The sequence below is a fragment of the Oncorhynchus masou genome, chromosome 17 (assembly GCF_036934945.1).
Source record: "Oncorhynchus masou masou isolate Uvic2021 chromosome 17, UVic_Omas_1.1, whole genome shotgun sequence".
Lineage (NCBI taxonomy): Eukaryota > Metazoa > Chordata > Actinopteri > Salmoniformes > Salmonidae > Oncorhynchus > Oncorhynchus masou.
The window spans coordinates 31,235,931-31,357,826 of record NC_088228.1 but is presented as its reverse complement, the minus strand read 5'-3'; the positions used below and the strand labels follow the sequence as shown (position 1 = coordinate 31,357,826).

Sequence of the window (121,896 nt, the reverse complement as noted above, 5' to 3'; positions counted from 1 at the left end):
TATTTTATGCTCCCTCTGTGACAGTGTACAGTGATAATAACCCCTTGACATATGTACTAACTACAGCAAGACTGAATGCCACTGGTCATCGCTGGGTGGCAGAGTTCTCTGACTTTAATCTCACACTGAAGTATCGTCCTGGGAGGTTTAACACTGACGCAGACTTTGTGTCACGCTCTCCTTTGCATGCTGAACACTACATGGAAGAATGCACAGAGAAACACTCATGTGAGATGGTAAAATCAACACTCAATACTGTTCAGACACAACAGAATGACTGTGTAACGTGGATATCCACGGTCACACTAAGGCCATCAGTGCAAGATCAGCTGTCATGGTGGAGGGGAACAGTTACAGACCGACCGTCTCCACACGATATCATGCAGGCTCAGTTAAAGGATCGAGAATCGTGGAACTGAAAAGTCAAATAACTAAGCCTAAACCAACAGAATGTCAACAAGGGTCATACAAAGTCAAACAGTTACTGCAAGAGTGGAACAGGCTCCATGTCTCACCAGATGGATTATTACAGAGGAAAACAGCAAAAAGGACACAAGTTGTGGTACCAAGTCAGTATAGAACACTGATTTACAAGTACTTACACACTGAAATGGCCCATCTAGGAACAGAAAGAGTGTTGAATTTAGCACGAGGACGCTTTTATTAGCCGCGCAAGCAACATGACATTGAACACTTTATCACTAAAGTGTGTAAGTGTATCAAACAAAAGAAATCCAGTGTAATAACTAGGGCCCCAATGCAACAGGTACGAGCTACAGCTCATTTCGAGATAATTTCAATTGACTATGTGCATTTGAAGAAAAGCAGAGGGGACAACGAGTTCTTTTGAGATATTTTAGATAACTTTACAAAATTTGCACAAGCCTACCCCACCAGAAATAAGTCAGCTGCAGCAAAAAAGCTTCTCTGAGATTTTTTCCCAAAGTTTTGCTTTTTGTCAAAAATACATCATGATCGGGGAAGGGAGTTTGAAAATCAGTTATTCAGAGCCTTGCAGAACTGTATGGGAATAGCCAATTCCAGAACCTCTCCATATTATCCACAGAGTAATTCGGTGGAGAGATTTAACCGTACACTGTTGTTAATGTTGCGCACACTAGATGAAGAGAAAAAAGGCCAACTGGGGTGATTATCTGAACAAGGTCATTCATGCATAAAATTGTACCGCCAGTGATGCTACTGGGTTCTCACCATATTTCCTGCTATTTGGAAGGGCTCCACTGCTACCTGTTGACCTTGTCTTTGGGTTACAGATAAAGGGACAGGAGACATCATACCAGGATTATGCTAAGAAGTGGCAGCAACAGATGGTGGAAGCCTATAACATCGCCAGTAGCAACATGGAAAAATCAACAGCAAAGGGAAAAGCCTACTACGATTGGAAGAAAATGAGTTCGGTTCTGGTCTCAGGGGATCGTGTACTGGTGAGGAACATGTCAGAACGTGGGGGGCCGGGAAAGCTAAGATCACACTGGGAGAACCAAATACATGTGGTGATAACCAGGAAAGGTGATGATAGCCCTGTATATGAGGTCAAACCCGAGGGGTACAGGCAGGCCCCGGGTTCTGCATCGAAATATGCTCATGTCATGTAATTCCCTACCATTTGAGGAACCTGTTGAAACACCCAGTAGAGGTCTGTGGAGAAGGGAACCACCCCAGCAAAAGCAGCAAAATGGGGAGAGCGCTGAGTCTGAGAGCTCAGATGAGGATTCTTATCCAGTATTCATCAATAGGCCACGTAGGGATGAAGAGAGGAGACAGAGTAGCACACAGCTAGTATCAGATAATAGTGAGGAACGGTGTCAGACTGATAGAAACTTCACTGTGAAGGAGTGCCAGCCAGTCCTCAGAGAGAGCCCGGGGAGGACAGGTGTAAATATGGAAACAGCTCAGTAACTCAATCATCTCATGATGAAGTGGACACTGATTCATTGGGGTCACCCATGACCTTGCCCCGCCGTTCAGTCCGGCAGAGGAGGCCCAGAGACATTCTAACCTATAACACTTTAGGGCTGCCAAGCTCTTATCAGGATACCAACTAGAGATGTTCTGATGTGTATATATTTTCTTGTTTACCTTTACTAATCACAGTGTGATAATGTTTAGTGGGGGTTGCATCTTTGCCGATAAAGGCAGACTGGACATGTCTAGATAGTTATATGGCTGTTTTCTCCGTTGGTTCTCATGACCAGTGTTTGGGACAGCATTTAGTTTTTGCAGGGGGGTGTTGTAAGGGGCTTAATACAGTTGTAATCCAGCCAGTAGGGGGTACTCTGGTGAAGCCCATGGGAAATACAGAAATATACACGTAGTTTAAGTGAATTGGTGAGAGTAAGAATGAAAAACTAAAGAAAGATTGTAAATGGCTGTTACCTTTACAGTGAAGTAAACTGTACTTTTCACCTTGTAGTTTATATGATAAGCTCATTGGAAGGGTAACATGCACAAAGTAGATGTCCTAACCGACTTGCCAAAACTATAGTTTGTGAAGAAGAAATTTGTGGAGTGGTTGAAAAACAAGTTTTAATGACTCCAACCTAAGTGTATGTAAACGTCCAACTTCAACTGTATGTTATAACACTGGTTTTACTAATAAATATGTTTAAATGGAACCAAATTATATTTCTGTCTTTAGTACTTTTTAAATAGGATAAAAGCCTAGTGTATAGAGCATTGGGCCAGTAACCGAATGGTTGCTGGATCGAATCCCGAGCTGACAAGTTAAAAATCTCCCGTTCTGCCCCTGAACAAGGCAGTTAACCCACTGCTTCCCGGTAGGCCGTCATTGTAAATAAGAATTGGTTCCTAACTGACTTGCCTAGTTAATAAATAAAGTTTAAATAATAAATATGGTCTTCTACGGTATAGGTTGAATGTGATAGCCTACCTATAGACAGCCCATCACATTCAACCTATACCTCAACCTATACCGTATCATATTTTTTAATTTGATCTTTATTTATAGACACTGCAGATCCTGTGTCAAGCTCCATTTTGAGGGGTGTGCCTTTGTTTTCTGGTGCCGCCCCTATTATGCTACTGCTGGGAGAAGTCACTGGTCATGTCCGAATACCCATACTTGCCTCCTCATTTTTTTTGCTGTGTGTACATTGAAAATTCAGAACCGCTGGACATCAACGTAATAAACTAAAGCACTGAACATTGGGAACAAGATCAAAATGACTGCTATTTCTTGATCTATAAATTAAATAATGACATTTGACATCAAAAAGCCTGTTTAACATGACATCAAAAACGCAGCCACATCCCGAGTTCCTGGCGCCGACACATATGGTGTAGTAAAAGCTCTTACGAAGGTCTACAGGACAAGAAACACTTTTCAGTGAGAAAACAGAAATCTAATTTTAGATTAAAATACATTTAAAATACTTCTGTTTTCAAAAATGTGGCCTACGACGCAATACCGGTGCTAATTTTAAGAAGAACAAAAACTACTTAGCCTACATTTGAACAACACTGCAGAAACTTCGGGCATCTTCCCAATTAAGGAGCCTTAGTTTTGTTGTTTAGCTACTTTAAGAGATCTAGGATCTGTCACTCGAAGTCCACATCTTCCAATGCATTGTGGAAAAGTGTGCCAAAATTAGTAAGACATCTGGGCATCTGATTTTGAAATGTTGCATATTATTAAACATAATATTTTCGCATACTCAAATGGCCTACTATTTAAAACACATGTATGGGTATTCGGACAAGACCAGTGACTTCTCCCAGCAGTAGCATAATATGGGCGGCACCAGAAAACAAAGGCACAATCCTCAAAATTGAGCTTGACACAGGTTCTGCAGTGTCTATAACTGTCTACAATGAGCATTTCAAGGTTATCAAGCTGAAGAAAACAAATGTGTTGCTGAAGACATAGTCAAGAGAGAGATTGATCCCAATGGTGGTTTTGCAGATCAGAGTGAGCTATGAAGAGCAAAAAGAGCAGCAGTGTGTAGTGCCTGGAACTATTCCCCCATTATTTGTCAGGAAATGGCTGTCCAAAATAAAATGTAACTGGTGTGACTTGAAAATGCATAATTAACATTTCCCAGCTTAGAGAAAAAGGCACACAGACCAAACACTGAAACACTTGCTGAAGAATTATGACAGTTTTCAATAATCAGATGGGAACGGCCAAAGGATTCACAACCAAGCTCGTACTGTTCCATAATCCCTGAGACAAAAGGTGAAAGCAGACATTTCTTTCTTTGCTGAATTCCTGTTGATTTTAGGAGGAGGGGTGGGGGGGTTAGTTGCTGAGAGGCTGTTGTGTTTTGTCAGTGACTCAAGTTACACAACGCTCAGAATGTCGGTGTGGTTTTCTTTTGAATGTTGTGTGGGAACGAGGTCGAAAGAGAATACAAAGGGAGAGTAAAACAACAACAGATGTGGAGAACTGTAGCCTACACCACAAGGTTTGAATGGTACAACAGTTGTAGGTTGAGAAACATGGTTCTGACTAGGTAGTATACAACTAAGACCAGAAGTTATTTTTTTGTAGCAGGTTAGGAGAACTTACGCAGCAGGTTAGAAGAATTAACATAGCAGGTTAGGAGATCTTACGCAGCAGGTTAGAAGAATTAATGGAGCTGGTTAGGAGAATTAGGTTAAGGTTAGGAAAAGAGTTAGCTAAAATTCTCTCCTAACCTGCTACGAAAAGTCACTTCTAGGCACACTGAAGAAACATAGAAACAACAAAAGTCTATATGAATGATGGATGGTTTAAGGGAGCATGGCCATTATAGTTGTATGCCTCTATCCATAAAATCAGCATATTTCATAAAAGGCTTTAAATAGTTGCAAATAGATGGCACGACCATTTTGGGGTTATTGTTTTGTTTTTGCACGCATGTCTTGTTAGAGATTTAGGAGGACTTGGGTATATCTTGGGTATGTATATGTATGTGCATGTCTTCTTCAATCTTACCTCTATTCACAATGATCTTGTTTTGGGGCTGGCTCCACTGCTCTTTATGGTATGAAACAGCATAAAGGCCCAAAATGCAACACTATTACAAATCTGAGAGAGGTTCTCTCTACACATGTGATCTATTAAGTTTTCCTATCACAAAATCTCTCTGTAGTATACTGACTGAAACCAGCTGAAACCTGCATGGTCCTGGCCCTGAGCCATCTAAATGCATATGCTTGAGGCAGAGCTATGTATAAACAATGCTTTTCCTTGATATTAATATACTAGACACGTTTCATTTCATTGCGAGAACATTGCTGTGTCCTAGTGCTTAGAATACTAATGGCACTCTCACTGTGAAAGGGGGGGAGGAGCATGAGTCATGGGTATCGAAAACACAAAATGCACTTAAGCTGGGGCACAGATGTGCTCTGAAAGAACGAAGAGGAAAGGACAATGGGCTTTCTGCTGCCGATCCTTCTGGCTCTGTTAGCCTCTGTCTTAGGGGGACTCTACCTCCTGGGGGCCTTCAGGTGGTGTCGACCAGGGGAACCCCCCCTGGACCGGGGCCCCATTCCCTGGCTGGGCCACGTCCTTGAGTTCCGCAGGGACACAGCAAAGTTCCTGGAGAGGATGAAAAGGAAGCATGGTGATATTTTCACCGTGCAGCTGGGAGGATTCTACTTCACATTCCTTATGGACCCTCGGTCCTTCGGGACGATTGTGAAGGAGGCCCGCACCAACCTGGACTTCAGAAAGTTTGCACAACATCTGGTGCAGAAAGTGTTTGGTTACCACTCAGACCACAGGTTTCCTCAGATGTCCAGCAACAAGCACCTGATGGGGGACGGTTTAGTGGTCATGACACAGGCTATGATGAGCAACCTACAGAATCTGATGCTGCACAGTGTAGGGACGGGGGATAATGACCATATGCCCTGGAATGAGGACGGTCTGTTCAACTACAGCTACAACATTGTCTTCAGGGCAGGTTACCTGGCTCTGTTCGGTAATGAGACACCAAAATCCACAGAGAGCATGGAGAAAGCCAGAGAGGTCGACAGAGTGGAGTCCCAGGAGCTCTTCCTTGAGTTCCGTAAGTATGATCAGCTCTTCCCCAATCTGGCCTATGGGGTCCTGCCTCCAGGAGAGAAGAGAGAGGCGGAGAGGCTGAAGAGGCTGTTCTGGAACATGCTGTCAGTGCAGAAGGTGAAGACCAAGGAGAACATCAGTGTCTGGGTGCGTGAGCAGCAGCAGGAGAGGGAGGAGCACGGCATGGAGGACTTCATGCAGGACAGGTACATGTTGCTTCTCCTCTGGGCCTCACAGGGCAACACAGGCCCTGCTGCCTTCTGGCTCCTTCTCTACCTCATGAAGCACCCAGATGCAATGGGGGCTGTGAAGAAGGAGGTGGAGGAGGTGCTGAAGGAGACAGGCCAGGAGGTGAAGCATGAAGGCCCCTTTATCGATCTAACCCGGGACATGCTGCAAAAGACGCCCATTCTGGACAGTGCCGTGGAGGAGACACTCCGCCTCACCACAGCCCCCGTCCTCACCAGGGCTGTGCTCCAGGACATGTCCCTCAAGATGGCCGACGGAAGCGAGTACCGCATCAGAGAAGGAGACAGAGTAGCCCTGTTTCCTTACACTGCCGTCCAGATGGACCCAGAGGTCCACCCGGATCCACTCACCTACAAGTATGATCGCTTCCTGACAGCAGAGGGGGGTAAAAAGACGGACTTTTACAAAGGTGGGCAAAAAATTAAATACTACAACATGCCGTGGGGTGCTGGGATCACTATGTGCCCAGGACGCTTCTTCGCCACCAATGAGCTGAAGCAGTTTGTCTTCCTCATGCTCACATACTTTGACTTTGAGCTCAAGAACCCAGATGAAAAGATACCTGATATTGACACCAAGCGCTGGGGCTTTGGGTCCATGCAGCCAACCAGAGACATCCAGTTTAGATACAGACTCAGGTTTTTAAAAATGAGTGACTGACAAACCAGCCTCTGTCAACACTGAGTGTAAACTTCCATCTCATGAGCTGTTAATCTGATTTGGTTTATTATAAACTATCTTGTGCCTAAACATAAATGTGTCTGGAGTACCTAGTACCACAACAAGTGATACGGTATTAAAATAACTGCTTATAATTGTTTCGTTTATTCAGAGAGGACAAATCATCTACTTTTACTGTCTTTGAAAATATCTGGAATGTTTATGCTTAGAGTCAGCTGGAAATATTACATTTTAAAATTGAAATCAGGTACTATATAATATTTTTGAGTGATGAGTCATGAGGAAATGGTTTGCAGATAGTATTAGAAACATGTAGGAGACGTGTAGGAGACGAATTCTACAAGAAACAATATCACTCCCTGAAAACGCAATCCTTGGTAGCTTTTCTGAATTCACAGATAAATTGATCCACATTAAAAATGTCAGGCATTGAAACCGTAAATGACTTGATAATTGTAAAAAAATTATCACAAAATCTTACAACAACAAAAAAAGAAATGCACAGATGTTCAAAACCAATTCCATGTAGGAGATGAATTTACATGTAGTTAAAGCTACTGTGTGTACTGTATTCTTGCTTTTATTATCTTTTTAGTCTGGTCACTCATATTCTGACCCTCAAGGACTGTCAATGATTGTGCCAAAAATGTGTACTATAATAATCATTGCTATTTTTGTAACATTGTAATGTCAAGCATTTAATCTTTATGTTTTTCATCCTGTCAAATGTAATAAAATATCCTTATAAATACTTGGTTGTGGTATAAGTGTTAAACCCCTTTCATACACAGACAGAAGTCCCACTTTTTTTTACCATCCCAACTTTTTTTAAATCTGCGTTTTTGTATATCTGAAAGGGGTAGGGAGTAAGAAAACATGGTATATTAAATCCCACCTCGAGTCCTAGACATGAAGCCTGCATTTTTAGACCCTGTAACCAAAATACAGGTATCGGGTCTTATTCCAACCTCATAGTGTGGAAATATATATAAAACACAGGGAAAACATGTTTTTAACTGCACTGGGCCTTTAATAAAAAAAATTTGCTTGTCTTTGGGCACCCTCATGCATCTGGTTTTCAGGGGAAATGGAAAGAGAGCCTGTGATGCAACTTCCGCTTTTGAACATTAACAAGGTGACACTCCATCTTAACTCCTCCACATTTACTGGATTGGTTCAACAGTGCAGAAGAGAACCTCCACCGACAGTATTTTTTTCTCGTCAGGACCAGAAAGAAAGAAATGCCGCTCAGGCGCCTTTTACGCCTGCTATGTTAGGTTGATTGATAGATAACAGGGTTGACATGTTAAGCTAGACCCACTTAGTTTCCACCACAAAACACCAGAAAATTGTCAAAAAGAGTAGAAACCAACTCAGCAGCTTTTACACTACTATTTGACAAAAAAAAATATTTAAAGAAATAGTTTCACAATGTTAAACAGAGTTCAGTTCATGTAACAGGGTTGAACTTAAAATGAGCAAAAGACGTAAATTATTCACTAATCACATGAAATAAGTAATAATATTCTGAAATGACTTTGTCAATACAACAAAAATAACTAGGGATTGAAAATGATGATTACATTTAAAAAAAAACATTTGGCGGGTTAAGTGGATCAAAATCTTCCTAGAAGTAACAGAGGGTGCTCGGAGGAACATGTGGAAATTTGGCACATTAGCAAGTCTTTATTCATATTAAAAAACAGATATATTGAATTCTCAATGTGGTCTATATTAAAGGGCACTTTATGTAATATAACAGGCTTTTAAAATTCAATTTTGGTGCACAATTTCTACTTAACATATCAAAGGGATGCAAAAGGCACTCTTTTAGAGGAATGACCCATGTAAAGTATCTTTAGAAAGTATGACTTTTGACTTTTTCCACTTTTTGTTGAATTACAAAGTGGGGTTAAAATGGATATAATTGTCTTTTTTTGTCAACAATCTACACAACATACTCTGTAATGTCAAAATGGAAAAGTTTTTAAAAACATTTTTTTTAAACTAATGAGAACATCATTACAAAAAAATAATTTATAGACTGCAAGAAATCCAAACAGATGTAATATTTGACTAAATAAAACATAATTGTAAAGCCATAGTTATTTGGTTGCTTTGCCAAAGTCATTTCGGAAGTTTATTATTTATTTAATGTTATTAATAAATTTAAAAAATGCTTCAAGATCTGTCAAGTTGGTTGTTGATCATTGCTAGACAGACATGTTCAAGTCTTGCCATAGATTTTCAAGCAGATATACATTGGGGAGAACAAGTATTTGATACACAGCCGATTTTGCAGGTTTTCCCTCTTACAAAGCATGTAGAGGTCTGTAATTTTTTATCATAGGTACACTTCAACTGTGAGAGACGGAATCTAAAACAAAAATGTATGATTTTTAAGTAATTAATTTGCATTTACATGCTTTGTAAGTAGGAAAACCTACAAAATCGACAGTGTATCAAATACTTGTTCTCCCCACTGTATGTCAACACTGTAACTAGGCAACTGAGTTAGGAATGACGCCTGTATCTTTGTATACACCATTCAAAGGCTAATTAATAACTTCACCATACTCACTTTTTATTTTTTACAAATCTACCAATCATTGCCCTTGTTTGTTAGGCATTGGTAAACCTCTCTGGACTTTGTGGTTAAATCTGTGCTAGAAATTCACTTCTTGATTAAGGAGCCTTACAGATGTTTGGGGTGTAGAGATGTGGTCGTCATTCAAAAATCACATACTATACCACATCTTCTGTCTGAAATAGGTATTATTGTCAATATAGTTAGTGTATCTCAACTGGGCACAGACGTCAATTCAATGACAATTCAATGCTTTGGTAAAGACTGTCTGTGGTTATTTGGGGTTGAAGCATGCCCAAGATTCAGCAGCTCCCCAAAAGCTAAACTAGTAAGCCAAATAGAAGGAAGCTTCGTGCTATGCAATGCTACTGTGCACATAAAAGGGTGACGTGTACTCCTACAAATGTCGTAGGCCATCTTGTGGACACAAAGGGGAAATGTTGAAATCAGTCTGAGGTTATGAAAGGTGCTTTCAAATGCACACTACATGGACTGCTCAGGGGGGAGGGGGGGGGGAGTAGCTAGAATTACATCATTTGGTGGCTATGTCTAATCCACTCGAGTGGATTAGACATAGCCACCAAATGATGTAATTCTAGGCCTAGCATTGTTGAGAGAAAAAAAGAACATACTATAATTTTACATTCATCACACCCAAAATGGAGATCGGAATGTACTGTGAAGCTACTTTTCTACTTTGCTACTGTTTCTACTTTGGGAGTATAGTCCATCAACGATTCCTCTCCATCGCACTCTGTTCTGGGCTGTTTTCTCCAGATTATGAAACATACAGACGGTAAATGACAAAATACGTTGCACTTCCTATAATATGCAATTCATTATTTGAATTTTTCTGGCCTTTATACGTATTAACCTTTGTTTAAATTGGAAACACCAAAGACTGTTCTGTACCGTTTGTGGGTGGTTTCTGGTTATTGTGCAATCGAGTTAGTCATTAACTGCTGGCGGGGGTGTCATAGTTTCATCACGCCATAAAAAAAAGGAATTCTAGCCGGGGCTCAGATTGTCTGTGTGAGAACGAAGAAGAAAGGACCATGGGCTTTCTGCTGCTGATCCTTCTGGCTCTGCTAGCCTCTGTCCTGGGGGGCTTCTACCTCCTGGGGGCTGTCAGGCAGCGTCGACCCGGGGAACCCCCCCTGGACCGGGGCCCCATCCCCTGGCTGGGCCATGTCCTTGAGTTCCGCAGGGACACAGCGAAGTTCCTGGAGAGGATGAAGAGGAAGCATGGGGATATTTTCACCGTGCAGCTGGGAGGATTCTACTTCACATTCCTTATGGACCCTCGGTCCTTCGGGACGATTGTGAAGGAGGCCCGCACCAAACTGGACTTCAGCAAGTTTGCACAACATCTGGTGCAGAAAGTGTTTGGTTACCACTCCGACCACAGGTTTCCTCAGATGTCCAGCAACAAGCACCTGATGGGGGACGGTTTAGTTGTCATGACACAGGCTATGATGAGAAACCTACAGAATCTGATGCTGCACAGTGTAGGGACGGGGGATAATAACCATATGCCCTGGAATGAGGACGGTCTGTTCAACTACAGCTACAACATTGTCTTCAGGGCAGGTTACCTGGCTCTGTTCGGTAATGAGACACCAAAATCCACAGAGAGCATGGAGAAAGCCAGAGAGGTCGACAGAGTGGAGTCCCAGGAGCTCTTCCTTGAGTTCCGTAAGTATGATCAGCTCTTCCCCAATCTGGCCTATGGGGTCCTGCCTCCAGGAGAGAAGAGAGAGGCGGAGAGGCTGAAGAGGCTGTTCTGGAACATGCTGTCAGTGCAGAAGGTGAAGACCAAGGAGAACATCAGTGTCTGGGTGCGCGATCAGCAGCAGGAGAGGGAGGAGCACGGCATGGAAGACTTCATGCAGGACAGGTACATGTTTCTTCTCCTTTGGGCCTCACAGGGCAACACAGGCCCTGCTGCCTTCTGGCTGCTCTTCTACCTCATGAAGCACCCAGACGCCATGAAGGCCGTGCAGGGGGAAGTGGAGGAGGTGCTTAAGGAGACGGGCCAGGAGGTGAAGCACGAAGGCCCTTTCATCAACCTGACCCAGGAAATGCTGCAAAAGACGCCCATCCTGGACAGTGCCGTGGAGGAGACCCTCCGCCTCACCTCCGCCCCCGTCCTCACCAGGGCCGTGCTCCAGGACATGTCCCTCAAGCTGGCAGATGGAAACGAGTACCGCATCAGAGAAGGAGACAGAGTAGCCCTGTTTCCTTACACTGCCGTCCAGATGGACCCAGAGGTCCACCCGGATCCACTCACCTACAAATATGATCGCTTCCTGACAGCAGAGGGGGGTAAAAAGACGGACTTTTACAAAGGTGGGAAAAAAATTAAATACTACAACATGCCGTGGGGTGCTGGGATCACTATGTGCCCAGGACGCTTCTTTGCCACCAATGAGCTGAAGCAGTTTGTCTTCCTCATGCTCACATACTTTGACTTTGAGCTCAAGAACCCAGATGAAAAGATACCTGATATTGACACCAAGCGCTGGGGCTTTGGGTCCATGCATCCAACCAGAGACATCCAGTTTAGATACAGACTCAGGTTTTAAAAATGGTTGACTGACACAAACCAGCCTTTGACAACGTTTTGACAACTGTTAATCTGATGATGATTATTATAAACGATGTGCCTAAACATGAATTTATCTAGAGTACATAGTACAGTAAAATGTGTTACAGTATTACAATAACGGGATATAATTGCTGTGTTAATTTAGATGAAAAATAATTTCCCTGTTCTCTCTTTGAAAATGACTGGAAGGAATATTTTTGTTCATGCTTAGAGTCAACTGGAAAATAGATATTGCATAATTGAAAGCTGACATAGATAGTAAAGAATCTGTCCTGTAAAGCCGGTGAGTAATAGGAAAGGGTTACAGAAGTATTAGAAATGCACATATGTTATCTGTAAGTGAACTACAACAAAATACATAAAGTTAACTTTATCCCATTACTCAACAATATGAAAGCAGACCTTATTAAATGGAACAGTCTTATCATACAGTACATCTAACAAGTACACTCTAGAAAAAAGGGTTTCCAAAGGGTTCTTCGGCAGTCCCCATAGGAGAACTCTTTTTGGTTCCAGGTAGAACCCTTTGGGGTCAATTTAGAACCATCTGTGGAAATGGTTCTACATTGAACCCAAAAAGGGTTTTACCTGGAACCAAACAGGGTTCTTCAAATGTTTTTCCTATGGGGACAGCCAAAGTACCCTTTTTAGGTTCTAGATAGACCTCTTCAGAATGGCATGGCTCCCAAAGTTTTAGTATGTATTCTAGGTAATACCAATTACCCAGAAAGTATACTCAGTCACAACAGACTTTATATGGGTAAATAAGTCTCATAGAATATTAACAAAAGTCTTCCTTGAGGGTGGTTTTAACCTTCCAGACTTGGAATTGTATCAACTCGCTGAGGCTTTTACTTGCCTTATATAGTTAAATGCGCTTAAGAGGAAGATGTGCCTGCTCATCCCCAGAATCTTTTCATGTATCTATTTTCAAAGGACAAAGCTAAGAACATTAACCTCTTCATAGTTAAGAAAAATAAACAACATGGGAGAAAATGTAGCATATTCTACAAACAATATGACTCCCTAAAAAAACAATCCTTGGATAGCTTTTCAGAATTCACCAATAAATTGGTCCACATGGAAAAACTAAAAGGCATAGAAACCGTAAATGACTTGGTTATAGGAAATACATGTATTTCCATGACAGCATTAGAAAGCAATTTTGGTACATGAACAATTAAAAGTTTTATATCACGAAATTTCAATTTGGAATCTTTTTTTTTTTTTTTTACATCAGAGCAATCTTGAGGGAATCCTATTTGAGTCAGACAAGGATATTCATATGATAGGTAAGCTATATAAAACCTTGCAGAGAGCCTATCCAACTGACAATCTCTTAGAAAAAAAAATATTGGAACCAAGACTTAAAAGGAACTGATGTTGGCACAAGATGGAGGGAATGTTGGAACATAGCTAATGAAATTACAGCAAATGAAAATGTACACTTAATCTAGTGTTAACTAATGTATAGAATTAATTATACAAGAGACAAATTTGACAAATTCAACAACATAATGGCAGACTCATGTCGACGGCAAGAAGCAAGATAAAGCAGTTGGAGGCCATGTTGCCGGAGAGTGATGCTGAGGGTGTGAACATGTTGGTCTGGGCAGGTGTGATGTAGTTAATGTTTGTATTGTTTCAAAACATTTAATAAAATCTTACCCCCCCCAAAAAAAGAAAGGCACAGGTGTTCAAAATTAACTCCATGTAGGAGATGAGATGACAATTATTTAAAGCTACTGCTGTGTGCTGTATTGTTGCTTTTATTATATTTTTAGTCTGGCTCACTTGGGAAGTTATTCATTACACTTTCTATAGTGTATAAATACACCCAGTCACTACAAAGATACAGGCGTCCTTCCTAACTCAGTTGCCGGAGAGGAAGGAAACCGCTCAAGGATTTCAGCATGAGACCAATGGTGACTTTAAAACAGTTAGACTTTAATGGCTGTGATAGGGGAAAACTGAACATGGATCAACAACATTGTAGTTACTCCACCATACTAAACTAATTGACATTGTGAAAAGAAGGAAGCCTGTACAGAATACAAATATTCCAAAACATGCATCCTGTTTTCAACAAGGCTCTAAAGTAATACTGCAAAAAATGTGGCAAAGCAATTCACTTTTTGTCCTGAATACAAAGTGTTATGTTTGGGGCAAATCCAATTCAACACATCCCTGAGTACCACTCACCATATTTTCAAGTATAGTGGTGGCTGCATCATGTTATGTTATGGCTATGCTTGTAATGCTTGTAATCGTTAAGGACTGGGGAGTTATACAGGATAATAAATAAACAGAATGGAGCTAAGCATAGGCAATTTTTTCGAGGAAAATACGGTTAATTTTGCTTTCCACCAGACACTGGGAGATGAATTCACCTTTCAGCAGGACAATAACCTAAACCACAAGGCCAAATCTACACTTGAGTTGCTTACCAAGAAGAAAATGAATGTTCCTGAGTGGCTGAGTTACAGTTTTGACATAAATCTAATTGAAAATACATGGCAGGACCTGAAAATGGTTGTCTAGCAATGATCAATAACCAATTTGACAGATCTTGAAGAATTTTGAAAAGAATAATGGGAAAATGTTGCTCAATCCAGGTGTAGAAAGCTCTTGGAGACTTACCAAGAAAGACTCACAGCTCTAATCGCTGCCAAAGGTGCTTATACAAAGTATTGACTCAGGGGTGTGAATACTTATATAAATTAGATATTTCAGTATTTCATTTTCAATAAATTAGCAAACATTTCTAAAAATCAGTTTCACTTTGTCATAATGTGGTATAGTGTGTCGATGGGGGGAGAAAAATTCATACGTAATATATTTAATTCAGGCTGTTACACAACAAAATGTGGAATAAGTCATGGGGTATAAATACTTTCTGAAGGCAATGTATGTCCTAGGCCACAGTGTGGACACAAAAGGCAGATGTCTAAATCAGTCTGATGTTACTAAAGTTTTCCCAAATCCACACTACATGGACTACTCAGAAAAAGTAGCTAGAATTATATAATGTGGGGGCAATCAGTTTAATCCACCCTGAACCACATAAAAAGCTACTAGGCCTATTCAGTGAGACTTGTACCCATTTGTGTCCTTAAAGAGACTGCCTTTAAAAAGAAACGAATCCTTTTGAACAATGTCTATGTGGCATCCATATTAGTCAGAAGCAGTTATTCTAGTGTCAAAATTGACTACATAGTGTAAATAGGATACTTTTGGTCATAAAGTCAGTCTCTTCTAACATGGAATTTGGAACATCCTGTGCGTCACAACGGGTAAATGACCGTTGGGTTTTGATTTGTCCACTAACATGCGGTGAACAGCTGCGGTGATTGCTCTCTATCCAATAGCATATACAGTGAGACAGACCTGCCAAACAGCTACGACTTTGTTTACATAAGATAACACGTTGTGCATTTTTTTAACTTGAGAAATACTGCATCAAACACCTTAGTTAGATGTAAAATTGCTCAACTAAAACATCCTCGGCAAAAATGTAAAAATAAATTGTCACGCCCGACTCATGCTCCCCCCCGCAGGCGCTCGAAGTCGCGGTTCTACTAACCATCAGCCCTGGCAACAATTATTATGCACACCTGCTCCCAATCATTAAGCACACCTGGTCATCATTTACACATCATTTACATTACTCCCGCTTTATTTATCCCTCAGTTGACATCAGGCATTAGGTAATATTGTTCTCTCTCTTTCTGTACGCTGCTCATCAACATCGTGTCTTTATTAAACTCACCTACTGCATCCTGACTGTGTATATTTTACATAAATACAGATTTCTTGAGTTATCTTAGATTCATTCAGGGGATTTTGAGGAAGTGAAATAGGCTTCCACGCGCGTCTACAGTTTCTCATGGGGGACAAACATCACTAACCAAACATGGAATCGGTCAGGGAACACACCACGAATACTGAAATCATTAAGGAATGGTGAGTTATACAGGTTAATAAATAAACAGAATGGAGCTAAGCACAGGCAAAGTCCCCGAGAAAATATGGTTCATTCTGCTTTCCACCAGACACTGGGAGATGAATTCACACGTGCCAATTTGCGTGTTCAGTGGCTTTTTAAGTGCAAAGGCAAATTGGAGATTTGTCTCTACAACACCTGTATGTAAAACTGAAACACTCCATTTAGTATGATATGTTACGTTTCATATAGTATATATTAATTTGTGCTATGTTCAACACCCATTTCATATGATGTTACGAATTACAATTCATATATGTTACGAATTTTGAAAACGTATGACATGTTATGAATTCTAGCTAGGTGGCTAACGCTAGCTAGGTGGCTAACGTTAGCTAGACGAGGGGTTACGTTTAGGAGTTAGGTTTACGTCTCGGGTTAGCTAACATGCTAAGTAGTTGCAAAATAGCTAAAAAGTAGTTGAAAAGTTGCTAATTAGCTCAAATACTAAAGTTGTCTGTGATGAGATTCAAACTCGCAACCTTTGGGTTGCTAGATGTTCTCATTCTACGCCAACCCAACCAACCACCCTACTTACGTGTTTGCCTTAAGTAACAATCTGTCTTATTTAACCGTACCAAATGTAACATATCATACTAATTTGAGTGTCTTGGATTTCACACCAACTATGTTACCTCTAGTCTATGGGTCCAGGCTGTGAATCAACGTGTAAAACTGATTTGGATTTGCAAAAAGTCAACAGAAGGGCGTTTGTATTTTTTTTTCTCACAACTTTTTACCTAAATCCAACGACATGGTGAAATGTTTTGTTGATTTCACGTTGAATTCACGTTAGTTGACAACTCAAACAAATGTAAATCAAAACTAGATGTTGAAATGACATCTGCTCAGTGGCAAAGCTATGTGATTAAATCTGAACTTTCAAGTTCACATCATACTCCACATCATACATAGAGAACTTGTGAACGGCAACCAAAAAGTACATGGGTCTCTGTCTCAGTCTGATACATCAACAAATGATTTGAAGAATAGGAATATTTTTGGTTGAGAAGGTGGCATGGTATATCCTTGCTTTAGTTCAACATTATAGCCTATCATTCAAGGCTCAAATTTGTATTTGGTGAATATTACCTCATAAATAGCTACTATGCAATTAAAAGTCTTAATTACCTGCACACACACTTTGGCTATACCCAATGAAGAGATTGCATTCTCAATTGTATATTGAGAATTATTTGTGATTTATCATTATGGTCTGTTTGTATTCACTTAATGAATTAATTGTATTTTTTTCTTATATGGGATTTCCTGTGATACATCATTTGGGGAAAGAAATACAAAATTAGCCCACAACTGGCCAGTAATAGGATTAGACTGAGCAGTCACCGTGCATTAGGCTTCTTCTTAATGCTGGGCAGCCCAAGATGACAGGGAAATATACAGCACTTCAGCTTCCATAGTGCTGCCTGCATTGTGTTCAACAATATGGGCCATGGTTACTGAAAACAGCACATACAGTGTGATTGTGCTGTGATGCCTGGGGAAAGATTATCATCTGTTCCAACGTGGAATATTTACTCCCATTTTCCATTGGTACCTTACAACTGAGCACTGACAACTAGGCCAGGTACTGTAGAAGACATGTTTACAACAGTGAACAGCTTGGATTTGGTTTACACTAGCAATAATAATGAACAGCATAACAATATTGGATGCATGTTGTGCCATTTGAAAAACACTGCCATTTATTCCAGTTTTGATGACCTTTGTTCTGGATAAATCCACACTGACATTTTCTAATCTTTCTGACAGCCCTGTCTAAACCATAAGAGAAAAAGGTTCTGTTGGTTGGTACTTTTTCTTGGATAGGGCATACATTTCATACATTTGATTTTAATGGATTGTCTTATGGCCAAACATTTATATATTATGTATGAAATGTATACATTCTAGAAACTGTAGAAACTATACCTTGGAGAGAGAGGTGACAATACCACAGTATTCATTTGAATACAATTGAAATAGAACCTCATTTGCATATGACAGATTTCTATTCACCTTTACATATTTAGAGAACTGTAGAGGTTATTCTTTCCGTCTGAGTTGCTTCTGTGAGACACACACATACACACGCTGTTAAGTCACAAGGCTCTGTACTCGAGGTTCAGAGTAGCATCAGTAAAACCTTTCTGGGTGAATGAATGGCTGTGACAGAACAGAAGTCATCCTGGATGAAATAAACAAATAGTAGAGCTAGAGCACCAGTCATGAAGGCAACTGACTGACCAAGCCAGGGAACAATGGAGCCATTGGTAGGAGTCCTGAGTGTCCTGCCTGTACTTGGTGGTGAGGAGTTTTGAAGAAAAATGAGCCATTGTCTCTCTGTCATCCTGCTTCCGAGCCTCGGGGAAGCTAAGCAACGTCTCTGGAAGCCATCCCAGAATGCTCCACTGTGAAGAATACTAGTCTGGTCAAACCTAGCCGGCCCCATGGAGAGGTAGGTGCTTTTTACCATTATCCATTTGCGATGCTCTTGTTTTACCTCAGGGGGCTCTTGTGATGTATTTCTTTTAATGTAATGCTATGTACTGTAGTTTGATTCTCATCCCATACGCTTTAGTGGACTCATATCTATCTCCTTGTGGAGAATAGCTTTGTATTGTCCCTTCAGTCTATCATTGCATGTAGCACTTGTATGGCCATGTAGATTATAATAATCATATAGTTTTATAGTCAAACTTTCTTGGCTGGCAGAGTGCAAAATAATAGTATTTTTTACTTTATTTATTTATTTTATTACAGAATATTTAATATCAAAACAAATCAAATTTATTTATATAGCCCTTCGTACATCAGCTGATATCTCAAAGTGCTGTACAGAAACCCAGCCTAAAACCCCAAATGGCAAGCAATGCAGGTGTAGAAGCACGGTGGCTAGGAAAAACTCCCTAGAAAGGCCAAAACCTAGGAAGAAACCTAGAGAGGAACCAGGCTATGTGGGGTGGCCAGTCCTCTTCTGGCTGTGCCAGGTGGAGATTATAACAGAACATGGCCAAGATGTTCAAATGTTCATAAATGACCAGCATGGCCCAATAATAATAAGGGCAGAACAGTTGAAACTGGAGCAGCAGCACGGCCAGGTGGACTGGGGACAGCAAGGAGTCATCATGTCAGGTAGTCCTGAGGCATGGTCCTAGGGCTCAGGTCCTCCAAGAGTGAGAAAGAAAGAGAGAATTAGAGAGAGCACACTTAAATTCACACAGGACAACGAATAGGACAGGAGAAGTACTCCAGATATAACAAACTGACCCTAGCCCCCCGACACACAGACTACTGCAGCATAAATACTGGAGGCTGAGACAGGAGGGAATATAATTCCTTTATCATTATAGATATTTTATGTGATATGAAAATTATTGAATATATATTGAAATATATGAAAAATACAATATTATTTACTCTCCAGGCTGTTATTCCAGAAAAGGCACCAAGATGATAAGGCAGACACCCTCTACATGAAAACCACATGTGAATAACGTGGAAAAACATGTTTCCAACAACTTTCTTGGGTTCTCATAGACCAGACCAGGTCACTTACATTATTAAAGAGTGCCTTGGGTCATCAGCCAGTTAAATGGTACTTCAGGTTATCCTCCAGTTACCTGTTGGCACAATTCAAAAGTACACGCTGTATATTACCAAAGCAACAAGGTCATTGACCTGACACTCTGGGTCATTGACCTGACACTGAAGCACATTTGAAATCAGACAAAGTCCCCAAAAATGTTATCTTCTCTGAAAACACATTACTATTCAAATGTTTTTCAGCCGGACATTGCTGCTATACAGTATTAGGGCATTTCAGTATTATTATGCACATGTTCAATGACTTCATTGGTAGTCTGTATGTAATCAACATTCTCAGTATGGCAAACCCTCTAGACGTGTGCTGTGTGTTGAAAAAGTTATAGTTACTCAATGGCAATAAAACCTATTGAGATTCATATCTATTATTCTGCTGGCATTTCTACACTGGCGATTGCATGTCACTAGGCCTTCCTAGCTCATAGTATTGCATGCAGTGTCCTACTGTACAGCTGAATATGCTCAGTGTAGGCTCACCTCAGGCCCAACCACCTGATGCTTCCTGTGAGTCTGAACCAACAAGTCAGAAAATACTGATCCCTTATTTTAAGAATGATTATGCGTAAAATAAACAATATCTTCTATATTCTCAGTGTACAAATGGGAAAATAATTGGGCTTTTGCTATACAGGAACAAACCCACTGAGCACAAACTGGTTGAATAAAAAAAAAATCAACATCCTTTGTCAAAGTATTGACGTGGAATCTACGTCGAAAATACATTGGATTTGAAAAAAGTAATCAACGTAAATTATTGCTTTTTCCGGGTGAAACTTCAACCACAGGATTCTGTCACCATAGTAACCAACTTTCAATGAAGATGCACGTCTCTGCATCAACCAAACATCTAAGTTAAAGAATAGGACTGAATCAAATCAAACGTTATTTAAAAGTGCATTTAAAGTTTGATTTGATGCAGTCCTATTCTTTAGCTTAGACTTTTTGTTTGAGATGGAGACATTATTCCAACCTATCAATTATTAATTTCTAGACAAACTGAAATTAAAGCCAGACTAAGTCAGTGGCACAGATGGAACAATCCAAGCAGTGGATACATTTTCTTGCATTGACAACCAAACACAATTCAATATCACTTTTGAAATACAATAAATAGCCTATTGTCGATAAGTTAACAAATAGTATGTTGGACTCACGTCACCAACTCAACCAAAAATTTAAAGTTGAAGAATGGGGTTAAGCCAGTGGCTCAGATGGAACTATCCAAGCAGGCTCCTTTTAAATGTTGATATTTTGTTGCATTGTCAACCAAACACAATATGACCTTTACAATAAATAGCCTAAAGTTAAGGCCATCTTACACACTAATGTAACATTCAAATCAAAATCAAATGAAATTGTATTGGTCACAAACATATTTAGCAGATGTTATTGTGTCTGTAGCGAAATGCTTGTGTTGAGGCCTAATACTGTTATTTAGTCTGTAAACTTGATGATTAAGATGGAGGCGTGCGTGACCACGCAGTCATGGGTGAACAGGGAGTGTAACGTCTGCTTCCAACTCAAACACGTAGATCCCCTGAATGCAGCTCACTCTCCAGATCCCAATCACCTGAATTCTAATAACCTGTTCACACACCTGTATGTCATTTTCACACACTATTTAGTTCAGTTCTTTTTCTCGTGATTTAATCCTTCAGTGTATGATAGTTTTTGCCTGCCTCACTAATGACGCATTTTGCAGGATTTCCTGTTATCTACCTATTTCCTGATCTCCCAGACTACGTTACTAGCCTTTTCCCTGCCTGTACTGTTGCCCTTTTGAACCCCCTGTGTATGACCTTCTGCCTGCCCCTGGACCTTGCTACCTGCCGCCTCCTGTGGTCCTTTGCAATAAACACCTGCTGCGCTCAGCAATTTAAACCAGCTCTCTGTCTCCCCTCGTGTTCATTACAGGGAGTACAGGAGGTGGCTAAGTATGTACCCTTGTGGGGCCCCTGTGTTGAGGATCAGCGAAGTGGAGGTGTTGTTTCCTACTTTTACCACCTGGGGGCGGCCGGTCAGGAAGTCCAGGACCCAGTTGCACAGGGTGGGTTCAGACCCACGGCCCAAGCTCAATGATGAGCTTGGAGGGTACGATGGTATTGAATGCTGAGCTATAGTCAGTGAACTGCATTCTTACATAGCTATTCCTCTTGTCCAGATGGGATAGGGCAGTGTGCAGTGCGATGGCGATTGCATCATCTGTGGATCTATTTGGGCGGTAAGCAAATTGAAATGGGTTTAGTGTGTCAGGTAAGGTGGAGGTGATATGATCCTTAACTAGCCTCTCAAACACTTCATGATGACAGAAGTGTGTGCTACAGGGTGTTTAGTCATTTAGTTCAGTGACCTTTGCTTTCTTGGCTACAGGAACAATGATGGACATCTTGAAGCACAGGGGAACTGCAGACTGGAATAGGGAGAGATTGAATATCTCCGCAAACACTCCAGCCAGCTGGTGTGCGCATGCTCTGAGGACGCGGCTAGGGATGCCGTCTGGGCCAGCAGCCTTGCGAGGGTTAACACGCTTAAATGTCTTACTTACGTCGGCCACGGAGAAGGAGTAACACATCCATGGTCATAATTTCTAAATATGAAGTGTGCATGTTCATGATAGCATTCATAGGCCCTCGCAGGTCTGTGAGATCTTCACAATTGCTGTAATAAACTGTGCAGAATCACGAACGGCATTGATCACTTGCACACTGCACACTGCAATCCAGGTCATTTGGTTGTGCTATTAGAGAGAAGCATAGTGATAACACATTAATACTGTATGTTGTATAAATAAACAAAATATGACATTTTATTAACATTTGAACTTTGATATGCTTTTAAATGGTTGAAAGAGCAGTGATAGACATTTCAGTGACAACTAAACCAAAAATCAGACACTGCATAGCGATAACGCATTGGAAATTCTACAAACGTTTGGCTCTCTTTTTGATTGGGTGAATATAGGTTGTAATCTCATTGATCATTGTTTCAACCAGAAATTATCGACATTGAAGTGACATGTGCCCAGTGTCGAGGCTCTGACCGTGTGAAAGATGCACTATAGACTAAGCTATCAGATTCAACACATTATTTAAGCATAGCTAATGTTTTTCTATATGCATTTGCATAAATATCTGATGTAGATGTGTAATTAGTGACCAGATTTTAATTGCTTCCCATGAATCTTAGCAACACGTACGTTTGAAACTCTACGGTGTAGCTACAGTCCAAGCAGAATAAAAGCTTGTTCATTCTCTTGCTAAGTAGGCTTGATATGATCGGACTGCCTAATTCTGACCAAACATTTGCTGTAGCATTTGTTACAGGCTAGGCTAAGGGTTGTGTAATGATACAAGATAGCCTTTTGTCATATTGGTGCAGTGGACTACTAGCCTGAGACAGCAACGCATGCATGACCATTCAGATACATGGATGCCACCTAGTGTTTTAAAACCTCCAGTGGCGAAAACAGATGTGATGGGGGAAATTACATACTGTACCATTGACAATGAATATGACCTCTTGCAGTTAAGAATACGATTATATTATTTGCATATAGCACGTGGTGTATTCTCTCCCTACCTGTGAATACAATATATTTTATTGTTTGACCAATCTAAATGTAAAATATGCAACAATGCATTCGTAAGTGAATTTTAATTAGGTTATACACCACGTCAATTCTTATAAATATGGTATTATCATGTATTTTCTGGCCTCTTGTCTGTATCAAAGTATTTTTTATGAAATCAGCATAATCTTTTTATACTTTAGCATTATCTAACTATCAAACATACTCCACATAAAACCATAAACAGGCCCTAACGAGCTGACATCAACACCTTGATCTCGTTACTGTACTTGTCATGTAATATCACTTAGACGGTGCCAGGAGCAAGACTCCTAGATATACGATTCTGCTGTCAGCTATTGTTGTGTAAGACAACATGACATGGACGAGCTAGGGAGCGTTGGCTGATGCTATCATATTAGGCCTGTGGGAGCGCTGCCAGTGGCTGAAGTTCACTGAGTTGGTGGTTCTGTCTCTTACACTGCAGTAAAAGGCTAGCTTACTAAGAGCTCTGGGGGTGGTGCTTTACTAAGTATTTCTCTGCTACTGAAATCCAAATGACCCTGAATAGGTCTGCTGCTCTTCAGGCCAGGCCTGGGACCACCTCATGACATGGTCAGTTATGACAAGATAATGTCAAAGTTTAAGGACCTCCAGCACTCCAAGCAAGCTTTGTTGTTTGTTGCCTGGTTTGTTTTAAGGGGAAGTTGTGTGTAGGGATTCTTCTCTTGACCAGATATTCATGCAATGTATTTGAGAGCACATCGATATTAGAACATTACAGTATTTTTGCTATGTAAATATGAATGTAATATTTTTTAAAATATATATTTGGATCGCATGGCAAAATCATGTCTGGATGTTTTTTTAATTCTGCATGGAGGGCATCATTATATAATCCAGAATGTGATTATTGCACATTTATAACAGAGAGTACTTAATTGGTAATCTTCTGAAATTAGGGTAAAGCAAGGGCTTGAAGACATTTGAAATTGAGTTTTATGTCTATAATATGCAATGTAGAATATAATAATGGGATGTGCGAGAAATGTGTGTTAGAAGAGCAGGGGACTGTGAAGTGACCAAAGGTTGTGATGTGGATCGCATAAGGATGACATGAAGTCAGCTAGTAACTTCGCAAACATCTAATCATCTTGACAGACAACATCTTAATTGTGAGCTGTAGGATATAACACTTTCAAATCCATTTTTGTTCTCTTAAGAATCAACTTAGATATTAGCAATGCCTTTCTCTTGCTTGCTGCCTTATTGAAAGTTTATAACAATGCCTGGTGCTTTCACCTCAGAACCCAGGTGAACGGAAAATGTGGTGCTCTTCTGGCAATTTTCATGCATTTTTACATGAAGCGGCTTAGAGTGTCTTTGATATGAGCAAAAGACATGGTCCATGCCAAGTAGACAGTACTCGGCACTCTTTAGAACATATATGGGTGAGGAAAGATACTGTATGTAAATGCTTTTTAGATATTCCCGAGCAAACAAGAAACATTCCCACAACATTAGCTAAGCTTACCATGAAGATATGTTAGGGTTTTACCTAACATTAGGATGATAACTCAAAAACATTCAAAGATTGATAAAAAAATAAATGTAATAAGATTTTCAGAAAATGTTTTAAATTAAATATCCTTGGAATGTTCTACTAAAATTAACTAAAAGGTTGTGCACAACAGCTGTAATAACCACCACAAAACATTCCCCAAATGTTCTCATTACGTTTCCAGGTAACGTAATAACAGAATATACCAGTGATGTTTTTAGACGTACTGTCGCAACAAAATGTAAGAGCAATAGAAATGCTTCTGAGAAAACATTACGGGAATGTTTTGCTAATGGTGATGGAGATTCTATTAAAAACAATCATAACAACAACCACCCTGCTCTCAAAAAGTTATAGCGTGACGTTGTGTTGTGATTGTTCCAATAACGTTTCCTAAACATTCTTCAGCAATCATGTCGGGATTCAATCCAATTGGTTCTGAGAAAACATTACTGGAACATTCCGCTAACATTAATGGAGATGTCATCCGAGACACCTACACATGTATAGGCTCTTAATTTGACCAGTTTCTCACAGCAGGAAAATAATCCTAGTAATGTGAATTACTAGGTGGATTATATTTCATTGAAATGTTTGTATGGGTTAATACATTTTTCGTTACGGCAAATCCTGTCTGAAATGTTAGTGGTAATTAAAAACTTTAAGCATTTTTAAACCTTGAATGCACTACACATTTGTTTTTACTGCGGTGCAGAAAAATGTGTCCTGCAACAGGGTGGTCTAATTAAGATCCTGTACAGTGGTAGTCAAACATATTGAGAATGACACAAATATACATTTTCACTAAGTCTGCTGCCTCAGTTTGTATGATGGCAATTTGCATATACTCCAGTATGTTATGAAGAGTGACCAGATGAATTGCAAATAATTGCAAAGTCCCTCTTTCCCAAAACATTTCCACTGCTTTTCAGCCCTGCCACAAAAGGGCCATCTGAAGTCATGTCAGGGATTCTCTTGTTAACACGGGTGTGAGTGTTGACGAGGACAAGGCTGGAGATCACTCTGTCATGCTGGTTGAGTTCGAATAACAGACTGGAACCTTCAAAAGGAGGGTGATGCTTGGAATCATTGTGCTTCCTCTGTCAATCATGGTTACATGCAAGGAAACACGTGTCGTCATCATTGCTTTGCAAAAAAGGGCTTCACAGGCAAGGATATTGCTGCCAGTAAGATTGCACCTAAATCAACCATTTATCGGATCATCAAGAACTTCAAGGAGAGCGGGTCAATTGTTGTGAAGAAGGCTTCAGGGTGCCCAAGAAAGTCCAGCAAGTGCCAGGACCGTCTCCTAAAGTTGATTCAGCTGTGGGATCGGGGCACCACCAGTACAGAGCTTGCTCAGGAATGGCAGGTGTGAGTGCAACTGCACGCACAGTGAGGCAAAGACTTTTGGAGGATGGCCTGATGTCAAGAAGGGCAGCAAAGAAGCCACTTCTCTCCAGGAAAAACATCAGGGACAGACCGATATTCTGCAAAAGGTACAGGGATTGGACTGTTGAGGACTGGGGTAAAGTCATTTTCTCTAAAGAATCCTCTTTCCAATTGTTTGGGGCATCCGGAAAAAAGCTTGTCCGGAGAAGACAAGGTGAGCGCTACCATCAGTCCCGTGTCATGCCAACAGTAAAGCATCCCGAGACCATTCATGTGTGGGGTTGCTTCTCAGCCAAGGGAGTGGGCTCACTCACAATTTTGCCTAAGAACACAGCCATGAATAAAAAATGGTAAGAACGCATCCTCCCAACCATCCAGGAACAGTTTGGTGATGAACAATGCCTTTTCCAGCACCTTGCCATAAGGCAAAAGTGATAACTAAGTTGCTCGGGGAACAAAACATCGATATTTTGGATCCATGGCCAGGAAACTCCCCAGACCTTAATAATCGCATTGAGAACTTGTGGTCAATCGTCAAGAGGCGGGTGGACAAACAAAACCCTACAAATTCAGACAAACTCCAAGCATTGATTTTGCAAGAATGGGCTGCCAATAGTCAGGATGTGGCCCAGAAGTTAATTGACAGCATACCAGGGAGGATTACAGAGGTCTTGAAAAAGAAGGGTCAACACTGCAAATATTGACTCTTTGCATCAACTTCATGTAATTGTCAATAAAAGCCTTTGACACTTATGGAATGCTTGTAATTATACTTCAGTATTCCATAGTAACATCAACGTCAAAAATATCTAAAGACACTGAAGCAGCAGACTTTGTGAAAATTAATATTTGTGTCATTCTCAAAACTTTTGGCCATGACTGTATAGGCCGAACAACCAATGTTGGAATTGGTAACAACAAACAGCCCAGCAAACCGGGAACATTCCCAGAACATTAGCTAACATTCCAATTAAATTCCAGTTAGGGATTGAGCTAACATTAGAATGATAACATTCAAAGAATGTTTTTGATCAACAATATATATATTTCTAAGAAAATATTTTAAAGGAAATGTTCTCTTAACAAAATCTGTAAAAATTACTACAAAACAACATTCCCCTAAGGTTCTCATTAGCTTTCCAAGGAATGTAATAACACAATGTTCCGGTAATGTTCTTAGAACATACTGCCGCAACAAAATGTGGGAGCAATAAAAGTTGTTCTGAGGAAACATTGCAGGAACGTTCTGCCAATGTTGATTGTTGTTATGGGTGTTTTGAATAACATATCAATCAGGGAATATTCCTAAAATGGTCTCATAAAGTTATAGTGACACGATGGTTCTAATAAAGTTTCCTGAACATACAGCGCCTTGCAAAAGTATTCATCCCCCTTTTTCCTATTTTGCTGCATTACAACTTGTCATTTAAATGAAATTTTATTTGGATTTCATGTAATGGACATGACTTTGTTATGAAGCCCCCTAAAGAAGATCTGGTGCAACCAATTACCTTCAGAAGTCACATAATTAGTTAAATGAAGTCCACCTCTGTGCAATCTGTGTCACATGATCTCAGTATATATACACCTGTTCTGAAAGGCCCCAGAGTCTTCAACACCACGAAGCAAGAGTCACCACCAAGCAAGCGGCACCATGAAGACCAAGGAGCTCTACAAACACGTCAGGGACAAAGTTATGGAGAAGTACAGATCAGGGTCGGGTAAAAAAAAATATATATATGAAACATCCCACGGAACACCATTAAATCCATTACTTTTCTTTTTTTTAAGAATATGGCACCACAACAAACCTGCCAAGAGAGGGCCGCCCACCAAAACTCATGGACCAGGCAAGGAGGGCATTAATCAGAGAGGCAACAAAGAGACCAAAGATAGCCCTGAAGGAGCTGCAAAGCTCCACAGCGGAGATTGAAGTATCTGTCCATAGGACCAATTTAAGCCATACACTCCACACAGTTGGGCTTTATGAAAGAGTGGCCAGAAAAAAAGCCATTGCTTAAAGAAAAAAACAAGCAAACATATTTGGTGTTCGCCAAAAGGCATGTGGGAGACTCCCCAACCATATGGAAGAAGGTACTCTGGTCAGATGAGACTAAAATTGAGCCTTTTGGCCATCAAGGAAAATGGATGGCGCTAAATTACAGGGACATTTTTGAGAGAAACCTGTTTCAGAGATTTGAGACTGGGACAGAGGTTCACCTTTCAGCAGGACAATGACCCTAAGCATACTGCTAAAGCAACACTTGAGTGGTTTAAGGGAAACTTGAAAAAATTGAATGTCTTGGAATGGCCTAGTCAAAGCCCAGACCGCAATCCAATTGAGAATCTGTGACATGACTTAAGGATTCATCTACACCAGCCAACTTGAAGGAGCTGGAGCAGTATTGCCTTGAAGAATGGGCAAAAATCCCAGTGGCTAGATGTGCCAAGCTTATAGAGGCATACCCCAAGAGACTTGCAGCTGTAATTGCTGCAAAAGGTGGCTCTAACAAAGTATTGACTTTGGGGTGTGAATAGTTATGCACGCTCAAATGTTCTGTTTCTTGTCTTAATACTTTTGCAACCCACTGTACTTCCACAATAAAAGGTTGGAGTAATAGAAGTGGTTTAATAAATAAAAAACTTGTAACACCTTTACCAGCAAACAAGACACATTCCTGCGAGTCTCTTGTAAATTTATTCTGTAAGGTTATGTCATGATGATCCAGAATTGTTCTAAAAACATACTTCAATGATGGAAGTAGTTCTAAAAACATTGCTGCAATGTTCTGCTAATATTGATGTGTAATTTAACATTATTATATGAAGTTACCAAACTTTTAAAAAAGGGCACTTACTTCATTACATTTTATAAGGGTATAGTCATACATCGCTAAAGCTTTTTTAAAGAATGATGATCAAGTAGATTTGAACCTGCGATCTACCATTTTCAAGCCCTGTAGGATACTTAGTCTGCTGCACAACAAGGACCCTGATGTTTCTATTGGTATTCCATTTGTACTGAAATCCTTAAATGATGATCCGATCCAAACTACAGTGCCTTGCGAAAGTATTCGGCCCCCTTAAACTTTGCGACCTTTTGCCACATTTCAGGCTTCAAACATAAAGATATAAAACTGTATTTTTTGTGTGAAGAATCAACAACAAGTGGGACACAATCATGAAGTGGAACGACATTTATTGTATATTTCAAACTTTTTAAACAAATCAAAAACTGAAAAATTGGGCGTGCAAAATTATTCAGCCCCTTTACTTTCAGTGCAGCAAACTCTCTCCAGAAGTTCAGTGAGGATCTCTGAATGATCCAATGTTGACCTAAATGACTAATGATGATAAATACAATCCACCTGTGTGTAATCAAGTCTCCGTATAAATGCATTTGCACTGTGATAGTCTTAGAGGTCCGATAAAAGAGCAGAGAGCATCATCAAGAACAAGGAACACACCAGGCAGGTCCGAGATCAAATCAAATCAAATTTATTTGTCACATGCACATGGTTAGCAGATGTTAATGTGAGTGTATCGAAATGCTTGTGCTTCTAGTTCCGACAATGCAGTAATAACCAACAAGTAATCTAACTAACAATTCCTAAACTACTGTCTTATACACAGTGTAAGGGGATAAAGAATATGTACATAAGGATATATGAATGAGTGATGGTACAGAGCAGCATAGGCAAGATACAGTAGATGGTATCGAGTACAGTATATACATATGAGATGAGTATGTAAACAAAGTGGCATAGTTAAAGTGGCTAGTGATACATGTATTACATAAGGATGCAGTCGATGATATAGAGTACAGTATATACGTATGCATATGAGATGAATAATGTAGGGTAAGTAACATTATATAAGGTAGCATTGTTTAAAGTGGCTAGTGATATGTTTACATCATTTCCCATCAATTCCCATTATTAAAGTGGCTGGAGTTGAGTCAGTGTCAGTGTGTTGGCAGCAGCCACTCAATGTTAGTGGTGGCTGTTTAACAGTCTGATGGCCTTGAGATAGAAGCTGTTTTTCAGTCTCTCGGTCCCAGCTTTGATGCACCTGTACTGACCTCGCCTTCTGGATGATAGCGGGGTGAACAGGCAGTGGCTCTGGTGGTTGATGTCCTTGATGATCTTTATGGCCTTCCTGTAACATCGGGTGGTGTAGGTGTCCTGGAGGGCAGGTAGTTTGCCCCCGGTGATGCGTTGTGCAGACCTCACTACCCTCTGGAGAGCCTTACGGTTGAGGGCGGAGCAGTTGCCGTACCAGGCGGTGATACAGCCCGCCAGGATGCTCTCGATTGTGCATCTGTAGAAGTTTGTGAGTGCTTTTGGTGACAAGCCGAATTTCTTCAGCCTCCTGAGGTTGAAGAGGCGCTGCTGCGCCTTCTTCACGATGCTGTCTGTGTGAGTGGACCAATTCAGTTTGTCTGTGATGTGTATGCAGAGGAACTTAAAACTTGCTACTCTCTCCACTGCTGTTCCATCGATGTGGATAGGGGGGTGTTCCCTCTGCTGTTTCCTGAAGTCCACAATCATCTCCTTAGTTTTGTTGACGTTGAGTGTGAGGTTATTTTCCTGACACCACACTCCGAGGGCCCTCACCTCCTCCCTGTAGGCCGTCTCGTCGTTGTTGGTAATCAAGCCTACCACTGTTGTGTCGTCCGCAAACTTGATGATTGAGTTGGAGGCGTGCGTGGCCACGCAGTCGTGGGTGAACAGGGAGTACAGGAGAGGGCTCAGAACGCACCCTTGTGGGGCCCCAGTGTTGAGGATCAGCGGGGAGGAGATGTTGTTACCTACCCTCACCACCTGGGGGTGGCCCGTCAGGAAGTCCAGTACCCAGTTGCACAGGGCGGGGTCGAGACCCAGGGTCTCGAGCTTGATGATGAGCTTGGAGGGTACTATGGTGTTGAATGCCGAGCTGTAGTCGATGAACAGCATTCTCACATAGGTATTCCTCTTGTCCAGATGGGTTAGGGCAGTGTGCAGTGTGGTTGAGATTGCATCGTCTGTGGACCTATTTGAGCGGTAAGCAAAGTGGAGTGGGTCTAGGGTGTCAGGTAGGGTGGAGGTGATATGGTTCTTGACTAGTCTCTCAAAGCACTTCATGATGACGGAAGTGAGTGCTACGGGGCGGTAGTCGTTTAGCTCAGTTACCTTAGCTTTCTTGGGAACAGGAACAATGGTGGCCCTCTTGAAGCATGTGGGAACAGCAGACTGATATAGGGATTGATTGAATATGTCCGTAAACACACCAGCCAGCTGGTCTGCACATGCTCTGAGGGCGCGGCTGGGGATGCCGTCTGGGCCTGCAGCCTTGCAAGGGTTAACACGTTTAAATGTTTTACTCACCTCGGCTGCAGTGAAGGAGAGACCGCATTTTTCCGTTGCAGGCAGTGTCAGTGGCACTGTATTGTCCTCAAAGCGGGCAAAAAAGTTATTTAGTCTGCCTGGGAGCAAGACATCCTGGTCCGTGACTGGGCTGGATTTCTTCCTGTAGTCCGTGATTGACTGTAGACCCTGCCACATGCCTCTTGTGTCTGAGCCGTTGAATTGGGATTCTACTTTGTCTCTGTACTGACGCTTAGCTTGTTTGATAGGTAATAGCTGCATTGTTTGATTTCAGTCATGTTACCAGACACCTTGCCCTGATTGAAAGCAGTGGTTCGCACTTTCAGTTTCACGCGAATGCTGCCATCAATCCAAGGTTTCTGGTTAGGGAATGTTTTAATCGTTGCTATGGGAACGACATCTTCAACGCATGTTCTAATGAACTCGCACACCGAATCAGCGTATTCGTCAATGTTGTTATTTGACGCAATACGAAACATGTCCCAGTCCACGTGATGGAAGCAGTCTTGGAGTGTGGAGTCAGCTTGGTCGGACCAGCGTTGGACAGACCTCAGCGTGGGAGCTTCTTTTTTTAGCTTTTGTCTGTAGGCAGGTATCAGCAAAATGGAGTCGTGGTCAGCTTTTCCGAAAGGGGGCGGGGCAGGGCCTTATATGCGTTGCGGAAGTTAGAGTAACAGTGATCCAAGGTTTTTCCGCCCCTGGTTGCGCAATCGATATGCTGATAAAATTTAGGGAGTCTTGTTTTCAGATTAGCCTTGTTAAAATCCCCAACAACGATGAATGCAGCCTCCGGATAAATGGTTTCCAGTTTGCAAAGAGTTAAATAAAGTTTGTTCAGAGCCATCGATGTGTCTGCTTGGGGGGGATATATACGGCTGTGATTATAATCGAAGAGAATTCTCTTGGTAGATAATGCGGTCTACATTTGATTGTGAGGAATTCTAAATCAGGTGAACAGAAGGATTTGAGTTCCTGTATGTTTCTTTCATCGCACCATGCCTCGTTAGCCATAAGGCATACACCCCCACCCCTCTTCTTACCAGAAAGGTGTTTGTTTCTGTCGGCGCGATGTGTGGAGAAACCCGCTGGCTGCACCGCATCCGAGAGCGTCTCTCCAGTGAGCCATGTTTCCGTGAAGCACAGAACGTTACAGTCTCTGATGTCCCTCTGGAATGCTACCCTTGCTCGGATTTCATCAACCTTGTTGTCAAGAGACTGGACATTGGCAAGAAGAATGCTAGGAAGTGGGGCACGATGTGCCCGTCTCCGTAGTCTGACCAGAAGACCGCCACGTTTCCCTCTTTTTCGGAGTCGTTTTTTTGGGTCGCTGCATGCGATCAATTCCGTTGTCTTGTTTGTAAGGCAGAACACAGGATCCACGTCGCGAAAAACACATTCTTGGTCGTACTGATGGTGAGTTGACGCTGATCTTATATACAGTAGTTCTTCTTAGCTGTATGTAATGAAACCTAAGATGACCTGGGGTACTAATGTAAGAAATAACATGTAAAAAAACAATAAAACTGCATAGTTTCCTAGGAACGCGAAGCGAGGCGGCCATCTCTGTCGGCGCCGGAAGTATACTGTTGTGAAGAAGTTTAAAGCCGGATTTGGATACAAAAAGATTTCCCAAGCTTTAAACATCCCAAGGAGCACTGTGCAAGCGATAATATTGAAATGGAAGGAGTATCAGACCACTGCAAATCTACCAAGACCATTTCTTAAAGATATACATAAAAAGTGTCGTTTACAGTTTGCCACAAGCCACCTGGGAGACACACCAAACATGTGGAAGAAGGTGCTCTGGTCAGATGAAACCAAAATTGAACTTTTTGTCAACAATGCAAAACGTTATGTTTGGCGTAAAAGCAACACAGCTCATCACCCTGACCACACCATCCCCACTGTCAAACATGGTGGTGGCAGCATCATGGTTTGGGCCTGCTTTTCTTCAGCAGGGACAGGGAAGATGGTTAAAATTGATGGGAAGATGGATGGAGCCAAATACAAGACCATTCTGGAAGAAAACCTGATGGAGTCTGCAAAAGACCTGAGACTGGGACGGAGATTTGTCTTCCAACAAGACAATGATCCAAAACATAAAGCAAAATCTACAATGGAATGGTTCAAAAATAAACATATCCAGGTGTTAGAATAGCCAAGTCAAAGTCCAGACCTGAATTCAATCGAGAATCTGTGGAAAGAACTGAAAACTGCTGTTCACAAATGCTCTCCATCCAACCTCAGAGCTCGAGCTGTTTTGCAAGGAGGAATGGGAAAAATGTCAGTCTCTCAATGTGCAAAACTGATAGAGACATACCCCAAGCAACTTACAGCTGTAATCGCAGCAAAAGGTGGCGCTACAAAGTATTAACTTAAGGGGGCTGAATAATTTTGCACGCCCAATTTTTCAGTTTTTGATTTGTTAAAAAAGTTTGAAATATACAATAAATGTCGCTCCACTTCATGATTGTGTCCCACTTGTTGTTGATTCTTCACAAAAAAATACAGTTTTATATCTTTATGTTTGAAGCCTGAAATGTGGCAAAAGGTCGCCAAGTTCAAGGTGGCCGAATACTTTCGCAAGGCACTGTATGGCTACTGTATATGTCTTAGTACATATGCACATCTGTGTACACCTCACAACAATCTGACAGGCAATAATTTAACATGATTTCTGAAATCAAGTTTGTCTGGAAAATAATAGTCAACTTCCCAACTTTATTAGTTAAACCGTAAACAGGATTGGTAGAGTAAGAAACAATAGAGGATATTTATTTTTCTAGATTTAGTTATCCTATCTTTTGCAAAGACAAAAACCACAACCTGGAAGTCAGAGTAAAGGTGGAAACAGCTTTATATTTATGTTAGGCCTATTCCAGTGGCACAATGGATTAATTTCAGGGATAACGCTCCCAGGTTCGATCTCAGCTTTGGACTATATATAAAATACATCAAAACTATGTTTGTACAATATGTGAATCATGTGATTCCAAATAAATGCCCAATATGTTTCAACTTCACTGTTAGTCTAGACCTTATGAATTATGTGACACATTTGAGTAAATGTAATGTAAATGATTTGATTTACATGGATTATTGTAGAACTAACTTCCTCAACAATAAGATGAAACAAACCTCTGTGGACTGTTCAAAACTTTATTGTATCATTCTGGGAACATAGGAATAACATTCTAAGAACATTGAGGGAATGTTTTGTGCACCCTGATGTAAACATTGTAAGAATGTCATCACAACTGGACAGATTTTGTGTTTAAGGAACCTATCTCTTGTGATGTACCCACACTGTTCCCACAACCTAATTAAATGTTCTGGGAATCTTTAAAGACAGTAAAAAAAATAAATCTGGGAACATTCTTGTAACATCAGGTGAATGTTTTTTTTTCACCCTAAATGAAACGTATAATCATCCGCACAACGGGACAGTTTTTGTGTTTTGGGAACATCTTTTGTGATGTCCCTACCATGTTCCCACAAACTAATGAAACATTCTTTGAACCTTTAAAGAACAGACGAAATGTCTTCTGGGAACGTTCTTGCAACGTTAAGCGAATGTTTTATGCAAATATTGTGTAATCATCAGCACAACTGGACCCTTTTTGTTATGAGAACATTAGTTGCAACCTAACAAATGTTCTGGGAACTTACACAGAACCAAATTTGGTTTACTGGCATATACCAAACTTGTAGAAAAAAAGCTATACCAGAGGATTGATGGAGCTCAATTAAGACTTATCCCATTTTTTGGCATCATCCATTTAATGAACAAACAAATAACACTTAATCTGCATCAACAACACTTAAACCAGAGTCCTTAACATTACATCCAGCTCACGCCAAGTGCAACATCTGCCTGAAAGCCAGAGTACTGATACATAACTTCCTACTGACAACAGAATAGACAAGGCAATATATGCTTTTCACTACATTGCTGCTATTTCTCTCAACTTACATAAAAATGAATGTGACATTGATGTCTGCTCATCACGTTCTACCTAAAGGCAATGTCAGTCTTGAGGCGAACAGTTCTGTCTCAGTATACTGTAGTACAGAATAGCTGCGTAGAGAAGACTTCATTCTGTGTGTTTATACTATCTGAACACAGTAAAACCAAAACCTCCAGTTAGATAGTTAGCAGGCCTAGTGTTCTCATGGAACATATTTTTTTTGGCTGTATGTAGAATGCAGCCTTTGTCCATTTTGTTAGAGGAAATGTTGTTACAGTGTATGCATAGTCCCTACGTAAGGATTAGCAAGGGTTTCGTTGGAGTATTTCAACCATTCCACTGCATTCTGAAATGGTTTAGGGCAGTCAAACGTTACAGGCAATTTACGATCTACATCAGATGTACATTCTTTTAAGTTGTATAAATATATAGCAAAATGCCAGAGAACTTTTGCAGTATGTTACATTTGTTCAGGTTTGAGTCCACCTGTTTTTTATAGTTGGACCATGTCCACGTCCTTCACAGCTATACTGCAATGCCTTGTTGACTAACAGTAGACATCCAAGCTCAGCTGAAGGAAGTTTTTCTTGGATAATGTTGGCATCCACCTCTAGGCTCTTCACCCCAGTCGCTTCGGTGGACTTGAACCTCTGTCAAACTGGCACGGGATGCACAGACCCAAGGGGTAGGATAGGATAGGCTTAGCTGAAAAACAGAGAGAAAAGTGAACAAATGAAAGAGGACTGCCACCACTCTCAGGCAGCCTACAGGATACACCCTGCTCTGCACTGCCTGGTAAGGGCAGTTGGATGATGTGGGGGAGAGGAGAACGGGGGAAAGCACTGGCTGAGTCGCATGCTTTGCTCTGGTGTCTTGTGTCACTCTTTTCTCTGGGGGGGGCACGTTCAAGTCACATGGCTTTGCTTGATCTGTTACATAAACACAGACCTCCATGGCCTCTAGTCAGCTCCCGTCAACTTAGTTCTGCAGAGAGGGAAAAACTCTACGGGAAAGTGACATTGGCAAGGGGCTGAGGAGAGGAGAGCTGTCGAGGTGTTCACTTCTCTTCTGTCCATGTGTCCTTGTTGTTGCACCATTCCAACTCCACTGCAGACAGACAGCACAACTCTCACTGACCTCTTCGAGGTGACAACTGACCGACCACGAGCAAATGCTTGTGGAGCTGTAATTTGAACAGAATGTGCCATTTTGTGCAGCAACAGATGACTATAACAGGAATCTGCAGGTGGTTTATCATCTCAACAGATCATTGAATAAGTTTTAACTGATTAACTGAATGAACATCATTTATTATATAATGACTAACTTATTATAACCAGAAAATAACATAAATAGATTAGGCTAGTTACTTGACTATCTGTGTCTTTTTGGGTGGCAGCAAGATTTTAGAGCTGTGTATGTGATCCGACTAAGAGAAGAAGCCACATGATGGTCTGACTGTGTTGCTCCCCCCTAGGGACAGCACAGCACATGGCTGTCTAGATGAACCCCAAATGCTCCAGTGATTCCAGCAGCATCCCATCTCCTTCTTCCCTTGACCCCAGCAGGGGTGCATGCAATGCCAGAACTCCTCAGTCAAATGCAGGGATGGGGGAAGAAAGGGATGGAAGGAGGAGGGGATGTTTGGAGGCAAAGCCTCTGGAGGATGGGTGGGTCCTTCAGGTCCAGCTGGCTTGGTTTCAGAGCCAGCACCCACTCAGTCCTCTCACTCACACGCCCTCCCGTCTCATCACTAAAATGGCCAAGATGCTCATCTTGCACACTCTCACAGAACTCTCCACACTCTCTTCAGCCCGCTCAGTTTTCACGTGACTCTCATATCACACTCTCATGGTTGAACTGTTTAGAGAAGTGTATATTTCACGAAGAAGTGTTAAATACGGACTCTTTTTTGGAAAATACTGGTCTTTAGGTGAAAGAATGATAAGTATGACCAGTAACCCTTATTCCGTGTCAGAGGATTCCAGTGATGTCTGAGCAGAAATAAAATGTTGATCAATTGGCCAAGTCTGTGAGGTATTAGCAAGGGAATCATCCAAAATACAGGTGATAAAAGTGACATTTGTTACCCACACTCCCCAGTTTGCTAATGAAAGAGATTGATATAAGGCGTGTACCTCCTTTGTATCCAGATATGTCATTTAATGATAATTCTTGACTTCTGAGTATCTTTCGGAGGAAGACTAAGTCACTCCACACCACAGTCATACGGTCATTGTAGCACTCTGGCTTTAGCCAGATACTGGTCTCTTTACTGTTGTGCACCAATTTCAGTTTAGCTGAAGGTGTAACAGCTCTCATCGAAAGGAGTGGACCAAAGCGCAGCGTTGAAAGTGTTCACGATTTTCTATTTTTCAAAAAACACTCAAAACAAAAATAGCAAACGTGAAAACGAATGCGCACAGTTCTGTCAGGTACAGACACGAAACAGAAAAGAAGATCCCACAAAACCCAAACGGAAAATGACAACTTATATATGATCCCCAATCAGAGACAACGATAGACAGCTGCCTCTGATTGGGAACCACACACACACACACACACGGCCAAAAAATAGAAAACACAGACTTTCCCACCCAAGTCACACCCTGACCTAACCAAACAGAGAATAATAAGGATCTCTAAGGTCAGGGCGTGACAGACTGTCACCTCCAGTATTAAACAGTAGTACGATGGCTGGCTCACAATAAAAGTGATTGAGGAACAATTTTTTCAATTAGAAATTAAGTATATCAGCTCGGGTTTTCTTCATGGAGACAAATATTCATGGGCAAAGAACCATATGGTATGAATGAGGTACATGGTTTGCCTCTACTGTACTCAGATGCATTTTAGTCATATGAAAAAAGCAGTCACATGCGCTTAGTAACATTGTGCTTTCAGTTCTACGGCCTGACAAAAAGCCTTGAGTGTAAACACCATGTCGGAAAAGACGTGGAGTGTAGTGTGGAGTGGGACTTGTCCACCAGTCCCATCTCTGGCCATTCGCCTGGATGGAACATCTAAATATTTGGACACTTGATATGACTGAGTGTACCTGTTGGATACATTAAAGCGGATCTGCTCGAAGGCAATGTGTTTTTTATCTCTGTGTGGCACTTTGGAGAGTGGATATCCCAGCAGGCTAACCCTCTCTCTCTCTCCATTGTTGTTTGTTATAATTAAGGACATCTGTTGTACTGTATATAAATATACAATTGCAGTAGGTGTTGGTCTGTGTGAGTGTTTGTGTAATTAAATGACAGAGAGAAAGAGAGTGAGAGAGAGAGAGAGCATTCATACTTATATGCGCGACCATCCATATGCCAACTACTATGCAGATGCATCTACTTTCCACATTGTGTATTTTCAAGGCAAGCTATCACATCCACAACTAACTTTACAGGTACCCTAGGCATGGGGAAGTGAGGAGAGGCAGTTGTGTGGTGCACCATGTCTTGCTGAGATCAGAGAGAGGAAGAGCTGTCATCATCTTTGTTAAGCTACAGAGGAGTGAGTGTTGAGCAGTGTTGGGTTACAGGGGAGTGAGTGTTGAGCAGTGTTGAGCTACAGAGGAGTGAGTGTTGAGCAGTGTTGAGCTACAGAGGAGTGAGTGTTAAGCAGTGTTGAGCTACAGAGGAGTGAGTGTTGAGCAGTGTTGAGTTACAGGGGAGTGAGTGTTGAGCAGTGTTGAGCTACAGGGGGGTGAGTGTTGAGCAGTGTTGAGTTACAGGGGAATGAGTGTTGAGCAGTGTTGAGCTACAGGGGAGTGAGTGTTGAGCAGTGTTGAGCTATGGGGGGGTGTTGATCAGTGTTGAGCTAGAGGGGGGGGGGGGTGTTGAGCAGTGTCGAGCTACAGGGAAGTGAGTGTTGAGCAGTGTTGAGCTACAGGGGGCTGAGTGCTGAGCAGTGTTGAGCTCCAGAGGAGTGAGTGTTGAGCAGTGTTGAACTACAGGGGAGTGAGTGTTGAGTAGTGTTGAGCTACAGGGGGGTGAGTGTTGAGCAGTGTTGAGTTACAGGGGAGTGAGTGTTGAGCTATAGGGGGTGAGTGTTGAGCAGTGTTGAGCTCTAGGGTGGTGAGCGTTTAACAGTGTTGAGCTATAGAGGGGGTGAGTGTTGAGCAGTGTTGAGCTCTAGGGTGGTGAGCGTTTAACAGTGTTGAGCTATAGAGGGGGTGAGTGTTGAGCTATAGGGGGTGAGTGTTGAGCAGTGTTGAGCTCTAGGGTTGTGAGCGTTTAACAGTGTTGAGCTAGAGGGGGTGTTGAGCAGTGTCGAGCTACAGGGGAGTGAGTGTTGAGCAGTGTTGAGCTACAGGGGGCTGAGTGCTGAGCAGTGTTGAGCTCCAGAGGAGTGAGTGTTGAGCAGTGTTGAGCTACAGGGGAGTGAGTGTTGAGTAGTGTTGAGCTACAGGGGGGTGAGTGTTGAGCAGTGTTGAGTTACAGGGGAGTGAGTGATGAGCTATAGGGGGTGAGTGTTGAGCAGTGTTGAGCTCTAGGGTGGTGAGCGTTTAACAGTGTTGAGCTATAGAGGGGGTGAGTGTTGAGCTCTAGGGTGGTGAGCGTTTAACAGTGTTGAGCTATGGGGTGGGTGTTGAGCAGTGTCGAGCTACAGGGGAGTGAGTGTTGAGCAGTGTTGAGCTACAGGGGGCTGAGTGCTGAGCAGTGTTGAGCTCCAGAGGAGTGAGTGTTGAGCAGTGTTGAGCTACAGGGGAGTGAGTGTTGAGTAGTGTTGAGCTACAGGGGGGTGAGTGTTGAGCAGTGTTGAGTTACAGGGGAGTGAGTGTTGAGCTATAGGGGGTGAGTGTTGAGCAGTGTTGAGCTCTAGGGTGGTGAGCGTTTAACAGTGTTGAGCTATAGAGGGGGTGAGTGTTGAGCAGTGTTGAGCTCTAGGGTGGTGAGCGTTTAACAGTGTTGAGCTATAGAGGGGGTGAGTGTTGAGCTATAGGGGGTGAGTGTTGAGCAGTGTTGAGCTCTAGGGTTGTGAGCGTTTAACAGTGTTGAGCTAGAGGGGGGGTGTTGAGCAGTGTCGAGCTACAGGGGAGTGAGTGTTGAGCAGTGTTGAGCTACAGGGGGCTGAGTGCTGAGCAGTGTTGAGCTCCAGAGGAGTGAGTGTTGAGCAGTGTTGAGCTACAGGGGAGTGAGTGTTGAGTAGTGTTGAGCTACAGGGGGCTGAGTGCTGAGCAGTGTTGAGCTCCAGAGGAGTGAGTGTTGAGCAGTGTTGAGCTACAGGGGAGTGAGTGTTGAGTAGTGTTGAGCTACAGGGGAGTGAGTGATGAGCTATAGGGGGTGAGTGTTGAGCAGTGTTGAGCTATAGGGGGTGAGTTTTGAGCAGTGTTGCGCTATAGGAGGCTGAGTGTTGAGCAGTGTTGAGCTATGGGGGGTGTTGAGCAGTGTTGTGCTATAGGGGGGGTGTTGAGCAGTGTTGAGCTACAGGGGAGTGAGTTTTGAGCAGTGTTGGGTTACAGGGGGGTGAGTGTTGAGCAATGTTGAGCTATAGGGGGTGAATGTTGAGCAGTGTTGAGCTATAGGGTGGTGAGTGTTTAGAAGTGTTGAGCTACAGGGAGTGGTAGGGAAGGGGAAGGCTGGAGGTGTTGCCACTAACAAGCCTCTCTCAGCTGGGTGGGTGTTAATTTCAATCTGCAGTCAGATGTCCTTAAATTTGACCCTCTGGTACAGGGTCACTTGCCAGGGTGGGGAGTGAGACATTTTTTCCTTGTCTTTCTCCTTCTCTTTTTTATAATTCCTTCTTGGGCAAAAGGCTGGCGTAATAGAAAACAGACACGAGTCAGAATGTGAGGCATTCACAGGAGAAAAAGTTCAGTTCCGTCCTCACTGTGTGGATAAGTCAGGAGAGGAAAACAGAAAAGGCTAAGTAGTCTAATCATACAGTGTTTGTTGTTTTTACCATGTGGGGGAGATGATGTTGTTGTTAGCTAGTGTGTCACAGCGTCAGATCAGGATTAGGATGGATCCTCCATGCCATCGGCACGGACTTGGCACGGGATGGCTGTGAAAATGTGGACAAAGTTATGTCTGAACAGAGCGTGCAGTCCAACTTCTTCTCCAGGTGGGTTTTGTCCGTTCTCTCCCAAACCCTAGGATGCGTAGCTCTTTCCTCTGTCATACTGTAGGTGTTGTCGGCTGAACATTTGAAATGAGGTTACAATACTTTGATGCAGAATTCAGGTGTAGAACGTGTCATTTGAATTGTATGTCAAATGTAGCATGGTTTTTAAATCAACAGGGTAAATGTATGGTGCAGAAATATGTATTGAGATGAGCCCAATGTGTCTCCTCAGGCACCAGTTTTATTTAAAAAACAGACACATATTTTAGTCCCACTGTGTAAAGCTGGAAGGATATTATTTTGCAGCAGATAAAGAAAAGTAGTTCATCTTGACGTACACCCCTGACACCAGGTCATTTGTAAGTCTTTATCATGTATATTCTCTCAGGCCGCTACGACCTAAACATTTGTTAAATTTCTCAAATTGGTTGATCTCAGTTGGCCATATATGGTCGGGATAGAGAGAAAATGTTGAGTTATGGACTAATATTAAGAGAACCGTTATGATATCATCAATAAACGTGGTCCTATGTGGGTTGGGGAGGGGGGATGACTGGGTGGGTGTTTTTGTCTTTTTTCTTTCATCCTTACAGTTGTGTTTTGGCTGTGTTACCATAAATAAATAAAACATGTCATAAAAAATATATAAAATCCAGAGAAGAATTCCACGCAATTACGGCAAGGTGTTACTGCAACTTGTTTACACCAGGCTAATAAATAATTGTTCTATAAGACATAGAGATGCAGTTCTCATTATTGTTTTCTTGTTATACAGATTTGTACCATTTGAAATATATTTTACATGTGTTCAAAATATTGGGTTAGATTATGTTTAATGATGAATAAAAGTGGTAAACTATAATTATACATTACTTATTCATATCAGGACACAGGTCAAAGGTCAAGATCATGAGGACAAGTCAGGTGGGATCACCTTCAATGGGAGAACAAAACTTATGTTGTTATACGGAAATGGAAAGATAGCCTACATAAAAACAATGCTTTTAATTTTGTCACATCACACAGTCATTTTTTTCCCCTTCAGCTAATGCGGATGCTGAAATCAATATTTACACGATTGATTGATATTAAGAATAGGGTTGCAAAGCTTGTACTTCAATAACTTAAAAAATGTGTATTCATATAAAAAATGAAAACTATATATCTGTGTCCATATTGTCCATGCGTTTCAAGTAGATAGACCATATGATTTAAGTGAATAAAACCTTATTTTCAATTAACTGCAACTATTGACTATAGATCATATGATTTAAGTGAATAAAGCCTTATTATAAATGAACTGCAACTATTGACTTTTCTTCACAACTGCCACCATTTTGATGCCAAAACATTGACAACAAATACATATTGATATGGTGAAATAAATATATATGAAGTATATTTCATGCTGAAAGCCTCATATATAACACCAATGATATTCACTGACTGAGTTCATGGTTTATATTTAGGATAATGTTTTACAGATTTGTCATTCTATTATTTATTTTAAAATCCTCGAATTTAATTATTTCAAATATTGTACATGTGGGAAGGCCACACAGAGGGACATAGATAGTTACGGACACATGTGATAATCTGAGGTACCCAAAAGGGTCTTGAGATAGACTACATAAAATCCTTCTAAAGTTCTAAAGTTTCCAGTAATATAACTCCCTTTGCAACCCTAATAAAGGGAATAAAAACAAAAACTGGTAGTAACGCCTAGAATTAAAACTCATACATGCATATAGTAATTTCAATCAGTCTCAAATCAGTTTGTTCTATCAGAATTCTTCCAACATTATTGTTAAAACATGTTGTTAACAGAAATGAAATATTTATATTTACTAATCCCCAAAGGGCAATGAGCATGAAACATGTTTATTGCTTTCTTGCATTGGTAACCTACGACATCTAGCATGGAATTAACATGTAGAGATCCTTAAATAAAACACGGCAATATCACACAGCGAAAGAGTAAAGCTAACAAGTTACACAAACTTTTTCTCTTTTCCAGTTCCAGTTCAACCAACTGCATAAAATAATGTTGCAAACAACCCACACTGAATTGATGTACACAGCAGCCAATCACTTCCAAAGCATGCTCTCATGGGGCACCCTTCATTATAATGCCTAGCCATAATCCTTACTGGGCTTCAGTTAAACAAACCTGCCTATCCTCAAGTTCTCGGCAGGGATGTATTGTAGTAAAATGTAAACTCACTTTATTCATTTTATGAACAGTTTATTAACAGTTTACTAACTTATAATACTAGATACGTGTTTCACATGAGGGCTCACCCACCTTATATTGCCCACGGTAGCTGCCGTCTGTGGCCTGGCCATGTGGTGGTAGCTGCCGTCTGTGGCCTGGCCATGTGGTGCTAGCTGCCCCTCTCTCCCCGGTGTGAGACAGCAGCAGCACAGGGTCTGGTGGGTCTGGAGGGCATGCCTCGTGGCCTCGTGGTAGCTAGACAGACGAACAAGCCTCTCCTGTTCACTGTTTTCACTCAGATGGCAGCTAGCGGAGACAGTGCTGCTATACAGTCATGATACTATCAACTCACAAAGCAGGCAGTCAGTCTGCTCTGTGTGTGAGGGGAGTAGGGACACTAGTGGGAGAACATCCTGGGAGAAGCATAGATGGCCTACTTCTCTTCCTTTAAAATCAATCTGAGAGTCCCAGTTCAACATTCAGGGGAACCTACAGTATAGGGATTTTCTCTCCGAATAAGAGTATAGCACACAGAGACACCTCCACATCTGCCTTCTCTCTCTCCTCCCCCATATGCCTCCTATCTTGATATAACCCAGGTGTGTCACTCACTACCTTTCTTTAGCTTGGAGAGAATTCATCTAAATATCCCTTCATTCAGTCATCGAGAAGCTGCATCATTAATCATTAAACAGTATGAGAATAGTAGAAGCTTTTGAGTAATCTATACACAAGGTCATGTACATATCCTCTCACTATATATGCATACTTGTTACTTGTCTAAGGTAACGCTCCCAATACTTTTAATGCATTTTTCCACAAAAAGGTGGGTAAACTGTTGCGCAAAGTAAAAAAGTTGGGAACAAAACTGTGTTTACTTGTATTTACACCACTATACCACTGTGTGTGATATAGTATGTCAGCAGTTTTTTTCAAGTCTTTTGCTAAATTGAATTGATTATTAGAATTATAAAAAAATAATGCACTCCAATAGTTTTATTTGTGTTTTATAATTATAATGTTTAAGAAAAAAGATACCAAAAATGCTAATTTAGAACCACATTTTTTGCACATGGAAGCGAGTGAGAACAATCTGTTTATTAATTTCAAATAGGTCCCAGGGATTATGTTCATAGTTGTTGCTTTTAATTAACATTAGTCTGTTGTGTTGCATTGTCATTATGTACTATTATTGCAAAAGTTGTGTGCAAATATATTATTTAAATCTGTTTTGCCTACATGTTGGGATGAGAGTGGAATTGTTCATCTCAAATAAATATTTTAATGTTTGCAAAAAGTTCACAAACATATTTTATAGGAATATGAGGATCATAACACAATTGCTCTGTATCATATAATTTGGTAAATTAAAAGAAAGCAAAAGGTTTAATCAACTAATTTAGGTAAATCTGCAGTAACAAGTTGACTTTGAAAAAGGTAAAAAAAGAGACTTGACTTCTAGGATCTGGTCGAAGTAAAAGTTTTAAAGTAACTTTCTAGTGTTTACAATATGAGTGAACAAGTTTTCCTTCCAAAAACATGGAATTCAGTATGTTAAAAAGCAGCTTTTCTGTGTTGTAATGGTGTGGGCATACCCCAACAACAGAATGTTGAGGGAGACTGGGCATACACTTGTCATTAAAAATATTCATTCAAGTAGACTGCTGATTGGACAGCACAGCCAATGAGCCAACATGAGATCATGTTATTTGAGGAAATAGCAAAAAAATGTAAATGGTCTGTTTGAGGTGTGGATTTTTAAGTGTATTTTTCTCCAATTTATGCTTTGGCCACAAATATGAGAATAGGACGACATTATTTGGGCATAAGTTCACAGAATATTAACTTTTAAAGGTGAGATTTTCAAATCTCCATTTTCACTGGAGATTTTCACCTTTAATACAGAGGTTAGGAGTTCCGGTGGTCGTGTGAAAATGCAAAGGCAAAACCCCTCTGGTTTGGGTTGTCCTCCGTCATCAATATACTCTGAGTGGGACAGACGGGGGGGGGGGGGGGGGGGGGGGACGGGGGGTAGTTGTGTGAGTACATGTAGGTGGTACCAGTGTTTTGAGTATTTGAGTAAACTAATAGAGATGGTGTATAGGCCAGATTGTCTTGATTGTGGTGTTGGGATAACTATAGACAGTGTGTATACATCATTCTTATATCATTGATCTTGGCTTCATAGTACAGTTTCTTCTTCTTTTTGTTGAGTTTAGTCACATAATGTCTCAATTTGCAGTAAGTCAGCCAGTCAGATGTGCAGCCAGACTTATTACCTACTCCTTTTGTCCCATCTCTTTCAACCATAGTTTTTCAATTCCTCATCAATCCATGAAGCAAGGATCTGACCTTTTTTTATGCTTTATGTGTTTGCCTAAAATGACATACCAAAATCTAACTTCCTGTAGCTCAGGTCCTGAAGCAAGGATATGCATATTCTTGATACCATTTGAAAGTAAACACTTTTAAGTTTGTGGAAATGTGAAATTAATGTAGGAGATAGGATATGATATAACACATTAGATCTGGTAAAAGATAAAAGAGAAAGACCATACTTTCAGATAGGAGTCTGGGTGTAATTTAGATTTTGGCCACCAGATGGCAGCGGTGTGTGTACAAAGTTTAAGACTGATGCAGTGGAGAATTACATTACTTCCACATATTTTGTATCAAGTCTGCCAGAGGTTTGCCCAAATGTGCCGAATTGGTCAATTGATATATTTCAAGTACATAACTATAGAGAACATACACAAATGCTATGGTAATACAGAATTTAAGCTTGCACACTCCCAGGAATGTCATACATGATGGACCATTAGCTTATACACTAACTTTCACATATCTAGATGTCTGGGTGGAGTGGGAGTGGAGTCAGAGACAGCAGTGGGGTCAAACTGTAGACCCCAAATCCTACATTTGAACATAAAAAGGGATTTAATCAAACAAAACTATGCTTCATTTTACCTCTGGGACCCTCAGGATGACAAATCAGAGCAAGGTTACTGATTGTAAGTATGTCATTTACCTTCAGAGGTGAATATATCACACCAGTTGCCGTGATATATATATATTTTTTTTGTGTACTCCCCTCAAACAATAACATGGTATTTTTCCCCCTGTAATAGCTACTGCTAATTGGACACTGCAGTTAGATTAACAAGAATATAAGCTTTCTGCTCATATAAGACATGTCTATGTTCCGGAAGGTTGGCTGTAGTATACAACATCATTCTAGTCACATTAGCGCACGTTAGCAACAACCATCCTGGTTTAGGGACACGGATCCTGTCGAGGTCAACAGTTCTAAGAGTCAGTTTCTTAACAGGTGCATGTTTTTCAATAAGTAGCAATTTCATACATTCATCAAGTGCAGTGGCTGGATCCTCCTTTTTAATCACATCATACCCACACATAGTTTTTACATCATCCACATAAGAGTCACAGTAAAATCTTCTGCGTGATCTCTTATAGACTATTTTAGGCCCATCTTTCAAAACGTTGGCTTTCCTGGATATAGCCCTATTATTGTGATCACTGCAATCAATGGGTACGGATACAGCTTTAGAACAAAATTCTACAGTATTAGAAAAAATGTGATTGATACATCTGGATGATCTTGTTCCTGTAGTGTTTGGAAACAACCTGGTAGGTTGATTTAATAACCTGAACCAGATTACAGGCACAGGTTACAGTGAGAAGCTTCCTCTTGAGTGGACAGCTTGATGAAAACCAGTCAATATACAGGTCCCCAAGAAAGTAGACCTCTGTTTACATGACATACAGAATCAAGCATTTCACACATATTATTTAGATACTGACTGTTTGCATTTGGTAGCCTATAGCAACAACCCAAAAGAAAAGGTTTAGATGTGCCAAGTGAACCTGCAACCACAACACTTCAAAACATAAGATCTTCTCTAAGCATTTCAGGGATATGGCTTTGAATATATACAGAAAAACCTCCCACATAAGCATTTCTGTCTCTTCAATAAATGTTATATCCTTGTATTGCTACTACTGTATCATCAAATTAATTATCTAAGTGAGTCTCAGAAATGGCTAATATAAGAATGTTATCTGATGTTAGCAAGTTATTGATTTCATGAACCTCCTTAGGGCTAGCTGTCCCGCTAGCCCTAAACTGTTTTTATGTTTGATCCAAGTTAAACAATTTAAAGGCAATGCTACTAAATACTAAGAGTGTATGTAATTTTCTGAGCCACTGGGAATGTGATGTATGAAATAAAATCTGAAATAAATCATTCTCTTTACTATTATTCTGACATTTCACATTCTTAAAATAGTGGTGATCCTAACTGACCTAAAATAGGGACTTCTTACTAGGATTAAATGTCAGGAATTGTGAAAAACTGAGTTTAAATGTATTTGGCTAAGGTGTATGTAAACTTCCAACTTCAACTGTATGTGTATGTGACCAATAAAATTTGATTTGGTGTTGTGTATGAGCTGTGACTAGTTCTGTTGGTGTTGTGTCTATGTTAGTTCTTGTCAACTAAACCCTTAATTATACTTTTTATGTGTTTCCAGATTCTAGTTGAAAAGCCTCTATGACCACCATGAGCTGGAGCTTTCTCACGCGTCTTCTGGAAGAGATCCACAACCATTCCACCTTTGTGGGGAAAGTGTGGCTCACGGTGCTCATCATATTCCGCATTGTGCTGACCGCCGTGGGGGGCGAGTCCATCTACTCTGACGAGCAGACCAAGTTCACCTGTAACACCAAGCAGCCCGGTTGTGACAATGTGTGCTACGATGCCTTCGCCCCACTCTCACATGTCCGCTTCTGGGTCTTCCAGATCATCATGATCTCCACCCCCTCAGTAATGTACCTGGGCTACGCCATCCACAAGATAGCCCGCACCTCAGAGTTGGAGCGCCGGAAGTTCCACCGCCGGAAGAAGCTCATTCATGCTCAAAGGTGGACGGATAGCCACCCGCTTGAGGAGGTGCGGGAGGAGGATGAGGACAACGATGCAGAGCCTATGATCTACCAGGAGGAGGTGGTGGAAGCCCAAGAAGTCAAGCCTGAGCCGGCCAAGCCGCAGAAACATGACGGCCGCCGGCGGATCATGCAAGAGGGCCTGATGAGAATCTATGTCCTTCAGCTACTGTCCCGGGCCGTGTTTGAGATCGGCTTCCTGGCGGGCCAGTATCTTCTCTACGGCTTCCGTGTTAATTCATCATATGTGTGCAATAAGTTGCCCTGTCCCCACAATGTAGACTGCTTTATATCTCGGCCGACGGAGAAGACCATCTTCCTGCTCATCATGTATGTCGTCAGCTGCCTCTGCCTGCTCCTCAACGTGTGTGAGATGTTCCACTTGAGCATTGGAACATTCCGAGACACTCTCCGCAAGAGGAGAAATCAGGGGGGTCGACGGCCCTCGTACAGCTACCCGTACTCCCATAACATCCCCGCCTCTCCCCCCGGGTACAACCTGGTCATGAAGTCAGACAGGCCCAACCGGATTATCCCCAACAGTCTAATTATGCACCATGAGCAGAACATGGCCAACGATGTCCAGGAACATAACCAAGAGTGCACCAGTCCAGATGACAACATCCCCTCGGACCTAGCCAGCCTGCACCGCCACCTACGGGTGGCCCAGGAGCAGCTCGAAATGGCCTTCCAGACCTACAACACCAACAAGAACCAGCCCACCTCGAGGACAAGTAGTCCTGGAAGCACCTTGGCAGAGCAAATCAGGGTCAACACAACCCAGGAGAAACAAGGAGCCAGGCCGAAATCAGCCACTACAGAGAAAGCTGGGACCGTTGTAAAAAATGGAAAGAGTTCTGTATGGATTTAGGAATTATTAACTTCACGTGGTACAGTAATCTTAGTGAAAAGTAATTTTCAATCTCCAGGTCCATATTCTGTGGATAATGGAAGATGTGAAATGAGACAAGATAGGTAAAATCTTTGGAGCGTGAATCGATTGCTCTGCCTGAATAGATTTAGCTTTATCACAAGGAGAAACCAGCAGTGTGACGTGTCAGATCAGGAGCACACAAAATAGGCACTATTTACATGTGATATCAAAACAATGGTAAACAAAAAAAGGAAAAACAAACATGAAGATATCACTAAATACAGTAGTAGTGTATCCTATTATTAGGGTGTCTTTTTGTGCTATAACATAGCTTGAACATAGTTAATATATGCATATGTTGCTTATTCAAACATTTCTTATTTTAGCTACTTACGAATATAGGGAGATATAAAATGAACCATGATGGCAATATATTTAGAATTATTTTTACTGGGATTATTAATTTAACCTTGCTTTTGAACTGGATTAATTTGACAGAATACATTTAATTTGTCTTTAAAACTATAACAATATGCAAGTGTGTCTTTTTTAAATGGTGGTCTAGTTAAAAGCAATACCGTGGTAAGCACATTTTAATGGCACTACGATTGAATCCTGATGATGTTTAAGAAAAGGACGGTGAACCAAATGTGAAAAGTAATCTAGACATTCCTAACTGTTCAGATTTGAACTTGGAACCTTTTAACTAATTTTGAGTTGTATTAAGACATTTAGAAAAATATGCATTAATAATTTATTTGAGGAAGAAATGCTGGATATGTATGGGTTATGTTGAAAGATAAGATGTGAAATCTTATAGGACAAATGCTGTTTCATCAGCAGAGGTTTGAGCAAAACTGTTCTCCATAGAGTAAGATTTTATTTCACTCTAGTTTTCAAAGCGTTGTTGTAAGATTACATTTTTATTTAGCATTTTGCAGTGACAGAAAAAGGTAAGTAGGTTGTTGTTTTGAAAATTTAAACAACCAATTTCTGATAATTTCTGCTGTTTTTGTGGGGTAGATAATGAATGAATTGACTTTGCTACATTTTAACACATTGTACATATACAGTACAATGCACATAGTAGAAGATGTACACTGAGTGTACAAGACATAGGACACTTGCCTAATATTGAGTTGCACCCATTTGCTAAATGACTAAAATGTATAAATGTAAATGTGTCGAAAGTGTTTCACAGGGATGCTGGCCCATGTTGACCCCTATGCTTCTCACAGTCATGTCAAGTTGGTCTTTGGGTGGTGGACCATTCTTTATACACACAGGAAACTGTTGAGCATGAAAAATCCAGCAGTGTTGCAGTTCTTGCCACAAACCGGTGCACCTGACCCCTACTACAGCACCCCATTCGAAGGCACTTAAATCCTTTGTCTGAGACGAATATACAATAATGTTGCAATTGTCTCAAGACTTAAAAATCCTTCTCCTCCCCTTCATCTACAGTGGCTTGCGAAAGTATTCACCCCTTGGCATTTTCCTATTTTGTGCCTTACAATCTGGAATGAAAATTGATTTTATGGGGGTTTGTATCATTTGATTTACACAACCGGCATACCACTTTGAAGATGCAAAATATGTTTTATTCTGAAACAAACAAGAAATAAGACAAAAAAATCAGAACTTAAGCGTGCATAACTATTTACCCCCCCCCCCCCCCCAAAGTCAATACTTTGTAGAGCCACCTTTTGCAGCAATTACAGATGCAAGTCTCTTGGGCTATGTCTCTATAAGCTTGGCACATCTAGCCACTGGGATTTTTTCCCATTCTTCAAGGCAAAACTACGCAAGCTCCTTCAAGTTGGATGGGTTCCGCTGGTATACAGCAATCTTTAAGTCATATCACAGATTCTCAATTGGATTGAGGTCTGGGCTTTGACTAGGCCATTCCAAGACATTTTAAATATTCCCTTAAACCACTCAAGTGTTGCTTTAGCAGAATGCCTAGGGTCATTGTCCTGCTGGAAAGTGAACCTCCGTCCAAATGTCAAATCTCTGGAGGACTGAAACAACATGTTTCCCTCAAGTATTTCCCTGTATTTAGCGCCATCCATCATTCCTTCAATTCTGACCAGTTTCCCAGTCCCTGCCGATGAAAAACATCCCCATAGGGATGGTGTTCTCGGGGTGATGAGAGGTGTTGGGTTTGTGCCAGACATAGCGTTTTTCTTGATGCCCAAAAATCTCACTTTTAGTCTCATCTGACCAGAGTACCTTTTTCCATATGTTTGGGGAGTCTCCCACATGCCTTTTGTCAAACACCAAATGCATTTGCTTATTTTTCACTTTAAGCAATTACTTTTTTCTGGACACTCTTCTGTAAAGCTCTGTGGAGTGTATGGCTTAAAGTGGTCCTATGAACAGATACTCCAATCTCTGCTGTTGTGCTTTGCAGCTCCTTCTGGGTTTTAATTAGTCTCTTTGTTGCCTCTCTGATTAATGCCCGCCTTGCCTGGTCTGTGAGTTTTGGTGGGCAGCCCTCTCTTGTTGTTGTGGTGCCATGTTCTTTCAATTTTTTAATATATACTGAGATCATGTGACAGATCATGTGACACTTATTGCACACAGGTGGACTTTATTTAAGTAATTATGTGACTTCTGAAGGTAATTGGTTGCACCAGATCTTATTTAGGGGCTTCATAGCAAAGGGGGTGAATACATATGCACATACCACTTTTCCATTTAAATTTGTATTTTTAGAAACAAGCAATTTTTTTCACTTCACTTCACCAATTTGGGCTATTTGTGTATGTCAATTACGTGAAATCCAAATAAAAATCCAGTTAAATTACAGGTTGTAATGCAACAAAATAGGAAATACGCCAAAGGGGATGAATACTTTTGCAAGGCACTGTACACTGATTGAAGTGGATTTAACAAGTGACATCAATAAGGGATCATATCTTTCCCCTGGTTTCACCTGGTCAGCCTATGTCATGGAAAGAGCAGGTGTCCTTAATGTTTTGTACACTCAGTGTATATCCTCATAAGTTTAAGTTGACATATTTTCTCATATTTAGGAATCTGTCTTGAAAATGGAAAGCATTTTATTATTGTTTTACCACCCTTTTCTCCCCAATTCCATTATTATATATATATATATTTTACGTGTATTTTTAACCCTCCTTCGGAGGACACATATCTTTTTCTACTTTTACAACTTTTCTGCTACATATACATACATTTTACATACACATTTTACATACACATTTTGCATACACATTTTACATACATGGTACTTTTATTTAAAGCAATCACATATCAGTAATACATTACCAAACATAAATTATTTAATCACACCCCTCAGCCACTCTCAGCCCATTCCACCTATCACAATAGAACCCTCTTGTTTGGTTTCATTTCTGCAACTCCCTAACGGGCTTGGGAGAGGCAAAGGTCAACTGATGCGTCCTCAGAAACATGACCTGCCAAGCCGCGCCTCAACACTTACTCACTTAACCCGGAAGCCAGCTGCATCAATGTGTCGGAGGAAACACTTTTAAACTGACAACAGAAGTGAGTCTGCAAGCGCCTGGCCCGCTGAAAGGAGTTGCTAGAGCGCGATGAGTCAAGTTATGTCCCACTTTTATGGTCTTAAGTTTCATGAGCTGTGTTGTACAATATGATATAAAACACAGGAAATATAGAATTTTGACTGCACTGGGCCTTTAAAACTTTCAGAAGGCAGGTTTCCATTTACCCAGATTTATTAGACAAAAGCAATGTTGCAACAACAACACAAACATTGCGACACATTTAATGGAAACGGCAGCCATGGGAGAAATGTTTGAAAGATCGACAGCATTTTTATCTGTTCGACAAGAGTGAATTTTTAAATGGGTGTCATGACTCTCTTATCATAAGAGTAGGGGTGTTAACCAGCCATAAAATGATGCAATATATGTCACAACAGGCGTAAATATATTGGTCATGACAGTGTTATGACCATATTACGCCAGGTTATACGCTGTTATGACATATTATGACATGGTTATGACCGTGTCATAATGTGTTATGACACTGGCTGTTAAGTAAATTGTTACCCAAGTATCACCATCCAGTTTGTTTTCTACAAGATTGCAATTTCTACCATTGCAACGACTGTGGCGATACGTTGGCAAATCAGAATGATTAGAAATGGCAGATATTAGTCAATTCTTGCATACTATCCATGCTGGGTTTTGCGGGCTACCTGAGACATGAAACAGATAGGTGGGAGGGCATACAGGCAATTTATTAATGCGCAATTTGCCTAAATGGATCATGGAAACACTTCAACCATTTAATTTGTGTTTGACACTCAGTCAGGGGTACTCAACTCTTACCCTACGAGGTCCAGGGGCCTGCTGGTTTTCAGACAATTGTTGCATTTATTTTCGATGCAAACGTTCTAAATGTCGACCAAAAAAAATCTCTGGCCAAGTTGATGGAAACATAGCTAGTGTAAATTAATGAAGTTGTTTTCTGCGTTGTTTATTGTAGATACATAATTCTGCCTTTAGCATTATGAGACTCCAAAGTGCCTCAAATGGTTAAGATTGTTCCTGTGTTTTATTTAAAAAAAATAATAATAAACCTAGATGAAAATGCTTGGTGTGTCTCTAATTATATGTCATTGCATAGAAATAACCACACACACACCCGCTATAAGTACGGAGTACAGAATAACATGACGTCCAATAACTGCAATCACATTTTTCGCTTACTTGACCAATTTTAGTAGGTATCATAACTGCAAAAGGGTTTTCTAATGATCAATCAGCCTTTTAAAATTATAAACTTAGCTAACACAACGTGCCATTGGAACACAGGAGTGATGGTTGCTGATAATGGGCCTCTGTTTCCAGCTACAATAGTAATTTACAACATTAACAATGTCTACACTGTATTTCCTTTTCTTTCAAAAACAAGGACATTTCTAAGTCACCCCAAACTTTTGAACGGTAGTGTACAGATAAGATTACATGGGAATGCACTCAACTAATGCCTTTTTATTACATGCTGTTACTGACATGGTTACACCAGAACCTCATTTATGGGCGTAGCTTGCTTATCTAGCCATTGAATTACACACTAAAGTTAGTGTGCAGCAGTGGAGGCTCCTCAGAAGAGGAAGTGGAGGACCATCCTCTTCAGTGAAATATCCTAAAAATAAAATAGTGAAACATTTAAAAAGTTTAGATTAAACTATACTTAATATGTTCATATATCACCAAATATTTGGTTAAAATATACTGTTTTGCAATGAAGGTTTACATTAACTTCAACAGCACTGTCGAGGCTAGCACCATGGTGTAGGCGGAGGACGTGGTGTAGCCGGAGGTCAGCTAGCTTCCGTTCTCCTCTGGCTACATTGTCTTCAATACAAAACCTAGGAGGCTGGTAGGCTGAAGGACGTCCTCCAACCAGTCAAAGCTTTTGCAGCATGAATTGACAAGTTGCATGGCATGTCTTTGGCATCATTAAAGTGAAGACTGTTATTTTATCAAATCAATTCTCTGTAATTATAATTACGTTTATTACGTGATTAATTAAACTAATCATGTAAATGTAATTGACAAGGAAGTCGGGGCACCAAGGAAAATCTTCAGATTACAAAGTTATAATTTTCCTAATATAACTCTTCAGATATTTTAATATTTGATCAATTGGTCTTCTAATTAATTAATTAATCTTTATCTCACGTTAGTCTCATTCCAAACGTCATAAATTGTTGGTTATCTGCACGAACCCAGCCTTCACTATGAATCATCCATACATCAATTGTCATAATCATTTATTTACTAACTAACTAAATAATCACAGAAATGCATAAACAAAGTAGATATGGTTACAAGGAAATGATAGGGGATGTTCCCTAGTGGGCTAAACCAAAAAGGCGGTTTGGTAGACAAAGGGACTGAGAAGGGCGCAAAAGACAAAAGACACTACACAGTTGCTAATTATATTAATTGAAATGCTAATCCTTTGCACATGAACGCTCACTCATTCGGGAATAATTGCAATCAATATGTATATTTACGCTCAGTGTGTCGTCGTGATCTCTGTTGGAATCATCAGTCTTTCTGTTGAAAAGTTAACATCTTAACTTCTCTTTGCGTCCCTGGAGTCTTTCGTGGTTAGAATGGATACTTCAGAGTCCCATTCAGAAATGTTCTTGTAGAATAGATGTTCGGGGGTTGTTGGTCTTCGCATTCCAGGTTGACCTAAATTATAGCTGCAGACTAGTAATTAGTATTGAAGATTTGCTCTTATTCTATCGGTATCGATAGTCTCAGAGTTTAACCATTTCCACCAATGTAGTCAATACTCCACATGGTTTGGTTAGGAATTCAACAACCGTTACAACCTTAGCTCCCTCAGATGACCGAGAAATGCACGGTCTCTACTCAAACCTTAGTCCTATCAGTAATCTAGGTACCCATGGTCTGAAGTGGGCTTCTCTAGGTGGAGGTTATCTTTGAAACAGCAGAAAAGGCTGTCCAATGACGCCAGATCAATGTCTGTGCTCATGGGACGGGCCAATGACTTAGTTAAACTTTAAAGGGAATTATCTTTCATTAAACAGTTTAAAATCACATTACATATTTTCACAAATAGTTTCATCTTTATTCATTCATTTTACACAATAATTAGATGCAAATCTCATAACGGAGACTCTTGTATAAACAGAGTTATGGTAATGTGGCTGTATTGTCTGTCATGAGGTCACAAACATTAAACCAAATGTACCGGTTGTAGCTGAATTCTCCACCGACCGAGATATTGTTCAGTTCTCAAGTTCTGTGAGGTAGAAGAAGTTTGTTTGTTCTACTGTGAACCCTCTCTCCATACCACATCCATACCGAATTTACGACCTGAGATAACAGAGCCTGGGTGTAGGAGGGAGAGAGGTGGTAAGAGAAAGAGGGAGGGTACTCGCTATACCCAAAGAGGGCCACGTCATGACATGTCCATCCAATCATAGAAGTAGGATCAGAGAATGAAACAAGTGTGTTGCATCGGGATTGTGACACAGAGCATTATGGGGGTTCTGTGTGTTAAAGCGAGGGTTGATCTCTGCCTGAGATTGATTTCATGAAGAAGGATGAAAAGGTTAGGGCGTTCAATACCAACTGGAATCAAATGTATATCTGGTTAACTAACAGGGAGCCTTTCATCAAGCCGCCTGTAACTGCACTTCACGATGCTTTACACACTGAACATCTTTCTGGGATGTCGAAAACATCCGTTAAAAGTTTGATTAAAGAGATAGGTTGACTCATTTTTTCACGTGAGCTCAAGAAGACTTTGCACTTTCCTCCTGTATTTATTTAGCAAAGATGAAAAGAATCACTCCAGACAGACACAAGCAAAAACGAATGACATACTGTAAATGTTGTTGCAGCCTAGGCTACACCTAAACATTAGAAATCTGACATGCTGTATAGGATGAAAACAATAGCTTTTTTCTGTCTTATCAACTGTCGGTCTACTAATATGAGAAGCTGCATAACAGCCTATGCGCCCTGTCCATCTGTATAGGACCAACTCATTGATCATGTATTTATAGTCCACTTGTTTGTCAGGAGAAATGTGAACGTGATCAAATCTAGATTATATTCAAAATTGGGCTGGCTAAAATGCCTATACAGTTTTAATCCAAAATTATGAACTGGAATTAATCAATCAACATAATAGTGTCGACAGGCCTAAACATGCATAAAGCAAGCTCATCCCTGTGAGTTCTATTGTCCTTCAGTTGATGTCTATGTGTCTGGGTAGAGGAAATCTCCCTCCTAATCTAGTCTAAACATCATTTAAATGAACAAATATAAGGTAGCTGGACTTTGACAGGGTTTTCATCCACCCCAGGGCCAGGAGTTTTTTTCAGGAGTTTTGTAAAACCATGTGACTTAATTAGGAAGAAATGGTCCCATCATAGCCCATATCAAAGCTTTTTACAACTGATTAATCACTGTCATACCTTTTATAGGTTCCAGAATGTTCCTAGTTAGGTTAACATATAAGAAAAAACTCCAGGCCCCAGGGGGTAAAAATTGCCCCACTGCTCTGGGACCTATGGTTTCACCAGTCTGCTTGCAGGTGTCAGTTATCGTCAGGTATGTAGATGATCAGGGCTTTATTCAGGAACATTTCTTGGGCTACTTTGATATGTCAAGTGGGCGTGATGCGCAGTCTGTGTTTGACTTCATGAATGTGGAGATGTCTGAGTTTAACTTCAGAGAAACCCGTTGTCCAAACCTACGATGGCGCAGCTGTAATGGAAGTCCCCTCATGTTCCCTGATTAAAAACTTCTTCAGGAGTTGGTTCCTGTACAGGAACCAAATGAGCGGAAATTCCAGAGCGCCAACTAATTGTACTCGTTAAAACTCAAACTTTCATTAAAATTCACATCCAGGGTACTCAAATCAAGCCACACTCGTTGTGAATATAGCTAACATGTCAGATTTGTAAAATGCTTTTCTGCGAAAGCATGACAAGCTATTATCTGATAGCATGCAGCTCCCTGACACACAGAAAAGGGACGTAAACAAACAAATTAGCATAGCCGGCGCCACCGAAAACGCAGAAATAAAATATAAAACATTCATTACCTTTGACGAGATTCTTTGTTGGCATCCTATGTGTCCCATAAACATCACAATTCTTTTTTTCGATTAAATCGGTCCATATATACCCACAATGTCCATTTATGAACACCGTGAAATCCATGGAAAAATGCACGTTTCCCAACGCGACGTAATTTTTTAAAATTCATAAAGTTGCTTATAAACTTTGACAAAACACTTCAACCTAATTCTGTAATCCAAGTTTAGGTATTAGTAAACATTAATAAACGATCAAATTGATCATGGAGCGATCTGTATTCAATAACTAGAAGTAAAGAAAACGAAGTCCAGTCCCCCACGGACATTTTTTTCAGTTGCCCACTTGAAGACCGGATGTGCGATTGACTATCCTAACCAAGGATAAAGTGCATTGGTAATCACAACACTGGCGACATCGTGTGGAATCTGTAGGAATTGCATGCACTGTTCCATCATTTATGACAAGCCTTAGACAATACATAGAATGGCGGATTGATTTTTTCTCCGTCAAAAAAGTGACCAGGTTTTCTGGCGATTTTGATCACGGATCTCGTTCTGTTATAGTCACAGACACCATTGAACCAGTTCTAGAAACTTCAGAGTGTTTTCTATGCACACATACTAATCATATGCATATACTATATTCCTGGCATGAGTAGCAGGACGTTGAAATGTTGCACAATTTTTAACAGAATGTTGAAAAAAGTAGCTCGATCTCAAACAGGTTGAGGGGATGTCTACTCCACTCCACTACCATTTTCAACATTCTCCTGACATGAACTGAACCCATGATGTCTCATGGGCCTGCTCATCCACTCATCCAATTTTCTCTCATTACTGTATGTAGAGTCAATCACATACACAATCACATTACTACACATAAATGATTTTACTCCTTGCTTGGACTAACTCATTCTTAGCTCTTTTGTCTAACTGTGTAGTGTCTGGTGTTACTGCACTGGTCAAGCCTCTGAACACCTCAACTCATGCCTCATACCCTCAGTCAATCAATCACTGCTGTGATCCCTTTCCAACACTGTATAAGTAGCCCTCTCATTCCCACTCCCCATAATATTGTACTATAAATGTCTTTATTAAATGCTTTAGGATAAAATAATTTGTGTTTGGTGATTTTTGAAACACGCTTTGTGGTCTCCGTGCGTTCCACGCCTATACCGTGGGTCTCCAATTCTCCTCAATTTTTCAAGTCACCAGCCTCCACTGGTGTGTAGCAGTTAGATAATGTTTCAATTAAATTTAGCTACGAGAAACCCAGGCATGATATTCATTTGAAGCACCCCCATATGATGGTTGACATGTACTTTCTCTTATTGTTATTTAGATTGAAAGAAGCAAAAGTGGGTTGTGGTGTTCTGGTCGAGTGTGACAACACCATAAAAGACAACAAAAAAATAACATTTGAAGGTTTATAAAATCTGCCGGCAGGTGAAGATCAGCCCGCACAGAGCTTTTTCTATGGGCTGTGTTGCCTCAGGGACAGTGATGCAAATGAGTCACCTTATGGTGAAATTCGTTGTTTTGATTCCAAAATAGGTGACCTACATGAATGGTGTAGATCCAATGACGATTTATTATGTCAGTTTGATCGTGGGGGAGGCACTAGTAATGTCTGCAGTTTTCAGTTTGGTTATTTGTTTTAAGTGTATTAGTCTATAAATAAATCTCTTTGCCAAAATTCGTCATCTCTCCCATGTCTTATTTGACTAGTAGTTGCTTGCCTACATTTTACCCCTTCCTCTATGTTTAATATAACACACATACATTTTGACACAGCATATGCATCCTAGGGTTAAGATGTTTTTTTCCCAAATGCAATATTTAGATGTGTGTGGTAACAGGCATTCTATTATAAAAGCTGTCATGGCTAACTGCAATATTTGTGTATTGTTTTTTTTTCAAGACTTGAGTGTCATTTGCAATAAAGTCTAGGCAACAAATGACATTGGATTGCTTTCCTTACAGTTTTAAGTTGTGTTAGGTTCAAATGAACCACTTTATATTTTACACACAGAGACTGATCATGAAGATCATATTCTTTGTTTTATTAGTTCAAACCTGATTTAGTTCAAACCTGATTTCTTTTGCATGTTTCAGTATCAAAATGAAAAAGTATCACCTTTTTGGGCCCTCACCAGTTTGCATCCTTGCAGGGAACAGCCCCAAGCCAGGGGAGGCCCAAGCCAGATCTCAATTCCTCAGAAAATGCTCAGAAAAAGCTCTGATGTGGGAGGAAGATCCGAGAACTCTGGAAATTATTCCATCGTGTCAGCCAGTGGCTATTTTAGCATGTATATTTTGGTGGGGCAAACTCTTTATGCACTATAACGGTGACAAACGGTGTCCACAAACTGTTAGGGCCTACAGAAAACTGTCCCAACAGAATAATAATTTAAAAAAATTCAGCACCATAGAGTGAATCCTTACCACTACTACACCTGGCTATCAGCAGAGCCTTGTCTGGCAGAGAAATAGTTCATTCAGCCTCATTTACTGCCTTTAAACAAACCCATAGCTGATATGGCTGACTTGCTTTAACAAATGTGGTACTGACAATTGAGATGTACAAACTCTAAAAGGCAATCCGTAATTTTGATTAAGACTTTAATGAGCGAGCTAGGACGGACATAGTCAATACAACTATTTGTTCGGCACTTTTGAAACGTAAAACAACATAGTTCAGAACATGGGCCGTTCTTACAGTATTCTCCCTGTACACCAAGTCAGATTCATAGCATAAATAAAGGGGGCATATAAGCAGACAATGTAAGCTCTTACAATATTCGATGATGACATTTCTCTAAAACAGACTATGAATCAAATCAAATTGTATTGGTCACATACAGTTGAAGTCGGAAATTTACATACACCTTAGCCAAATACATTTAAACTCAGTTTCACAATTCCTGACATTTAATCCTAGTAAATATTCCCTGTCTTGGGTCAGTTAAGATCACCACTTTATATTAAGAATGTGAAATGTCAGAATAATAGTAGAGAGAGTGATTTATTTAAGCTTTTATTTATTTTATCACAATCCCAGTGGGTCAGAAGTTAACATACACTCAATTAGTATTTGGTAGCATTGCCTTTAAAATGTTTAACTTGGGTCAAACGTTTCGGGTAGCCTTCCACAAGTTTCCCACAATAAGTTGGGTGAATTTAGGCCCATTCCTCCTGACAAAGCTGGTGTAATTGAATCAGGTTTGTAGGCCTCCTTGCTCTCACACACTTTTTCAGTTCTGCCCACAAATTTTCTATAGGACTGAGGTCAGGGCTTTGTGATGGCCACTCCAATACCTTGACTTTGTTGTCCTTAAGCCATTTTGTCAAACTCTGGAAGTATGCTTGGGGTCATTGTCCATTTGGAAGACCCATTTGCGACCAAGCTTTAACTTCCTGACTGATGTCTTGAGATGTTGCTTCAATATATCCACATGATTTTCCAGCCTCATGATGCCATCTATTTTGTGAAGTGCACCAGTACACCCTGCAGCAAAGCACCCCCACAACATGATGCTGCCACCCCCGTGCTTCAGGTTGGGATGGTGTTCTTCGGCTTGCAGGCCTTTTTCCTCCAAACATAACGATTGTCATTATGGCCAAACAGTTCTATTTTTGTTCCATCAGACCAGAGGACATTTCTCCAAAAAGTACGATCTTTGTCCCCATGTGCAGTTGCAAACCCTAGTCTGGCTTTTTTTATGGCGGTTTTGGAGCAGTGGCTTCTTCCTTGCTGAGCGGCCTTTCAGGTTATGTCGATATAGGACTTGTTTTACTGTGTATATAGATACTTTTGTACCTGTTTCCTCCAGCATCTTCACAAGGTCCTTTGCTGTTGTTCTGGGATTGATTTGCACTTTTCGCACCAAAGTACGTTCATCTCTAGGAGAAAAAAACAACATCTCCTTCCTTAGCGGTAGGCCTTGAAATACATCCACAGGTACACCTCCAATTGACTCAAATGATGCCAGTGAATTATAAGTGAAATAATCTGTCTGTAAACAATTATTGGAAAAATTACTTGTGTCATGCCCAAAGTAGATGTCCTAACTGACTTGCCAAAACTATAGTTTGTTAACAAGACATTTGTGCAGTGGATGAAAAACAAGTTTTAAGGTCTCCAATCTAAGTGTATGTAAACTTCCGACTTCAACTGTACACATTGTTAGAGATGGTAATGCGAGTGTAGAGAAATGCTTGTACTTCCAGTTCTGACAGTGCAGCAGTATCTAACATGTAATCTAACAATTCCACAACAACTGCCTAATACACACAAATCTAAAGGGATGGAAAAATAATATGTACATATACATTTATGGATGAACGATGACCGAGCGGCATAGGCAAGATTCAATATATGGTATAAAATACAGTATATACATATGAGATGAGTAATGAAATATATGTAAACATTATTAAAGTGGCATTATTTAAAGTGACTCGTGATCCATTTATTAAAGTGGCCAATGATTTGAGTATGTATGTAGGCAGCAGCCTCTGTGTTAGTAATTGCTGTTTAACAGTCTGATGCTCTTGAGATAGAATCTGTTTTTCAGTCTCTCGGTCCCAGCTTTGATGTACAAGTACTGACCTCGCCTTCTGGGTGGTTGTGGGGTGAACAGGAAGTGGCTCGGATGGTTGTTGTCCTTGATAATATTTTTGGCCTTGCTGTGACATCGGGTGCTGTAGGTGTCCTGGAGGGCAGGTAATTTGCCCCCAGTGATGCGTTGTGCAGACCGCACCACCCTCTGGAGAGCCTTGCAGTTGAGGGTTGTGCAGTTGCCGTACCTGTTCTCACTTGAACAGGAAGGTGGCAAGGCAGTCCTTCTTGGGCAAATTTTGTCATCAAACTTTTTCATCAAAGTCTGGCTTTTTTTTCATTTAACCAAGTCAGTTAAGAACAAATTCTTATTTACAATGACGGCCTACCCCTGCCAAACCAGGACGACACTTGGCCAATTGTGAGCCGCCCTATGGGACTCCCAATGACGGCTGGATGTGATACAGCCTGGATTCGAACCAGGATTCGAACCAGGTACTGCAGTGAAGCTTCTTGTCTGAGATTTCCGAGTTTCCAGTTGTTTTGAATGCGGCAGAAGTCATGCTGGATTGACAGCAAGGCCAATGTTGAATGTTTATCCTTAAGCTTAGAAAAGAGACCCTTAAACCCAGACTTGGACAAAACACCCACTCCATTGAATAGCAGGCTAGTGATTGCTTTGCAGTGCTTGCAGTTAGCCACTGATTCCTTTCAAACCACTCATTGTTGAATTAGTGATTGCCAACCTATTGTGTAGTGTTTATGTCCAATGGCCGATGAGCACCAATACGTTTTATCGATCATTTCTCTTCATAATTTCTCTTCATATCACAAGGATTGAAAAATATTTGCCAGTAGATTGTCGACTTGATTCATGATGATGACTGCTAGCTAAGATTTTGAAAGTATGAAGTTGACATGATCAATCAAAGCTACGGTAGATATAACGTGATTTGACGTAATTTTATATGTGGCCAATGACCTTCACCTTTCTTGGATGGGGACTTCCTATGTAACTCTATGGCAGCACCCAAAGGGGCTTGAATTTTTGAGCTCTCCCCGTATATTTTATGGTGACGTTGTGTCCCCATGAGTGACAGAACACTGAGCCAATCACAGTACAACTATAGAATATTACCAACTCCTACGGTCTGTATTTTCCTCTGGCTGCCCCACCACAGAAACCACTGAACTAGTCTGAAACACCTGCATTTTGGAGCTGCCTTACTCAATAAAGCAAAAAATAGATATATATATTTTTTTACATTGTTTGCTAACTGATATGTAACATGTACTAATGCCAAAATAACATGCCAAACAGGCAACCTGCCCTGAATGACAGGTCACCACTGGTGTCAGCATGGCAACACATTGGACTACCACAGGCACCACTATGCAATAGATAAATGGTGGAAATGGTTTGCTTACCTCATCTCATACCGTGTGCTGTAGCTTATTGTCAACTACTGGGTTGTTGTTATGCCATATACAATATGGACGAGATGGCTGCAGGATACGGTATGGGATATGGCTAGCATGGCTGTTGAATTCAAGTTATTCCTTGTAATAACCCTATAATATTTCTATAGTGGTTTCCCCTAGGACTTCCCGAGGGGGTGAAGGACCTTCCTCCCGGGGTGGCTCTTCCTCTTGAGGTCAACCTGGTCTACATGCAGGGCATCAGCTTTAGTAAGGGCTGTTCCATCGGCCATGTCTCATCACAATGGGATGGTACGGAAACATCTGATGCCGTACGCAAGTCGGCACTACCCGAAGGATTGGCACCTCAGACCCAGTCTGGCAAGTCAGCCGGGAAGCACAGGGCCTGGGTTGGAGATCTGGGCATTCGACTGGCTCATGCCAGAGAGCCATTAACACTCGAGACTTCTGAGGACACAGTCTCTGGAGGAATCCGTGCAATACTGGTGGCCCAAAGACTCTTAAAGCCAAATGAAGATAGAGGTATTTGACCCCAACAATATGCAACGCACACATGTTGAAATGAGCCGGATCATATTTACATGGATAGGGTACATAAAGTTAAAATGTTCTTATTCCAAATTACCTAGTACAGTATTTCACTGGTAGCACTACCAACCATGTCTATGACGTCTATGAATAGTTTCCTTATTTGTAGTATTGCGATTGTTCAAATATTGAGTTCCTTGACACTATGCTGTTTGCCAGTTGTGCACTGCTTGCCAGTTGCTAGCTATTATCTTAAATATTACTTTATGTATCTCTAGCGTAATAAACATACGAGGACACAAAGTATGGACGTTTGTCATTTTATCAACATCTCATTCACAACATAAAAAAACACCCATAAACTCACACAGGATGACATTATTATTATTTTTTTTGGGGGGGGGGGGGGGGTCAAGATACCATCAGGCTACCTCTGAAACCAAAGCCTTATCAACTAAATTTATTGATAAAGTTGCTCATAAAGGATACTGGGTGGCCTATTCCTGGTAAAGGGAGTGCTGCCCTCTAGTGGAGAGCATGGTCTCTCGAATCTGCTGCAGCAAACTTTCAGGTTGTGAGCTCAGAGTTGAATGATCAAGTCTCTTGAAGTCTTCATTGCAGAGCATGCATTCTAGAATGTGAGCCACCCTCTGTAGGTCAAAGGCAGCATGGTGAAGCCCCAATGTGGCCAGGGTCTCTGAAAGATGACGTGGGTAATTTGAGGAGTTGTTCTCGGAGCAGGAACTCAAGAAGGACATGCGGTTGTCAGCGATAATCTTCAGGAAAGAGGCAAACTCCCCATAATCAATCCCAGAGCAAGACTTCATGATGACCTGTAAAACAAAATACCAACTCAAATTACACAGCTTTTTAAAATACATCTTCTTTGTCAGACAGTGCCTTTGGAAAGTATTCAGACCCCTTGACTTCACCACATTTTGTTATGTTACAGCCTTATTCTAAAGTGGATCAAATAAAATCCTCAGCAATCTACACACAATACCCCATAATGACAGTGAAAACAGGCTTTTCTACATGTTTTAAAATGTATTAAAAATAAAACCGATACCTTATTTACATTAGTATTCAGACCCTTTGTTATGAGACTCAGAATTGAGATCAGTTTCATTCTGTTTCCATTGCTCATCCTTGAGATGCTTCTACATCTTGATTGGAGTCCACCTGTGGTAAATTCAATTGATTGGACATGATTTGGAAAGGCACACACCTGTCTATATAAAAGGTCCCACAGTTGACAGTGCATGTCAGAGCAAAAACCAAGCCATGAGGTCGAAGGAATTGTCCGTAGAGCTCAGAGACAGGATTGCGTCAAGGCACAGGTCTGAGGAAGGGTAACAAAAATTGTCTGCAGCATTGAAGGTCACCAAGAACACAGTAGCATTCATCATTCTTAAATAGAAGAAGTTTGGAACCACCAAGACTCTTTCTAGAGCTGGCATCCCAGGCAAATTGAGCAATCAGGTGGGAAAGGCCTTGGTCAGGGAGGTGACCAAGAACCCGATGGTCACTCTGACAGAGCTCTAGAGTTCCTCTGGAGATGGGAGAAACTTCCAGAAGGACAATCATCTCTGCAACACTCCACCAATCAGGCATTTATGGTAGTTGCAAGACAGAAGTCACTCCTCAGTAAAAGGCACATAACAGCCTGCTTGCAGTTTGCCAAAAGGCACCTAAACACTCTCAGACCATGAGAAACAAGATTCTCTGGTCTGATGAAACCATGAATGAACTCTTTGGCCAGAATGCCAAGCGTCACATCTGGAGGAAACCTGGCACCATCCCTACTGTGAAGCTTGGTGGCAGCATCATGCTGTGGCGAGGTTTTTCAGCGGCAGAGACTGGGAGACTAGTCAGGATTGAGGCAAAGATGAAGGGAGCAAAGTACAGAGAGACCCTTGATGAACACCTGCTCCAGAGTGCTCAGGTCCTCAGACTGTGGCAAAGGTTCACCTTCCAAGAGAACAACGACCCTAAGCACAGTCAAGACAACGCAGGAGTGACTTCGGGATAAGTCTCTGAATGTCCTTAAGTGACCCAGCCAGAACCCGGACTTGAACCCAATCGAACACCTGAAAATAGCTGTGAAGCGACGCACCCCATCCAACCTGACAGAGCTTGAGGATCTGCAGAGTAGAATGGAAGAAACTCCCCAAATACAGGTGTGCCAAGCTGTATTAAATGTATTAAAATATCACATTACATAAGTATTCAGACCATTTACTCATGTTGCAAGCACCTTTGGCAGTGATTACTGCATCAAGTCTTCCATGAAGCTACAAGCTTCATACCCAAGAATACTTGATGCAGTAATCACTGCCAAAGGTGCTTCAACAAAGTACAGAGTAAATGGTCTGAATACTTATGTAATGTGATATTTTAATACATTTGTCTGAACCTGTTTTTGCTTTGTCATTATGGGGTATTGTGTGTAGATGAATGGGGGGGGGGACTCATTTCAGAACAAGGCTGTAACGTAGTAAAATGTGGAAAAAGTCAAGGGGTCTGAATACTTTCCGAAGGCACTGTATGTCTATCTCCAAGTGTCTTATATACCTGGCAGTGCTGATGCCATGAATCCATAGTGTTCCTCCATTCCTCTATTTCCCTCTGGACAGCAGACAGCTCATTCTGAAGGAACTGCCACATAATGTCGACATTGCAGCCATTCAGCCAGTTATGGTTGATGGAGATGGTGTCTTCCTGCAGGATAATGAGACAGAAGTCAGGTTACTTAGTTCAGAATTAGCCATATGAACCATACAAGTGCTTAACTGATAATGATTTGTAAAAAACCTCTTGATCAAGTGTACCAATTAATTTGTCCCACATCCAAACTGCAGTACTTACCAAATTATAAACCTGATGGTGCCAACCACTGGGCACAAATATGATCTCCCCTGCTTCCTGAATGATCTCTAGTGGTTGACAGGCCTCATCACAGTGTGGGAATTGCACCTTGTCTCGAATCTCAGGGGCAGTGACGTCATAAGCAAGGTTGCCATGGCTGTCTCGTAGAAACTCTTCTTGCCCTGGGGGATACAGGAGCCATTTCTTCCTGCCACAGATGTTCGCTGACCAGCTGTAGGAGCGGAACACATCAGCGTGGAATGGCGTCCTATAGCAAAAAGAGGAAAAAGCAATCACATGTTGTTAGAGGAGACAGAGATTCAAGAGAATATCCATTATAGCCTCTATTATGAAATGTTTTGTTATACCATGAGCCTTTGGGTCCCATGTAGACGAACCGGTAGTCATCCACCTCCAAAGTATCCCAATACTCATTAAGCCAGTCAGAGGAAAAGAAGACTGGGGTTGTGTAAACATTGTGTTCAGGAAAATCCCTGTGAAAGACAGAGGACGGAACCATTGAGCCATGTTTAGCTTATTCTTAATACAGCTACTTTCAGTATATACATTATTTACATACTGTAAAAAACGTTCCAATCATTTTTTATTTAATTTATTTCACCTTTATTTAACCAGGTAGGCTAGTTGAGAACAAGTTCTCATTTACAACTGCAACCTGGCCAAGATAAAGCAAAGCAGTGCGACACAAACAACAGAGTTACACATGGAATAAACAAACATACAGTCAATAACACAATAGAACAAAAGTCTATATACAGTCTATATACAGTGTGCTCTTACTTCAGATGGCAACATACAGGTGAATTCAATACCTTGACATGTGCCAATCTTTCAGATAGAGACATCCTTTTGGTGATGAGTGTCCATTCTGTATGTACTCTCTCCAGTAGTGAATAAATTCCTTGAAAGGAATAATTTGTTTGGGGTTTGCATTGTATTCTTTCGCATTGCAGTTTGCAACTGGAACTGGAGTCTCATCTGCAAGAGGAAAAAAAGAGAAATACTTTGAAATCACAATTTACAAAATAGGTTATTGGTTCATCATAACCGCAACACATGTTTTATTACCAAATATATACATCAGATAATTACACAAAGTAAGATAAATGATTGTCAAATCACAGATCAGAACAACCCATCCATAGGCTAATCAAACTCATTCATTTGACATCAAAGTTACTGGACATTGTAATAAATATGTAGCTAACAACATTTATTCACCAAATTGCTGCAGCAGTTTCTGGAAGTTTGGCTTCCCCTCTTCAGTGACCCACTGTTTCCTACATTTCCAGTCTTCAGTAAATTTCCTCGAGAACATGCATGGGTGGTTAGGAAGTAAGTACTTTTTAAAGAATTTGGAATAGCTCAAATCCTTCTCTATGTAATCCACAAAGTGCGAAGACCAGAATTGTTCATAGGATTGCCTTGATATTTTAACGAGGCTGCAGCAGTTATGATAAGACTCCCTGTCCATGATACTGGATGATGTAAACAAGTCCTGGGTGTAACGTTAACTAGCTAACTAATTAGCAAGCAATCGAAACAAGCGACGTACCTAAACTATAGTGACATGATATGTCATATTAATTGCTTTTCCACCATTATTATTGGATTTACATTGCAAAGATAAATCAAAAATGTGGAGAAGCTGGTTCGTTCATTCGAGCCTAAAAATAGCTTCCTATGGCTATGCTATTTTGCATTTTAGGGGACCACATTTATAGATGCACACGCCCAATATTTGCTTTAATTTGTTCGTTTTTTTTGTACATGATTGTTTCCGTAATGTTTGCTAATTCAACGTTGAATGTCTTTAGTAAATATACACTTTGAAATTAGGCATTAATAATGCACATTCTACACAATTTTAAATAGCAGGATCATTGTTTCTAGACGGACTGTAAACATGTCTGTACTGAAGAAGTGACGTCTTTTCACGTCCAAACAAATCACTCGCTTGGGAACCAATCTGCGAAAAGATATTTTTCTTACATTTTTTTTTTACAATTATTAAAGTGGCACCTTAAAATATCTATTAACTGTTTCCACGCAGAGCAGCTGTACTCAAATAATGCACAATCGATAATAATATCGTCTTACGCAACATTACAAAACTGTAGCTTCTGATTTCCTGGAATAGTCATAACCCTGCAGGAGCTCAGGTGCCAGGTTTGTTTAAAAGTCAACAAAATCATCAAACAATGTTGAATGATCGCTAGTTACCTATTTTGTTTGTTTGAACACGAATGCAATTTACTCCAAATACACATTTTCTTATATTTTATTTGAGAGGAACGCTTATGAAAAGGTCTGCTAGCTAGCTAGCTTCCTGACATGTTATGATTTTGCATGTTTTGCTAGTCAGCTAACGTTAGCAAGCTTAGCATAGACATAGTGGTACTCTAGCTAGTACACAGTAACATATGTATCTAGCTAGCTGTACTGTCCATATAGTAGGTCTAAATAGCTAGTCCAAAATACCTTGATTACCATGACAGCTAGCTACTTACATAACATAGCTTTACTGCCGGGTTGATTGAAATTCCTAGCTAGCAGCTCCAAAGTTTTAGTCTCTAATCTTTTATCTCGATTAACATATTAACCTTGATTCAAATATTATTTACAATACAACATTTTAACATGTTCACCCCTCTCTTCCTAGGTGAGCATCTGAAGCCAAGCCAAAATGACATGCCCAACCCGAGACATCCCCATCCACAGCTGGCCAGGCTCCTACTACATCAACAGTGAGAAGCGCTGGGATGCCGGAACCCTGTCCCTGACCCGCACCATGCTGCGCTTCACCTCAGACCAGAGCAAAGAGAACTTGGTTGGCTTCCGCCTCTCAAGGATCATGGAGATCAAGATGGAGTCGTCCAGCTTCATCTTCAGCACTCTGACCGTGTTGGAGCATGGGAATATCAAGCACTGGTTCGGCTCCCTGAGGCCCAACCGGGTGGTGGTCTACAATGTCCTGGAGCATTTCTGGAGGGAGAGGTTGTTGTCCCCATCTGCAGAGGTTCAGGGGGCTGAGGCACAGCCGACCAAGGGGAGGGAGCTGATTAACCTGGTTGCGGGGGCTCAGAGACGGCTAGAGGACACAGGGAATGTCCTCCACCACCAGGGAGAGCAGTTTGATAACGTCATGCAGGGCCTAGGCAAGATCGACTCAGATCTGGGCGTGGCAGACAGGTAAGGTGGATATTGACTTCTACCTCTGGGCCCTGTCAGTCCATTGTTTTATTGTTTTCAAATATTGTAGCTAATCATGGAGATTTTCTGAAGTTTTGATGCCTTTCTATCCAAATGATGATTAAATATACACTAATATATAGTAGTGGTTAATTATTTGAGATTGGATAGCTATTATCCAGAACATTTACCCTTCTTAAATTGTGTGAACCGTCACTGAATTGGAGGCATTTCTCTAACTTCTGTCACCATTATCTCTGCAGGCTACTGTCTGAACTGGAGTCTCCCCCTTGGTGGCCTTTTGGCAAACTACCCTGGAAGAGTCAGCAGGATATCAAGGCTGAGCATGCTGCCAGAGAGGCTGCTTGTAAGTTAACAGGAACAGGCAAGCACAGAGTGATCACCAGCGTACCAGCCATCGTCTCCAGAGGTGGAGACTCAGACCTGAAGCCTGGTTGCTTGATGGTGATGGTCTCCTCATTAGAAGTCCGAGACACAAACTATGTGCTGCTCCACCGCTTTCAGAGGGATGAGGTGGATGACATCCGGGTGCACAATCCGTACGAGATCAGTGTGAGGCAGAGGTTCATAGGGAAGCCAGACATATGCTTCCGACTCCTGTCGGCTAAGATGCCGGAGGCCATGTCAGTGCTAGAGATACAGTATAAGAAGAAGGTGGAGTACACAAGTGAGTACTCTGCCTTCCTGACGACCCCAGCTACGACCCCATGTGACCAGGATCAAGGTTCAATATGGAATGCAGGTAAGAAGTTTAGATTATCCTCTGTGGTCCCAGTCGGGGGTTCCTCTTTGTTTATTTTGCTTATTTCTTTACAATGGTTTGTGTTTGGCCACCAAGTGGCAGTAAAGATCTGTGGGTTTTAGCATGGCATATTGTTCAATACACATCTTTGAAATTACTTTAGGCTCTTTTGAGGCTGTAATCTCATTATACAGTCTAGCTTATTGATTTATTAAATAGCTTATGGATTTGTTACACAATTCTGATGCATGCTGTGTTTTGTTGTTGTTACGAGCTTTCCCCATTACATTATCATAGGGTTACTGTTACGCTCATAAGAAGCTAATGTGTTTGTTTGAGGGGCCTACCACTATATCTCTACCCCCTCCCATGGCAGCAGGCATGCTGCAGTACCAGGAGACAGAGGTCCCCATGACAGTCCCAGCAGGAGAGCTGTCACAGGTGCAGGTGCATGTCCTTAAGCCAGAGGTCACTCAGGCTGAGGCTCAGGAAATCCGACAGGTGAGATACAATATCGGAATCTGGCTTCTAATGCCTCTTCCTTTTTCCTCAAGCATTTTATCCTATGTATCACATGCTTTATAACAGTCTGAAGTTATACTGCCCTAACATTTTTCTATTTTGCGTTCAGATAATGTTTATACCTGTCTTTTATATCTGTTTTGAATTCAGAAGAAATGCATGATTGAATTTCCATGTTATGATGCATTAAATGTATACCATTTCAATAGCAGGTTTTAAAGAACAAGTGTAACTTTTCTTATGTTCTATGAAAATCATGGGAAGATACATGCTGTGTTTCCAGTCCAAACCAGAGATTCACTGTGATGATTTTTATTTTACGTACTATGTATTTTATATAATAGTCGGTAAGACCACAAACCAAACTCCCATTGGGTTACAAGAGAGAGGAGAGAGGGAAAGAGACATGGCCAGTTATTTGGTTAGACGTCTCTGGTCAGACAGTGTATAAAGTATTTCCATTCAAAGTCTCATAATGTTGAACAGTGAGCTCCATGCATGGTCGATGGTTGCAAGACATAAACAGTGACGCAAATGCATTTTCGTTTAACACATTATTATGGGTGGCTCAGAATGATGTTTTCCATGTTAAACCTCTTCAAAACACAACATTTTGTCTATGTAATTGGTTGGTAATCCGTTACAGGTATGTTGTCATTTTCAGAATCCTCCTGAAACAGGCTACAGTCTCTCGAGGCTTGGGTGTTTCTTACAGTCCCATAAAGCTGATTGAACCTGAGGTTGAATGAGGCTTTTGTGGAAATAGCGTTCACAACAGCACAGTTAGTTAGATATTACAAGTTAAGTATTGACTACTTCAGAATGGTATCAATACGATTGTATCTCAATATAATTGTATATATAATCATTTTCAAACAAATCGATCGTGTTAGTGACATTTTTTCGCAATTAGTCTGTTTACAATTCAGGGACATGTGTGTTTTGTTTCTCTATCAATGGCTTGTTATTTTGTGCCGATAAGTCATAATGGTTGTTTTAAACCACAAAGCCTACCGCTTTCTGAAGTGGTAAAGTGGTACACTTTATTATGCAGCTAATTCACGTAATGATTAGTTGGAGTCCCTCGTTGAGAATCACTGTTAACCTGATTTCCTACCGAAGTGTACAGCAAATAGCCCCTTTGGTCAAAAGATATTTGATACCTGCAGATTATCGCGTCGTTTTTTTTGTTCAAATCAGTTGAATATTTACAGTTTTTTTTTATTTTTATGTCTTAAACACATTTCCTACAACTCACCTCACCTTTCATCAGTTTAATTATGTTATTAGCCTACTTTTTTATTTATTTTTGAACTTGATTTGTGTTTTACCTACATGTCTGACTGTGTATGTTGAAGGGAAGAGGATAAAAACGAACCAAAAGTTCAGAAGTGGTGTGATAAAATTTACCTTCAACAGTAGAATTTAGTTAAAGGTCAATTTTACAGTATATGGCACCAAATCCCATAAATTACACTGCAGTATATTTTGAAGTATCGATATCAGTCTATTTATCACATTTTCCTCCCAAACTGAAGAAACCTTAGAAAGTGAATGCATGCAGTTGTCGTTAAGGAGTACGTTGAAATACTATTTGTCTGCTCGTTGCTGTCTGAAGCCGTTCCTGTGCACTGTTGCTGTGTCTGCGATTACGGGCCTCTGAAAACTGACATAACGTCAATTGGGTGTGTGTGTGTGTGTGTGTGTGTGTGTGTGTGTGTGTGTGTGTGTGTGTGTGTGTGTGTGTGTGTGTGTGTGAGAGCACGTAGGATAACATAATATTAGTTTAGAAACCACGTGTTGGGGTGTGGAGTGAGTGTCTATTAAGTTTTGCTTGGCACAACAAGGTTGATTTAAGTTGTTCCATTGACCATAACGTACACAGGTGTTGGAGCGTGGAGATGGAGTTGCAGAATTCCCTGAACACACAGAAAGTTGAAATAACAAAATGTCATTGACTTGTCTGTTATCAATGACCTCAGGAGACCAGAGACCTCTGTATAGCCGCCATGTGCTTGAGTAATGTATACTAGTCACATGAATATTGGGTCACACGGCGATTGTGTCATGACCTAACAATGGAAATACAGTTATTACAGATCGTTTTGTTTTTTTGTCGGCAGTCCCTTCATTGTTTTTCATTTTACAGCTAACAGCCATTCGGTCTTCGTGGCTCCGACAAGCAGTGGAAGAATAATTATGGCTGAGAAAAAAGTGTTATTCCTCCTCTCTGCTCATCTCCCCTGTCTTTTCCACTGACTGACTCACTCACTCCATGTCCTCTCGGGACATAACCCTAGACAAGACACTTTTCCCCACCACTACGAGAATCAAGAGATTTACTCCCACAGACCTGGGTCAAATATATATGTCAAATATTTGAGCTGAGCTTGATTTACTTTGCCCTGTACAATGGATCAGAGGTAATAGATTCAAAAGGGCCAACCACAAGTTAATCCAAGCATGTGTGTGTGTGTGTGCGCCTATATGGCTCTCTGCCTACTCTCTCAGATGCTGATGCAGCTGAAAAACCTGGCTCTGGAGGCTGAGACTGAGCTGGAGAGGCAAGACGAGGCCCTGGATATTCTGACCAGCTCTACGGACCGGGCCACTATGCACATAGACAAACACACCTGCCGCATGAAGAGGCTGCTGTAGTTCACACACCAGCCAACCGGCTCACCACAGCGCAATCCAGAAATGCGCTGTGAGTTGCTGTTCCCTAACGACAAATGCATGTTTTTGTTCTGAACCTCTATAGTTGTAGCAAATGTCTGAGTCTCCCTTACGTCATTGTAATGTGCAAAATATAGAAATCAATGTCCCTCTCAATGCGGCAATTACCAACCAGTCCACTAGATGGCATTTACACCAAGGTAAGGAAGTGTTCACTCCCGTCAGCACTTTGTGGAGATAATGTCCTCGCAGCACAGTGAAGAACCATGAATAGATCCATACCTGGTTGTTGCTGTTGACGGATGATTGAATCCCTGGGTCTGTCACATAAGTATAGAGTGGTTTCTGATGTTGTACTTAAATCACTGTGAGGAACGATTGTCACACTGCTGCTAAATGTGTGTTTTTTCCTTCTTTTTCAGTTGCAGGTGTCCGTAAAGCCATTCCCCTCCCTCCCTGCACATGGTTTCCCTCCGGCTCCAAGTGTTGCATGTTGCTGCAGAGTAAGTGATGCATCGAGTGGGATCGCTGAATTATAATCCAGTTTGCAGTGGGTCTGAAACGAAGTCCCTTGAAACTGTCCTTTGAAATTCACAGAATACTATTCAGTCACCACCTATTCTATAATGTACAGTACAATAAAAAGCAGACGGCAACTCACAATCTTGCTAACATTGACACTGGATTTGGGGATATCTGTATAATCGTATTTGTATGAATGACTTGCATACTTCTATGCTGTACTCTATGTTGTACTGTAATTTATTCATTGTCTATTTATCGTTAATAAACTGTGATTTAAACCCAAAATATCTGGTATATCATGTGTTTCTTCATACGTTTCATGCCTCAAGTTTCCCATGCCAATGTACTGTAGACAGTAGAGTAAGTATTTGTGTGGTGCATAATTATCCAATAAAACACTTTTTACATAGAAGACAGATGACTGGCTTAAATAGTACACTACAACCCGCCCAGGTCATAAAAGGCTTTGTAGTTTCCTTTATTAATTAAAGAATAATAATGAATAGAAAACAAAACAGACAACAAACATGTCTCAACACTCAGAGAAATGCAAAGCAAGGCAACACCCAATAATAACAAGGTTCACATGTGACAAATTGACGTGGAGAACGTCAAAACACTAGTGAGTAAAATGGAAGCGGAAGCTATTTACTATTGAAAGTAGTGCTGCATGCGAGTGGTCCCTGGCCCGTTGAATGAAAGTGAGTGCAGAGTCCCTTTGTAAACAGGCCTGTTATTATAACATCCTGTTGGCAACAGGAGTTGGTTTGGCATCTGCTCACCACTCCTGTGGGGGCTGCGGGCAGGGGCCGCTAGCTTTCACGAGAGAGGGGGACCACCAGGAGCCAAGAGCCCAGATTCATTTGATTTGGCTGCAGGCGATGGGGTGGCAGAGCTCTCAATTATGACTCCGGACGAAGTTGAACTGCTAAACTGTTTTTTTTTTTAAAGAAGACTGACGACCTCTCAAATGTCTTGGCCTGGTTCAGTCACTGGTACTTGATCTTACAGTAAAGGTGTAATAGATTTAGAATGAACACTTGTCATAAGCGGTACATGACAAGGAAAATGTTGCCAGAGAAAAGGAGGGTTATACCAAATACTTCTTCAAGTCTGATCAAAGATGGTAAACTGGAGATTGTTTATTTCTTTGATGATTTGAGCGATAAACCGTTACATTCATTTCGGAGTCCTGGTGTCCCGAATACCAGAAGCATACCACATGGTTATGTGAATTTCTAGCCTCTGAAAAAAAAAATGTGAGGAAGGGAGAGGGAATACATTCTGCCGCGGTTTTGAAGCAGCCTTGCAATAAAAAGGAAGTGGCGTTGGTCTCGTTTGACCACAGATACATGAGATCCGGCTTTGCCTTTCTAGCGGATGGTAATGGAGAGTGGAGACACCATGCAGGCCTTGACATCCACATCTGTTTACTAGATAGTCCCTGTGGTGAGGTTGTTCTTTCCAACAAGGAGCGTGTCTCACTTGATGGCCAATCAATCAAGTTTGTCTGGGAAAGAGCTGCGTAAAGGCTGTGGGATTCTGTCAGGGCACATGTGGGTTGTTCCATGCTCTCCAACTGTTAAAATTAGGAGCCATGTGATTGTTATACAAAGTCAGAGTTGTCATTTCCCCTTCGGCTTTGAGGTGGATGTTTTTGCTTTTTGGAAAACGTCTATTTCAATTCAGAAATGTATAAGACATCTCATGACATCATGAGCATTGTAATGTGTCTAGCTGGGAAAATTTACCCCTTAATTTCACAACGTGATAACAATGAATATATTCAACTGAGACGTTTTCAGTTTATCACGCACATTAAACTCTGTCAATGTTGGTAAATGTTTTTATGTTGATCTTCATTAATGTAATTCATGGGAATGGATTCCACGTTCTCTAATTGGAAATGAGAGAAATACACTATCATTTTATTCCTGTGTAGCAATACACTATTAGAGCATGTCTGTGTGTCTGTCTGTAACGGTTGGACTCTTGACTCACTTCCTGGCTGACCTCTTGCTGGTGCAGGTGTTGCTGCTGCTGCTGTGTTCGTTTCCACATGCAGAGGGAGGTTCCAGTTTCAGGAAATCAGGCCTGTTGGTTAATCTTGGAACTGGGAGGAAAAGTTACTGGAAGGTGGTTGAGTCCAACTGGGGGGCGGAATGGATTCACTCTCTATAAGAGAAAAGATATAACACTTGCTTCTTATAGAACGCTTTGGTTGAAAGTGGATTCTGGTGTTTTTAAACATTTTTATTTTTTTAATAAACATAAATAAATTAATAGGTCTACTGGGATTGATACGTACACTGGTGTACAAGTTCTACAATAAGTTGGGATGTACTTCTATGAACACTTACAATACATAAATGACGTTTTATGTGTTTTCAATCCATTATTATAATATCCCTCTATAACCAATTTTACTTTGATTGTTAATGTGATAAGCATTGGCTAGAGCGTTGCTCTTTTTGTGTACATGTTGTTGAGGATTTGGCTCGGAATGAATTTCTCTTCCCATTGGAAGATGCCCTCCGTTTGACTGTTATTGTGGTACTTTCCCAGATCCTGAGAGACAGAATGATATCACACGCCACTTGCATATGTTATTGTTGTCGTTTCTTTGGTCTTCGGACAGAGATGCACTCTGTTGGATTTCTGTTTCTCTTTATTCAGAGAGCAACTCCTCTCATCTCTGCTGGAGGGAGTTAACTGTGAGTCGCCTTGGCCAAAGTAAACTCCAGATCAACTCAGATGAGGGGTCAAGTCTATTACTCCATAAGCATGGGTGTGAACAGCACATGTCTACTGTATTGAGCAGCTGAAATAGTTGTGTGTCCACTGTCTTTCGTGTAGCTCACTATTTGACTTCAAATCTCATTGACTTCAAATCAAATTGTATTTGTCACATGCGCCGAATACTACAGGGGTGGACCTTACAGTGAAATTCTTACTTACAAGCCCTTAACCAACAATGCAGTTTTAAGAAAAATACCTAAAAAAAGAAAAGTAACAAATAATTAAAAAGCAGACTTGCACTGAATTTAGTGTCAGTTTTTTTTTTTTAGCTAAAAAGTGAAATCCAGTCTGGGATTGGTAAACCATGTTTAAATATTTACACAGTAAATATCTTACAGCGTACATGATTCTGATTTGTTCTCAAGGACCTGTGCCAATGTTCATGAATTAAAATAAGGTAAGTCAATCATTCTTTTTGAAGTCTGATAAGGGGTAGATTTAATTTGAGATAGAATCCCAGTGACTCCCCCCACTGGGCTCAGACGCCATTTCAAAGTCGAGTTTTGATTTACGTTTGGTTGAGTTGTCAACTAACGTGAATTCAAGGTAAAATCATTGGATTTAGGTTCAAAGTTGGATGAAAAAGACAAAATTCCTTTACGTTGATTACATTTTGTGAATCCAATCAGTTTTCCACGTTGATTCAACATCATCACATTGATTTTGGTTGTTGAAATTACGTGGAAACAATGTTGATTCAACCAGTTTTTCCCCTAGTGGGTCTCCGTTATATATGATGATGACACTTGTTGGCTGTGAAAGGAGGGCATGCCCTCTGATATTCAGTAGAGGGCAGCAGTGAGTTTATTATTCAAGGTCATATTGGGCTGAAATTGTTAATTGATAGACAATTATTAGACCTCCCGAAGTTTCAGTATTTGGGCCTGGTGTTCTAATGTAGTTTATATCAGTAAGGCTGGTCTGAATGTTCGATGCCAGCTGCCCCGCATAGGGATACCTGCCATTAAAGCATCTGGCTCCGAGGACCTTCCCTCAGAGACGAGGCCATTCCCCAAACTATTTTAATAAAAGTTTATATTGTGTTTTGCTGTATCTGAAGTCCTCATGATGAAGTTGTGATAGATTTTTGTAACCTCACAGAGTATATATGATAAAACCCCAACTTCACTCTGAACTCGATTTTTCAATTGGCCTCTCATTGAGTTACCCTTATTTGACCAGTTTCAGGAAGCTAGGCGTCACTACTTCACAGGAGAGGCATGTAAAACGTAATTTTATACATTTTTATCAAAATGCGTTTTTTGGGGGCAGTAGTGTCTTCTCTAACATGTGCCTCAATAACAAACTTGTATGCCATCTGTAAATATGAATAAAATTGTGAAGTTATGAGCATAGCTGGTTTAGCCCCGGAAAACGACAGGAATCTTACCTCTATCCATGATTAGCTGAGATAGATGGTCAGGACTTCCCGAAGATGAGTTCGGGTTCGTCTGCCATGTAGCAGGCTTCTGTCTATAACATGAGCTGCTCAGTATGTGTAGATATTCCTTGCTACCACAGCTATATGAAAGATATAATGTTAGCCATGTAGAACTGCAAAAGTGTTGCTACTGCTCTCAACAACATTGCTGCCCTGAATTTAACAGGCGCAATCGACAAAGATCAGTGGGAAAAGTTGTGATGGACTACTTTCTGCACACGGTCAGTGTGAACCGGAGTGACTTGACACAACGGGCCAACCAAGCTGTAGGTACAAATAAAACAGAAACAATACAGGATGTCTTACTTAGTTAAACAGGGGTTCCAGTGCCGTGAAGCATTCATCCATGGATACGGGTAAGGGTCGAGCTACAGTTGAAATCGGAAGTTTGCATACACCTTGGCCAAATACATTTAAACTCCTGACATTTAATCCTAGTAAAAACAATGCCCTGTCTTAGGTCAGTTAGGATCAACACTTTATTTTAAGAATGTGAAATGTCAGAAAAATAGTAGAAATAATGATTTATTTCAGCTTTTATTTCTTTCATCACATTTCCAGTGGGTCAGAAGTTTACATACACTCAATTATTATTTGGTAGCATTGCCTTTAAATTGTTTAACTTGGGTCAAACATTTTGGGTAGCCTTCCACAAGCTTCCCACAATAAGTTGGGGGAATTTTGGCCCATTCCTTCTGACAAAGCTGGTGTAACTGAGTCAGGTTTGTAGTCCTTCTTGCTCGCACACACTTTTTCAGTTCTGCCCACACAATCTATAGGATTGAGGTTAGGGCATTGTGATGGCCACTCCAATACCTTGACTTTGTTGCCCTTAAGACATGGGATGGTGTTCTTCGGCTTGCAAGCCTCCCACTTTTCCCTCCAAACATAACAATGGTCATTATGGCCAAACAGTTCTTTTTTTTGTTCCATCAGACCAGAGGACATTTCTCCAAAAAGTACGATCTTTGTCCCCATGTGCAGTTGCAAACCGTAGTCTGGCTTTTTTATGGTGGTTTTGGAGCAATGGCGTCTTTCTTGCTGAGCGGCCTTTCAGGTTATGTCAATATAGGACTTGTTTTACTGTGTATATAGATACTTTTGTACCTGTTTCCTCCAGCATCTTCACAAGGTCCTTTGCTGCTGTTCTGGGATTGATTTGCACTTTTTGCACCAAAGTATGTTCATCTTTAGGAGACAAAACGTGTCTTCTTCCTGAGCGGTATGACTTCTGAGTGGTCCCATGGTTTTTATACTTGCTTACTACCTTCAGGCATTTGGAAATTGCTCCCAAGGGTGAACCAGACTTGTGGATGTCTACAATTGTTTTTCTGAGGTTTAGGCTGAATTCTTTTGATTTTCCCATGATGTCAAGCAAAGAGGCACTGAGTTTGAAGGTAGGCCTTGAAATACATCCACAGGTACACCTCCAATTGACTCAAATGATGTCAATTCGCCTAACAGAAGCTTCTAAATCTATGACATTTTCTGGAATTTTCCATGCTGTTTAAAGGCACAGTCAACTTAGTGTATGTAAAATTCTGACCTACTGGAATTGTGATACAGCGAATTATAAGTGAAATAATCTGTCTGTAAACAATTGTTGGAAAAATTACTTGTCATGCACAAGTAGATGTCCTAACCGACTTGCCAAAACTATTGTTTGTTGACAAGAAATGTGTAGACCGGTTGAAAAACGAGTTTTAATGACTCCAACCTAAGTGTATGTAAACTTCTGACTTCAACTGTACATGTTCAGATATTATACGTTTCTAATTTTGTCAGAAAGTTGTTTTCATTTCATGTTAAAGCATACAAGTCGCTTGCTAGCGAACATTAACTTGCTGGCTCGCTAGCTAATGTTATGTGTATGATCTGTGTAGGAATAGTATTTGTAGTTAGCTTACATTGAACCAAAACTGAAGAAAAATATGAATGCAACATGCAACAATTTCAAAGATTTTACTGAGTTAAAGTTCATATAAGCAAATAAGTCAATTGAAATAAATTCATGACTTGGAATACAGATATGCATCTGTTGGTCCCAGATACCTTAAAAAATGGTAGGGGCTTGGATCAGAAAACCAGTCAGTATCTGGTGAGACCGCCATTTGCCTCATGCAGCGTGACATCTCCTTCGCAACGAGTTGATCAGGCTGTTGATTGTGGCCTGTGTAAAGTTGTCACACTCCTCTTCGATGGCTGTGCAAAGTTGCTGGATATTGGTAGGAACTGGAACACGCTGTCGTTCATGTCAATCCAGAGCATCCCAAACATGCCCAATGGGTGACATGTCTGGTGGGTATGCGGGCCATGGGGTAGCTGAGACATTTTCAGCTTCTAGGAATTGTGTACAGATCCTTTCGATATGCTGAAACATGAGGTGATAGCAGGAGATGAATGGCACGACAATGGGCCTCAAGTTCTCATCACGGTATCTCTGTGCATTCAAATTGCCATAGTTAGAATGCAATTGTGTTTGTTGTCCGTAGCTTATGCCGGCCTGTACCATAACCCACCGCCACCATGGGGCACTCTGTTCACAACGTTAACATAAGCAAACCACTTGCCCAAACGACGCCATGCTGGTTGGACGTACTGCCAAATTCTCTAAACCGACGTTGGAGGTGGCTTATGGTAGAGAAATTAACATTAAATTATCTGGCAACATCTCTGGTGTAAATTACTGAAGTCAGCATGCAAATTGCAATAACAGGGATGTAAACACATTTGTGCATGTGGAAAATCTTTTATTTCAGCTCGTGAAACATGGGACCAACACTTTACATGTTGCATTTATATATTTTTTCAGTGTAGTTGGTTAGCTTTAGCTACCTACAGATTCATACTACAGCATTTCATGCATGGTTGGGATTATGGTTCATTTTTTACCAAGCTAACTACATGTCTAAACAAAAGACTCCAATTTGCCAGATTGTTACATGACCCATCAAGTTAGCTAGGTGTGTCTGGGGGTGATTGCAGCCATCTATTGTATTTAATGACCATGTGTACATGTCTAGACAATACTGACCCATCCACTTAGCAAGATGTGGCAGGGGGGTGGTTAAAGTATTTATTTCACAAGACCCATCAATTTAGACAAGCATGTCTGTCTAAGTATTATCTAATAATTCTAAAATATTTCTGCACATTTTTTTATCTGGACACAATTTTGATATTACTACTATGCAAATATGCAAGTTACCATTTCACTGTACCTTTTACACCTTCTGTATATTTTAATATTTTTTTTTTTATTTAATGTGGTGTGGGTTTTCCATTGACGGTAATGAGAAGAACAACATGTGAGAACCTTGTGAAGACTTACAGAAAACATTTGACCTCTGTCATTGCCAACAAAGGGTATATATCAAAGTATTGAGATAAACTTTTGTTATTGAACAAATACTTATTTTCCACCATAATTTGCAAATAAATTCATTTAAAATCCTACAATGTGATTTTCTGGATTTTTTTCTCATTTTGTCTGTCATAGTTGATGTGTACCTATGATGAAAATTACAGGCCTCTCCCATCTTTTTAAGTGGGAGAACTTGCACAATTGGTGGCTGACTAAATACTTTTTTGTCCCACTGCAATCATAAATTAAATTGTGAGTTTTAATACTTGGTTGCAAATCCTTTGCAGTCAATGACTGCCTGAAGTCTGGATCCCATAGACATCACCAGATGCTGTGTTTCTTCCCTGGTGATGCTCTGCCAGGCCGTTACGGCAGCTATCTTCAGTTCCTGATTGTTCTTAGGGTGTCTTGCCCTTAGTTTTGCCTTCAGCAAATGAAATGCATGCTCAATTGGATTCAGATCAGGTGATTAACTTGGCCATTGCAGAACACAATACAATACATAAAAAAGTATTGAGTTGCTTTTGCAGTATGTGTCGGGTCATTGTCTATCTGCACTGTGAAGTGCCGTCCAATGAGTTTTGAAGCATTTGCTTGAATCTCAGCAGATAATATAGCCCGAAACACTTCAGAATTCATCCTACTACTTTTGTCACCAGTCACATCATCAATAAATGCAAGTGAACCAGCTCCATTAGCAGCCATACATGCCCACGCCATAACACCACCTCCACCATGCTTCACAGATGAGGTGGTATGCTTCGGATCATGAGCAGTTCCTTCCCTTCTCCATACTCTTCTCGTCCCATCATTCTGGTTCAAGTCTCGTCTGTCAATAGGATGTTGTTCCAGAACTGTACAGACTTGTTTAGATGTTTTTTTGGCAAACTCGAACCTGGTCTTCCTGTTTTTGAGGCTTACGAATGGTTTACAGCTTGTGGTAAACCCTCTGTATTTACTCTGGTGAAGTCTTCTCTTGATTGTTGACTTTGACACAGACACGCCTACCTCCTAGAGGGTGTTCTTGATCTGGCCAACTGTTGTGACTGGGGTTTTTCTTCACCAGGGAAAGAATTCTTCTGTCATCCATCACAGTTGTTTTCCGTGGTCTTCTTGGACCTTTGGTGTTGCTGAGCTCACCAGTGCTTTCTTTCTTTTTAAGAATGTACCAAATAGTTGATTTGGCGACACCTAATGTTTTTGCTGTCTCTCTGATGGGTTTGTTTTGATTTGTCAGCCTAATGATGGCTTGATTTGCTGGACAGCCCTTTGGACTTCATATTGAGGGTTAACAGCAACAAATTCCAAATGCAAATGCCACACTTGAAATCAAGTCTAGACCTTTTATATGCTTACTTGTAAATTAACTAATGAGAGAATAACACACACACCTGGCCATGGAATAGCTGAGCAGCCAATTGTCCAATTACTTTTGTTCCCTTAAAAATGGGGGGACCACATACAAAAAGTGCTGTAATTCCTATACCGTTCACCCAATTTTGATGTAAATACCCTCAAATTGAAGCTGAAAGTCTGCACTTTTATCTCATATTCATTATTTAATTTCAACTCCAATATACTGTGGTAGACAGATCAAGTGTATTTTTACCTGGAGTTTTTCCTTATTAGAGGCTACTACTTTCACCACTTTTAGTCTTGAAATCTTTGGTTGTTTACTACACTACCTTACTCACTCTGTTTAGCGCATGGCCTCACATGTGAATCCTTAAAGAGATACAGTGCCTTGCGAAAGTATTCGGCCCCCTTGAACTTTAAGACCTTTTGCCACATTTCAGGATTCAAACATAAAGATATAAAACTGTATTTTTTTGTGAAGAATCAACAACAAGTGGGACACAATCATGAAGTGGAACGACATTTAATGGATATTTCAAACTTTTTTAACAAATCAAAAACTGAAAAATTGGGCGTGCAAAATTATTCAGCCCCCTTAAGCTTGGGGTATGTCTCTATCAGTTTTGCACATCGAGAGACTGAAATTTTTTCCCATTCCTCCTTGCAAAACAGCTCGAGCTCAGTGAGGTTGGATGGAGAGCATTTGTGAACAGCAGTTTTCAGTTCTTTCCACAGATTCTCGATTGGATTCAGGTCTGGACTTTGACTTGGCTATTCTAACACCTGGATATGTTTATTTTTGAACCATTCCATTGTAGATTTTGCTTTATGTTTTGGATCATTGTCTTGTTGGAAGACAAATCTCCATCCCAGTCTCAGGTCTTTTGCAGACTCCATCAGGTTTTCTTCCAGAATGGTCCTGTATTTGGCTCCATCCATCTTCCCATCAATTTTAACCATCTTCCCTGTCCCTGCTGAAGAAAAGCAGGCCCAAACCATGATGCTGCCACCACCATGTTTGACAGTGGGTATGGTGTGTTCAGGGTGATGAGCTGTGTTGCTTTTACGCCAAACATAACGTCAATTTTGCATTGTTGCCAAAAAGTTCAATTTTGGTTTCATCTGACCAGAGCACCTTCTTCCACATGTTTGGTGTGTCTCCCAGGTGTCTTGTGGCAAACTTTAAACAACACTTTTTATGGATATCTTTAAGAAATGGCTTTCTTTTGCCACTCTTCCATATTTTTCCATGGAGCAGAGAGAGAGAAGCAAGCTTCCAAGAACTGGCTTGAGGATTGATTTGTGCAATAGTTAATCCGGAAAAATACGACTGATTGTTGTCCTATGGACAGAGTCTCCCACCTCAGCTGTAGATCTCTTGCAGTTCATCCAGAGTGATCATGGGCCTCTTGGCTGCATCTCTGATCAGTCTTCTCCTTGTATGAGCTGAAAGTTTAGAGGGACGGCCAGGTCTTGGTAGATTTGCAGTGGTCTGATACTCCTTCCATTTCAATATTATCGCTTGCACAGTGCTCCTTGGGATGTTTAAAGCTTGGGAAATCTTTTTGTATCCAAATCCGGCTTTAAACTTCTTCACAACAGTATCTCGGACCTGCCTGGTGTGTTCCTTGTTCTTCATGATGCTCTCTGCACTTTCAACAGACCTCTGAGACTATCACAGTGCAGGTGCATTTATATGGAGACTTGATTACACACAGGTGGATTGTATTTATCATCATTAGTCATTTAGGTCAACATTGGATCATTCAGAGATCCTCACTGAACTTCTGGAGAGAGTTTGCTGCACTGAAAGTAAAGGGGCTGAATAATTTTGCACGTCCAATTTTTCAGTTTTTGATTTGTTAAACAAGTTTGAAATATCCAATAAATGTCGTTCCACTTCATGATTGTGTCCCACTTGTTGTTGATTCTTCACAAAAAAATACAGTTTTATATCTTTATGTTTGAAGCCTGAAATGTGGCAAAAGGTCGCAAAGTTCAAGGGGGCCGTATACTTTCGCAAGGCACTGTAGGTAGGGTTTAGGCTCAAGAGGGTGTGAACAATGCTTAATAGGTGTAGAAAAAGAAGAGCTTTCCAGTAGGTGTACCAAAAATTCAAGGGCCATTTTCTCAAAAGTGGGGTTATAAGTTTATTAACTTTCAAAACAGAAAAACTTTCCAATTTCTTCTCAACTGCAGTGTATTACATACCATTTTTGTAGCTCTGAGTCTCTATTTTTATCCAATGTAAAAAACACAATTTCAAATTTTACAACATAAGACCGATTCGATGTGGTCGGTCACTTCTATTGTAAGATAAACAAATCAACTTCCAATTGGACAGTCAAATTAATCAAATGTATTTATAAAGCCCTTTTTACATCAGCCGCTAGAATGAAACCAAGCCTAAAACCCCAAACGGCAAGCAATGCAGATGTCTAAGCACGGCCCAGACACCGTTCTTTCCATAAATTCTATTCTTTCATATTAGGAAATATTTACAGTGGACAAGGTAATGGAAATTGGAAACCATTTCCCCCCCAAAATATCTAAACCGGTCTTGTTTTCTTTCTGAACCTTAAAATGTAACGTTATGACCATAACAACTGTTCCCTGAAGGAGGGAAACGAGGTACAACATGCAGTACTTTGGGGAGTCACACTCTCGTGACTTTGGTTGAAGGGTCTACAATCACACCTGACAAGGCCAATGAACTCCCCTCTTCACTGGAAGCCACGCATACCACAGGTGGTATTCTGTGGCCCGGATTCATTCCTTCAATTTAATACCGCTCTTCATCGAGCGCAGGAATGGGCGGTGAGGGGCCAAGCAGGTGTTGTACCTCGTTTCCCTCCTTCAGGGAGCAGTAGTTATAGTCATAACGTTACGTTCCCTTTCAGTCATTCAACTTCAGTACAACATACTATGTGGGGAAATACAATCACGCCCCTAGCCGACCCCATGGATACTAAATGAAACAGCCCATGGCACACCAGACCTGACCCTGCCAGTCTGGGTATTGCACACACAACGTGCTGGCTAGTGACTTTACCCTGTCCCAGCCATAAGCACACTGTACTATACTGGGATCAGTGACATCCAAGCATTAAAACTTCACAAAAGTGTGTGGTGATGCCCAACTCACCGCAGCACAAATATCTCCTATAGTAAACCCTTTAAAAAAGTGAGCGCGTCCCCCGCTGGGTAACCCTTGTCCCAGGTAACTGTATGCTGCTGTATGCCTCCACAATCCAGTGGGAGAGAGAACTGTCGCAAGCTGGATTAGCAAAAGAGACAAAAAGTTGTCACATTTCCTGATATCCATGTAACCTTTGTTGCTCTTCAGAAGCAAAATGGGACGAAAAGGTAAATAGCTAAAAAAAAGCTAAGGAAGTGTAAGACATAGCCATGACTTACGGGGCGAAGGCTGCATTTGGACTCAACGTGACATTAGATTCGCCCGGGTTGAACTGAGTACAGGAATGGTGTACTGATAACACGGAGGTCCCCAACACGTTTAGCCAAGGCCAATACCATGAGCAGGCAGGTTTTGTAGGAGAGGATCTTCAGATCTTCAGTGGGGGCAGCACACAGTGCCTCCAAAACCAGCGCCAAGTCCCATGTGGGCGCAATAAGTTAGAGACCGGTCTGAGACGACGTACACCTTCGTACAGCTCACCCCACCATCGGGGGGATGTGTCTGTCGTGATCACCTTTGCGCGATTCAACTCAGCCCATGGGAGCCCCCTGACAATAGCAAAGGGTCCCTCCACTGGTCCATGGCCAGTAGGCCTGACCTGGAACCTGAAGCGACCATCCGAGACTGCGAGATGCATCCAGGTGAGTGGCTAGCACTCAGCGCCGGAAAGGCCATATCAACAATAGCCCCACGGGAATGATTTCCATCACAGAAGCCATCATCCCTAATAGGCATAGGCACTGGCGAAAACACACTGTGTGAACCAGACTAAATTTGGCTAAGCAGAGCCAGAACCCGGACACCCTCCGTGGGGATTGAAAAGCGTGATACGTGAGTGAGTCTAGCTCGAGACCCGGGTATGGAATGTGCCGAGATGGAGTTTCTGGTTTCTTATGAAGCCTGGAGACTAAAATGGGACAGTAGCATGGATGTGTGTAACACTGCTTGCCCCCTCAACTCAGCCGGCACCAGCCAATCGCGGTAATAGCCGGCAGCGTTCTGATTTTGTCAAATATGAGGTGCTTGCTGAGGGCATGTAGGTCTAGAATGGGACCCAAAGTCCCGCCCTTTTCGTAACCAGGAATACCGTTTGCTCCAGCAGTCCCGGATCTTCGACATAGGAGCCACTCGGATTGCCAGCTTCTTGAGACAGGAGGATATTTCCGCCCTCAAAATGGCCACTGAGGCCTCGGAAACAGTCAACTTCATAACGCTACAGAAGCCTAGGGCACTCACAACAAATTGTAGTACCCTGTTGTCACTGTTCGCATGATCCAGGGTGACACTGCGCATGTGAACCATTGATCGGAGCAGACAGGGAGACTCCGGTGAAATGCCATCTGAAGGGGCAGGATGCCACCTTGTGGACTGGAAGAGGTTGGTTCTTCTTCCATTTACACCACTCTTGATAACCGTGTGTCTGAACATGGAGAAGGAAATCAAACTCACATATGGGAGACATCACTTTTAAAACACAGTGATGTACCCCGATTGGCCGTGCGACTTGGGGGTACTGTTGTCATGATGAGCTTTCATTGGTTTAGATGGGAAAATGCATTTCGGTAACTGGCTGGCACCCAGCTCTGGACCGCACGGATTAAAAATAGACCCAAGGAAAAAACTTTATCACTTTATTACTCAACCGACCAGTCATAGGTACTGGCGACAAAGTGCCTTGTAACCTAGCTGGAAAAACAGACCCCTTCTGTTCTAATTTGATTCCCATTAATGAAAATTGATTGGGAGCTCATATGAATCAGAGAGACTATTTGTGGTCATGTCCAACCCTGCTCGTTCCTGCGACTCCTCTACCAACAACTAATCGCCTGTAGAGCCCATAACCTCTATCACTCAACACCTCATAGAGACTAATGAGCTACAAGCAGGAATCGGGAATGATACCAGCAATTAGCCACCTATGGGGGAGTGGCACTCCCTTGTGGTCAGTGACCCAACTTTTCACTCTCACCCTGGGGAGATTGATGTACCCCTTGAACTACGTGGAACGTGGGTAACATAGCGGTCAACATTAAACATGTACAAGCTTCCAACATACACTGTGCTTCCGTGAGACTGTATAGCCTGCATGGGGCCTTCAGCACACAAAGTCCAGGACATGAGCATGCTCTACCACTATGGGATGGTTTAGATGGCGCGACTTCTCATTTTCCAAATGTTTGTTTTAGTAGGGTGAATCGAGGTGTAGAGCGGAATAATTGAAGGAATTAATCCGAGCCTCGCACTCATCACCTGTGGAAGGCGGGGCTTACAGCGAGGTGCGGATTTCATTGGCCTTGTCAGGCGTGATTGTAGATCCTTTAACCGAAATCGTGAGAGTGCAACTCCCAATAATATTTTGTACTGAAGTTGTCTGACTGAAAGGGAACGCCTCATACATTTCCTTGTGACTGCTGAAGGAAAACACAATGGTTGGGAGTGTAGCCTACCTTTGGCACAGTTTGAGAAGCTAGGGACAGGGTCTTTTTGTGATGACTGGATTATGTATTCATTAAAATCACATCTATACTGCTCCCCAAACAAGTTGTCAGGCTGGGAGCCAGCTTACACCGCATCAGTACTTTTACGAGTGGGCCCCCCAGAAACCTTCAGCGAGACTGTTTTTAGTGGCGCTTGCTGCAAATGGAAACACTTAGCTCTTACAATAAATTACCCTGCAGCCAATGATGGTGATGCCACACTGCACAGGCCCCCAGCCCTGCCACTCTGCCCGGTCAGAGAGACACGCACACATAGCAGCAGTGTTTGGATTGCGCAAAGCAATCATTATGGGTGATGGAATGATGATGTGCAACATTAGATCTTCTCAGAGGCGGAGATGGACAGAGTGTAATGGTAACTGTGATACTACAGTACAGTACATTTGTAAATGAGATTTCAAATGCAACATGAGAATGGGGTTGTTGTACTAGGGTGTAGTGTCCTCTGGTGAAGTGTGATAAAGGCAAGAGATAACATAGTGCTCTCTCTGGCTTCCCCCCTGGGTTGAGATTGGGTTCATGTCAGGATAAAGTTGAGTATTTGGCTCTTGATTTTCTGGAGGAAAATAGACAAACAACCATTAGTGTTGGTGGAGGTCACTACTCTAGGGTTCTCAAAACGCAAATCTGGACCTCGAAGCCAGTCCCACTGTGTTTGTCCATTGTTTTCCTCTAATCTATGACTGATTTAGACACTAGGTGGGTGCAATTACATTTCAGGTAGAACAGAAAATCAGCAGGCTCCGGAGGTTGAAGGGTAAGAGTTGAATATCCCTGCTCTAGGGCAATACCCATAACTCTCCATAGTACTGCTATTCAGTACAGACACTACTATTCTGAATCTGCTTTGTATGATTAAAATATACATGATAAAACTTCTATACGCTATTGTCAAATTGAGTGGCCCCTTTTCAGCCAACCAATGCCACACCCTCTTTCTACCAGACTCCGATGGGGTCAAGTTCAAACATTATGACAACACACTTAAAGGTACTTTACTTTAAACTGCTGTATTAGATGTCCAGGTGCAAAAGGAAATAATAGTTACCAAATAAGTGTTGCTTTTGCCTAAGACCACCTACCAAAATAAATAATCGTAATTATCATGCCTGCTGGTGTTAACTTGTTTGACCACCTAGGGATGTACACTGAACAAAAATATAAACACAACATGTAAAGTGTTGGTCCCATGTTTCATGAGCTGAAATAAAACATCCCAGAATTGTTCCATTTGCACATAAAGCGTATTTCTCTCAAATGTTGTGCACACATTTGTTTACATCCCTTTTAGTGAGAATTTCTCCTTTGCCAAGATGAACCTTCCACCTGACAGGTGTGGCATATCAATAATCTGATTAAACAGAATGATCAATACACATGTGCACCTCGTGCTGGGGAAAATAAAAGACCACTCTGAAATGTGCAGTTTTGTCACACAACACAATGCCACAGATGTCTCAACTTTTGAAGAAGGGTGTAGTTGTCATGCTGACTTCTGTAATGTCCACCAGAGCTATTGCCAGATAATTGAATGTTAATTTCTCAACCATAAACCGCCTCCAACGTCCTTTTAGAGAATTTGGCAGTACCTTCAACCGGCCTCAACCACAGACCACGTGTATGGCGTCGTGTGAACGAGTGGTTTGCTGATGCCAACGTTGTGAACAGAGTGCCCTTGTTGGTGGTGGTGTTATGGTATGGGCAGGCATAAGCTACGGACAATTGACACAATTGCATTTTATCGATGATAATTTCAATGCACAACAATACCGTGACGAGATCCTGAGGCCCATTGTGAGGCCCATTTTTTAAAAGGTTTCTGTGACCAACAGATACATATCTGTATTCCCAGTCATGTGAACTCCATAGACTAGGGCCTAATTAATTAATTAATTTCAATTGACTGATTTCCTCATATGAACTGTAACTCAGTAAAATCAATGTGTAATGGCCTTGTTTTTAGCTAAATAGAAGAGACTTTTATCCGTAGGTTCTTTTCAATGTGTTACCACATTTATGAACATAAATGCCAAGTAACAAATGACGTGTGGCTGTATACTAAGTAACCATGTTCCCAACTGCCCTCATGCTCTAGCTCATGCTCACAAGTAAAAATATAAATTGACACACAACGAAATTGTTGCATGTTGCGTTTATATTTTTGTTCAGTTTAATTGCAGCTGACCAAACAGATTGTTGTTGAAATATTGCCCCGCTGTTATAGCTGCGTTGTGTTTTCACCGAGAGGGCCGGCGGCGCAACCATAACAAACACAGCTGAATGTGGGGTTTACATTTCAGCTGGATGACGGTGCACGCAGCATCTGGGTGGGACTTGGGAAAAGGGAGCTCGACCATCCGCTGTGCTATGTCTGGCCACCGGCCAGCATGGTAAGCAGAGACCTGACAGTACGACTGACCTGTGAAGTCATTGTCCAGATGCACTTCAAAATGTCCAAATGCAAATAATACATAAAGAGACAGACAGAATAATTTACAGGTTGTGCACAACATAATGAATGCAGGGACTACAGGAGCGTGTTTGACAAAGTAAAGCCATGCCAGACAAAAGGGTTTCAAATTAAATGAGGGTGTGGACCGACAAGGTCAGGTCAGAGAGACTGTGACGTGGCCCTTTAAGAACTTCCAGAAGGAAGCTGCCGGCCTGGGCCTCACACTGTTGGCTCCGAGGTGCAGGCCTGGGTTCAAATTGTATTTGATTTCATTCAAATACTGCCAGCATTTGATCGAGCCTTTCTGGAGCGCAAGATGGGGAGGATTTTGCACTTTGGAGACTTATCCATTGACGCTATTGTGCCAGGAAAACCCAATTAAGCGCAGCTAAAGTATTTGAAAGTAAACAAATACTATTTGATCCCAGGTCTTTGAGGTGTCAACAGTTGCATAGAGCCAGCCTTCAACAAGAGGCTACGGATAAACACCAATCACTGTTATACCAGCAACAGGTTTAATTGAGGAAATTTAGTGACACTCCTGCTAAGATAGTTATTTGTTTAGTTGCACTTGGGCCTTGGCTCAGAATCTATTGGCACTCATTTTCCTTCGTCAGATTTTTACAAATGAGCTTGTTGTAATCTTTTGACCTTATTCCTCCCTCCCTGAGTGTTTCTTGCCATGGTTTTCAGAGATTTCTTAGAAGCTCAGATGATGAAAATATTCCCATTACTGTAACTTGCCATATATTTTGTGAAGAACTTTCACGTTTTAACACACATTGTGACAGAGGACACAGTAAGGTGACCATTGACCAAGTTGCTCAATAAGGAGATAGCAGAACACATGGTACACAGATGGATTCCGTTTAAATCAGAAGATTTCCAAGATTGAATATACCACGCAGGTCTTTCTCTGTCCTTCTCTCCATTTATATGATTCATTTTATTAGAATCTCTTTTAGTCCTCATTTGGACTAATCTTCGAAGAATTGTTAAAATTCAAACAAAATGTATAATTGCAATCACATTTTTACACATAACACACTGTTTCAAACAGACATAAAAAAACTGCATAAATACTATAACAGTCTGAAAAGATTGATTACTTTATCTACCATGGTCCTTCATAACCTTCAATTTTTTTTATATTTAAATGGTTCTAAAGTATTGTTTGAATTTATAAATTGAAAGGTTTCTGGTTTGCTCAGCAAAATTATTCAATGTATTTATTGCTCTGAATCGAAATGTTGTTTTTCCTATTTCTCTTTTCTGTCTGGATGACACATAGATGGTGGACAATCTATTCCTCGTATTTACTGAATGCCTGTCTCTTAACATCTGAATACTTTCGTGAGTGGAGTTTAGCTGTTTTAAATAGTGCACATTGTAAAATAAAATAAGCATGTTCTTCTCAATTATCTTGTTGATTGGTGTCCAAAACCAAGGCCATTGTGCATGACTAAAACATAAGAATCCTATTTCCACCTTAAAACAATCCTTGCTGCTTTGTTCTGTACAATCTGCAGCCTCTTAATTTCATTTTGCTGATGCATTTCCCCATCTGATCATGCATGCAGTTGTAATATTTTTTTTTGCATAGATTAGTTATTTTCGACTACAATTTTAAGCAGTTATCTAGACGCACCCCTGGTAGTTTGGTTTCTGCTACTTCCTCAATTTGTATTCCCCCCATACTTCATTTCATCCCATGCTGTGTTGTCCTTTTCCTGGTGGAACAGACCAACATAACCTTGGTTTTCTTGGTGTTCAAAATAAGATTGTTTCAGCAAACCCACTCCCTGATATTTTCAAGATCTACTTTCAGAGCTTGCTGTACCTGTTGAACCGATTGTCTTGCTGTATAAATTGAAGTATCATCTGCAAATATAGTTGCTTGAGTTTCAGATTAGGCATAAGGAAGGTTGTTGGTATGTATGAAGTAAAGAAGTGGACCAGGGCACCTCCCCTGAGGTATTCCACAGTTTAAAGCATGAGGGGGAAGAAAACGACCCATTGATATACAGAACCAGTCAAAGGTTTCGTCACATCTACTCATTCAAGGGTTTTTCTTTATTTTGACTATTTTCTACATTGTAGAATTATAGTGAAGACATCAAAACTATGAAATAACACATATGGAATCATGTAGTAACCAAAAATGTGTTAAATCAAAATGTATTTTGTCTTCTTTTATAGTGTTGTGACTTTACTTTCATTAATCTGATGACTGGTATTTATTTAATTCACTAACTATGTTTAATTGTTACCCGATTAAATTAATCATGTAACAATTAACTCATAAGGAATTTGGGGCACCACTGAAGAGGTTGTTTAAAGAGTTACCATCTCCTGAATATAACCTATTACATCAATAAACAGTCATCTTATTAATCATGACCTCTTATCATATCATCATTCTGAACAGTCGTAACCTTATGCATCTGCAAAAAACCCAGCCTCACTCATGATTCAGTACTACACAAATTGGTTTCATTATTTATTTACTAGCTAACTAAATGATAACAGAATAAACATACATGGATACATTTCAGAACTATTCTCATGTTAATCATATACTTTGCACACAAACCGCCGATCATTTGGAATAAGAAATCATGAATGTATTTACGTGTGAGTGCCTTTTTCAGTTGGGAACCAGCCCTCCTTAGGAAGATTGTTGACCTTTCAGTGGCAAGCTGTATGGCTCTGATTGTCCGAAAGGGGTCTCCCTTTTCCCGTCTTCTACTGTTGTTCACTCTGGAAGATAGCCATCCATGTCGACGGTTCCCATTGGTGATAAGCATAGGAAGATAATCTCACTTAGATTCGCTTTTCTCGATATCTGTCTTAGGACAGCTAATCAGCTGTACCAGGATTTAAACCACTTTAGACGTGGGCTACAGCTCCCCATCTTTCCTGGTCTAAAAGAAGGTGAGTTTATTTCTTCACCTCGTGTTGAGTTTCAAAGTTCCAAACATTTCAAATATGAAGCTACCACTTCATGGTTCCTGGTCGAATGTTAATTTCGTTACCAAGGCTTTTTATGCACTCTGGCAGAAGGGGAAGGCTCCGTCCATCTGACACGCTCTCCGACCTTACTCGGGGCGTGGCTACTTATGCACAGTTTATAGGAGATAGATTCCCTTATAGCTCCTAAAATCACATTCATATCTTAACAGAAATACTTTCATCCTGTTTCATATTATATGCACAACAGATTGGATGTAAACTTGACAGATAAAGGGGATATACTTTCCAAGTTATGTTTCAGCCATGCAATTTTTTATAACATCACAAAATGAAAAGCAATATTACATTCATTTTCCATAGCTCCCCGCTGACCATTCCCCACATTGTTATGTTAGAAATGTTGTCCCATTATCCACATTTTACCATGTTAGAGTTTCAAATGGAAAACTGTCTGTGGAACAAATATATTCCTTTGGTTGATACTAATGGGGGAGAAATAGCCTTAAACCTAAATTTACGACAGGGTGTGGAGGTGTCAAAACCCACACACCAGTTCCCTCCTCCCCTCTCCGGGTGAGAGGTTTGGTTATTGTCAGCCATTGCTAAGCATTGCTAAGCAGGACAGTCATGAAACGTTTGCACATTCTTGGCATTATCTCAACCAGCTTCACCTGGAATGCTTTTCCATATGCTGAGCACTTGTTGACTGATTTTCCTTCACTCTGCGGCAAACTCATCAACTGGATTGAGGTCGTGGGACTGTGGAGGCCAGGTCATCTGATGCTGCACTCCATCACTCTCCTTCTTGGTCAAATAGCCCTTACACAGACTGGAGGTGTGTTGGGTAATTTTGCTGTTGAAAAACAAATGATGAGAGCAAACCAGACGGGATGGCGTGTTGCTGCAGAATGCTGTGTTAGCCATGCTGGTTAAGTGTGCCTTGAATTGTAAATAAATCACTGACAGTGTCACCAGCGAAGCACTCCCACGCCATCACACCTCCTCTTCCATGCTTCACGGTGGGAACTACAAATGCGGAGATCATCCGTTCACCTATTCCGCATCTCACAAAGACACAGCTGTTTGAATCAAAAATCTCAAATTTGGACTTATCAGACCAAAGGACAGATTTCCAACAGTCCAATGTCCATTGCTCATGTTTCTTGGTCCAGGAAAGTTTATTTTTTCTTATGGGTGTCCTTTAGTAGTGGTTTCTTTGCAGCAATTTGACCAGGAAGGCCTGGTTCTCGCAGTCTCCTCTGAACAGTTGATGCTGAGATGTGTCTGATACTTGAACTCTGTGAAGCATTTATTTGCGCAGCAATTTCTGAGGCTGGTAACTCATGAATTTATCCTCTGTAGCAGAGGTAACTATGGGTCTTCATTTCCTGTGGCGGTCCTCATGAGAGCCAGTTTCATCATAGCACTTGATGGTTTTTGAGACTGCCCTTGAAGAAACCTTCAGCATTCTTGAAATGTTCCGTATTGACTGACCTTCATGTCTTAAAGTAATGATGGACTTTCATTTTACTCTTTGTTTATTTGAGCTGTTCTTGCCATAATATGGAATTGGTTTTTACCCGATGGGGCTATATTCTGTATACACCCCCTACCCTGTAACAACACAACTGATTGGCTCAAATGAATTAAGAAGGAAATAAATTCCATAAATTAACTTTTAACAAGGAATACCTGTTAATTTAAATGCATTTCAGGTGACAACCTCATTAAGCTGGTTGAGAGAATGCCAAGAGTGTGCAAAGCTATCATCAAGGCAAAGGGTGGCTAATTTGAAGAATCTCAAATAATTTTGGTTACAACATGATTCCATGTGTGTTATTTCATAGTTTTAATGTCTTCACTAATATATCCCATTTAGCAGACGCTTTTGTCCAAAGCGACTTACAAGTCGGCTGGGGCCACTACTTTTACATATGGGTGGCCCTAGCGGGAATCGAACCCACGACGCTTGGCATTGCAAGCACCATGCTCTACCGACTGAGCCACACAGGACTATTATTCTACAATGTGGAAAATAGTACAAATAAAGAAAAACTCTTGAATGAGTAGGTGTGTCCAAACCTTTGTCTGGTGGACAGTTTTCTGACAGTTGGAATATCTGTACACAATTCAATGCTGCCTCCTTAAACCCACAATGCAATAATTTTGTCAAAATTATTTAATGATCCACTAAATCAAATGCTGCACTAAAATGTAAAAATAGTACACAAACAAACCTGCCATTATCCATAGCATTGAGCCACTGGTCAGTCATGTCAACCAATGCAGTGGTAGTGGAATTGGTTTTGGGATAAGCGTGCTGATTGGCTGTGATCAGATCATTTCATATACTCCCATATTTGTCTACTCACAATACCCTCCAATTACTGAGTGAAGGGAGTAGACTAATTGGTCGACTATTGGCAGGAATAATGGGTTCTTTGCTGTTTTTCGGGATTGGAAACAGTTTAGCATGCTTCCACACATTTGGAAATGTCCCCTTTTCCAGTGACCAATGAAATCATAACCTGTAGATTTACCATTTGGTAATGACTTCAATAGGTTTAACACCTCTACTGACACCATGTGTAGACTAAAATAGTAGTTTTTTTTGCTCATAACATGATCATCTATCCATTGGACAATAGCTTGTTTGGAAGAATGGGTGTTTACATTATTGCTCAGTAAATAAATTGTCTTTGTAAAAAAAAAGTTTTTGTTATTGTTCTCCCGTCACACAACCTCCACACTAGTGTCGTGTCTGACTATGATTAAATTATATGCTGTAACGGTTTTCTTGTGTCGAAGGAGAGGCGGACCAAAACGCTGCGTGGTTATTATTCATGGTTCTTTAATAAAGAATCTATACATGAATAGACTAACAAAACCAAGAAATGTGAAAAACCAAAACAGTCCTATCTGGTGCAACCACAGAGACAGGAACAATCACCCACAAAAACCCAACACCAAAATGGCTACCTAAATATGGTTCCCAATCAGAGACAATGACTAACACCTGCCTCTGATTGAGAACCATATCAGGCCAAACAGAAACAGACAAACTAGACACACAACATAGAATGCCCACTCAGATCACACCCTGACCAAACAAAACATGGAAACATACAAAGCAAACTATGGTCAGGGTGTGACATATGCCATGCAATTTTATCATATCGATTACCTAACATTTAATTGATTACGTGATTGAATTAAACCATGCAACAATTAAACCATTAATAACCTGGGGCACCACGGAAGCATTAATTTATATACAGTGGTTATCTCCCGAATCCACTAACTTCTTGACGCTACCAATCCCTGTAGCGGGATAATTTCCGTCTGCAACCGCTGAAAAGCATAACACAACAGTCAAATAATATTACTAGAAAATATTCATATTCATGAAATCACAAGTGCAATATTTTGAAACACAGTGTAGACTTTTATTAATCACCCTGTCGTCTCAGATTTTGAAATTATGCTTTACAGCGAAAGCAATCCAAGCGTTTGTGTAAGTTTATTGATAGCCTAGCATAGCATTATGTACACTTAGAATCAGAAAGCTTGGTCACGAAAATCAGAAAAGCAATCAAATTAACCGTTTACCTTTGATGATCTTCGGATGGTTTCACTCACGAGAGTCCCAGTTACACAGCAAATGTTCCTTTTGTTCCATAAAGTTTATTTTCATACCCAAAATACCGACGTTTGTTTGTCGCGTTATGTTCAGAAAACCAAAGGAAAGAGTGGTCAAGACAACGCAGACGGAAATTACAAATAGTCTTCATAATGTCCACAGAAATATGTCAAACGTTTTTTATAATCATTCCTCAGGTAGTTTTTAAAATATATATTCGATAATATATCAACCGAGTGTGTAGCTTTTTCCATAACAGCGGGAGGAACAATGGCCGGTTTATTCAATTGCGCACCAACTCACTCTGAGAGCCCCCACCTCTCCACTTACGCAATGTGATCCTTCACACTCATTTTTCAAAATAAAAGCCTGCAGCTATGTCTAAAGACTGTTGACACCTTAGGGAAGCCACAGAAAAAGGAATCTGGTTGATATCCCTTGATATCCCAATCTCTTCCTGATTGGATTATCCTCAGACTTTCGCCTGCAATATCAGTTCTGTTATACCCACAGACAATATTTATACAGTTTTGGAAACTTTAGAGTGTTTTCTATTGTAGTCAATTATATGCATATTCTAGCATCTGGTCATGAGAAATAGGCCGTTTACTTTGGGAACGTTATTTTTCCAAACATAAAAACAGTGCCCCCTTGCTTCAAGAGGTTAAAGATCTGAAGATCTTTTTTATCAATAGCAGTCAGTTATTAATCGTCACCTCGATCGGTCTCATCCTGATTGTCATAAGTACTTGGTTATCTGCACGACCCCTAGCTAATAAGTTGAATCAGCAATACCCAAATTGGCTTAATTATTTATTTACTAAATACCAAAATAATCACATAGAATTACATGTATATACACAGGATAGATCACACATAGATTACTAATCATGTCATGAAAAGCCCCTAGTGGGCTAACTCGGTCTGACGGCTGGTTACACAAAGGAAGGGGGTTTGGTTTGAATGAAAGAGTGGGAAGACTGAGGTACAAGGGATTGGGTCTCTGTTGGACCTTGAGAAGCTACGCTACCGTAAATACAGAATCGTATGCATTCTAATAACCGCCCATTCGGAAAAGGAAAATGCAAGATATATATATTTGCTCTGAGCAGCACTTCGATAAATGGGTCGAAGATGAAAGACTGGTTTACCCAGCAGAGATCGCCATTGTCCTTTGAATAATATTTCTGGTTGTAGTGTTGAAGAGCGGATATGTTAAACTACCCTGTCGTTCTTCGGAGATTGTCTGTCCTTTCCTAGGCCACGTACATTTACAGCTGCAGCTGATAACTCGATGTCTAGGATGTTTCACTTCTTTAGTGAGTTTATACCAAGTTGCCATAATCAGCTCGTACTGTATTCTGGCTGGTCAAGTCTAAATTCACCATTCCAGTGTGGTGATTGTCACCTCCACATTGAAATTCACACTTTTAAACATTAGGACAGCAGTCCTAACATTTCTGGAACTAAATGTTAATTCCGTTAGATTGTAGTTGAAATTAGCCCTTTTAAAAGTATGGAAACCAGTCCTCATGTCATCGTGAACTATGGTTGACTTCCGTTGATGGGCTTTTGTACTTGGGGAGAGAAGGGCGTTTTTCATAGTTCTCAACCAATGTCTGTCCACTTGGGCGTGGCCACTGAGTGAGCATTGTTTACTTATGAAAACAATTCTCTCATTTAGAAGCTAAAATTACATTTAATCTTTTCACAAATAGTTTCATATTTAAACATTTCAATTGTACAACAATTCCATGTGAATCTGATAACTAGAATGTGTAGACTTTCCAAGATACAATTTATGTTGTCCTATCATCAGTTATAATGTCACAGACACCAACTGATCTGACATCATATTCTTTAAGTACCAACGAACACTTTCAACTGTTTGAGAAAGGGAAACATTGTTCCATTCCCCAACCTTTTGATGTTACCATACTCTCTCTATGTTAACAAAGGGCTTTCCAAGAGTCCATTCTGTAGAGTGGAGAGAAAAGGGGGAAAGGTATTTATGGGGGGTCATAAACCTCACCCTACAGGGCAATGTCATTACACTAGGCATGATGAGATAGATGTACCAAGTAAGCCCTTAACTGTATTCCATACATTTTAAAAATAATTTTTACAATCAAAAAAGCATTTTTGTAAATGTAAGGTTTTTTCTTATGATTTAATTTAACTGCATAATTACATAGTGTTCTAGATTTCTGTTATCAAGTTCTAGTTTATATTTGGCTGCTAAGACTTTTGCCAAATTTCTTTGAGAAAATGCCTCACCCAGTTCATCAGTTCTTTCTTTATCTCCCATTTCTCTCCCTCGCTCTCTCTCTTTTCTCTCTTTCTCTCTCTCCCCCTCTCTGCACTTCCATCCATCTGTCTTTCTCTCTCTTTTTCTCTCTCAGCATCTCCACAATCCATCTCCCTCTTCTTTTTTTCACTCTTTTCTCCTTCTGTGGGTTTATTTCCATAACTGCAAGGAATTTTTGGGCAACACCTATTTTGTGGAAACCCCTTACGCAATCCCAAACGGTTTGTCCACGTAACCTCAGGGGAGCAGCCAGTAACTATGTAATTGGAGAAGATTGAGTACACACACTAGACTAGCGAGTCGATTGAGGGGCTGAAATAAAGATGACCAGATGTTTACCCAGTCCAGTCCTACCATATGTGAGTGATGTGGAGGATACTGTGTGCAAATGGGGTAGAGAGTGGTAGCGAGAGAGAGCGGGAGAGAGAGAAGAGGGGCTTGAACCTTTGACCTGGAGTGTTCATTACAGATTGAAAAAAAAGTAGAAAAAACCCTCAATGTCTATTGACCATAAAGCTAATGGAAAACAATGACGTGCTTCGTCATCTGTCGGTTGGTTGGTTTTCCTCCTGAGGAAATGTAGTGTTCCTCTCTGGATATCAGTCAGGAATCCCCTCCATCACTGATGGAAACCATGGAGCCATCAAAACAGTTGCTCTGTAATTCCGCATGCGGCCTGGTTTCAATTAAAGCATTGAATTTCAAAGACAATCACTCCCATTTTAATGTGATTTTGTTATGTGTATCCAGTTTATTTTGATGGAAAATATGCGGGTGGAGCACTTGCTAATTGGTATGGAAACTTGCACCTGTGGTTGACCAATGTTTTGAGAGTCAGAACCATTGAAATATTTGTGCTCTTCTGGTCTCTTTTGAGGAGGAGTTTACCCAAAAACATTTTCAGACAGCAATCACATCTGACCATGTTAGGCAGTCAGACAGACTAGGGTGCTTCTGCTCCAGGTCAATTTTACCTGTCAGTTAACGTACTATATACACTAAGTATACCAAACATTAGGAACACCTTCATCGGGGCATGGACTCTACTCTACAAGAGTAGAGTCCATGCAAGCGCCTCACATGGATGCTGTCCTAATGTTGACTCTAATTCTTCCCACAGTTTGTGTCAAGTTGGCTGGATGTCCTTTGTGTAGTGGACCATTCTTTATACACATAGAAAACTGTTGAGCATGAAAAACCCAGCAGCGTTGCTTTCTTGACACAAACCGGTGTGCCTGGCACCTACTACCATACCCCGTACAAAGATATGCATTTGCCTTGCACCAAGTTCCGGAACAAAACATGAAAACAAACATAGAAAAATATGGTACTCACCTGCCATCAATAAGGGACAACTGTGCTGTCAGTCTCCCATTATGGCCCCTTGTGCCCTGTGCCATAACCACATTTATGTCAGAGTTGAGTAGTAGCAGATTGAGGAAGGATATCAATGTCACTGTTTCCATTGCTCAAAACAACATTGCGAGCAAAACATTTTAACAGGGGCATTTTAAAGTAAATTTCCTGCAAATCTACGCATTTTGTCATCGGTGGAGAGAAGATTTCACAATTTTATAACACATTTCATGCAATTCTTCGCATTTTGTCATGGAGCGCAGATAAAAAATAGCAGTTTTGCAGCTAATTTCCTGCAATTCTACCAATTTTGCCATAGGGTGAAGAGAACTTTTTACAGTTTTGAATATGCTCTCTGAGTTTGAGTGACTAACAAAATGAAGTTGAGATAGCTGGCTAGATTAATTTACCAATCATAAAATGATTTGCTGACATGGGCTAATTGAGTGACAGACAGTGACTGATTTAACAAGAGATGATTAACTGCTGATGGACAACCACATTTTGAAATGGCACCTTATGTAGTTCACTGGAACTAAGGGGCCTAGCCCGAACCATGAAAAACAGCCCCAGACCATTATTTCTCCTCAATCAACATTTACAGTTGGCACTATGCATTGGGGCAGGTAGCATTCTCCTGGCAACCACCAAACCCAGATTTGTCCGTCAGCTTGCCAGCCGACGCTTGGCATTGCGAAAGGTGATCTTAGGCTTGTGAGCGGCTGCTCAGCCTTGAAAACCCATTTACTGAAGCTCCTAACGAACAGTTATTGTGCTGACATCGCTTCCAGGGCTGTTTGGAACATAGTAATGAGTGTTGCAACCGAGGACAGACGATTATTACGCACTACGCACTTCAGCACTCGGCGATCCCATCCTGTGAGCTTGTGTGGCCTACCACTTTGCCGCTGAGCCATTGTCACTCCTAGACGTTTCCACTTTACAATAACAGCATTTACAGTTGACCCGTGCAGCTCTAGCAGGGTAGAATTTTGACAAACTGACTTGTAGGAAAGGTGGCATCCTATGACAGTGCAACCATATAAGTCATTGAGTTCTTCAGTACCGTCCATTCTACGGCCAATGTTTTTCTATGGAAATTGCTTGGCTGTGTGCCTCGATTTTATACACCTGTCAGCAACGGGTCTGGGCGAACAGCCGAATCAACTAATTTGAAGGGGTGTCCACATACATTTGAATTCCCAGTGTATTGACCATAAGAATGTACAGTGCAGATGCAGAAAACATCATATCTTATGTAATAGAGATACTGAAATGAACCTTGCGTAGGTAGGACCTGTTATGATCTCCCCCTAAAGGTGTAATCTTTATTGGAGCAGTGGACAGCAGGTCTACCGGACCGAGAGACCAGGGATTGAGACCTACGTTGCACTGTCACGTTTCCCAAAATTGATGCAATACTGTACGAGAAGGATTTTGATCTCTTCTTGGATTGTTAGTCAGCTCATGCATCTGTCATCATCTTGAGTTGACTGTCATTTTCAACAGGCTTAATGCATCTGCGTATTAGCCGTTTCATGTGAACAATGGGGACATAATGTGCTTGGATATTGTACTGCATGACTCAAAGTTTGACCAATTACTACATTTCTAGACCTGACCTTTTCACTATGCTTGGAAAGAGATCTGGCTGTTACAACATCTTAGTCTTGTCTGCATACTGAACATGATTGTAATGATAAAATAACACTCAGTTAAGCCCTCCGTGAGTGAGACGTGATTTATATGAAAAGGAATTTAATGGCATTAAAACAATGCTATTTGTATGCCATCAGCTGTTCCTTCAAGGAACCCCATCCAGTTAAAATACAGCCTGGAAAAATGTAAGTCAACAGAATTAGCATAGTGTTTCGACTGATAGAGCACTGGTCTGCTCAGCACACTACAATAATGGAAGCCCGCTGTGGCCTAGGGATAGCGCCACATGTTTGAGGAACACATGATATTACAGTACTATTAGCAATCGGACAAGTTGTCTCAAGAGTGTGCAAAGCTGTCATCAAGGCAAAGGGTGGCTACTTTGAAGAATCTAAAACCTAAAACATATTTTGACTTGTTTAACACTTTTTTTGGGTTACTACATGATTCCATATGTGTTATTTCATAGTGTTGTTGTCTTCACTATTATTCTACAATGTAGAAAATAGTACAAATAAATGAGTAGGTGTGTCCAAATGTTTGACTGGTACTGTACATAAAATGGCAGGAGTGTTGCTCACTCCTACATTTAGTGAGCATATTAAAACGGTCTCAATTGATTCACATGTGAATAGGAGGGCTTGAACCTGCAGATGGATGATGTCATAGAATGAAATACTTTGTATTTTGTACTTTGTATTTCAGTCATCAGAACCAGGTTTCTTGACTAGCACCATACATTCCCTCTTGCGATAATTCTAATGTTATAACTTCTAATAGTAACTGTATCAACTGACGAACAAGGAGACAGTGAGGTGATTGCCATCTAAGAGCCAACATCTTTTTTTTTGCGGCAGTATTGCCTGCCAACAGTAATTGTCTCTGATTGATTGAGAGATTCCAGGGGCTATCACCGTTAAGTAACATAGTAGACGCAAATCATTTCATATTTACATTCATGCACTTTAAACTGAATTTTGTAACTTTTTATAACTCAGAAGCTACATCATATGTTTGAATATGCCTGTCCTGGTGGAAGGTGAATCTTCACACCAGTCTGAGGTCCTGAGCGCTCTGGATCAGTTTTTCATCAAGGATCTCTCTGTACTTTGCTGCCAGCTCTAGGAAGAGTATTGATGGTTCCAAACTTAATTGAAAGAATAATGGAGGACACTGAGTTCTTGAGGACCTTTAATGCTGCAGAGTTGTTTTGGTACCCTTCCCCAGATCTGTGCCTCGACACAATCCTGTCTAGGAGATCTATGGACAATTCCTTCAACCTTATTTTTTGCTCTGACATGCACTGTCAACTTTGGGACCTTAAATAGACAGGTGTGTGCCTTTCCAAATCATGTCCAATCAATTGAATTTACCTCAGGTGGAATCCAAATAAGTTGTAAAAACATCAAGGATGATCAATGGAAACAGGACACATCTGAGCTTAACCTGTTGAAACTCTAGGGGCGCAATTTCATTTTTGGATGAAAAACGTTCCCGTTTTAAACAAGATATTTTGTCACAAAAAGATGCTCGACTATGCATATAATTGGTAGCTTTGGAAAGAAAACACTCTGACGTTTCCAGAACTGCAAAGATATTTTATGTGCGTGCCCTAGAACGTGAGCTTCAGGCAAAACCAAGATGAGACGGCATCCAGGAAATGAGCAGGATTTTTGAGGCTCTGTTTTCCATTGTCTCCTTATATGGCTGTGAATGCGAGAGGAGTAAGCCTGCCCTTTCTGTCGTTTCCCCAAGGTGTCTGCAGCATTGTGACGTATTTGTAGGCATATCATTGGAAGATTGACCATAAGAGACCACATTTACCAGGTGTCCGCCCGGTGTCCTGCGCCGAAATTGGTGCGCAAAAGTCAGCTGCAAGTATTTTTCCATGGAATTTATAGAAGAATGCAGGCTTCCACGAACGATATATAAATGAAGAGATATGTGAAAAAACACCTTGAGGATTGATTCCAAACAACGTTTACCATGTTTCGGTCGATATTATGGAGTTAATTCGGAAAAAGTTTGACGTTGTTGGTGACTGAATTTTCGGTTCTGTAGCCAAATGTGATGTACAAAACGGAGCGATTTCTCCTACACACAGACGCTTTCAGGAAAAACTGCGCATTTGGTATGTAACTGAGAGTCTCCTCATTGAAAACATCCGAAGCTCTTCAAAGGTAAATGATTTTATTTATTTGGTTATCTGGTTTTTGTGAAAATGTTGCGTGCTAAATGCTACTCAAAATGCTAAGCTAGCTTAGCATACTCTTACACAAATTAGTCAATTGCTATGGTTCAAAAGCATATTTTGAAAATCTGAGATGACAGTGTTGTTAAGAAAAGGCTAAGCTTGAGAGCAGGCGCATTATTTTCATTTTATTTGCGATTTTCAGAAATAGTTAAGGTTACATTATGCTAATGAGCTTCAGGCTGTAACTGTATACAGGTTTTTTTCATAGCCAAACGTGAACAAAACAGAGCGATTTGTCCTACACAAATAATATTTTTTTGAAAAACTGCACATTTGCTTTGTAACTGAGAGTCTCCTCATTGAAAACATCCGAAGCTCTTCAAAGGTAAATGATTTTATTTATTTGGTTATCTGGTTTTTGTGAAAATGTTGCGTGCTAAATGCTACTCAAAATGCTAAGCTAGCTTAGCATACTCTTACACAAATTAGTGAATTGCTATGGTTCAAAAGCATATTTTGAAAATCTGAGATGACAGTGTTGTTAAGAAAAGGCTAAGCTTGAGAGTAGGCGCATTATTTTCATTTTATTTGCGATTTTCAGAAATCGTTAACGTTGCGTTATGCTAATGAGCCTGAGGCTTTAGTCACGATCCCGGATCCGGGATGGGGAGTTTCAAGAAGTTAATTTCGAGTCACATAGCAAAGGGTCTGAATACTTATGTAAACAAGCAATTTCTGTTTTCAATCTTAATAAATTAGAAATGTTCATTATGCACAAAAAATGTATTTCTCTAAAATGTGCAGAAATGTGTTTACATTCTGTTAGTGAGCATTTCTTCTTTACCAAGATTCACCTGACAGGTGTGGCATATCAAGAAGCTGATTAAACAGTATCATCATTACACAGGTGCACCTTGTGCTGGGGACAATAAAAGGGCGCTCTAAAATGGGCAGTTTTGTCACAAAACACAATGCCACATATGTTTTGAGGGACTGTCCAATTGGCATGCTGACTGCAGGAATGTCCACCAGAGCTATTTCAAGATAGTTTTATGTTAATTAATCTATCATAAGCCACCTCCAAAGTTGTTTTAGAGGATTTGGATGTACATCAAATGGCCTCACAACCGCAAACCATGTGTAACCACGCCAGCCCAGGACCGCCACATCAGGCTTTTTCAACAGTGGGATCATCTGAGACCGGCCACCCGGACAGCTGATGAAACTGTGGGTATGCACAACCGAAGAATTTTTGCAACCGTCTCGGGGAAGCTCAGCTGCATGCTCGTCGTCCTCATCAGGGTCTTACCCTGACTGCAGTTCGGCGTCGTAACTGACTTCAATGGGCAAATTCTCACCTTCGATGGCCACTGGCACGATGGAGAAGTGTGCCCTTCATGGATGAATCTCGGTTTCAATTATCGAGAGAATGGCAGACAGCGTGTATGGCTTTGTGTGGAAAAGCATTTTGCTGATGTTAACGTTATGAACAGAGTGCCCCATGGTGGGGTTATGGTATGGGCAGGCATAAGCAACGGACAACAAACACAATTGCATTTTATCGATAGCAATTTGATTGCACAGAGATACCGTGAAGATTACTTCCGGCACCGACAGAGATGGCCGCCTCACTTCGCGTTCCTAGGAAACTATGCAGTTTTTTGTTTTTCTACGTGTTATTTCTTACATTAGTACCCCAGGTCATCTTAGGTTTCATTACATACAGTCGAGAAGAACTACTGGATATAAGAGCAGTGTCAACTCACCATCAGTACGACCAAGAATATGACTTTCGCGAAGCGGATCCTGTGTTCTGCCTTTCACCCAGGTCAACGGAATGGATCCCAGCCGGCGACCCAAAAAAAACGACTTCGTAAAAGAGGGAAACGAGGCGGTCTTCTGGTCAGATTCCGGAGACGGGCACATTGTGCAACACTCCCTAGTATACTTCTCGCCAATGTCCAGTCTCTTGACAACAAGGTTGATGAAATCCGAGCAAGGGTAGCATTCCAGAGGGACATCAGAGACTATAACGTTCTTTGCTTCACAGAAACATGGCTCACTGGAGAGACGCTATCGGAGTCGGTGCAGCCAGCTGGTTTTTCCACGCATCGCACCGACAGAAACAAACATCTTTCTGGTAAGAATAGGGGCGGGGGTGTATGCCTTATGGCAAACGAGACGTGGTGTGATCACAAAAACATACAGGAACTCAAATTCTTCTGTTCACCTGATTAAGAATTCCTCACAATCAAATGTTGACCGCATTATCTACCAAGGGAATTCTCTTCGATTATAATCACAGCCGTATATATTCCCCCCCAAGCAGACACATCGATGGCTCTGAACAAACTTTATTTGACTCTTTGCAAACTGGAATCCATACATCCTGAGGCTGCATTCATTGTAGCTGGGTATTTTAACAAGGCTAATCTGAAAACAAGACTCCCTAAATTGTATCAGCATATCGATTGCGCAACCAGGGCTGGCAAAACCTTGGATCATTGCTATTCTAGCTTCCGCGACGCATATAAGGCCCTGCACTGCCCTCCTTTCGGAAAAGCTGACCACGACTCCATTTTGTTGATCCCTGCCTACAGACAGAAACTAAAACAAGAAGCTCCCACGCTGAGGTCTGTCTAACGCTGGTCCGACCAATCTGATTCTACACTCCAAGACTGCTTCCATCACGTGTACTGGGATATGTTTCACATTGCGTCAGACAACAACATTGACGAATACGCTGATTCGGTATGCGAGTTCATTAGAACGTGTGTTGAAGATGTCGTTCCCATAGCAACGATTAAAGCATTCCCAAACCAGAAACCGTGGATTGATGGCAGCATTCGTGTGAAACTGAAAGCGCGAACCACTGCTTCTAATCAGGGCAAGGTGACTGGAAACATGACCGAATACAAACAGTGCAGCTATTCCCTCCGCAAGGCAATCAAACAAGCTTAGCATCGGTATAGAGACAAAGTAGAATCTCAGTTCAACAGCTCAGACACAAGAGGTATGTGGCAGGGTCTACAGTCAATCACGGATTACAAAAAGAAAACCAGCCCCGTCACGGACCAGGATGTCTTGCTCCCAGGCAGACTAAATAACTTTTTTGCCCGCTTTGAGGACAATACAGTGCCACTGACACGGCCTGCCACGAAAACATGCAGACTCTCCTTCACTGCAGTGAGTAAAACATTTAAACGTGTTAACCCTCGCAAGGCTGCAGGCCCAGACGGCATCCCCAGCCGCGCCCTCAGAGCATGCGCAGACCAGCTGGCTGGTGTGTTTACGGACATATTCAATCAATCCCTATCCCAGTCTGCTGTTCCCACATGCTTCAAGAGGGCCACCATTGTTCCTGTTCCCAAGAAAGCTAAGGTAACTGAGCAAAACGACTACCGCCCCATAGCACTCACTTCCGTCATCATGAAGTGCTTTGAGAGACTAGTCAAGGACCATATCACCTCCACCCTACCTGACACCCTAGACCCACTCCAATTTGCTTACCGCCCAAATAGGTCCACAGACGATGCAATCTCAACCACACTGCACACTGCCCTAACCCATTTGGACAAGAGGAATACCTATGTGAGAATGCTGTTCATCAACTACAGCTTGGCATTTAACACCATAGTACCCTCCAAGCTCGTCATCAAGCTCGAAACCCTGGGTCTCGACCCCGCCCTGTGCAACTGGGTACTGGGCTTCCTGACGGGCCGCCCCCAGGTGGTGAGGGTAGGCAACAACATCTCCACCCCGCTGATCCTCAACACTGGGGCCCCACAAGGGTGCGTTCTGAGCCCTCTCCTGTACTCCCTGTTCACCCACGACTGCGTGGCCACACACGCCTCCAACTCAATCATCAAGTTTGCGGACGACACAACAGTGGTAGGCTTGATTACCAACAACGACGAGACTGCCTACAGGGAGGAGGTGAGGGCCCTCGGAGTGTGGTGTCAGGAAAATAACCTCACACTCAACGTAAACAAAACTAAGGAGATGATTGTGGACTTCAGGAAACAGCAGAGGGAACACCCCCCTATCCACATCGATGGAACAGTAGTGGAGAGGGTAGTAAGTTTTAAGTTCCTCGGCATACACATCACAGACAAACTGAATTGGTCCACTCACACAGGCAGCATCGTGAAGAAGGCGCAGCAGCGCCTCTTCAACCTCAGGAGGCTGAAGAAATTCGGATTGTCACTAAAAGCACTCACAAACTTCTACAGATGCACAATAGAGAGCATCCTGGTGGGCTGTATCACCGCCTGGTACGGCAACTGCTCCGCCCACAACCGTAAAGCTTTCCAGAGGGTAGTGAGGTCTGCACAACGCATCACCGGGGGCAAACTACCTGCCCTCCAGGACACCTACACCACCCGATGTTACAGGAAGGCCATAAAGATCATCAAGGACAACAACCACCCGAGCCACTGCCTGTACACCCCGCTATCACCCAGAAGGCGAGGTAAGTACAGGTGCATCAAAGCTGGGACCGAGAGACTGAAAAACAGCTTCTATCTCAAGGCCATCAGACTGTTAAACAGCCACCACTAACATTGAGTGGCTGCTGCCAACACACTGACTCAACTCCAGCCACTTTAATAATGGGAATTGATGGGAAATGATGTAAAATATATCACTAGCCACTTAAAACAATGCTACCTAATAATGTTTACATACCCTACATTATTCATCTCATATGTATACGTATATACTGTACTCTATATCATCTACTGCATCTTTATGTAATACATGTATCACTAGCCACTTTAACTATGCCACTTTGTTTACATACTCATCTTTTATGTATATACTGTACTCAATATCATCTACTGTATCTTGCCTATGCTGCTCTGTACCATCACTCATTCATATATCTTTATGTACATATTCTTTATCCCCTTACACTTGTGTGTATAAGACAGTAGTTTTGGAAATGTTAGTTAGATTACTTGTTGGTTATTACTGCATTGTTGGAACTAGAAGCACAAGCATTTCGCTACACTCGCATTACCATCTGCTAACCATGTGTATGTGCCAAATAAAATTTGATTCGATTTGATTTGATTTGAGATCCTGAGGCCCATTATGGTGCCATTCATCTGCCGCAATAACCTCATGTTTCAGAATGATAAGGCACGGCCCCATGTTGCAAGGATCTGTACACAATTCCTGGAAGCTGAAAATGTCCCAGTTCTTCGATGTCTTGCATACTCACCAGACATGTCACCCATTAAGCATGTTTGAGATGCTCTGGATCAACGTATACGACAGCGTGTTCCAGTTCCTGACAATATTCAGCAACTTTGCACAGACATTGAAGAGGAGTGGGACAACATTCCACAAGCCACAATCAACATATTGATAAATTCTATGGGAAGAAGATGTGTCGTGCTGCATGAGGCAAATTGTGGTCACACCTCGGGTCTATTTTTCTCCACTTCCTGTCTGACTGACGTGCCCAAAGTAAACTGCCTGTTACTCAGGCCCAGAAGCCAGGATTTCCATATAATTGGTACCATTGGATAGAAAACACTTTGACGTTTGTAGAAATGTTAAAATATGATATGAGACTATAACACAATTGATATGGTAGGAGAAAATCCAAAGAAAAACCAACCAGAAAAATATTTTTTGGAGAGCCCATGTTCTTCCAATAGAATGTATAGGGTCATATCCAAATCCAGCTCCCAGATTGCAATTCCTATGGCCTCCACTAGATGTCAACAGTCTTTGTTCAAGGTTTCAGGCTTGTTTCTTCCCAAATGAGGAAGAATTTTGAGTTTTAGTACTGGGAGTCAGAGTTCGAAATGAGTCTGTGCGCGTGCGACGAAGAGGAACGCGCACCTGGTTATTTTGCTTTCTTTTGAACATACTTCTTTTTGTATGAAATATTATAGTTTAATTACAATTTTGACTTGTTTTAACAAAGTTTAGCAGTAGCTTTTTGGATTCCTTTCTCTGCATGTTGAACAAGTGGATTACTCAAATCGATGGTGCCAACTAAACAGACTTTTTGGGATATAAAGAAGGATTTTATCTAACAAAACGACAATGCATGTTGTAGCTTGGACCCTTTGGATTGCAAATCAGAGGAAGATTTTCAAAATGTAAGTGAATATTTAATTGCTATTTGTGAATTTATGAAGCCTGTGCTGATTGAAAAATATTTTGATGTGGGGCACCGTCCTCAAACAATCGCATGGCATGCTTTCGCTGTAGAGCCTATTGTAAATCAGATAATGCAGTTAGATGAACAAGACTTTTAGCTTTTAACCGATATAAGACACTTTAATGTACCTAAATGTTTAATATCCATAATTGTTATGATTATTTACTTGAATTGCTCGCCCTCCAATTTCACCGGAAGGTGTCAACAGGTGTCCCTCTGGCAGGCCCTAAGAGATACTGTATCTGTGACCAACAGATACATATCTGTATTCCCAGTCATGTGAAATCCATATATTAAGGCCTAATTCATTTATTTAAATTTACCGATTTCGCTATGTGAACTGTAACTCAGTTAAATCTTTGAAATTGTTGCATGTTGTGTTTATATTTTTGTTCGGTGTATAAATCCCGTCATTGGATAGTTTCGATAGTTTCCCAAGAGACTCCATAGGCCAGCAAAACATTATAGTAGTAACTTTGTTTTGAGCACATCACCAGGAAATAAGCACTATCTAAAACAGTATCTAAAACACAGTTCTTCAATATACTCCAACATAACTCCAATAAGTGAAACAGCAGTCTTTCGTGGGTCACTCAACTCGCTCACACCCATTGTCACAAGTCTCTTAACGTGATTTATAGGGGTCTAGCATTTCACGATATATAAACTAGAATTTATTAGTTTGGTCCTCGTCAATTTGTTTTCCGCCAGAAAACGGACCTTTATGAGAATATGAAAAATAAATTTTGGGCTTGTTTAGATCAGTTACAAAACCATTAAGCAGCTTCCTCCCAATAGGGTCCACAGTCTTCGGAGCATACAAAGACGTTGCTCAATGATGGCATGAGAACATGACTGTATACTGAGGTGCTATCAAATCCAAATCCACCACATAGTCATGATTAGGCCTCGGTCTAGAGCACGTCTCTGGTACCATTGGGCCAAGAGAGATGTCATAAGCAGTTTTGAGTCAGCAAGCTCTTGGTTATCCTGTAGAAAATGTATCCCTTTGTTCTCTTAGACTAGACATCTGAAGGCACCTGAACCTGTTGGAGCACCTTTCCAAAATATTTCTCTCACGTTCGTAGACCCCTATTACACCGTCCTTTTCATTTCATATACACACTGTGCTTTGTTATTGTAATATCTTCCAGGTGTCGAATAAAGTTATTTAATCTCCTCAGTTTAGCTGCAAGCCATATTGCTGCGATTTAGGAATATTTTTTATAATGTGTGCACACCTGCTCCAGATACATTGTCTGACTCTAGGTCTTTGGGGAGGTAATAACGACTGTCGATATTATGGGAATTCATGGGAAGGACAAATACTGCTTTTTACAATCCCATACAAGAAGTGCTCAGAGGCATAGATGCAGTTAATGAGTGATCTCAACTATGAAACTACTGCGTCTGGTTTTGTTATTACAAACGTAAGTCATAACCTTTAACTTTTCCATTCACATTCAAGGCCTGTGAAATTTTGGGGGGGAGTATTTTAGATTACCTGGTGGAACTTTAATTAGCTTGTGTCCTCATAATCTTGATACCCCATCCCAATGGTATTTCTTGCCTTTTTGAAAGATGAGAAACCATTATTCATATATCTCTGATCAGTGCCAGGCATTAGTTTAGTGTCTTTCTCTTAAAACCACCCAGGGACATCATTCATTCCAATAAAATTAATTCAACACAGTACCGTTAGTTCTCCTGAGAATTGGGGGGGATTTTTGTAGAGTAACTTCCTTCTGGTTGATTCCTCAAACTAAAGGCACATCTGGGGCTGTTTCTCTGCAGTGAGCGTCACCCCAGGCCCGTAATTTAAGACCTGTGACTGACTGTTGGGGATGGTGACCTCCTGTGTGTGTGAGTACGCCTGTGCAGGCTGCTAGCACAAGGCTGACCAGGGCCAGAGAGAGGGGGACAGGACAGGGGTTTTAATAGGCCCACCCACTAGGAGAATGCAACTATTTCCTCTCCGTGAATCGAAATGGACACAGTCTGTCTTGGGGGATTCAATAAGAACAGACAAGAGAATGTCAATTTTCCTTCATAGCAGAGTTGTCAAACTCATTCCATGGAGGGCCTACTGTCTGCAGGTTTTTCCTTTCAATTATGCGCTAGACAACCAGGTGAAGGGAGTTACTTACTAATTAGTTACCTTAATTTGATAATCAAATACAAGGGATGATTGAAAAGAGAGTTTTCATCTACATTTTTAGTAGCTGTCTATTTACCACCACAAACCGATGCAGGCACTAACACCGCACTCAATGAGCTGTATAAGGCCATAAGCAAACAAGAGAATGCTCCCCCAGAAGTGGTGCTCCTAGTGGCCGTTTTCCTTTAATGCAGGAAAACTTAAATCTGTTTTACCTGATTTCTACCCGTATGTCACATGCAACCAGAGGGGAAAAAAACTCTAGACCACCTTTACTCCACACACAGAGATGCGTACAAAACTGTAATCCGACCTCCATTTGGCAAATCTGATTATAATTGTATCCCCCTGATTCCTGCTTTCAAGCAAAAACTCAAGCAGGAAGTACCAGAGACTCTCTCAATACGGAAGTGGTCAGATGATGCAGATGCTAAACTACATGACTATTTTGCTAGCACAGACTGGAATATGTATACCAGTATACCATATCAGTCCACAACTTCATCAATATGAGCTTCGTACATACATAACCCAACCAGAAGCCATGGATTACAGGCAACATCTACATTTAGCTAAAGGCTAGAGCTGCTGCTTTCAAGGAGCGTGACCATAAGCTTATAAGAAATCCTGCTATGCCCGCCGACTAACAATCAAACAGGTAAGGTGTCAATTCCAGTGTCACGGACGTCGTCGGAAGGAGACCAAGGTGCAGCGTGGTGAGCGTACATTTTCTTTTTATTTGATAATGTCGCCAACAAAAACAATAAACAATAGAAAACGACGTGAAGCTTAACAGGGCATTAGTTCCACTAACAAAGATAACTACCCACACTGAAAGGAGGGAAAAAGGGAAACCTAAGTTTAATTTACAATCAGAGACAACGATAGACAGCTGTCCCTGATTGAGAGCCATACCTGGCCAAAACACAGAAAGAAAGAAACATAGAAAACAAAACATAGAATGCCCACCTCACATCACACCCTGACCTAACCAAATAGAGAAATAAAACGTCTCTCTAAGGTCAGGGCGTGACAGTAGGACTAAGATTGAATCCTACAACATCAGCTCTGACGCTCGTCGGATGTGGCAGGATGTGGCAAGCTTGCAAACTATTACGGATTACAAAGGGAAACGCAGCCGCGAGCTGCCAAGTGACGTGATTCGACCAGATGAGCTAAATGCTTTCTATGTTCGCGTCGAGGCAAGCAACACTGAACCATTTATGAGAGCACCTGCTTTCCCGGATGACTGTGTGATCACACTTTCCGTAGCTGATGTAAGTAAAACCTCACATCAATACCATCATCCCAGAAACCCTAGACTGGCTCCAATTTACATACCACCCCAACAGATCAACAGTTGATGCAATCTCTATTGTAGTCCACACTGCCCTTTCCCACCTGGACAAAAGGAGCACCTATGTGAGAATGTTGTTCATTGACTACAGCTCAGCATTCAACACAATAGTGCCCTCAAAGGTCATCACTAAGCTAAGGTCCCTAGGACTAAACACCTCCCTCTGCAATTGGAAACCCTAGACTTCCTGACGTGCCGCCCCAGGTGGTAAGGATCGGCAACAACACATCTGCCACACTGATCCTCAACTCGGGGCCCCTCAGGGGTGCTTGCTAGCTAACAGTACGCTGTAACTTGAAATTAAAATGACTTACTGATTAAATTAGAAATGTATAATATCTGAAAATGCAGCTAGCTAGACCGTCTTATTTGTATACATAGATGGACGCTTCTCTCCCTCTGTCACGGAAACCATGGTTGTCCTTAGTTTGAAGATGTAATACGGAGATAGGTGTTTTATACAACAGCCTTCTGTGTGTTTGTGTGTGCTGTTTTTCAACTCCCTCTGCATACGCCAGAATCTTTTCCATCTGCTTAGTTATCATACTCTAATTCTACTGGGCATTATACAGATTTCAAAACCCAGTCCTCCAGAAAGTAAAGAGCAAGACTTTTGCAGTTCTTCTACGTGATATCTTTTTTTTAAAAGCCGCATTAGAAAGGACTACCTACAAAAACTGACCAGCTCATGTTATAGACAGAAGTGTGCTACATGGTAGCCCATCCATTATCTCAGCCAACCATGGTTAGCGGGACTGTTCCTGCCTTTTTCTGTGGCTAAACCACCTGGGCTCATAATTTAACAAATGTATTCATATTTACAGATGGCATACAAGTTTGTTATCAAGGGACATGAAAGCTCACATGTTCCAGAAGGCATTTCTGTTAAAAATAATGTTTATGTTCAAATGTCTCTCCTGTGAAGAAGTGACCTGTGACGTATGCCTAGTTTCCTAACACAAGTCACATTCGGCATAGGTCCTCAGATCCTCAAAAAGTTATACAGCTGCACCATCGACATGGTTGCATCACCACTTGGTATGGTCTAGGTCCAAAAGGCTTTTTAACAGCTTCTACCCCCATACCACAAGACTCCTAAACAATTATTCAAATGACTACCCAAACTATTTGCATTGACTCCCTTTTTTACGCTGCTGCTACTCGCTGTTTATTATCTATTCATAGCACAGGAGGCTGCTGAGGGGAGGACTGGAATAATGTCTGGAATGGAGCAAATGGAATGGCATCAAACACATGGAAACCATGTAAACCAGCAACCTCCTGTGATGCATCGTCACTTTACCCATACCTACATTTCCAGCAGACGAGGGCCCCATAGCAGCATCATGTACAAAACCAAGTCACTCAAACCTTTATCCGATTGATCTCACTGTTATTAATGACGCTTGATTTTGTAAAGTGAAAATGTCTTGGTTGGTTCCACCAGTCCCTCCCACTGGTTGTGTTTGGTCATTAATATTACTTTACATATTTCCAACATGGAGTATGTTTGTCTTGACATATCAAAATGTCTCCTCCCATCATAAAAACAAATTGATGAATCAAGTTCACAAATTAGTAAGGAACTTCCCTTTCCTGGTTGTTTAGGTCTTAATTGAAAGGAAAAAACAAAGACCTGCAGACACTCTGCCCTCCGTGGAATGAGTTTGAATCATTCCATCAAGATGTGTGTGTGTGTGTGTGTGTGTGTGTGTGTGTGTGTGTGTGTGTGTGTGTGTGTGTGTGTGTGTAAACCAACTAGTAAATGTCACACAAAACAAAAGTAAGGCATAGACTGCAAAGCCACAATGCCAGTTTAAGTCGGACATAGAACCGCTAAATTGGCATGTACAAAATCAATCTCAAACGCCCACCCTACCTGGTCTCCTTGCCTTCTTTTTGTAAGTATCGGTGGTAAAATGGAATAATTTCAGCCCTTGGCAGGCCGTATTTCCAATGTAAACCCACAGGAGGATGTGCTGGAACAATTCACCCTGCAAGGCGTCTGGCTGAGAATCCGCAGGGCTGTGTATGTGCGTGTGTAATTGGTCCAGCAGCAGAGGAATGACCTTAAGTTAAGATTCAGGCAGTTGGGAGACCTTGGAGACAGACAGCCTGGATTCCAGAGCCTGTCCCTCAGATCCCTTGCATGCTCTCATTCTGAGGCTCTAGTAGAGTAGTAATACTACACCGCTTGGGAACACACATGCACACGTAATAAGGCTGCCTGGCGTGCCTGCACAATTATAACATCATAATATTCAGATATAATGTATTTAGATATTGTAAAACTTATTTATTCTCCAAATCTCTGTGAGTGAATGAAATCTCTGTACGATACTATAAATGTCATGGAGTATCTGTAATAGTTATACTATCAATGTTATGGGATTTTTGTGTGTTTTCACAGAAACGGGCATTGAGGTTACATGGAAATGGAATATATTTGTGTATGCTTATGAAGTAGACAGTCAGGTGGGATGTGTTAGCGTGCGTATATTTACAGTGGGAAGAGGGCAGAGAAGGAGAGACGTCCAGTCCATTACCATTGAAAGAAGAGGCAAGCAAGTAACGCCCCTAGCACGGCGAATATGTCTGCAATGAGAAAACCATGTCTTCAGCCCGACCTTGGGTGTGAGGCCTTCAGACAAACGCACGGCACTTGCACCAGGTCCAAGTTTGTGCGGGACATCTGGCTGGCGCTCACTCAGAGCATAAAGAGGGTTGTCGAAGCAGAAAACCTGACCCCCCCACCCTCCCCAAAACACACACACTCACAGCTACACATACACATACCTGCCATTTTTATTTGTACAATATTCATAACCATTGGTCGTTATGGAACAGAGAAGCTCCCCACTGATCAGGCCAGGAGAGGAGTGGGGCCGGTCCGGGGAGGGATCCAAGCAGCTGAGGCATTTATCTAGCTGGAGCTGGGGAAGCCTCTATGTTCTCCAGCGTGAGGTGAGGTAATGCTTCAGACATCTGCAGCACTTTCTAATTATGCCAGACGGTCGTACGCTGTGCAACTACTCTGTGTGTCTGCTGGCTGCACTTCGCCAACCGGTGGAGGAGCCAACACAAGCCATTTTAACTCTGTTGAATGGGTGAGACAGACACAAAGGGCCAAAGTGATGATCTCATCATGCCATCATGCTCTTGTTCGTTTGACAAATGGCAAAGTTGACACTCCTTATGCAGCATTTACTGTCTCGCCGCAGATAAACTGTTAGATTGTGTAGATAGTAAACTGACTCTGAGACTATCACAGTGCAGGTGCATTTATACGGAGACTTGATTACACACAGGTGGATTGTATTTATCATCATTAGTCATTTAGGTCAACACTGAACTTCTGGAGAGAGTTTGCTGCACTGAAAGTAAAGGGGCTGAATAATTTTGCACGCCCAATTTTTCAGTTTTTCATTTGTTAAAAAAGTTTGAAATATCCAATAAATGTCATTCCACTTCATGGTTGTATCCCACTTGTTGTTGATTCTTCACAAAAAAATACAGTTTTATATCTTTATGTTTGAAGCCTGAAATGTGGCAAAAGGTCGCAAAGTTCAAGGGGGCCGAATACTTTCGCAAGGCACTGTATATTTGAAAAATCGCCAGCTGGCTCAATCTGGCTAATATACAGACATTGATTTATGTGCATGTGCATTGTCCCTGTCAAATTAACTCAAACGTGAGGTAAAGTCAAGCTACTTGTGCATCAGTATGTTGAAATCTTGAGATCTCTCAATTTTTGTCCTTTTGTTGTCACCTCTCGGTTTCCAGAGTACCTCAGAAAAATATATCTTCACAAAATCAACATACAATTTTCTCCATGACAACATTGCGCGTTTGTCAACCGAGCTTGGTCTTAAATAAGGTGGCAATAAGACCAAAGCATTGCTTCGACTGAAACCGTTGATTTGAGTAAGCTGTAAACTGTAAGTTGACTGTGATTAACATAAACCATTTGCTGCTATAGTAACCTGTCTGGTATACATTAAAACAGAGATCAGTGTAGCAGGCTCTACTAGAGATACAGTACCTGGTAATTAGGTTTAATCTGTCTTAATTATTCCACTGAAAGGACTATAATTCTACTTTATTAAAGAGATGGAGATTTTCCCTCTGTCAGTTTGAGGATTAATGTGATCTGGGGGAACCTTATATCACTGAATTGTTGGAACTTTTGTTCCCCTTGAAACTTCATTCCTCCTGCCCCACCTTCCTCCCAATCCGACAAACACATAGAACTTCGCCACTGTTTGCAGCCCACTGACAGTTACAAATATAATTTTGAGCTTTGACTACAAACAAAATCTGGGTGAGTAATTTAACTCCAGAAATCGCATCACTACCTATGCTGCAGGCAAGGCTAGAGAGAAGGGAAAAAAACAAGTAGTCCCATCCCCGAAATAGTGGTGACAGTTTAATGGTCTCAGAGCACCACACCCTTGCCACTCTATATTAAGGACCCCATTTCCAAGCCAGCACATCAAACGACTAATCTCATTGGTTCGAAGGGAAGGGGGAACTAGAGTTGGATCTGAGTTAGATATGGCCGCTGTGGTGTTGTGATGTCAGGTGCTTGGACCCCTGGGCTACTCTAGCTCCAGCCCCAGCTCTCCTCTCTTTTCTGTTCGTGGCCAGGGGGTGTAATTCCCTCAGAGCAATGACATTACTGTGCGTGACTGTGAATGGAACACCAACACCACTCCATCTATGTCAGGGCTCCCAATGCTACCATTTATTTCTCAATTGTTTATAATCATCAGTAATACATTCAATTTTTTTGCCTCTTCATAGCTGCTGAGTGAGGTGAGGTGATGTTGCTGCTGAAATCATTAAAAACGGGAAGGAGACATTAGATTAATGCGTTTATCATGTTCCCAAGGGATGTTCTAGCTACTCTTGCAGGCACCTATTCAAAAAGGCTTGCTGAAACACATTGTCTTTCTCTGTCCTCAGTTACTTGTCATATTAACAAACTATTCCTGAGGTGAAGCCCCAATTTACCCTTTGTCTGTTTTCTAAGTTTTTCTTCTTTTGCTATCCGAAATCAAATGCACACGGATACTTAGAGATGCACAGAGATCCACATTCATAGACTCCTTGGCTCCCCCATGCCACATTCTATAATGTTGGAACTTTGGTTGAGTGGAACTGGTGAAAGTTTACTGGAGCCCAAGCAACCTCTGTGGCCTGTCAACGAAGGTTTTCAATGTGAGACACTCCAGATGGAATCCCACACGTTGAGCTGCCATAACGAACAGCATCACAAGAACACATAAGTGAAAACTGCTGATGTGGAGAGAGAGAGAAAGAAAGAGATAGAAAGAAAAGGAACATCATTAATAAAGATAATGAAGCAGATGGCTCTGTCTAATGGCTCTGTTGGGACACATTATGCTGAGAAGTCAGTGGGGGGTTCGGGGGTAGTGTGGGCCTCTAATGTAGAAACAGGCTGCTTACCACAGCATGTTTTTGACCTCAAATAGCCATAATAAACAAATACTTCAT

At 41.1% G+C, this 121,896-nt stretch overlaps 5 protein-coding genes and 1 long non-coding RNA gene across 10 annotated transcripts; 5 read left to right on the top strand and 1 right to left on the bottom strand.

Annotated features, from left to right (window-relative positions):
- The first annotated feature begins 5,241 nt into the window (after positions 1–5,241).
- On the top strand, positions 5,242–7,715 carry LOC135558851 (5-beta-cholestane-3-alpha,7-alpha-diol 12-alpha-hydroxylase-like). The gene has a single exon (XM_064993025.1). It carries the CDS (start codon positions 5,399–5,401, stop codon positions 6,941–6,943), a length of 1,545 nt encoding a protein of 514 aa, XP_064849097.1. The 5' UTR covers positions 5,242–5,398; the 3' UTR covers positions 6,944–7,715.
- Positions 7,716–10,565: 2,850 nt separating this feature from the next.
- LOC135558850 (5-beta-cholestane-3-alpha,7-alpha-diol 12-alpha-hydroxylase-like) lies at positions 10,566–15,936 on the top strand. The gene has a single exon (XM_064993024.1). The coding sequence runs from the start codon at positions 10,607–10,609 to the stop codon at positions 12,134–12,136; it is 1,530 nt and encodes a 509-aa protein (XP_064849096.1). The 5' UTR covers positions 10,566–10,606; the 3' UTR covers positions 12,137–15,936.
- A 2,547-nt stretch (positions 15,937–18,483) lies between these two features.
- LOC135558849 (gap junction gamma-1 protein-like) lies at positions 18,484–54,349 on the top strand. Of its 2 annotated transcripts, none has more exons than XM_064993022.1 (2): positions 18,484–18,620; positions 48,456–54,349. In XM_064993022.1, the coding sequence occupies exon 2, from the start codon at positions 48,476–48,478 to the stop codon at positions 49,736–49,738; it is 1,263 nt and encodes a 420-aa protein (XP_064849094.1). In that variant the 5' UTR covers positions 18,484–18,620; positions 48,456–48,475; the 3' UTR covers positions 49,739–54,349. The 2 variants fall into 2 exon arrangements, with proteins under 2 accessions (XP_064849094.1, XP_064849095.1); XM_064993023.1 differs by lacking the exon at positions 18,484–18,620 and adding an exon at positions 41,212–41,689.
- Positions 21,687–22,559, top strand: LOC135558200 (uncharacterized). The gene is made up of 3 exons (XR_010458325.1): positions 21,687–21,815; positions 21,930–21,989; positions 22,139–22,559. It is a non-coding gene; the product is annotated as an uncharacterized LOC135558200 (long non-coding RNA).
- Positions 54,350–65,289: 10,940 nt separating the features above from the next.
- On the bottom strand, positions 65,290–69,465 carry LOC135558847 (2-oxoglutarate and iron-dependent oxygenase JMJD4-like). The gene is made up of 6 exons (XM_064993016.1): positions 68,991–69,465; positions 68,582–68,747; positions 68,117–68,242; positions 67,749–68,016; positions 67,455–67,601; positions 65,290–65,713 (listed from the first exon to the last, which is right to left on the bottom strand). Exons 1-6 carry the CDS (start codon positions 69,241–69,243, stop codon positions 65,378–65,380), a joined length of 1,296 nt encoding a protein of 431 aa, XP_064849088.1. The 5' UTR covers positions 69,244–69,465; the 3' UTR covers positions 65,290–65,377.
- Positions 69,056–75,732, top strand: LOC135558848 (synaptosomal-associated protein 47-like). 4 transcript variants are annotated; one of them, XM_064993019.1, is made up of 6 exons: positions 69,056–69,104; positions 70,432–70,961; positions 71,225–71,724; positions 72,101–72,225; positions 74,758–74,953; positions 75,345–75,732. In XM_064993019.1, exons 2-5 carry the CDS (start codon positions 70,456–70,458, stop codon positions 74,902–74,904), a joined length of 1,278 nt encoding a protein of 425 aa, XP_064849091.1. In that variant the 5' UTR covers positions 69,056–69,104; positions 70,432–70,455; the 3' UTR covers positions 74,905–74,953; positions 75,345–75,732. The 4 variants fall into 4 exon arrangements, with proteins under 4 accessions (XP_064849091.1, XP_064849092.1, XP_064849090.1 ...); XM_064993020.1 differs by lacking the exon at positions 69,056–69,104 and adding an exon at positions 69,688–69,938 and having other exon boundaries at positions 72,104–72,225; XM_064993018.1 differs by lacking the exon at positions 69,056–69,104 and adding an exon at positions 69,689–69,931.
- The last annotated feature ends 46,164 nt before the right edge of the window (positions 75,733–121,896 follow it).

Bases quoted from the DNA above. Each gene is read 5' to 3' on its own strand.
- LOC135558851 (XM_064993025.1), top strand. From the start codon at position 5,399: ATGGGCTTTCTGCTGCCGATCCTTCTGGCTCTGTTAGCCTCTGTCTTA.
- LOC135558850 (XM_064993024.1), top strand. From the start codon at position 10,607: ATGGGCTTTCTGCTGCTGATCCTTCTGGCTCTGCTAGCCTCTGTCCTG.
- LOC135558849 (XM_064993022.1), top strand. From the start codon at position 48,476: ATGACCACCATGAGCTGGAGCTTTCTCACGCGTCTTCTGGAAGAGATC.
- LOC135558847 (XM_064993016.1), bottom strand. From the start codon at position 69,243: ATGGACAGGGAGTCTTATCATAACTGCTGCAGCCTCGTTAAAATATCA. The intron at 68,017-68,116 runs GTATAACAAAAC...TTTTTGCTATAG, and splicing joins ATGGGACCCAAAGGCTCATG to GACGCCATTCCACGCTGATG. The intron at 65,714-67,454 runs GTATATAAGACA...TTTGTTTTACAG, and splicing joins CATGGCATCAGCACTGCCAG to GTCATCATGAAGTCTTGCTC.
- LOC135558848 (XM_064993019.1), top strand. From the start codon at position 70,456: ATGACATGCCCAACCCGAGACATCCCCATCCACAGCTGGCCAGGCTCC. The intron at 70,962-71,224 runs GTAAGGTGGATA...TTATCTCTGCAG, and splicing joins GATCTGGGCGTGGCAGACAG to GCTACTGTCTGAACTGGAGT. The intron at 71,725-72,100 runs GTAAGAAGTTTA...CTCCCATGGCAG, and splicing joins AGGTTCAATATGGAATGCAG to CAGGCATGCTGCAGTACCAG.